The 121896-nt window shown below is 62.1% G+C and overlaps 5 protein-coding genes across 17 annotated transcripts; 3 read left to right on the top strand and 2 right to left on the bottom strand.

The window, feature by feature from the left end:
• Positions 1-3998: 3998 nt before the first annotated feature.
• LOC309649212 (protein CBFA2T3) lies at positions 3999-69898 on the top strand. Of its 10 annotated transcripts, none has more exons than XM_082438948.1 (16): positions 4011-4115; positions 4430-5179; positions 38809-38955; positions 42010-42087; positions 46318-46559; positions 46667-46756; positions 50979-51160; positions 51838-52061; positions 54679-54764; positions 55372-55570; positions 56015-56083; positions 56350-56540; positions 66696-66834; positions 67712-67818; positions 67937-68024; positions 68516-69898. In XM_082438948.1, the coding sequence occupies exons 3-16, from the start codon at positions 38835-38837 to the stop codon at positions 68920-68922; spliced, it is 2223 nt and encodes a 740-aa protein (XP_082295074.1). In that variant the 5' UTR covers positions 4011-4115; positions 4430-5179; positions 38809-38834; the 3' UTR covers positions 68923-69898. The 10 variants fall into 10 exon arrangements, with proteins under 10 accessions (XP_082295075.1, XP_082295074.1, XP_082295073.1 ...); XM_082438947.1 differs by having other exon boundaries at positions 4030-4115; positions 4427-5179; XM_082438949.1 differs by lacking the exon at positions 4430-5179 and having other exon boundaries at positions 3999-4115.
• Positions 69899-73063: 3165 nt separating this feature from the next.
• On the bottom strand, positions 73064-77593 carry TRAPPC2L (trafficking protein particle complex subunit 2L). Of its 3 annotated transcripts, none has more exons than XM_082438960.1 (6): positions 77476-77593; positions 75481-75714; positions 74682-74766; positions 74309-74404; positions 74095-74174; positions 73064-73271 (listed from the first exon to the last, which is right to left on the bottom strand). In XM_082438960.1, the coding sequence occupies exons 1-5, from the start codon at positions 77506-77508 to the stop codon at positions 74119-74121; spliced, it is 504 nt and encodes a 167-aa protein (XP_082295086.1). In that variant the 5' UTR covers positions 77509-77593; the 3' UTR covers positions 73064-73271; positions 74095-74118. The 3 variants fall into 3 exon arrangements, with proteins under 3 accessions (XP_082295086.1, XP_082295085.1, XP_082295087.1); XM_082438959.1 differs by having other exon boundaries at positions 75481-75772; positions 77476-77512; XM_082438961.1 differs by lacking the exon at positions 74682-74766 and having other exon boundaries at positions 74309-74396; positions 75542-75714; positions 77476-77592.
• Positions 77594-77689: 96 nt separating this feature from the next.
• Positions 77690-99988, top strand: GALNS (galactosamine (N-acetyl)-6-sulfatase). Its single transcript, XM_082438962.1, has 14 exons — positions 77690-77934; positions 84298-84421; positions 85148-85222; positions 85727-85829; positions 88303-88446; positions 89222-89288; positions 89369-89496; positions 89772-89911; positions 91620-91723; positions 91998-92134; positions 92696-92798; positions 95790-95911; positions 96429-96546; positions 99025-99988. The coding sequence occupies exons 1-14, from the start codon at positions 77818-77820 to the stop codon at positions 99109-99111; spliced, it is 1569 nt and encodes a 522-aa protein (XP_082295088.1). The 5' UTR covers positions 77690-77817; the 3' UTR covers positions 99112-99988.
• Positions 99989-100742: 754 nt separating this feature from the next.
• On the top strand, positions 100743-103254 carry APRT (adenine phosphoribosyltransferase). 2 transcript variants are annotated; one of them, XM_082438957.1, is made up of 5 exons: positions 100743-100898; positions 101034-101140; positions 102205-102338; positions 102600-102678; positions 102929-103254. In XM_082438957.1, exons 1-5 carry the CDS (start codon positions 100819-100821, stop codon positions 103237-103239), a joined length of 711 nt encoding a protein of 236 aa, XP_082295083.1. In that variant the 5' UTR covers positions 100743-100818; the 3' UTR covers positions 103240-103254. The 2 variants fall into 2 exon arrangements, with proteins under 2 accessions (XP_082295083.1, XP_082295084.1); XM_082438958.1 differs by having other exon boundaries at positions 102795-103169.
• Positions 103255-103342: 88 nt separating this feature from the next.
• CDT1 (chromatin licensing and DNA replication factor 1) lies at positions 103343-108020 on the bottom strand. Its single transcript, XM_082438956.1, has 10 exons — positions 107688-108020; positions 107090-107215; positions 106859-107010; positions 106141-106338; positions 105897-106042; positions 105639-105739; positions 105040-105228; positions 104615-104755; positions 104336-104537; positions 103343-103971 (listed from the first exon to the last, which is right to left on the bottom strand). Exons 1-10 carry the CDS (start codon positions 107916-107918, stop codon positions 103808-103810), a joined length of 1650 nt encoding a protein of 549 aa, XP_082295082.1. The 5' UTR covers positions 107919-108020; the 3' UTR covers positions 103343-103807.
• Between the last annotated feature and the right edge of the window lie 13876 nt (positions 108021-121896).

The following is a 121896-nucleotide window of genomic DNA, read 5'->3' as shown; positions in this document are numbered from 1 at the left end:
TTGTGTGAGGGGCCGGGGGGAACCAAGAGATGCCCCCAGGGCTGGGGGGGCTTCACACTGGAGCCCAGGACTCTCTCTGCTCAGGCTTCTTTCCCTGCCTTCGTGGTCGACTTAAAGCCCCAGAATCTGATGCCCACACCAGCCTCAGCTGATGGCCAGGGCAGGATGCCGCCCACCTGGGCCCGGGTGCAGCCCCTTTCCCCGGCGTCCTTTGCATAGTCACCCCTCTCTCACTTACCACAAAAAGGCTGGTGTCTCCCTGCTGGGCCCCCCACGATGCCTCCTCTCCGTCTCCCCACTTGCAGCAAACACAGCTTCTTGCAGTTCGGGCCATTTCCAGTCTTTGCCACAAAACTGAAGGAGGCCTATGGACTTGTCAACTGACAGTCCTTAAAAATCGCTCTTGTGACTGGTCACCTTGGGGTTCGGGGCAGAAAACTGATGGAAGGAGGCCGCGGTGGTATCACTAGGGCATGTCAGCCTCTGATGCTGATCTATTTACTTGTGTGATTGGGGTTTCTCACACTTTCACATTAAAAACCCACGATAGGAATGGGATTAATGTGGAACTTTGTCTTTTCCTAGCAAGAAGTAATATGTACAGAAGGATACACAAACTACTCTGCAAAAATCTGCCCATCCCTCTTTTTCGGAGAGATATTTCTAATAAAAATTTACCTTTTATGTTTAATAATTCTCAAAATGTGTAATAAATTCACCTGGTTTGTGTCAGCTGCATACTACCAATAATTATAATGATAACCCAATCCAGAAGACAAACTGGAACACGAGAGAATGTTTAAAATCTTGATATTCCAATGTTTTTACATAGTTCTGTGTGATAGGGGAATCTAAATACTTTCAAACTGAAAATATGTTAGGACAAAATTCTATTGGGTGGAATGGAAATACACTGTGAGGGGGGGAAGGAGCTGTGTGAAAATTCAGGTGTCAGAGAGGAGGCTTTATATACATATATATTTTTAAAGATTTATTATTTATTTATTTATCTTTGGCTGGGTTGGGTCTTAGTTGCAGCACGCGGGATCTTTGTTGAGGCATGTGGGCTCTTTCGTTGCGGTGCGTGGGCTTCTCCACGTGGGCTCTAGTTGAGGCACGCGGGCTCAGTAGTTGTGGTGCGCGGGCGCAGTTGCTCCGGGGCATGTGGGATCTTCTCTGACCAGGGATCGAACCCGCGCCCCCTGAATTGAAAGGCAGATTCTTTACCACTAGACCACCAGGGAAGTCCCTATATATTTTAGATAACAGTTCTTTATCAGGTATGTGTCTTGCAAACATCTTCTCCCATTCTGTGGCTTGTCTTTTCATTCTCTTAATAGTGTCTTTCACAGAGCAGAAGTTTTTAAATTTTAATGAAGTCCACTTATCCAGTTTTTCTTTCATGGCTTAGGCTTTTGGTGTTGTATCTAAAAGCTCATCGTGTCAGCTAGGGAGCGGGTGAAAATTCAGATGTTAAGAGTTCGTTCGCGTATTTTTAAATGGACAGCGATGCCTATCTAAACGCTCTCACTTCCAGCCCGTCAGCCCCCCTGTTATTTCGAAATATTCATATTTAACAATATGTCAGATTTTATACTCTTGGCAGCTAATTTAAACTTCTGCCAAAGATTTTTACATATGACAGATACATGTTTGAGGAAGTCCACCATCACTCAGAATTATTATTTTTTAATATTTATTTAGGCTGCGCCAGCTCTTAATTGCGGCATGCGGACTCTTAGTTGCAATATACGTACAGGATCTAGTTCCCTGACCAGGGATCGAACCCAGGCCCCCTGCATTGGGAGTGCAGGGTCTTACCCACTGGACCACCAGGGAAGTCCCTCAGAATTATTTTTAAAGACAAGTGGTCTGCAGTGGCTGGTGGTCTGGATGCCCAGGCCAAGTTGGCCTGGTGGGACTCCAGCTCGGCCAAAGAGCCAGGGGTTGTTCCTGGGCCATTTCCAGAGTGAGAAACCAGCCCATGGGAGGCAAAAGGGAGCCCAAAGTGTAGCGGCAGCGTGGGCATTCAGCCTCCACCCGTGTGGGTCTGTGTGGCCATGCAGCCGGTCGGAGCCTCAGTCCCTCCACCTGTAAAATGGGGGTTCCAGTAGCATGTGCCTGGCAGACGGGTGAGAACTAAGTGGGAAAATGCAGAGCTTGTGCTCAGCTCAGTGCCTGCCCCCGGCAAACCCTCCTCAATGTGACAGCTCCTGCAGTGACTCACCATGAATGTGATGTGGCCAGACTGGCCTGGCCGTCCGTCTGACCCAGTCAGCACAGGCCTCAGTCCTCCCAGGTGGGGACACAGGAGCCTTTGGGCTGGCTCGGGGCCTGAGCGTGGTCTCTAATGATTGCAGTTTTATTCTTGGTGTTTTGGGATCTGTCATGTCTCCAGTGGTGTTCAGCACCCTGCTTAAATCAGTGACAATGCAACTGAACATTTTTAAAATATTTATCTATTTATTTATTTATTTGGCTGCGCTGGGTCTTAGTTGTGGCATGTGGAGTCTTAGTTGCAGCATGCGTGCGGGATCCAATTCCCCGACCAGGGATCGAACCCTGGTCCCCTGCGTTGGGAGCACGGAGTCTTACCCACTGGACCACCAGGGAAGCTACTGCAATTGCTAATTTAACACAAAGAACTGACAATGATGTGCTGTTTGTGGGGGTCAAGGTGCAGCGGACCCCAGGCTGGACCCAGCTTCTGCTAGTGCTCTGTGAGAATCTGGCGCTTGTCCTTTGGTCCCCCTCCCTGCCTGGCCGAAAGCCCCTGAGGCTGGCTTCAGGCTGTCTGTTTGATGCTCAATGCTCCACCTAGCCCGCTGGTGGCATGTTAACATATCTGAAATCTAGAGGCATTTTAGGATTATAACGGGGAGAGTGTTCTCTTTTCTTAGTGGCGCTTAAAATGATGGTGCATCTTAAAATCTGTGGTGCCTCAGCGTCCATGAAGTAAGGGAGCCGGTATGAATAAACACTGATGTATGAAGTCTGGAACACTTGCTTTTAGATCCACGTTCTTCTGTGACACGGGTTCAGGACCCTTTGCTCTTCTCCCAGGACAGGAGGGGTCCACACCTGATCACATTCTGAAAGCCAGGGGATGGGAGATGCCAGACATTTGTGTTCCAAGTAATCCTTCACCACACCCCTCATTTCCACAAGGACAGAGGCCCAGGAGGTCAAGGGACTGGTGGGGGCCACACGGCTAGTTGGTGACCCAGCTGACAGATCCCGGAGCAGTGCCCCTGGGGGTGGCCACCAGGATGGGGCAGGGGTGCCCCCCCCCAGAGCCTTGCATTGTGTTCCCACCAGCTTCCTCTGCCTAGCTCGCCCCAGTGGGCAGGGCTCAGTCAAGAAGAAGGATATTTTTTGGCACATCGCTGTATTTTTGTACTTGGGAATTGGGGACCTTGGACCTTTGCATGCAGATTTATGCCAAATGAGATGCAAATCAGGGCTGTACTGTTCTGAAGTTCTGGCCCCTCTGTCTCCTAAGACCGTGACCTTGGGACCCCAGCTTGTCTCTAAGAAATAGTCTGTGTCTGTTGGAGGAAGAAGGAAGGGAAAAGGCACCGATTTTGCTAAAATGTACCAACCGGGCAAATGCACCAGATATGCCGCAAAGCACTTTAAGGAAAGAGGCAAAGTGGCTGCGGGTAGGGAGGTGGGGCAAGGGTTGCAGGCAGGGAGAAGCGGGGCGCACAGAGGCCAGGGCAGCGGCTTGGGCGTTCCTGCAGGGTGACATTAAACGAATGGGACGCAGATAAATGCCGAGCACACGCAAACGCCCCAGGCCAGAAGCTGTGAGCCGGGATCCTGCGCCCCCGCACTCCGCTCAGTAACTCGGTCAGCGTGGGGCAGAGGCCACCAGGGCGCGCGGTGCGGGGCGCGGCGAGAGGGCGCCCCCTGCCGGCCGAGCGTGGAGGCGGCCCCAGCCCGGCCCGGCCCACGCGGCAGGCGGCAGGCGGCAGGCGGCAGGCGGCAGGCGGTAGGCGGCGGGCGGGGGGGCGCGGCGGCCGGAGGAGGGACTCCTGCCGCTCGCCTCCCGCCGGGACGCCAGACGCCGCGGCTGTAAAACTGCGAGGCGGGCGCCCGCCGACTTCTCCGAGGTGGGTGTGCGCGGCGGCGCGCTCAGCTCCAGGCCCCCACCCGCCCGCCCAGGGCGCGGCCTGCGGAGGCGGAGGCGGCGGCGGGGGTGGGCGCGGGCGAGGGGCCCGCCGAGCGCGCCACTCGAGCTTCCTGCACGGCACCCTCACGGCTCTCCCCACGGCAGCCCGCGCTCCCGGCCCACGGCACCCACACTGCCACCCCCGCGGCACCCGCGACCCCCCCACCACGACATCCCGCGCTCCCGCAGTCTCCGCGCTCCGCGCTTCGCGGCACCCTGCGCTGCCCTCACGGGCTGCCTCTCTCTCCACAGCAGCCGCTCTCCCACCCCGGCACCCCGCGCACCCGCACTCGCCCCGCTCACACCCGCCCGCGCAGCCCCCACACTCGCACCCGCGCTCCCGGCCGCCGGCTGCGCCCTAGAGCCTCCGGCCCCCAAGGCTGGCCCGCGCCCTCGGCCGACTTCTCAGGACGCGCCCCGGGGTCCGCGGCCGCCCGAGTGGCTGGGACGGCGGGGGCGGCCCTCGGCGTTGGGCGGCGGCGGGCGGAGCCACTCTCCCGCGCCGGCCCCGCACGGAGCCCGGCGCCCCGGGGCGGAGCTGAGCGCGATGGGCGCCGAGCAGGAGGCAGGTGGCGCAGCGGCGGCGGCGGCGGCGACGAGGGGCAGGAGGCGGAGGCGGGGCGCGCGGGGCGGGGGCCGCGGGGCCCCGTGAGACGCTCGGGCGAGCGCGCGGCAGCCGGAGCCGGCGCCCGCGAGCCAAAGGCGCGGCGGCTGGACCGGGCGCGGGCCGCGGAGGCCGGAGACCGCCCGGGGCGGCGTGCGCGCTTTGTTCCCGCGCGGGCGGCCGGCGGGCGGAGTGAGCGGCCCGGAGCCCGACTGGGCATGGCCCGGGCAGCCGCCCCGCGCGCCCCGGCCCCGTCTCGCGCCTGAGCGCGGCCGGCGCGAGAAGACAGCGCGCGGATTGCCCCCAAGTTACGGAGGCAGGGACCGAGTTCGAAGGAAAAGCCACTTCAGGAGCCGGGTCGCGAGAGTGCAATCGCCTCCCGTCCGCCGGACCCCCGGACCGTAAGTGTCCCGTCTGTCCGCGCGCTGCCGCGCTGTCACCCGACTCCGCCCGCGGCTGCTGTCCTAGGGTTTCCCTGCAGCCATGCAGAGTGCGTGGGCCTCCCGAGGCACCCCCTCCCCACTTTACAAAGTTGGAGCCCACAGCGGGGTGGGACCAGCCCACTCAGCGCCCGCCCACTGACCACCCCCAAGGTGAGCGGGAGCTTGACCTGCTGGGGGTGTGGTCAGACCTAAGGTGGGACCTGCGTGCGGAAGGTGGGGAGTCCTGCGGGTTCCCCTGCGGTGCCCGCGCTTCCTGACAAAGAGGCCTCGGGCCATGTGACAGGGGACTGTTTGGGGGGCAGAGAGGGTGACCCTAGGACAGATGGAGGTGCCTGTGGCCAGGCTGGGGAGGAGGGCCAGAGCTCCCTCTAGCCCCTCCCCCTCTTGTTTTGGTTCCTGGACATGCCTCCCAGCGCAGGAGCCGTTAAACATTATGAGGGGTGAAGTCCTGGGGGGGTGGGCCCTGCCCCACTCCCCGTGGGTGGGGAGAAGGTCTCAAACAACAGCCGCTGGATCCTGACAGCTCCGGGGCCTCGGGCGCAGCCCCGTGGCAGCGATTCTGCTCACACGCTTTGGGAACCGTCCATCTGCATGTTGCGCAGGCTGGGAGCCAGGCTGTGGGAACGGCGGGGAGGGAGGTGTGAGCCGACGTGGAGGGACAGATGGCTGGAAATTCAGCCCTAGACGGGCTTACGTGGAGCAGGAGGCGGCGGGGCTGGTGGCAAGCCACGCTCTGAGCCACCGGGCTCTGAACACACAGCCCCAGGCTGTTCCTCCTTCCGGCCCCTGGGAGCTGCGTGTGTGCTCAGACCCCTGTAGGAGTGGAGACCCCTGCCACTCCCCCCGCCCAAAATCCCCAGAATAACTGTATTCCCCACCGTTTGGGCTGAGGCTGGCCGACCTCTGGCCTGTTCCAGAGACCAGGGAGAAACATATTTCCTTTGAGAATAGAGATCTTGTGCTCCCGTGGGGGCTGATCTGAGCAACCATCAGGCCCTGACTTTGACTGGCGGCCAGGACACCAAATCATTATGTCTAACTGGGCGTGTGTTTCCTCCCCTGGACCCAGAAACAGGAGGTTCCCAGGGCGGCCGCCCTCAGAGGACAGGGGCTGGCCGGGGACAGAGGGAGGGCAGCTATTCTGTGTCCCTCGTCGCTCGCCCAAGTTGCCGCAAGGTTTGAGAAACTTCTTGAGGTTGGGCCCCTGGGGGGGTTAGCTCTTGCCTGCCCTGGATGCCAGGCAACCCCCGGCATCTTTTCAGGGTCAGGGGCAGGGCACACTCATAGAGGGCTGGCACTGTGTGATGGGCACTGGGGTCTCGCTGTGTCACCCCACCTCCCACCTTCTGTCCTCTGCATGGGGGTGGTCCCAGGGAGGCAGGGGGTTCTGTTCTCTGTTCTGTGCGGCTGACAGCCTGGTCCCTAAAGAGCCCGGCTGCGTGGGGCTCTGTTGCCGGGCCACCCTCATACGATGCGAGGGAAGAGGAGGGTAGGGGCACTGAGCACAGGAACAGATGTGGCGCCTGGGGCTCCCGAGAGCTAGGCGGACTCTGGGTGGGAGGGGATATCACATTAGGACCAATTTTCTGTCGGAATCTGGCGCTCTCTGGAGTTGCCTTGATCTGTGTGTGATGGGGGGGAAGGGACGTGGTACCCAGTTGCTCGCAAGCCCACCCAGGGTCCCCGGGCTGGCGAGCTGGACGATGTGGGGCGGACATCTTCCTCCAGGACCCTCTGGGGCTGCTCCGGGCCACCCACCAGCCCTTCCTCTGTCACCAGGTGATCCGCATAACGAGTTACCACCTGCAGGAAATCTCTCTGATTTGGGTCCACATATTTTCATTTCTGCATAACTGGAAGAAATTACTTTTCCTTCGTACGTAAGGATCTGGAGACGCCGGCAGGCTGGGTCACTAACCCACAAGATCCAAGCCCACGAGGCCGCTGTAGGGGGCGGCTTTGCGCCCTGGTCCCGGGCAGCAGTGCAGGGTGGTGTTGGGGGAGGCATCTCCCTGCCACCTGGAAGTGCCCTGGTGCTCTCGGCGCCCTCCCCCTTCCAGCCACTTGTCTGCCCCCTCCAGGACCTGCAGGGTGGTGGTTGAATTCAGTTCTTCTGAATTCCCTTGCCAGTCAGTGTGTGCACACATGTGTGCTCAGAATCCAGAACGTGGGCGAGGTGAAGAGCTAGCAGCACACAGTAGGTGCTTAAGGAGTGGTGCTCTGGGGGCGGGAACTGGCGTTTCCGTGGGGCAGCTCTGTCCTGCCCGTGGCCCAGCTCTCACCGCGTGTGGTCTGTCCCGCCGCCAGCACGAGTCAGCCTGGGGACCAGGCATGCGTTGCCCAGCCAGGTTCAGCGTTCACACTCACCGCCTGAGTCTGCAGGACAGCCTGCGGGGCGGTGGGACTTCGCCTGTTTCACAGACGCCCAGGGAGGTGTGGGCTGTCGATTCCATGAGGGGAGCCCGGGTGCCCCACCCCCACCCAGATGGCAGCTGCCTTGGCCTCCCTGTGTCTGTGGCCCTCGTCCCCAGCCCGCCTGTCAGGGTTCCTCTCACACCTGGGGGGGCTGGTGGTGACTGCTGAGTGCTAAGGAGGGGTTAACGCCCCAGATGTCGGAACCCTCACCTGGACACGGTCTCAGGCTCGTGGGGCGCAGTTGTAACTGACACCCAGGGCACCACCTGGGGCTGGGGGCCACCTGGGATCAGGGCCGGGGACGGTGAGCACCTCTGCCCTGTCTGGGTCACAGAGGCCCAAGGCCAGCCCCCTCCCCCGTGCCACCACCCTGGGCAGGGGAGGGGTAGGAGGTGGGGGGCGTGGTCATTGTCACTCAAGGCCCTCTAGAAGCCACTGGACATTGTCTGTTAGAACACTGGCATTGCTGTTGGGCAGCTGGTGTCACCTCCCAGACCCGGGTGGGGGGCCCTGAACTCTGTAATTTGTAAATGCGGGAATGCGGCCACCGTTGCATTTACTGGACCAGACTGGCTCTGGAAGGTGCTTGTCACCCATCGCTGCATTGCTGGACAGGTGGTCATCCAGGCGGGGGGAGAGTGATCATGGCGCAGCACCAACAGCAGCTCCCACCCTGAGGGCAGGCTGTTTCCTCTCATTTGACCTCAGGACAACCCTGAAGGTGGGCACCCTTGCTGTCACATTCTCCAGATGGGGACACTGAGGCCGGGAGAGGTCCACCAGAGGGTGGACAGGCACCTTGAGCTTTCCGCCAAGTTCCGACTCCGGAGGGCCAGCGTGAGGCCTGCAGGCATGCTTCCTTAGAGCCCCCGACAGATTCCCATGTCCCCCCACCTGGAGCCTCTGCGTCCGAGGGAGGGGCAGGAGGAGGCTGGTAGCTCGCGGTTGGTGGGTGTCTGTCTGGGGTGTGGCCTTTGAGGGCCCAGGCTCACGGGGAGCGGGGAGCTCAGGGGTTGGTTGGTGGAGGCTCCTTTTTCGCATGAGGTCACAGCTCCTAGAGGCGTGGGTCTCCGGGTTGGTGGAGGCTCCTTTTTCGCACGAGGTCACAGCTCCTAGAGGCGTGGGTCTCCGGGTTGGTGGAGGCTCCGTTTTCGCACGAGGTCACAGCTCCTAGAGGCGTGGGTCTCCGGGTTGGTGGAGGCTCCGTTTTCGCACGCGGTCACAGCTCCTAGAGGCGTGGGTCTCCGGGTTGGTGGAGGCTCCGTTTTCGCACGCGGTCACAGCTCCTAGAGGCGTGGGTCTCCGGGTTGGTGGAGGCGCCTTTTTCGCACGAGGTCACAGCTCCTAGAGGCGTGGGTCTCCGGGTTGGTGGAGGCTCCTTTTTCGCACGAGGTCACAGCTCCTAGAGGCGTGGGTCTCCGGGTTGGTGGAGGCTCCGTTTTCGCACGCGGTCACAGCTCCTAGAGGCGTGGGTCTCCGGGTTGGTGGAGGTGCCGTTTTCGCACGCGGTCACAGCTCCTAGAGGCGTGGGTCTCCGGGTTGGTGGAGGCGCCTTTTCCGCACGCGGTCACAGCTCCTAGAGGCGTGGGTCTCCGGGTTGGTGGAGGCGCCTTTTTCGCACGAGGTCACAGCTCCTAGAGGCGTGGGTCTCCGGGTTGGTGGAGGCTCCTTTTTCGCACGAGGTCACAGCTCCTAGAGGCGTGGGTCTCCGGGTTGGTGGAGGCTCCGTTTTTGCACGCGGTCACAGCGCCTAGAGGCGTGGGTCTCCGGGTTGGTGGAGGTGCCGTTTTCGCACGCGGTCACAGCTCCTAGAGGCGTGGGTCTCCGGGTTGGTGGAGGCGCCTTTTCCGCACGCGGTCACAGCTCCTAGAGGCGTGGGTCTCCGGGTCCAGGCCGGGCTGGGCGGGCGCCACGCTGCGTGTCCTGAGGGTCAGGCTCCAAGACTGTTGGACACACCTCCAAATCCTTTCTGGGCATCATGCCCCCAGACTTCTGGGCAAAAAAGGAGCAGGCGTGCTTCTGCTGCCACGGTTCTGAGGCCGGAACCCTGTTCCATGGGGGCCCAGATGAGGCAGTGCGGAGGGCAGGGCCCCTAAGCCAAGCACACAAATGCCAGCAAGGGCTTGGCATCTGTAAACAGACTCCTGGGCAGGATGTCACCCTCGTAACCTCCGTGGAAAGAGCCAGGCAGAGGCCTGGCGCTAGGGATGGAAACTCAGGATGAGGAAAGCGGGGAATAGTGGGTTCCCGGTTCCCGCGTCTGAGTTCACGGCGTACCCGGGGCACTTGGTGCATGGCTGAGTGGCGCCTCCGACGAACGCACCGTGTGCAGCAGTTTCCTGCAGCAACAAAGCAGAAGTCAGGACTTCTGCTCTTTGTAATCCGGGGACTGCACCGGCAGCCAAATGTCGGTGGGAAGGAAAGCAAAGATGCTTTTGGCTGCAATGAGGAAACCTTCTCTTGGGGCCAGGGCGCCCGCAGCCCCGCCCGGCGGATCACCCACGCGCTCTCGGCTTCCGGTGTCCGTCCTGCTCACCGTTCACACCCGCTTCCAGCCTCCCGGAGCCTGGGTGCTTGGACCTCCCACTGCCGCTGAGGCCAGAGCGTGGTGGATGTGGCAGGAGGAGGTTTGGGAGGACGTCCGGCGCTGGGCGCCTTCTGTTTACTTGGGCAGAGAAAAGTCCACAGCGGGGGCAGGGCAGGAGCCGCAGCTGCCGGGGCAGGTCTGGAGGGCTCCTTGTGTACCTGACAGCCCCGGGCCACGTGTGGGACCACAAGGAAGTACTCAGCCTGTGGTCCCGACCCGGGAGCGCCCGAGAAAGCCAGGGTGAAGCCACAGCAGGAAAGGAAAGCCCTCCGGCTGCTGCGGCCCCTCTTACAGGCAGGCGGGGGACGTGTTGAGAGGCTGGAGAGGTGGGGGTCTTTAGGGCCAGAGGAGGCCACAGCCCCCCCCAGCTTGGGGAGCCTCTGTCTTGTTCACCCAGGCTGTGTGGAGGGGGAGAGGCACCACCCTGGCCTCTCTGAGCCCCACTGCTGAGATGTGAATCCTGATTCCCCTCCTGGTGGCTGTGTGACCGTCAGCACATCACTCACCCTCTCTGAGTCTATTTCAATGCAAAATACAGTCGCACTGGCTCCTCTCTCTTTGGGTTGTAATGAGGGGTGAAAGGTCGGGTGTATCTGGCTGATTGGTGGCTCTAGACGTGGCTGTCACAGCCCCTCTCTGGGGGACACTCAGTGCCAGTGCCGTCACAGCTCTGCAGTCACGCCCTGTTTCTCTGATTCCCAGCTTGCGCCTGTGTCCTCCTGCCCGAACCGGGGTGATCCAGAGAGACAGGCTGTGTCCTCCAGCGCAGCCCAGGCCCCCACGCCTGCTGACCCTCCTCCCCACGCTGGGGACGCAGCTAGCTCAGAGCCAGGGAGCGGGGCTGCGTGCCCTGCACCCCCATGCTCCGCTCCCCTCCCAGCTCACAGAGGGAAACTGGGGCTGGCATCGTGACATCCAGTAGCGTCATGACATCCCACCTCGGTGGCAGAGGTGGGATTCCCACTCAGGAGCCCAGGTCATCTGAGTCCAGAGCCTCTGTGTTTCCGCCAACAGCTGGTGCAACTTCTCCCTGGGCCTTGGGCTTCCCGAGCCCACCCAGCCCAGCCTGGAGTCGTGAGCGCAGTAAACACAGGGGCCCTTTCCTCCGACCTCCCTGCCCCTGAGAAGTCAGAGTGGGGCACCGGCCACCCCTGCCCCGGGCAGAGCACAGACGGCAGCATTCCGTGTCTGAGCTGGCTGTGCACAGGGCGGAGGGAAGGGCAGGTGTTTGTGTGCTGACACTTGCACACCAGGCTGTGCTGGCAGCGCGGACGTGGACGGCGGGGGTGGCCATGCTCCTGGCAGAGAGGTCCTTCTGCTGACGTAGAGAACATCTGGGCAGGAGAGTACAGGGCACGCGGTCCTATCCACTCCCTTGACGAGCAGCCGTGCTCGTCCCACCAGGTGCCTGTCTACAGGCAGGGGACAGGACGACACCGCCTTGCTGTGACCCCATCTGCCACGCGCCTTGGAGTACGGACTGGACAGCACTACAGGCGTTGCTTTTACCTGGGGAAGATCCCCGCTTGTGAAGGCTCAGGGTCGGAGGTCTGGCTGAGACCCTCTCCACGTGGCCCGCCAACCGTTGATCTTGTCCACTCACGTGCTCTTTGCCCAGATGACTCCCCGGGGTCCGATCGTGTGTGGACGGAGAGTCCCTGAGCCCTGAGACGGCCTCTCTACGTGCCGGTGTCTCTTTGGACTATTCGGAGACCTCACGGAAGTTTGGAGTCTGCTCGGTTTGTGATCCGAGTAGCTGTTAGAGGGTGGGACATGCCATGTGCCCTCTGGGACCCCCGAGGCCGTGTCCCACAGGAGATGCTCTGAATGACGCTTCTCCCAGGACGCATCGGCCCCCACGGCCTGGTGAGCCCAGCCTGCGCCCAGCACCCACAAGCAGAGCAGACTGTGTCACTTACGATTGTGGCCGCAATGAGAAAAGGGAAAAAGGAAAAGGAAACCCACATAATTTTACTGATATATGTTATTTAACCCAATATATCCAAAATATTGTCATTTCAACAGGCAATTGTTTTTTTTTCAATTATTGAGATCTTTCTTTAAAAAGACTTTGAGAGATTTCCCTGGTGGTGCAGTGGATAAAAATCCGCCTGCCAACGCAGGGGACACGGGTTCTATCCCTGGTCCGGGAAGATCCGACATGCCATGGAACAACTAAGCCTGTGCGCCACAACTACTGAGCCTGCGCTCTAGAGCCCGGGAGCCACGACTACTGAAGCCCATGTCCCACGACTACTGAAGCCCGCGCACCTAGAGCCTGTGCTCCACAACAAGAGAGGCCACCACAATGAGAAGCCCACGCACCGCAACGAAGAGTAGCCCCCGCTCGCCACAAGTAGAGAAAGCCTGCGCGCAGCAACGAAGACCTGACACAGCCAAAGATAAATAAAATTTTAAAAAAAGAAAAAAGACTTTGAAATTCCACGTGTGTTTTACACTACTCTGAGTCTGAGTTCTGAGCAACCACGTTGGCTGGCTGGCGGCCGCCACGTCGGACAGAGCAGGGTGCGGGCACAGGGAATTCTCAAGTGGCCACAGCACTGAGGGCTGCTGTGATGGCGCTGGGGGTGCAGGTGTGTGGCATTGTGAGGCATGTGTTGGGGACGACCCTGCGGAGGTGACAGACCACACGGAGGCCAGGGGGCCGGGGCCAGGCGGGAGGACTGTGGGGCATGATGGACCCAGAGGGGACTCTGGTCTTTGTCTCTGGAGTCTCAGAGACCCAGGAAAGCCCCCTGAGCTGGGCTGGGTGGGGTGGGGTGGGGTGGGGTGGGGTGCTGGTTAGATTTGCATTTTGAGAAGATGGTCCTGGGGGACAGATGTGGGCAGACACAGGGCCTGGAGGACGCAGTATCCAGACATGGGCACCGAAGAGGGTGGAGCTCATCCAGGAGAACCGTGCCCCCCTCTGCGCATCGAGCCCAAGCCCCCAGCACGGGCTGGAGAGGCCCCTTCTGTCCCACAGTCAGCATGTGGGCAGAACGGTCTGAAGCCCGGGCACTTATGCCTGAAAAGGTGTGCTTCCCAGCTCACTGCCCTTCCGTCGACTTGGTGAGGAGGGGGCCGGGCTGCAGGGAGGTCCCTGGTGGAGGGGGAGCAGCTCCCTCCGGGGCCCATGGTGGACCTCACCCTGCCTCGGGAGCCCTGTGTGTGAGTGTGCACGTGGGGGGTGCACACGGGGCACGTAAGTGTGTGTGCAAGGCTGTGAAAACCAGGCAGAAGAAGGATGTGTGACCTCCCTCGACTGTCCCGAGGGCAGCAGCCCCAGGGGCACTCATAGGGGAGCTGTGCAGCCAGCCTAGACTGTCCCAGGATGCCTGTCACCACCATCTGCATGGATGCCTGTCACCACCATCTGCATGGACTGTCCCAGGATGCCTGTCACCACCATCTGCATGGACTGTCCCAGGACTCCTGTCGCTACACATAGACAAGGACTGTCCCAGGACTCCTGTCACCACCATTTTCAAGGACTGTCACAGGACGCCTGTCACCACCATCTACATGGACCACCCCAGAATGCCTGTCACTACACCTAGACAAGGACTGTCCCAGGATGCTTGTCACTACCATCTGCAGGGACTGTCCCAGGACGCCTGTCACTTCACATGTGCCTGGCTTTGTTGTGGGAGAGCCTCGTTCAGGGTGTCAGGCGCCCAGTTGGAATCTCGGCCCACAGGCTCGCCCTTGGCTCCAACATGTTATGTGGTTTCTTGGAGCCTCGGTTTCCTCTCTGTTCGTGTGAAACCTTTTCAGAATCTCTGCAATCGTGATCGTTAAATCCCTGGTTAGGGACCAGCACAGTTCCTGGCCCGGGCGGGTCGGTGGAGGTGTCGGGGCTTGTACGGCCCTGGGGGCTTCGGGGTGGAGGGGAGGACAGGTCAGGGTGGTCACGCGGTCCTGGGCTTGACCTGTGCCAACACCCCGCGTTCCGAAGGCTTTTATCTGATTCTCAAAGCGGCTGAGGTTCCGTCAGTTGCCCCCCGAACCCCTTTCCGGCTGCTAATGCTCACGTCGCAGGGGCCTTTAGTACAGTTAGGCCTCCTGGTTCGTGAGGTCATTTAGGCAGACTGTCCTCAGGGTCCCTGCTGACTCCCGAAGCGCGTGCCTCCGGATGCGGGGCGTGTGTTGGAAGGTAGCGGGTCACTAGCCAGTGGGGCCCGGCCTCACCATCTTCCTTCCTGGGACCACCAGCCCCAGGGGAGCCTGGGTTGGGGTCAGCAAGGTAACCACCCTCCTGCCCACTTGTAGGGCTGGGACCCCCAGGTCACCGAGAGCCTTGCGCCTGGGAAGAGGGCCATGACCCTCCCAGTTTGCGCTGCTGCGGGCCGGCCCTGGCCGCCAAGCGGGGAGGGCAGCGTGTCCCCATCACACGTGGACTCCCCAGTCCTGGGCTGTTAGCAACGCAGACGGGCCACGGGGGGAGGACAAGGTCGCGTCCTGCCTGCCTCCGTCTCCCCACTGGGTTTCTTTTTTATTGTAAAGTACACAGAACATAACATTGACCGCCGTAACCACTTTTAAGTGTGCGGTTCGGTGGCATTTAACACATTCACAATGTTGTACAACCATCACCACCATGAAATTCCAAACATTCTCATCACCCCAAAAAGAGGAGACCCATACCCACCAGTATTCACTCCCACCCCACCCACCAGTATTCACTCCCACCCCACCCCCCGCCCCAGCCCCTGGCAACCACTGCTCGGCTTTCCGTCACCGTGGACCTGCCCGTTCTGGGCGTTTCAGGTACACGACTGGCTCCTGCCCCTCAGCGAGGTTCGTCCGTGTTGTCACACGTGTCAGTGCTTCACTCCTTTTAACAATGAGATTGGACTGCGCGGATCTGCACGTTTTGTGTGTGTCCATCGTCAGCTGAGGGACAGCTGGGCTGCCTCCACCTTCGGCGAGTGTGGCTAATCCGCTGTGAACCTTCGTGTGCACACTTTCGGGTGGGGGTGTGTTGTCAGCTCTCTTGGGCTCACTCCTGGGGCAGGAACCGCTGTGCCGAGTGGTCACTCGGTTTAACTCGCTGTCCCCCAGGTTTCGAGGGACGAATTCACAAGAAGAGCCTCCCGCCCTGGTCGCCCGGCTTCCCAGAGTCGCCTAACCGGGTCGGCCCACTCCTTCCACAGGTGACACACCCTGGCCTGGGGCGGGGCGGGGTGGTGTTTACTGGCTGTCGGGGATGCCCTGCCAGGAGCCTGGAGGGTGGTTGGGCCGGCAGGGCTCGTCTGCCCGCAAGCTGTCCTTGTATTTGGTTCCGCAAACAGTTACCACGTCTCCTTGGCACCTGCGTCCCGCGTCCGTGGCATGAGCAAGATTCTGCACCTGGTCTCCGGCTTCACCCTTGCCCTCCCCCTACTCACAGGGCAGGCGGTTTGGGGCCTCCACGTGGCAACCGGAGAGGCCCCCGGAAAACTAGTCAGATGTGGCTCCTCTGGGGACAGAGCCAGATTGCCCAGATTGCTGCGGTGGCTTCAAGGCCACATAGCCCTGCCCTGCAAAACGTTCCCCTGACCCGCCTGCCTTGCTGTTTCCCCTGCACACCAGGGACTGGCGGGTCCCTCTGCCTGCGTGTTCCCCCCACCCTCACACGCGGCTCCCAGTGCCCCCCTCCATCCCGCCCAACAGTCCTCTCTGCATGAGTGCCCACGGCCGCCCCTCCCCCTCCCCGCTGGGCCTCTTCTTTGCACGGCACCACATCTGCCTCCTGGAAGGTCAGCTCTGTGAGGGCAGGACTTCGTCTGTCTGTTCCCCGCTGTCCCAGAGCCCAGGCGGGAGCCTGACACACAGGAGGCCCAGGGGATCAGGAACGTGTGTCACCTGTGAGCGCCCCCATTTCACGGGCGGCGATGCCAGGGTCGCGGCTGCGGGGATGCCCTCGCCGGGTGCTGGGAGAGGGCTGTTTGAACAGCAGGGCCCGCCTGCCTGCAAGCTGTCGCTGTATTTGGTTCCACAAACAGTTATCTCATCTGCTCTCCAGCCCTGGAGTCGGGCCGTGAGTCCTGCCTGCGTGGGGGCCGCGGGGGGAGGCGGCCAGGGCCATGCCGTCCACCTCAACCTGACCCCGCTGGCTCCCAAACGGCGGCGTCTCGAGGGCTCACTCCGGGGGCAGCTGAGAGGCAGGAGAGGGCACGCCCCAGAAACAACTCGCTGGGACAGGCGAGCTCGCAGAGAAGTTATCCAGCTCCGCCTGCTGTGGCCAGAACACCCCTCATTCCGTGGCGTAGAACCACCAGGTGCCGGCTCTCGGATTCCTGGGTCGGGAGTTTGGATGGGGCCCGGCGGGGACACTGAGTCTCCACCTCGTGATGTCCTCAGATCCTCCCTCTGGCCACCCAGGACGGGGGACTCCTCGTGTATAAGGAGCCTGTGTGTCGTGGCCAGGAGCCCCCCTCCTGCAGGAAGAATTACGGAAGGTTTCAGGGTGGGGGGTCAGGACAGGCCCCTGGGGGTTGGGACCCTGCAGAACCTGGGCCTGGGGCGGAGGAGGGGAGGGCGGTGGAGATCACTCCAGGTCACCTCTGCTTCAGTCTCCCCAGCCAAGACGGCCCCGTCCCGGGAACCACTGAGAGATTAGGCATTTTCCTTCCCAGCTGCCAGGGAGCCCGGGCCTCGGGGGCCACTGCAAAGCCAGGAGCAGGCTGGCACCTCGTGGTATGCCTGTCCGCCATCAGCTGACACAGCTTGTCCCCCTGGGCACCCCGGCTCCCACCCCACGTGGGGGGGTCCCTGGAGAAGGAGAGATGGACCCTCCCCTCCCAGAGGCGCCGGCCCCTCCCCTAGCCTGTCTGAACGCAGGGCAGAATCCGAATACCCAGGGCCTGGCCAGGGTGCATGAGATGATTATTTTTCATTTCTCTCCAAACTGGAAGACAGTGTAGCTCTCGAGCTGCAGCAGAGCTTGAGTTCCTCACTCCTCTGAGCTGCCTGCCTGCTGGGGGTGGGTGGGCCTGGCCAAAGCCACCGTGACCCCAGCTTCGGGGGGGCTGGGGGTTTGCGTTCTGACTCCAGGCGGTGCTTTCCCGCCCCCCGCCTCCACTCACATCTGCTCACAGGGCTCCCCCTGCAGCGTGACCCCGCTTTCCAGCCGTTGTTTCCTTCCTGGACGAAGCCCGGGAGGCTGACCCCAGGGTGGGGGTCACTGCTACCCGGCACAGAGCTGGGTGACATTTAGCTGAGACGAGCCGTCGATTAGAACGCAGTTGGTTCGGTGGTGCTTGCTCGTTCCTTCGACAAATAGCGCCTGAGAGCCTGCCGTGCGTCGGGCGCTGTTCCAGAATCGAGCGGACAGACCGCTCCCCTTGTGGGGCTGCTACTCTGTTTGGGGAGAGACAGACAATAAACGAAGGGGACGAGGAACATTTTCTCCACCAGGGCCCGCGGGGAGGGCCTATGGCTGGGGGGAAGTTGCTGTCCTTGCCAGGTCCAGCTTCTCTGATGAGGTGACATTGAGCTGAAGCCTGGAAGGGAGGGAGCCAGGAGGCCACCAGGGCACAGCCCCTCTGGCATAGGGAACAGCCTGTGTGAAGGCCCTGGGGCAGGAGTGTGCCTGGCACATTGGAGGACCAGCGAGGTGGCCTTGTGGCTGGAGAGACACGAGGGAGGCGTGCAGAGAAGGGCAGAGGATGGCCTGGGAGCCGCCGGTGGGCACTGAGGACTTTGGCTGGTGGAGGTGGTGGCCTACATACTAAGGCATGGGGACTTCCCTGGCGGGGAAGTCTAGTGGCTAAGACTCCATGCTTCCTCGGCAGGGCGTGTGGATTCGATCCCTGGTCAGGGAACTAAGATCCCACGTGCCACGTGGCCTGGCGAAAAATAGAAAAAAAACAAAACTAAGGCATGAAAAAGTCATGAGCTTCCTGTGCTTTGCACTGAAGCACTCGCAGGGCTGATCCGACGGGAGCCCTGGCATCGCCTGGGGTCTGCCTGCCCCCCACCCTCGTGACTGCACGGCAGCGGCCAGTTTGTCCCTGAGGGAGATCCCCGCGTGGAGCTGCGCCTTCCCAGGCTTGCGGGCCTCCTGGGCTGCGTTACCTGCAGCCGAAGCCTCCGTGCGCGAGCCCAGGGTGAGGCCGCACGGGACACCTGGAACCGGTCCCGCCGGTCAGGCTGTGACCCCGTGGCTGGCAGCTTTGGCACTCACCCCGTCCTCCTGATCAAGCTGACCGCCGGCGCTCCTTCTCCGTCCACCCCGAGGCCTGCCAAGAGGGAGGAGAGGGAAGCTCGCTTGTGCCCTGAACCCTGCGCTGCTGGGAGAAGGTCGGAAGATGGGCATTTCAGAGACCAGGAGGGCCCGCAGGCATCCTCAGGGCGTTGGCAGCTGAGGGGAAGGTTTGTGGAGCCGGAATAGGCCGGAACTGGGCCCGGGTTGCCCCTCGGGTCAGTGCCGCTCACTCCCCGGAAGCTTGCTGTGCTGGACGGTTGTGGGTCTGAACCACAATGAGCTCAGAGCGCCCGCACTGCCGCGGGGCGTCCCCGGGTCCCAGGAAGGGCAAGCGAGCGAGTCCCGCACACCTGCACGGAGCACCGTCTGCACAGGGGCCGCCCTGCAGGCCGCGGGGGGCCGTCAGGGTGAGGCCTACGGACACAGGTTTTCCCTCCAAGGCGCCGGGGCCTCCTTAGCTGCTCTCTTTTTAAAAAAGTCACCTGGAAACAGTCTCACTACCGGGGCGGGAGGGTGTCACGTGACTGGGAGCGGCCCGCGGCCTTGGCCGCAATCAGGGCCCCCCACCTCTCGGCCTCGGGAAGCCCACCCTGAGGGGAGCACGGGAGATGAGGGCGCAGCCCCGGATAGAGTGCCGCCCGATTCCACACGTGCCCTGCGCTCACGACAGGCCTGGCCTAGCCTCCCAGGGTCAGAGGGGAGACCCCGGGGCCAGTGGTGGCCTCGGCTTTCCCTGCTGTCAGGTGGGGGGATGGCCTCAGAGCCCCGGCAGAGCAGGAGAACGCTCCTTCCTCCGCAGAAAACCCCTCGGCTGTTTTGACTCAGAAGGGCCCCACCCCCAGATCTCCTTGAGGTTCTGTGCGACCATTTGGTGGAATGAGTCAAAACATCCAGAAGGTTCCGCTCAGGAGGGAGGTGTGGAGCCGGCTCCCTGCTCGCCTCTCCCAGAGCAGCTGCCACCGCGGCTGCAGCAGCGCCGGCCCATCTGCCCGCCTGGTGCCGTCCAAGGCGGGAGGCGGGGCTGGAAACATATCCTCTGCCCTCTGTGGACACAGCCTGTTCTCCGGATCAGGGGACTGAGGGCCGGCGGGTGAGGCTGCCGCTCTGTGACCCCGGGCTGGCTCCTGCCCTCCCTGTGCCCCTCGGAAGCGGCACAGTGATTCCACCTCAGGGCTGATGTAGCAGGTGGACACTCTGAACCTTGGACTTGACCAGTGAGCGCCCGCTAGCCGGCGGCTTCTCATTTCTGCAGGACCGTCCCTCTGTTATAACTGCCCACCCACGGCCTGTGTCACCTCTGAGGGGGTGGCTTCATCTAGCCACACACAGAGGAGGTCACTGGGGTTTAAACCCCGACGTGCGGCCCTCCCGTGGCAGACGTGGCCTCTGGGATGCGGGGTCCCTGCTCTGACTCGGGTCATCATGAGCCCTTGCCTCAGGCCCGGGGCGTGGGGGACATGAGGGTCCCTGTGGTCCTTTCCCTGTGGCCACTGCCCATCTGAAGTCCTGACCAGCAAGTCTGGGTTCCTCCCCGCAAGCAGGCGGGCCCTCTGGACCACGCGGGGCTGCGGGCTGCCAGCAAGATATCTCTTGGCCTGAAGGACGGGCCTTGGGGACGGCTTTGCTTCCTGGCTGCTCCTCAGAGAGCCCCCCGGGCATGGAGATGTGCTCAGGGTGAGCCAGCACGGGGCTCCCCACGTCAGGCCCAGCTGCCCCAGCGCTCTGTGGGGAACTGCTGTTAGACGCATCTTATGGCTCAAATTGGCCAAAAGGCCCCAGAGAAAGGCCCAGACCCGTGTGAGGCTGCTGGCCGGCGGGTGTTGAAGGGACAGCACGCTGCAGAAGGTCTGCAGGAGGCCCCCACCCGGCGAGGCTGAGGTGCGGGCACGCCAACAGCATGCAGGCGGGCCCTGGCCCACGCTGGCCTTGGCCTCCAGCAGCTCAGGAAACTGCCCGGCCACGTGCAGGAGTTCAGCCTGGTGGCCTGCCTGGAAGAGGAGGCACGCAGGGAGGCTGGCAGGAAAGCCCCAGAATCCTCGCGCCCATGTCACGAGGCAGGGTGAGGGTCCCCCCACTTCCCGGGGAAAATGCTGAGGCCGAGCCAAGCGAAGGGACCCACTCACAGCCTGCGGCCAGAAAGTGGACAGCTGCCCAACTCAAGCCCGAAGGCTGTGGCTCCCCCCAGCAGCCCGCTGCTTGTCTGGCAGAGGAGCAGGTTGGGTCCAGGCAGCTGTGTGCGCTCAGGCTGGGCGCATGCGCAGCTGCGTCGTTGGCTGGAGCCCCACCCCTGCGCTTCCCAGCCGTGTGCCCGGCGGTTACTGAACCTCTGTGTGTGAGTTGCACCTGTAAAACGGGGGGAGTAACATGCCTTATGTTTTGACGTTATTGTTAAAGAGCAGAAAAACCTCACGGGGCTGTTGGAAGGATTAAATGAGCTAATATGTTGTTGGTCACTTAGCACTGGCTGTACACCTCCCCCTCTCCCAGGGCGGGACAGGATTCCAGGTGGGGCCTGTGAGCTGGGACCCGGTCTTGGAAGGGGTTGGCCCCTGGCCTCTGGCCTGTCCATTTGTGGACTGTTCACCACCTCTCAGAGAAGGCCTGGTGCAGGCAGCCTCCTGAGCAGGTGCCGACCGGCCGTAGGAGAGGCAGACTGTTCTAGAACACTGTGGGTGAAAGGTGGACTGAATCCTGGGTACCTCTCCATCCACTTCCTATGATGCCCATGGCAGACGTGGCTTATCATTCTCTGCCCACTCCGATGCCCACGGCAGACATCACCAATCAGTCGGACACATCTTTCCCTTTTCCCTTTTCCTCAGCAGCAGCAGTCTCGCTGAACGGCTCTGGTGCCCACCTGCCTGATGGGCCTGGAGTGTGAGTGGAAGCCCACCCACCACTCTGGCTGGGTGGGCTCTGGGGGCCAGCCAGCTCTGACCATTTCCGCTTCTGTGAGCCCTGGGAACCTGGGGGAGATGTGGGGAGAGTGTCTGTGGGAGGCCGGGATGTGCCCCCCACCCTGGAAGGAGAGACCCGGGCGTGGAAGGAGGGGGCACCCCAGGGGCCCATCAGACGTGAGACTCGAGATCCCGCCAGCCCCAGCCCCCAGGGACAGCGTTGGCTCCCAAGCTTGGCCTCTGTGATGTACTCGGTGCTGTCAGTACACCCTGGAATCAGGGCTCCCCTGGGTTCAAATCCAGCCCCTCAGGAAGGGTGATGTGACCATGTGACACCTTGGAGGGGTTGCCGCCCTCCCGAGCCTCCTGAGTGGGAATAATGACATCTCCTGGGCGAGCCTCCCTGGATGAGGTTCACTCAGAGCGTGTACCGTGTACCGGGCGCCTCCTGCCCTGGGCCGGGCTTCGGGGAAGCAGGCAGAAGAGGGTGAGAAATTACAAACCATGGTGAAGGCTGCGGAGGAGGGGCGCAGGCGGGGGGCGGGTGAGGGGCACTCCTGAGGCGGCTCTAACCGGCCTGGGGACAGGCCGGTGCTCAGGGTGCAGCCACGATGCGATGCAGCGTCTGACCGAGCTGCATTCCCCCCCCACTCCCAGGCAGGCCTTTCTGGACCAGGCACAGGCCTCCATTCCCTGGCCGCCTCCTTCCCCCAGCAAAATATGGCCAAGATGTGAGTGGGGCGCCCGCCCTTAAGGTCCCTCCTTCCTCTTCAGTGACGAGGGGGGTGGCTGGAGATGAGGGGGGGAGGGCAGAAGGGGATGCAGAAGGGGGCTCCACCCCATCCAGAGGCCCCTGGAGGAGGTGCCCACACGGCAGCCCCAGATCAGGGAATCCCGGCTGGCACCGCGCCACCACCTCCCTGCCATCCTCATCCACCAGGAGCCAGACACAGCCCAGATCCTTGCCAAGCTGGGGGCGGGGCGCGCGCTCGGCTTCGCCTACTCCTAGCCATCCTTTCTGCTGCCTGCGTGTAATTAACAGACTAATTAAAAGCAGGATGAGTTAATTGGTATTCATTTATGTGGCAGATGTTTTTAATTGAGGCAGGAAACAATTTACCTGTTTACATAAACAATGGCAAAGGCAGGCTTGTAAAACACATTTTTTAAACTATTTTCCTCCCCTTCCTAAAAAGAATGGAAATCACTTGGTCTCCCCGGCGCCTCTGTGTGAGAGCGCAGGCCCCGCCCGGGAAGTTCGTGCCAAGAGGAAACATCTGTTTAAAAGGTTTGCTTCCAGAGGACTCTGTTTTCCTTAAATCCAGTGAAAGGAGGTTGTTCCCAGGTTGTGTGGACACTGGCTCACGGGGTTGCCTCCCCAGAAGGCTTTCGTGTCCCCTTAGTGTCATCCCCAGGGCCCGCTGGGGGCTCTGGCCTCCAGGCTGGGTGGGCCAGGCTGGGGGGGAGACCACCCAGCAGGGTGGGGGGCAGGGCTGGGAAGTGGCAGGGGACGCCGTCCTGCCAAGTTTGGGGCTCCTCTGGGTGCGGAGGGGGAGGCTTCCTTTCCACCTGCCTTTGTGGTGGCGTGGCGTCCCTCCGTCTCGCGGCAGGGCTCAGAGGAGCACCTTTGAGAAAGCAAGTGCTCAGGGTGTCTCCTGTTGTAGATTGGCACTTGCTGTATGCCTGGCTGCTGCCTGTACTAGTTATTACTCTGCGTCTTTTTCTTTTTTTTTAATTTATTTTATTTATTTATTTTTGGCTGCGTTGGGTCTTCGTTGCTGCACACGGGCTTTTCTCTAGTTGCAGCAAGCAGGGGCCACTCCTTGCTGCGGTGCATGGACTTCTTATTGCAGTGGCTTCTCTTGTGGAGCACGGGCTCTAGGCTCGTGGGCTCAGTAGTTGTGGCTCGCAGGCTCAGTAGTTGTGGCTCGCAGGCTCAGTAGTTGTGGCTCACAGGCTCAGTAGTTGTGGCATGCGGGTTCAGTAGTTGTGGCTCGCAGGCTCTAGAGTGCAGGCTCAGTAGTTGTGGCGCATGGGCTTAGTTGCTCCATGGCATGTGGGATCTTCCCGGACCAGGGCTTGAACCCGTATCCCCTGTATTGGCAGGCAGACTCTTAACCACTGTGCCACCAGGGAAGCCCTCTGCGTCTCCTCTTAACCCTCGGGGGCGGGGCCAATCCTCCCCATTGCACAGGTGAGGAGACTGCAGCGGGACTGAGCATAGCCTCCAGGTCTCGTACACACGCACAGAGTTGTGTTTACATAGAAGTATCTGGAAGGATACTGGAGACCCGTCAGCGGTGGTTACTGTGGGTGGGGGCTGGGAGGGGTGGGATCAGGTTATAGTCACGGGTTTCCTGTGTGACTGTGACCCCCACCTGGGGCCGGCTGCCACTCTCACCACGGGCACGTTGCTGACTCTCTGAAAGTAGGGAAATAGTGGGGTTCCGGGGACTGCGTGAGGTGACAGCGGGAGTGGGGGGGAGACGAATGGCCCATGGCACGTGGCAAACGTGCAAGAAGCTCTCTGCACTGGAAACGGGCTGTGTGTGGCCCCTGAGGCTCCTGGCCCCCCTGCGGGGGAGGGTCTGGGCGGTGACTTTTGGGTGACATGTGATTGGAATTTCTGGAACGTTTCGGCAGTTCCTGGGGAAGAAGATGGACTGTTTGGAATCCATCAGGGAGACGGGCCCTGGGAAGATGGCGCCCAGGATGCAAAGAGGCTGGGGCCCGGTCCCTCCCTCCAAGAGGTGGCGTGAGGCCACACTGCCCCCAGGCCTCTCCCGCATTGCTGGTGTTTAATTGTAAAATTAACCACAGGTATCTGAGGAGGTGAGCAGTAGACAGAGCTGCTGGGACCAGAGGTGCCTGTTGTGTCCTTGGGAGTGCCCAGCCTGCACCAGTGCTGTGTGACCTCGGGTGCAGACCTGGACCTCTCTGAGCATATGGGAAGGGAGGCAGTAATGGCCACCCCAGTGCTATGAGCTTTGACCGCGATAGAATGCTGTAGCTGTAAGGCCCCCAGGGTACCTCGCCTCCTGTCTTTACCGAGTTCTCTGCCAGAGGAAGTGTGAGCTTTTCCAGTGGCCCCCAGCCTCCTCCGTGAAGGCAGAGGCAGGAGGACGGGAGGGCCTCGGGCCCAGGGCTGCTGCCCCCGCAGTGGTGGGGTCTCTCGTGGGCCCGGCTTCGTCCCCGGGTGTGCGGGTCAGGGAGGGGCCTGGGCAGGGCCTTCCACGTCCAGGAAGCGAGAGGGCACAGAGCGGGGTTGGTTGTCTCTGGGTGGGGCGAGAGACCACAGGCCTGCCCCCGCCCCAGTCCCGGTCCACAGGGGCTCCCGCAGCAGGCACGGGGGCAGCGCCATGTCGGGCTGACGCCCGCCGCAGCTCAGCCAAACCAGCTCTCGGGTCATCCTTAACGAAAGTGGGGTGTGAGAGCTGGAGACGCCCCAGCCCTCGGAGCAAAGCCAGCCCAGACCACCTCCTCAGCCCCCGCCTCTGCGGGCGGTGACTTCTAAACCTGCTTGAGCGGGTGCACGTCACCACCTGGGATCCCTCAGCCCTCGCGGGCAGCATCCTGGGGGCCACACCCCCTCGTCCGCATCGGTGGCTCCCGTCACGGGTGACCGGGGGGTCCTCACGGGCCACGTGTGCCAAGGGCGGCCGTTCTGTGTCTCGGGGCTGGCGGGAGAATCATGTGGCACTCTGGAGAGACGCCCTCGACGGGCCATGCGTGCAGGGTAAACCGCCAGCCCCTAATTATTATTTAGCATTCACGGGAGCAGCATTATTATTTTATATTTTGGCAACATTCCTCTGGGGAGTTCAAGGTGCTATGCAGCCAATCTGCATGTTTTTTAAGCAACAAAAATGCCTTGGGAATCGGCTAAGCCTTCGGTGGTGCCCCGTTGCTGGCAGGGGAGCATCCCAACCGCGTGGCCTAGGTTTCCAGACCCTCCGGCCCCCCCGCCCTGCTCCCCACCTTCGTGCACAGGCGGTACTAGATTGTTCCTGGAGTTCCGACTGCACTGCTTTTGCCAAGCTGCGCCCTCCACCGGGGCGCCCTCCACCGGGACGCCCTCCCGGCTTCAGCTGTGCAAGTCGCACAGCTGCAGCTGCACCTCTTCTTCAAGGCTTCCCTGCCTCTTCCAGCGACGCACTCAGCCCAGGTGCGCCTGCGCGGATGCAGGACTTCCCACTTCACCCAAACCTGAGCACCGACCATCCTCAGAGGGTGTCGTGGCCAACGAGTTGCTTGCGTTTTGTCAATTCCTTTTTTAAAATAAGGAATCTGGACTAAGGCATCTGTTTATTCGCTAAGTGGCACTTTGTAATTGTCTCTCCGTTGCTCACGTTACTGTCACTTTCGTTCAGAGCTGGGGAGGGGCACAATGCTGGTGGGCGGCAGGCAGTTTAAAAATAAATCAGGAGGTGGTTTAAAAGCGGGGCTGGTCCAGGAGGGAGGCAGAGAGGAGGGGGCCTTGCTGCCTTTGCCCAGGGGCAGCTTTTGTTTCCTTCTAGAGGTTCTCCGTGTACATATCAGATCCTCTTTTATTCCAGGGTGTCCTGCAGTCTTGCTTGGGGTCACAGCCCTTCCCCCCAGGAAACGCACACACGTGCACACTCTGCCCGGCTGCCTCTACCAGGTGCTGCCGCAGCCCTCGGGGGACACATCTTTTGTTCAGGCCTCAGTGTAGATGTCCTGGGCTCCAGGAGGACTTCCCCCACCAGGCGAGGCAGCTCCTGGGGTGCCAGGGCCCCCCGCCCCATCACATCCCCGCCAGGTGCGTGTGTGAGCAAAGCAGGGTGTTGGGCTTAACAGGCGCGCACCTAATCCTCGCAGGGACATCGGCCCGAGTGTGCAGTTGAGGAAACCAAGGCTCAGAGGAGGAGGCCCAGCCAAGGCCACCCCAGTGACGAGGCCATGGCTGGACTCCGGCCTGCCCGCCCCCAAGGCTGGGCTTTTCCCCGCTACCGCGCAACCTCGTGTGGTGGCCTGTGTGTCCGTCGCCTCCCCCACCGTGAGCTGCAGGAGGGGACTCTCTCCATCGTGCTTGGGTCACAGCGCCATCCCCCCGCCTCCTGCACACCCACTCACGTCTCTCTATCCACGTGCCCACACCCTTCGTGCCTGCCCAGGCACCACCACGTTTATCATCACAGCCTGTTCACACTAACTAGGTGTGCCAGCCTGCAGCTGAGCCACTCCCCCTTGGGGGGCAGGTGTGCATGGGTGGACGGGAGGGGACTCCCAGAGTGCCAGGACCGGTGCTGGGAGAGGAGGGCGCCCTTCCTCCCACTGCCCCCCCCAACACACACACACGCACACACACACGGCGGGCGGCCCAGATGGCGGGCGCCTCCCCCTCAGCTCTCAGGAGCTGCTCTTGGCTGCGCAGCCCGGGCAGCTGGGCGAGGAATGTGCTTGCTCTGTGCGCCAGCCGCGGGGCGAGCAGGGGGACATCTGGGTCACGTTTGCGGCCGGCGGAGAGCGGGGAGGCTTTCCATTCCAGCTGCTGTGAGCGCTCCGCCCTCCCCGCCTCACAACCCTGCTCAGCGCCGGGGCGCCGTGGGCTTGGCTCTGTGACCACCCAGGCTCGGTCCAAGAAGGAAGTCTCGCCCCCCTCCTTGTTTGGGGCATCTGCGCTCGGCTGAAGCTCTGGGCTCCTCGGTCCAACCAAACCCCCAGACCCTTCTTGAAAACACAGACACGGACATAATGGCTCTGACCAGCCTTCTACCAGGAACCACGGTCACCTTTTGTTTCTCGTCATTTTTCTGCACGTATGTTTATTTACAAGATGGAGTTTCATGTGTTTCCACCTCTTTTGATTTTCCTTATTATTAGGTGGTATTCCGGGGCACCATTTTTGCTAGTAATCGGGTATTTGAAGTACAGCACACACATAGAAAAGTGTACGTGGGAGCGTTCACAGAGTGTGCAGATACCAGGCAACGTTCCCTGACCTGCCCCAGGCCCCGAGCCCTTCCCCGTCACTGCCTGTCGCAGGACTACCACCCTGACCCTAATGCCAGCTTCTGAACTCCATGTAAAGTAGAATCACGTGGCCCGTCCTCTTTGGGGTCTGGTGTCATTTACTCAGCCCTATGTTGGTGACATTTGTCCGTGTTGGTGCATGGAGTTATGTGTGTCCTTTTTCCTTGCTGCATAGTATTCTGCCATGTGGATCTGCCCCTTGACCTATTGATGGGCCTCTGTGACAGTGGCCAGTGAGTATTCTTGTCCTTTGCTGCCGATGCCCGGCTGTTTGCACTTCCGTTGATTCCCTGCCTCAGAGCAAACCGCTGTGCCTTGGGTGTGCAGTGCTTCAGGCTTGTGGGCACGGAAAAGCGGTTTCCAAAGTGAAAGTGCCCACCGCGTGATTTCAGGCTCCGTAGGACCCCCTGGCCGGAGGATGTATTTGACCTGTTCTCTGTGGGCTCATCCCCCTCTCGAGCAGTGCCGTGGCGAGCTTCCTTGCAGGTCACTGTCTGGGCCGGATGATGTCCTCAGACGTGGTCCCTTGGGTGGCCTGCTCATCTGAGCCCAGACGTCTCCACGAGAACAGGGAGCAGAGCGGCAGGAGCCCTGGTTCAGCTGGAACCTGCCCCTGTAACATCTGATCCTTGGGTCTCTAAGGGCCCTCCCAGCTCCAAAATGTTGTGGTTCTAAGTACCAGCGTGTACCTGTTAGTTACTGCTGGGTAACAAACTGCCCAAAACTTAGTGACTTAAAACAACCACCTTCATCTTGCTTACAGTCTTCGGGCGGCTCATGTGTGAGGTCCTGGTCCTGGCTGGCCTTGCTCCTGGCTCTGCTGAGGGTGGCTGGGCCCCTCATGTGCCTGGACCCCCAGCTGGGGCAGCTGGGCTGACCCTGCCCCATGTGAGCCTTCCCCTCCAGCAGGCTCAACAGGACAGCAAGTGGAGCTGACCGCCTGGTGTCCGGCTCAGAGATGGCTGACATCACTTCTGCCGCATCCTAGTGGCCAGAGTGAGTCCCAGGGCCAGCACGGATCCAAGGGCAGGGAAATCGACTCCATCTCTGGGTGGAAAGAGCTGCAGTCACATTGCAAGGGGTGTGAGTGGGCGGGGGGGGGGGGGGGGGCGCGAGAATTGAGGCCGTTTTGCAATCCGTCCACCCCCCCAGGTGGCGAGTGTCTTAGGCAGCCACGACCGAGCTTTACTGCTGTGGGGCAGGCTCAGAACAGCTCCACGGTCCCCACCCACACACACAGGGGCACTACCTGCTGGGGCCGCTGGGCAGGGGCAGGTCCCAAGCCAAGCTCCGCCCAGGCTCTCCTGCCACAGCCACCAAGCTCTCCAACGTGACCATGAACGGGCTGGGCCGGGGGCCGAGGCAGCACAAGGGCAGGCGGGGCCGCTCTGGGTTTCTCACAGGTCAGTCGGCACACCTTTGTGGAACATCTTACTGACCACCAGGCGTCGGTGCTGGTCTGGGGTTAGCAGTGCACAGAAAGACGAGGCCCGTGTCCTTGGGGCGAGGGGTGGTGAGCACGAGGACCTGCACGGGCCACCATCGCGGGTGCTGACAAGTGCTCCACAGGAGGTAAAGTGGGTGATGCAGCAGGAAGGGCAGGGGTGGGGGCTAGGAGGGCCCCTTTAAGGGGGAACATTGGGACGGAATCCTGAGTGAGGAGGAGGAGACAGCCTTGTGTGGACGTGGGGGGCGTCCCAGCAGGTGCGGAGGCCCTGCGGCCGCACAGGAGTATCTGGGACGGGGTCTCCCAGCCTGGGGGCGTGCAGCCAGAACAAAGGGGAGATTGGACCGCTCCTGAGGCGACCCCTGGGCTGGAGCACAGTGGTGAGAGTGTGTCTGGCCCCGTTTCACAGCATCTCGGTGGCATCTCGGTGGTAGAAGGGAACTTCCCGTCCAGGCAGACGGCTTCCTCTCAGCACCAGCGGGATTCGTGAGCCCCTGCTGATGCGGGGGGCAGCCTGGCCACCGCAGCGCCCCCTCTGAGGCTGTGAGGGGCTGCCCTGAGCAGCAGGACATTCTCTTGTGGACCCCCCACCCCACCCCCAGACAGAGGCTCACCGCCACCCCTCTGGGCAGGCTCTGAGGGTCCAGAGTGACGGACCCTTCCTGCGACCAGTTGGGTCGTCAGCCAGAGGGCTGCACATGTGTGGGATCTGCCGCATTATGGCCGTGTGACCCCGGGCACGCGCCCTGTGCCTCGGTTTCCCCATCTGTAACTCGGGTCTTACACGTCCGGGCTTTGTCAGGATGAGGTGGTCTCGACACCCAGGCGCATACGCAGCTCCCAGCAAAAGGGAGCCTGTTTAAAATCAGAGCTGTGCCCCCGCCTGGTGCCCAGGCCTGTGGGCTTTTAGAAGGAGCCTCTGGCTGAGCATGTCCCATCCCTCCGCGCCTCTACGGGGCGGCTCTGCTCTCATCCCCATCTCACAGGTGAGAAAACCGAGGCCTCAGGTAGAAAAGCCACTGACACTCCGGCCGAGAGGCTGAGACGGGTGGAGGGAGGCCAGCTGGAACCTCCCCGACACAGGAGCCACAGTGGCCTTGCTCCTTACGGTTCCTTTTCTAAGACCACCCCCGACCCGAGAAGAGGGAGTTACGGGCCCATTTTACCGATTGGTATACCGAGGCTCAGAGCCATGCTGGGGTGATTTTATGGATTCACAGTTAGTCGGTCACAGAGCAGGATGGGGGACCCAGGTTTCCTGGCTCCCGGCCCAGTGTTGTTGCCATGGCAACAGGTGACCTTGTTGTCACCCACAGGCCCAGCGGTCACAGGGTCCTTGGAGGCAGGCCGGCCGGGGTGGCTAAGCGCTCTGCAGCGGGAAGGGCGGCAGCGGCAGTGGGAAGGGCGGCGGCGGCGGCAGCGGCAATGGACAGAGGAACAGCCCTCCCGGTCAGACCCCAGGACCAGGAAGGGCCACGCGGGAGGATCCAAGGGACGTGGCTGGAGCGCCAGCGGGGGCGGGAGGGCCGCCCAGACCAAGGGAGGGAAGATACTAATCCTTGTGTATATTATTACTGATTCGTCGGTCGGTGGAGACCTTGATTCAAACCAGATGTGGGAAGCGGCCCAAGTTCCAGCTCCTGGGACTCATTAGGGCTGCCCGCCCCCCAGAATTCTCGTTGCTTTGCAGAGCATCGGGGATCAAAGACAAGCCGTCCCCTGACCTTGGCCTTGGAGGGGGTGGGGAGGGGTCAGCCTCCTGGTCAAACCCTCCCATCTCGATGTGAGGGGTCACCCCATGTCCTTGGAGCCCCCCGAGTCCCTCCGCCTCTGCCTGAGAGCCCTGTCCAGCGGGGTCACAGGCCCCTCTGAGATGCAGCCGCTTCCTGGGGTGCATGCCTAGTTTTTCCCTTGTTTGTCCTACACGCACCCACTGGGAGGCTCTGGGAGGGTCCATATGCCCCTCTTCCTGCTCCAGGAAGTTGGCCCTCAGGCGATTGCCCGGCTTGCTCGAGACCCCCAGGTTCCAGGAGCTGTGACTGGATCACAGGGTCCAGGAGAGAAACCTCCCACCCACCCTCCGGGAAGCCTTGAGGGGAGGGGAGGGCATTCTGGGGGCAGGAGCTACCTAAGCAGAGGTGTCTGCCCCCGCGGTCCCGCCGCCCCCTCTGCGAGCTGGCAGTGGGTCTGTCCCACCTTGCCCAGGCCCCACAGCAGCCAGTGTGCAGTGGTCAGTGGCCTCGAAGGAGGTGAATCTGTCCCCAGGGGGTGCTCGGGGCTGACCAGGTGATGGGGCGGGGCCGGCCCTCAGGAAGGACTTGCCTGCACCGCCAGCATCGCCTGCATCTCTCACGGCTTCCGAGGTCCTGCCTGACGGTCATAAGGCCAGAAGCCTGCCTGGGACCGTGTGAGCAGAACAACGTCCACCCCTCGTGTGGACGCAGAGGGACCCCGTGGGCGCCCGGCGTGCAGGAGGGCCGCCCGTGGGCCGAGGCACCTTGCTCTCACCTCCACGAGCTGTCACTGCTGGGGGACGGTGCCCGTGCTCGGCCACGCTGCACTGGGGTCCGAGGGCCCCCGCGGTGTCCATGTCTGACACACGGGCACGTCTTTGAGCGGGTGCTGCCCACGAGGGATGCCCTGAAGCCGTGGACGTCACCGTGCGCTGCCTGAGTTCCCCACAGACATACCCGCTTCTGTCTCCTCTACGCTTGTGGGGGGTTGGGGGCTGTTTGTAGTTAGAAGGGGCTTTGGGGCTCATAGCGGTGTTGTAATAGGGGCTGTAAGAAGAAAGGAAGGGAAGGAGGGAGGGAAATCCTGGCCGGGACCCAGTGGTGCCAGAGTCAGGACTCTGCAGCCTCGCTGGGCTGTGGTCTTGCGTGAACCCCGACCTCCAACCCCTCAATTTCCTCATCGCTTCAGCGGGCAGCGACGTCCACCTGGACGAGGGCTCTGCCACGCGGAGGAGGAGCCTGAGAGAGCGTTGGCACTCAGCAGCCGTCGGGGCCTTGGAGGACACGGAGATGAAGCCGTGCGGGGCCCCCGAATGTCACAGGCAGAGTTTGGACCTGATGGGAAAGGAAATAGGGGGCCTGGACCCTGGAGGCACCTCGCTTACTGTGACTCTGGGCCCCGCTGTCCCCATCCATAAGCGGGGTGATAGCGGCGTCTTCCTCGAGGGCTGGTGTGGGATGAAGGGTCCCGGGAGCCCAGGCTGGGCCCGGATGGATGGGGTGCCCCGCCCTGGGCAGGATGTCTGTGGGGATGGGACACTGCGATCCTCCCGGGAGAGTCTGGCCTGAGCAGGACAGAGCGTGCCCGGAGGCGCCGGGGACGGGTGGCTGTGTGCCCTCGCTTGGGACACCTCGGGCTCTTCCCGGGACACCTGACACCAGCCAGCTGCTGCCCTGCCCGCAGGCCTTCCGAGGACGGAGGACGGGGCCCCAGAGGACACCTGCCTGGGGAGGTTCCCCTCCAGCCTCTGGCCGAGGCTCTGGGCTGGGGGGTCAGGACTGGCATCTGCCGAAGGGGAGCCTGTGGGCCTGGGGAGGCTATGACTGTCCCGCTGTCCGTGGACCATCTCCCCGTTCTCTTGGCCCTGACTCCACAGCATTTGTGGAGCACCTTCTGTGTGCTTGGCCCTACTTTGGGCACCTGGTTTCGCTGAGAAAGATGTTCGCATTCGGGCAAAGACGTGGAGGAGAGTGTGGGAGGTGAGGGCAGAGAGGGGACGGCCAGTCACAAAGGGTCCTGCGGGCACTCTCAGGATGCCGGCCGAGGGGCAAGGGGGCTGGTAATGCTCTTAGGAAACGTGTCTCAGGGACCAGCTCGCCCCTCTGCCTCCAAGAAAGCCCAGCGTCCGGTCCACCTTGGCAGGAGCTTCAGAACCTCGGCCGGCTGCCCGGCCCAGGGCGGAGGCCAGCACTTCAGAGCCGGGCCCAGTGGGGCTCTCTCCTCGCCCCCTACCTACAGCTGCAGAGGCTGAGGCCGGGCAGTGTGCCCAGGGGCCACCCGCTCGCAGGGGAGGGGCCGAGGCACAGGGCTCCTCCTCCGGGTGCAGGCCTCCTGCCGAGCCTCCCACGGGCCTGGGGAACCCTGCCTGCCTGCGGGTCAGTGCCAGGAACTGGGTGTGGGTGCGCCACAGGTCACATCCCGAGACCCCACAGAGAGAGTGGCCTCTGGGCCCTGGGCCTCGGTCTCCTCATCTGTCACCTCCCAGGCCGGGGGACCCGTGTGGCCTGCTCGGCTCAGGCCTGGCTCGCGGTCCGGACTCTGTCACCGTAGCTGTGCTACCTGTCGGTACCGGCCCACCTTCCCACTTCCTGAGGCTTCTGTGAGGGTCAGATGAGGTCACGGCAGAATCAGACCGCAAAAGATCAAAGCGGGGCCCGCTGTTTCTGCGGCAGCACGGGTGGGGAGTGGGCTGTGCTGATGCTAATGGCCCCCCTCCCGTGGAGGGCTCTAGAACCCCAGGACTGGGAGCGCTGGGCTGTGGCCAGTTCCCAGACGGGCAGGGCGGGCTGGGAACACAGGAGGGCAAGGACAGTGATGGATGGGGTGGCTTGTTCCGCACGTTCCATATTCTTTCCCACCGGCTCCGCCCGGCCTCAGAGAGCAGCTTCCTCTGTCAACGGATTAGTGACGTGTAGTGGGAACTGTAGCCGCGGTCTGGGAAAGACGCAGGGTCTCCCAGGGGCCCTGGGGAGCGCCGCAGGGGTCTGGGAATGTTCTCGAGGGCTGGGAGTGCAGGGCAGTGGGTGGGGCTGCGACAGAGGCCGGAGGAGGAAGTCCAGCTCCGAGGGGGGCCGCTCACATCTCACCCTCTAGCTCACTGGGTATCACCAGCGGGGACCACCCCCAGCCCTACGGGATCGGAATGGGACGGTGGGGAGGGGGGGACGGACAGTTAGAAGAAGAATGGATGGGGGGCACCTCCAGCGGCAGCCCTTGGGGCAGGTGGTAAGACGCTGGGGCCACCTCCAGCCCTTTCTCAGCTGTGTGAACCGAGCAGGTCGCCTAGCCTCTCTGTGCCTCGGTTCCCCGTCCGTAGGATGGAGCGGAGCACCGTCTGCCTCCGAGGGCTGTGAGAGGGTCACGAGTCACTGGCTGGGCCCCTCGCCCCTGTCTGCCTACCTCTGAGCCAGGACCGTGGGTGAGGGGTCTGGCACCCCTAGAGATGTCTCCCACCCGCCAGCACAAGGGCCGCCGTTCCGGCCAAGGCACTGTGCGGGACTCCAGGAGAGCTGGCGGGGAGCCCCGCTGGGGATAAGCCCAGACGTGTCTTCAGATTCCGCCCCATCTCCTGCTTCATCTCTGTGCGGGGTTCTGGGGCTGCCGACGGGGCTGGGGAAGGGACAGGGATGCCGTGGCCAGCCCAATTCCTCCTCCCTGGAGCTCTAACATCTGGAAAGAGCCCGAGGAGCTGGGAAGGTGGTCCTTGTGCTCCCCTGCCCCAGAGTCAGGTCGCCCGGGGCGTCACCCACCGACTCAGAGCAATGAACCCGCCCCGACCTCAAACCCCAGGCAGCTGCCCTTTCCGTGTTCTGGTCGGCCCATGCAGGGAGCCCTGGCTTGGCTTCAGAACTTTCTAATCTCCCAAGCGATTGCAGGGCCTGGGGGCTTGAGGCTCCGCTGGAGAGTCCCCAGGCTCGGGCCCTGCTGCCCTCAGGCTCTGAGACCCTGAGCAAGTCACTTGTCCTCCCCGAGCCTCAGTTTCCCCATCTATAAAATGGGCGCGATGGCAGGACCTGCCTCCTGGGGCTGCTATTGAGGTGCAGTGCGTCCTCGAGCAGGGGTATGGAATTCTTAGTCAAAGTCGGTCCCTGGGGTCCTGAGGGGTGGGCAGGCTGATGCATGAGGGGCACGTGCTAAGCCCTCATGGGGGAAGCTGTTATTTATATATTAATCTCATAAGAAAAAAGGAACTTAAAGCTTGACATACATTCAGCTGCCTGCGCCCCATAACCGACCTGCTAAATCAGAGCTCCCTAAAAGGAGGCTTGTGTAGGAGGACCCCTGATGTTGGGTGGAGGATCTCTGGGGCTGAGGGCCCCCAATGACCCTAGAATCAGGAGTAGGGGAAACGCAGACCTGGAGTGGGTGCAGGGGGACCGTTCGAGCCTGGGGTCCCATGGATGGGGTCAGTGCCTCTCATAAGCGCGGCACAGGATGCCACGGTACAGGGGCCCTGACAGCGCCTTCCGGGGAGGCCACGAGGATCCAACAAGATGCTGTGTGGACGTGCAGCACATGGGGCCTGGCTCCCCCCGGGGCTGAGGTTCCCTGGGAGTGGACGCTGGGGACAGAGGTACCTGCGAATGGGGGAGGGGGGAAGAGCTGCCCCACGACGCCGGCCCAGGTTTTCTGGGCGGAGTCTGGACCTTGCCGGGACGTGCCCCCTGCCAGCTGAGCTGACCACGCTGGCCCCCTCGGCAGCCTTGGCAGGAGTGGGAGCCGCCCCCTCACCGGCCCCCAGCGCTCAACACCCGACAGCAGGCCGCTCCCCAGGCCCCCCACCTCCTGCTCGTGCTGGCTTGTGGGTGCAGGGTTCTGCCTACGTGGCCCCACACAGGCTGCCAGATGGGCAGTAAGGTTGTGCCATAGCCCTCGGGGGTCCGAGCCTCGCAGTGGGTCTTAGGGGGTGAGGGAGCAGCCTTTGGCTGGCGCGGGCCCTTGAAAGCGGCTGGGCAGGAAGCCGGCTCCTGGGAGAGTGAGGCTGCCTGTCTGGGAGCTCGTTAGCCGTGTGCCCTCAGGCCACGCAGGCCAGCAGGCGGGCAGGCTTGGCCCCAGCACGGGCTGGTCAGGGTTCCACACACAGCTCGGGGGTGCACAGGTGGCGAGAGGACGGTGATAACAGCTGCCACCAGGCGTGGCGTGACCACGGTGGGTGCCCGGCCCCCCACTGAGAGCGCTTCTCCTCCTCCTTTGATCCGCACTGCACCCCAGGGAGGCGAGGAGCCCGGCTCAGACGCAGCCACTCGTCAGGAGGCTGGAACTCAGCTCCCTCGCGCCCCGTGGTCCTCGCGCGGCCGCCCCGAGGAGGGCAAGCGTGCAGGGCGAGCTGTGCGTGCGTCCACAGCCCCCCAGCAGCCCCCGTGTCGGCCCGCCTTGGAGCCAGGGCAGCCAGGACCCCCCGACCTGCCCCCTCCAGCCCCTGAGCAGGGAGACCCCTCCTCTAGGAGAGCTGCCGGTGGTGACCTCATTCTCGTGTCCTGCCCTGGTGTCCAGCACAGGCGTGGCCGGCCTTCCAGAAGTGCCAGCCCAGCCAGAAACCCTGCGACAGGTGAGCCAGGAAACAAGGTCATCTCAGGGGATCACATTCCGGGGGAGCTAGAGAGCCTCATGTCTCATGTGGGGGCACCTCTCCTGAGGACATGAGGTCGGAGCTGAACCCCCAGGAGGGAAGGGGGAGTGGCCCGGGGGGTGTGCGAGGGCTCGGAGCTGGGGCTCTGGGTGTCGTGGGAGCGGGCCGGCGGGTAGGACCCTGGGAAGCCCCACGTGCAGTGGAAGCTGCTGGAGGGTTTCAGGCAGGAGAGACGACGTCTCTGGATGCCGTGCAGAACCTTCACTGGCTCCCTGCTGCCCACCAGCCCGGCCCAGCCAACCTCCTCTCAGTTCCCTGCACAGCTAGAGGCCCTGCACGCCCCCTCCCGCCTTTGTGCTCTCTGTTCCTTGACCACAAATGCGTTGCTCACCGTCTCCGCACCACCTCTGCTCTTCCCCGAGGTGCTCTGTCACTTTCCGCTTTCTGGGTTGGGGTGTGTGCCAAGGGCAGCCGCAAGAGCGGGGTCCCGGCACGCAAGTTGCTCCATAAACCATGACCGAATTTCACTGAGAGCTTGCCGTCGGCCATTACAGAGTCACCTCAGAGAGGTGAGGTGACTTGCCCAAGGTCACACAGCCAGGAGGCAATAGAGCCAGACTCAAACAAGATTCAAGACTTGTGGGGTTTCTGGCACCTGTGGCCCTACTGTGCACAGCTCTTGGGGACCCAGGACCCAGGGCTGGAGGTGGGACCTGGGAGAGCCGCAGGGGTGCCCCCACCCACCCAGCCCAGAACCTCCATCCACCTGGGTTTGATTCCCGGAACTGCTGCCTCTCCTGCAAGGGGGAGAGTTCGCGTTGATGACAACCAGGCCTTGGAACCCTGCAGACCCACCCAAACCATACGTGCTGTGTGCCCTTGGTGGATTGCTGCACCTCTCTGCGCCTGTAAAACAGGGCTGGCAGCAGCGTCCCCCTCACAGGGTTTCTTGGGAATAACAGGAGCCATGACTGTCATGTGCCAGGAGCGCGTGTGTGTCTCCTTTGTAAGTGGACGGCCTCGGGCCTGCTTGCCGGGCACCAGCAGGGCAGTGCCCGCTCCGTCCACGGGCCCGGCAGACACCGTGGGGTGGGCGCGAGACTCCTTGCGATGCGGCATCCTCGTCATCGCGGGCACACTCGGTCCACCCTCCCGCCTGGAGCGGCTTCTCTGGCCTGCTCCGCCTGTGGTGCTCCAGCGAAGCCCCAGCGTGGAAGGGCTTTGGAAGGTCCGACCAGGCCCCGCATCCCCAGCGTCCCAGCCTGGCATCCTAAGCGCCCTCCCTGGCCTGATGGCGGGACTGCCTGCCCCAGGGTGGCCTGGTCAGATGAAGGGCTGGCCAGGATGGGGCTGCACCCCACAGAGGTGGCCTGGAGCCCACGGCGCTGGCCACGTTTTCCTTCTTTGGTTGTCACTGGGGACTGGCCGCCAGCCCTGTAGCCAGGCGTGGCGTTGACGGGTCCCCACAGCTGTGGCGCACGTGTGCCAGGCCATCAGCCTCCTGACAGGCGGGCTGGTGGGGGGCAGGGCGCCCGGCGAGAGGGAGGCCAGCTGAGTGGACAGCAGGTGCCGCGAGGCCGGGTGGCTGCTGGTGACCGGCTGCTTCCCCCTTCTGTGGGGCCCAGTGGGGAGGGGGCTTCTCCGCTCTCACCCCCTGGGCCCTGGAGTGCCGAGGGCATCTCCTCTGTGTGAAGGAGGACGTGGGAGCGACGTGGGGAGGTCTGCATGGTCTGGGGCACAGGTGGCGGTAAATGCCGTTCATTAGCATCTTGGCTGTCCACGGAGGTGGCTGCCCGGGTCTATGTGTGTCTCCAGCTCTGCCCAGGTCGTGCGGGACCCCGGGAGGGGAGGGTGGGGAGAGGCAGAGGGACAGTCCTGGTGACGGCTGGCAGGTGTCAAGCCTGGCCCCATCGTCCCCCTGGCCCCCCGGGAGACTCCGTCAGTGTCAGCAGGACGAGCAGTGGCTGGGGCACTGTGGGCTGCGCCTGTCTGTTACAGGCGGGGACGCCCACCCACAATCCCAGCCGCTGCTCGCAGGTCTCTGCGGCCGGCCCCGGTGCTGGCTGACCCTGAGCTAAGATGGAGGGGGAGGCCCAGAGGCTCACCCGCCTCCACCTGCAAAGAATACCTGGGCAGCTGTCGCCCCAGGGGCCTCCCTGGCAGCCTGTTACAAGTGCAGAGTCTCAGGCCCGCTCCGGACCTGCTGAGTTCAGAAATGCGGGTGGCGAGGCTGTCTGCGCATGCCCTCCAGGAGGGGCTGATGCAAGCAGCGTGGGGAACCGCAGGCTTGGGGGATGCCGCCCGACTCCCCGGTCTGCAGGAGAGGCAAGAGAGGCAATCCAGGCTCCCCCAGGGCCACTCCCACAGTGAGAACTCCAGCCCGGTTCTGGCTGGCCAGAGTTCTGAAAGCTACACCCTCCAGCCCGCCTGAAATGGGCTGACCCAAGCCTGCTCTCTGGTCCTAGGTGGGTGGGATGTCAGCCACCTGTGAGCACACCTGGGGCTTATCTGGGGCAGGCTGGGGCCTGGGACGGGCTCTGTAGGCAGAGCCAGAAGCCACCTGGGGGCCACCCGGGAGTCGCCCACCTGGGCCCCCAGCAACATAGGCCCACGTCCAGCTGCTGCGGGCCTTAGCCGGGAACCAGGTGGGGCTGGGCGGCGCCGACCCCTGTGCCCCTCAGCCTGCTTCACCCGTGCTCTGTCTCTCTGTCTCTCTCTCCTTTCCCCCACCCCGGTGGCCATGGCGCCCACAGCGGACAGGAAGGAGAAGGCCTCCGCGATGCCTGGCTCCCCAGCCGAGGTGAAGACACAGCCCCGGGCCACGCCCCCCAGCATGCCGCCCCCACCGCCTGCCGCGTCCCAGGGGGCCACACGACACCCCTCCTTCACGCCCCACACAAGTGAGTAACCCCAGGGCCGGACCCCGAGGGGCGCAGCGGGGAGAGGCAACTCCGGGGGTCCCTCGAGCCCGTTAAGGTCCGAGCTTCCACCCTGGACCTGTAAACGCCCCTGTTGGGCCTTTAAGAGGGAGGATCTCATCATGGGTCAGGGCCCAAGCTTTGAGGTTCGGATCCCAGCTCTTCTGCTTGGTAGCTGTGTGGCTTTGGGCAAACTTCTTAACCTCTCTGGGCCTGGTGTTCCTCATCTGTAAAGCCAGGCTGGTCATGGCCCCTGCCTCACGGAGCTGCTGTGAGGGCAAGTGAGTTAATAGAAGTTCATAGCATGGTGGGCACACGGTGAGCATTCCATCAAGGTTAGCTGTTATACTGGAGCTCAGAGAGGGATGGGGGCTTCCCCATGGTCACACAGCAGGTCACTTGCATGTGGGTGAATCCTATTGGGCCTGCACGCCCTGGAGGGCCCATCGGAGGCAGCTCTGGCCTTGAAGGAGCTCTGCGGCCAGGCCTGAGCCGGGTGTGTGGGTGGGCCAGGAGCTGGGGTCAGGGGGCCCTCTGACAACGTGGTGGGCAGACCTGACCCCCAGGTGGTATCTCGCTGGCCCTGCGCCTTGGGTTGAGCATCTTGGCACACACAGAGGGTCTGGGTGGGCTTCGGAATTCACAGCCACCACCTGAGCCCCAGTCCTTTGAGTCAGAGCAGTTGGGACGGAGACCCCCGGCTTGGGCTGGTGTGGGGGACAGTGTTCCCTGTTCCCTCGACCAGGGGCTCAGCAGTGTGTCCTAGGTGTTTCTGGAGGGCAATCCACGTGCCTCCCCCACCCACATGTTCAGAAGCCAGAAAGCCCCACACCAGGGGACCCTTCCCCAGGCTTTGAAACCCAAATGAAGCCCGTTTCTGGGGCAGGAGCCTCAAATGCCTTGGCCTGGTGGCCCCTGGTTCCCAGCGGGTTCATCGGGCTCCACTACGCCCACCTGGGGTCCTTGGCTCTGCCCAGAGCCCAGAGTGGGCCACAGGGCCTGGCCTGCTCCTTTTATTCCTGGGCGTGAAGGGTACTGGTTCTGCCCTCCGAGGCCAGGCAGCGGCCCCCACCTGGAGAAGGAGGTCGGGCTGGGCCCCTTGTTGTAGGATGTTGGCTGTGAGCTGGTCTCTGTTGGTAGATAGGGCAACACCACCTGCCCCCGGGCGCAGCCGCCGGAAAGCAGGGCGACCCCTGCACAGCAGGAGCTTAATAGCCAAGTACCCCTCCCCACACATCGCTTGGCACAGAATGTTCCAGCTTCTGTCCCCCCGGGGTCGGTCTGAGTGAGGGTCCCCACGTGTGACGGAGACTGGGGTGGGCCCGGCCCTGCCTCCTGCCCCGGGATGGGACCCAGAGCAGCGGGGCCCCGCCCTCCGCCATCCTGGGCGCGCAGCCTGCGCTGGCCGCACGGGAGTGGCCAGAGGTGGCCGCGCTTTGTCTCATTCACTCTTCTCGCCCGGGGACTGTGGCCGGCCAGTCACCCCTCCCTCTTTTCCAGAAGAGTCAGTCCTCACCTCGCGCCGAGCCGCAGGCCGGTCTGTCTCCGTCCACCGACCGTTGCCGCCCCGTGCGGCCTCGTGGGTGGGGAGGGGAGGCTCCAGCCCGGCTAAACTCCACCCACGTACGCTCAGCCCAGGCGGGAAAGGGAATTCTTCCTGACGGGGCGACAGCAGCTCCCCCTGGGAAGAGGACCCGCCCCGCAACTGTTGTCCGGTTCCAAGCAGGAGAGACCAGCCGACCATTTGAGGGTCTGGTCGAGGGCTCTGACCCAGGGACCCCGACCCTCGTGGGCGCGACTCCCTGTCCTGCTTTCCTTCCCGGTCCAGGAGCCCGTGTTCCAGAAAGTGCTGGTCTGGGAACCAGATGTTCCAGGCTGCGGACTGGGCCGGGGTCAGCCGACACCACCGGCTCGCCTTCACGAGGCCTGCGAACAGACGTGCGGGTGGCAGCCTGCGTGTGGCTCAGGGTCCGTCCCCTCTCGTTGGGGTCCCGGCTCCGTTTAGAGCATGGAGGTTATGAGAGACAAGAGGGTCCTTCTTTGCTAAGCTGACGCCTAGTGCTATCTGGCTGCTGGGGGCTTTTGTCTTTAGTGTCAGGCTGCCTCCAAGGTGGCCTCAGATTTGCTCCCTAACCCACGAATTCCCTGAAAGCAGGGTGCTTAACTGCATCTGTGCACCTGGCTGATAACAGCCAGAGTAGACAGAGCCTCTGTGTTCCCTGTGGATTCCTGCCAAGAACCTCCCCAGATTCCCCAGGACCAGCCTGCGAGCCAAGCTGACCAGAGACTGACCTTGAGCCATGGCTTGAGAGCTGTGGTTCTTCTTGCCTGGTGACTGCCCTGGGCACGAATTCATTTTAGAGTTGGAGCTGTGGTGTGGCTCGGGAGGGGGGCAGAGGGCTGAGAGAACTCTGGGGAGGGATGTAAGGAGCTACTCGGCATCTGGGAGGACCCTTAAGGGGCTAGCACTCCATCCTGCCCTTGATTACCCCCTGTGACGGGGGCTCAGTCTCTGTTTCCAGTGGTACAGCTTGTCTCCTTGTGGCTTTTGCCCACTAACTCCAGCTCAGACGAATCAAATCTCTCTTCCTCTTTGGTGCTTCTGCCCTTCACGGCAGCTCAGACCTGGGCTTCGTTTTGGAACCACCACTGGTTTGTCTGTCAACCTCAAGCCCATCACCTGCGCTCCGGGTCCCTGAGGATGGTGCCGAGTGAGGTCACCAGGCGCCTTCCAGAAACACAGCTGTTTAAGAGCCAGGGTGTCCCACCCATACCCAGGGAGGTGCCAAAATTCTTGTGGAGCCCCAGAAGTTCCCACCAGAAATGACCCTAAGAGATCCCCTGATCCAGCCCATTTTACAGAGAAGGAAGCTGAGGCCCAGAGAAGGTTGTGGACTGGCCCAAGGTGGTGACAGAGTCCCAATCCCCAAAACGCTGTCGAGAGGCAGGGGAGGGGCCGACCGTAGACACCCCCCAGGGCAGAGTCCGGTGCCCGGCCTCCTTCCTCACAGCGTGTTTTTCTTATTTTGCTTACAGATCGAGAGGACGGGCCTGCGATGTCTCTGCCCCACGGCCGTTTTCATGGCTGCTTAAAATGGTCTATGGTCTGTCTTTGTAAGTAAAATAACAAAAACCACGGCCTCCGGGGGGGTCCTCACCCGGTGCCCACTGCTCTGCCTGCACCCCTGCATCTGCCGGGCTAGGCCTCTCTTAGGGGACGGGGCCCAGGGGACAGACCCAGGAGAGCAGAGCAGCCGGGATCCCCAAGTCACAGACTGAGTTCACACCCAGCCCTGCCGCTCACGCGCTCTGTGACCTCGGGCAGGCGGATGGCCTCGCTCAGCTTCCTTTTCCCCAACGCAAAACAGGGCGAATCGGGCAGGTCCCAGAGTTGCAAGAAGGTCAAGTGTCAGTGGCCAGTCCGCAGCCCTTCTCAAGGGCGGACCCCAGCCTGGGGCAGACCCCATTCTTACCCTTCCAGGCACAATTTCCAAGAGGCAGGGACCACCGCCTGTAGAAAGAACGTAACGGAGCCAGTGCCGAGGCTGGTCACACGGAGCCCGGGTCACGTCAGCGTGAAGTCTGGCCCACGCGAGGTGCTCAGCGGGTGTTGGTCACTAGCGGTCATTCCCGTCCAAGTGCCCAAGCCGCAGCTGGTGCCCTCAGGCGAGGCGCTCATCGGGCGATGCTGGCAGTGTGTGTCAGCCAGCAAGTGCAGCGGGCTCGCCCATCTGGACCGGCCCGATGTAAGCCCAGGTGTGGCATCATCTAGGGCCTGGCGTGTCCACGGAGCTGCGGTGCTGTGAGGCCTGTGAGCTTTGTGTGGACAGGAGGATGGTGATTCCCAGCACCAAGGCCGGGAGGGGGGGCTGGCAGGAGGGGCTGTTTTCGGTGCCTCGTCCTAGCCCCCCCCGCCCAGGCCCCGGGACTGGGGGAGCCGTGGGGTGCTGCGCTGTGCCCCCAAACCTCGGCCGGGACACGTGTGGTCTATCTTAGTAACACACCTGTTGTGGGAATGAAAGCACTTGTGGCCGAGGGTTATTTTCGGCGTCTCTTTAGCAAGCTGCTGAGACTGCCCGGCAGCCTGGGAGGGAGTGCAGCGAGCGAGGGCAGGCCGGCCGCCGGGAGGACCAGGCGCCGAGGGCAAGCGGGTAAGGGCGCCACAGGGAGGCCAGGCCAGGGGCTGGCGGGCGGGGTCCCAGGAGGCATGGATAGCCGCACGTCTTCGAAGCCCCTGAAGATCCAGACCCCGAGCGACGGCCCAGCTCTGCCGTGAGTGACCAGAAGCCCCCGCTGCGGTGAGGTCCCCATGCAGCAGGCCACCTCCCGGCCTGGCTGGGGTGACCGCCAGCGGCTGTCATCAGTCTCGACCAGGTGTGTGTGTGTGTGTGTGTGTGTGTGTGTGTGTGCGTCGGCATCCACCGAGGGGTCAGCTGGAGCTCCACAATGACAGAGAAAATTAGCACAACAGCAGGGTCTTCTGGTCCAAGGGTCCCCTGAACACACCTCGGAGATGGTGAGGGACAGGGCCCTTCGTGTTCTGTGTCTGGAGCTCCTTCCATCCCAGAGCGAGAGGAAGTCCCCGGAGCGACTGTCCTGCAGGATTACCCCCGAGCCGGAGTGTCACCTGTGGGTCCTGGAAGGAGCTTCTAAGGTCGCCCAGACCAGGGGGGCAAACAGGTTTCAACCTGCACTGTGTCTCCAGGGAGGGAGAAGCGGCACCAAGGGCCGAGTGAAGGGCACGGGCCCCGGGAGCGGAGCAGGGGGCCACGCCTGCAGCCCGCCCCCTCTCGGGACACAGAGGCAGCACGTCTGTTTTGGCGCCAACCCTGGCTTTCAACCAGTGCTTTCCAAACTTCTGTTACGTGGGGCCGGTTATTGATGAGCCATCACCCGACACGTAAAAGCAATCAGGTCAGGCGTGTCCGGCGCCTTCCGGTGGGAGAAGGATACGCTGGGTCCTGCGAGGGGGAGCGCGCAGCAGAGGGAGCAGCCGGCCCTCCGGGCCCAGAAGCCCCGCCTCTGGTCTGGGCCGAGGGCCGCTTGCTGATGAGGAAGCGGAGGCCAGGCCTGCGTCTCACCCGCACGGCACGTCTGGGCTGGTCCAGGACGTCCACTCCCAACCAGGGTGCTTGTCTTGCGCCCGCAAGGGCTGGGCCGCGTTAGGCTGCCTCTGAGGGTCTGCGGAGTGCCGGGGCAACGGGGGACGGGAGGCAACCTTGAGCACCGTGTGCGCTGTTCGGGGGCTGCGAGGCCCGTCGCCTGTGGCTTAGGTGGCCGGTCCCTGGCCCACAGCTCTGGGCGGGGGGGGAGCGTTCACAGGTATCGCCGGCAGGCGGGTCATGGAAGCTGCAGGTGCAAGCAGAGCCGACCAGACAGCAGGCTCGGGGTTAACGGGGGTGGGCCAGTTCCAGCTCCCAGGGGGATGGCGCAGGCCTAGGGCTGGAGCGGGAGCTGCATCCCCCAGGCCTGCAGGGGCGGGTGGAGCCAGCAGCCGGGACCTGGAGAACCAAGCCCTGGGAGAGCCGAGGCCCAGGGAGGAGGGACGGGCATGCGGCCACCTCACGTGCTCCCGCCCTTGCAGGCTGGGCGAGGCCAAGGCGGCGGAGGTCACCCCCCAGAGCCAGGTCAGGATAGCCGGGCTGGCGTGGTCTGGAGGGGCAGAGCGACATGCCCGCCGTCCGTGCTGTGGCTGTTCAGAAGGGGCCGCTTCCCAGAGCCGAGCCCAGCAGCATCCCCACCCCAGAGAAAGGAGCTCCTGCTCCCCCGTCTCCATACACACTGGCCCCCGCGGATGCTGGAGCCCTGGAGAAACCCGGGCCTGAGGAAGCAGCAGCTCTGAGCTGTCCTGCATCCCCAGATCCCTAGCCCGGCGAGGTGTGAGCGCACGGCCTCTGCACAGACCCAGCCAGACAAGGCGGGAGGGCCAGGGCCCGGGCCTCGGGGACCACAGTTGAGTGAGTGAGAAGTGTGCCTGCATGTGTGTGTGTGCTAGTGTGCACATCTGTGTGTGCTGCGTGGGTGTGCACATGGGTGCGCCGTGGGGCTACATTGCATCGTGCCCGTGTGTGCACGTAGGGTGTGCTTGTGGGCGTGTGTGTGCACGTGTGAGTGTGTACATAGGTCTTTGTGCGCGTAGGGTGTGCACTGGGTCCGTGTGTGCATGCATGCAGTGCATATAGGCCTGTGTGCAAGCACGCGTGTGAGGTGCGTGCACGTGTGTGCACATTTATGTATCTGCATGCACGTATACACGTGTATGCGAGCATGAGTGCACGTGTGTTTGGCATGTTGCGTGAGGTGCGTGCAAGGCTGCTGAGGGAGGGAGGGCGCGGGGAGTGAAGGGCGTGGGCGAGGGGCTGGGCTTTGGGACGGTCGTGTAGGGAGCACGCACGTGTGCAGGAGCCGGAGTCGGGTGTGCAAACAGGAGTGTGAAGGAGCAGGTCCCGTGCAGCCTGCGGCGGCGTGAGCGGCCGCAGGTCGGCCGCGGAGTCTGTGGGCTGCGCCTTGGGACCCCCAGAGGCGTCCAGTCCACCGTCCCGTGTCCAGACCCCCTCCACCATCACCAGGGGCCCTGGGAGCCCACGACCTCTGACCTCTGTGCAGGCCCTGGTGCAGGGCAGTGGGGTGCAGGTGGTCAGGCTCTGGAGGGCTCCCCGGCCCTGGGGGCAGACTCAGCTGATTACAGTCCTGCCCCTGGTCCACTTCACAGCAGTCCCAGTGTCTGTCACCACAGGGACCCACACTGCTGCTCCCGGGGCCCCTGCATGAGCTCATTGCAGGCCCCTCAGGTCACCTGCTTGTCCTCCGCACGCAGCTGGGGCCCGTGTGCGCACACGTCCACCCGTGCAGCAGCCCCAGTGTCCCCGCTGCCAGCATCCAACCCCGCTTGTCCCGGGGGTCCAGGCTCCCCTGCCCCACCTTGAGCCCCGTCAGCCTGGCACGGGGGCCCTCAGGCAGGCGATGGCACCTGCGTAGGCACTGGGGCGTGGCTTGGGGCCGTGGTGGGGGGTGGGTGGCCACTGCCCTTTTGTGGGGATGAGGGACCTCTCCCTGGAAGAGGAGGGTGGGCCCGCAGATCCCAGTTGTGGGGAAGCCCCTCTACCTGCTCACAGGAGATGCGCGTCTGCCAGGCAGCGTGGGGCCGTGGTGTCCCCCCGGGTGTGGAGGGCCCAACTGCGTGGCCCAGAGCAAAGCCGCAGGGCTGCTGAGCCCGGGCCACACCTGGATCCTGTCCGTACTCACTGCCCCCACCCTGCCGGGGCCCCAGTTTGTGCGTCTGTAAAGGGTGTCCGTGGGGCCCGGCTGCCCTGCCGCGTCTTCACCCCGCCTCTCCCCGCGCAGTGATGAACGGCAGCAGCCCCTCGCCCACGGCCGTCAGCGGCACCCCGTCCACGCCCAGCGGCTTCAGCAATGGCCCAGCCACCTCGTGCACCGCCTCTCTGTCCACACAGCAGCTGCCCCCGGCCTGCGGGGCGCGGCAGCTCAGCAAGCTCAAGCGCTTCCTGGCCACCCTGCAGCAGTTCGGCAGCGACATCTCCCCGGAGATCGGGGAGCGCGTGCGCACGCTGGTGCTGGGGCTCGTGGTGAGTCGGGTGGGGGCGCGGTGACCCCGGGCCGGGCCAGCCCTCGGGCTCTGCCCTCCTCTCCCCGGGCTGAAGCGAGGTGTTTTCTCCCCACCTCCCCACTGCAGAACTCCACCCTGACCATCGAGGAGTTCCATTCCAAGCTCCAGGAGGCCACCAACTTCCCGCTGCGGCCGTTCGTCATCCCCTTCCTGAAGGTAGGGACAAACCCACTTCCCCTGCGCTGGGGCCCCAGGAGCCCCAAGTCTTTTCTCTGCCAGCTCAGATCAGCCACTGTTCTCGAGACTCTGACACCCCTGTCCCCCGGGGGGAACAGGGCTGACCCGTCGCGGCCGACTCCTGCAAGCTCGCTGCCAGGCCGGACTAGTCAGCCACCCAACCCTGTGCTCTGAGACCGAGCTCCCAGGCTCAGCCCTGTTATTAGTGGCCAATACACTCAGCCGCTCGACAGCTGTTTTTTGAGCACCTGCTATGTGCCAGCCGACAACAACGGCCGTAGACTCTGGAGCTGCAGAGAGGGTGCATTCTGATGAGGGGGGAGGAGGGCGAGGGAGGAGAGCGGGGAACAGAGCCAGGCAGCGGGGACGGCACATGCAAAGGCCCTGAGGCAGGGGTGTGCCTGCTGTGTTTGAGGAGCAGTGAGGTGGCCGTGTACCTGGAACGGAGTGAGGGGAGAGGGACAGTGGACAGACGGTGGTCATGTGGGTGAGCAGACAGATGGGTGAGTGGGTGTCAGTTGGAAGGCGGCCGTGTGGTCATCACGGAAGATAAACAGTGGACCAGGGCCTCTCGGTAGTTGGTGTTGGATGGGCGGCAGCAACACCAGGGTGTGTGAGCAATGCAGGTTCCCGGGCCCCAGCCCAGACCCACTGAGTCAGAATCTGCATTTTAACAAGGTGCTGGGCAACGTGTGTGCACAAAACCGGGACAAGCGTTAGACCCATGTCTCCCCTGCAGTACTTCTCAGGACCTTCACTCCCCTATGAGGGTCGCACATCTCCCAGAGGGGGTGGAGATGAAACGCTTCCCGAATGTATTTGACCCCAGGTGCCCCTGCTAGCGCGCATCTCCTCAGGTCAGGTTCCACAGAGCTCGCTTGGGAGATGCCCACCCTGCAGCGCCTGGCGGGCTCTCGTTTCCCAGGCCCAGGTGGTGCTCCCAGCCGTGGGCCGTGCTCGCCTGCACAGCTGCACCCTGGTGGGGCCTGCCTTTCAGAGGGTCTTGAAGACAGGCCAGACCAGACGTGCCCCGATGCGAGCCCTGACCCTGCCACTTAGCCCCCACTGTCCAGGGCCAAGCTAGTTCGCCCCTCTGTGCCTCAGTTTCTGCAGCTGTGAAGTGGGAGCCATTCTCAGGCTATTGGGAAGGTTGTGGGGAGAGATGCAGGTAAAGACTTCGGGACGTGCTCGACGGACACTGGGCGTCGTCATCTGGGGATTTCAAGTGTTCTGCAGACGACGTGTCCTTTGCAGCTGCCCCTGCTGAGCCCCCAGCAGCCCTCGGGGCGGGAGTGGGGTGGCACAGACACTGCCACTGTTCCCGGTTAACAGGTGGGGAAACTGAGGCCCCGAGGTCCCCTCTGGTGGAGGGGTGGCGCAAGGCTGGAACCCGGCTCCCTCCAGCTCCAAGCCTCCCAGCCTGCCCGGGGGGCGCCCCAGGCCCGCACCTCGTTCCAAGGGGACCCCACATCCGCTCCCTCCTCCTGCCTTCCCGCCCACACCCCGCTGAGCTCACTCTGAGCTGGGCTGAGGGTTCGCCCATCTGGCAGTCATTTGCAATTCATCAGGAGCCCTTCCCGCTCCTCCCTGCTTTCAACTTACTGCTGACTCCACGCTCCCCATCGTGGGGGACGCAGTGCCTGCTATTCTGTCAGATTAGATATTTACAGCAGATGTCCCACCCTCCCGTGTCAGCTGCCCTTGTTTATCGGAGGGGCAGGAGCAGGGAAAACACTCCGCATCCCCGCGCCCGCCCCGGCCAGGCCCACTCGCCCTGGCATCCCAGCACCCTCCCAGGCACACCCCAGTGAGGCGCCAGGCAGGACGCGCCGGCCTGGCAGTGCCTGCCTCGGCGTGCCCCCTGCCCACAGCGCTGTCACGGGGCTCTCAGAGCTGCGGCGCCCCGATTGCTCTCCTGGTGATGGGGCAGCTGGGTGAGGGCCCTGGGCCGGCGGGCTGTCGGGGACAGAGTCCATTCGTCTGCCTGACGTGGGGCTCCTGGGCGTGGCCAGTCCTGTCGCCGCGGCCCTGCCTGGGGAGTGCCCCGCCCCTGCCCCCCCACTCACTGTGGGACCCTGGCCTCTTGAGCACGCAGAGTGCCGGGCATGCCGGCCTGCTGGGCGGCCTCGGTTTCCCCACCTGTGACCTGGGAGCAGCGGGGGCAGCGCCTTCCTGGGGATTGACGGCCTCCCAGGCCCAGCCGTGGCGCACCCACGTGGTGGCCCTCGGCGCCACCTCCTATAGCAGAGGCAGGAGCAGCGGCAGCCCACCCGGCTCAAACCCAGCTCTGCCCTTGGGCAACTGAAACTCCCGCTTCCCAGTCCCCTCCCGGGTCCCTGGGGTGTGACAGCCCACCACCTCAGGTGGGACTGGGAGAGTTAACTCATGAGAAGCTCGTGGGAGCCTCACACCCAGGATGGGAGGAGCCAGAGCTTCTTGCAGCTCCAGCTGCAGGTGAGGCAGAAGTCAGAGAAGTTAAGTGACTTGCCCACGGTCACACAGCACAGCCACGGTGGGCAGACACAGGGCCTGCAGTGGAGTGTGGGGCAGTGGAGGAGGTCCTTGGGAAAGCAGTGGAAATGTCATAAACCCTCACCGAATGGGAGACACCTGCTCCAGTAACACCGTGACTGCGGGTGTTTTTGCAAACACTGATTTCCCTCTGGCCGGAGTTCCCGTCTGTGGAGAGGACAGCATGGAACCTTCTTTCAGGTGGCAGAGCTGGGATTCACCAGCTCGGTCCGTCCAGCATGTCAGCGGCAAGGCCTCCCAGGCCCTGGAGACAGAATTGGGACTGCTGCCCAGGAAGGAGAGGACCACCGGCCCCCATAGTCTCTATGCATTTCTTCTGGGCCCTGGTCCCCATTCCCCCGGCCAAAGGCCCCAGGTCCCCTGCACCCTCTCCTGAGCCTGACGCTGTGCGTGGCTGAGTGGTGGGGCTTTCCGGAAGCTGGGAGATGCCGCCCCGCCCAGCCAGCCCTCCACCCGTGGCCCCGGCTCCCAGCTGGGCCCAGCCGGCCAGGAATCCAGATGTTTCCATGGCCCTAACAGCAACCAGCCAGTGCCTGTGCTGTCCCCCGCCCTGCTGCACCGGGAGAGGAGGGGCTGGCGAGGGGGAGGGAGGATGTTTGGCGTCCTCGGACCTCCCGGGACCTCCTTTCCCAGCTCATGCTCCTAACGTGTTCGACAGATGGCGGGCTGGCCCCTGTTCAGCTATCCAAGTAGAAAAAAAACAGGCCTGGCAGCCGGCGCTGCTTGACAAAAACGCATTGGCTGCTTGATCGGGTCCGGGTGGATGCGCTAGTGGGGGCTGGTGGTGCAGAGGCGGGAGAGGCTGCTGAGGTGGCTTGGAAACACCATGAGAAAGTTGGGGAATTGCATTTATTTACAAATACTTAGAACTCTGGTCCTCCCAAGCGGCCTGCTGCCGGGTCCCCATCCAGCCGGCATCCCCCCCATGGTGGCTCTGGGGAGACTGCCGAGCCCCCGGGGCCCTGCCGTGCTCGCTGGGAGGCCTAGAGCAGGGCGGAGGCAGGAGGGCACAGCAGTTACGCACGGTGGTCACAGGCGGGATCTGCGTTCGAATCCTGTGCCCCCCCCCACATGCCATTCTGCTCCCTGTGCTGTGGTATCCTTACCCACAAACGTGGAACCCAGTGGTCGTGTCCGACCCCGGGAGGTGGCACGTGTGACGGCCCAGAGTGGGGTGGGTACACTGATGCCTTTATTCAAGGCTGGGCTGGGAACCCGCAGGAAGTGGGCAGGCAGGACCAGCCGGCACACGTTGGGGTCTGCGGCAGGTGTGCTGGGGTCCTGCTCGTCCCCTGCAGCGAGCTGTGTGCAGGGCTGCCCCGCCCCCGCCCCCGAGCCTCAGTCTCCTCCGTGCGGGCGGTCGTCTGGGGCCTGTTTCCTCAGGCGCAGGCAGCGGGTCCTGGTGAGGACCCCTCCTCGGTTTCTCCAGATGCCAGCGCGGGAGGGAGCTTGGTGAAGGGGAAAACCCCAGACCACTGGGTCTCCTGAGGGGCACGGTCCCGCCCTCATCCCCAGGCTGTAGCAGAGGAACTCGAGGCCCAGAGCGGTCGTGCGGCTTGCCCAAAGTCACACAGCAAGGCTGGCCGTTGGCGTCCCTGCCTCACCTCCAAGCACCTGGCGCCCTGACTTCAGTCGGCAGCCAGTCCAGGCCCCTCCCCTCCCCCCGCAGGCTAACCTGCCCCTGCTGCAGCGGGAGCTCCTGCACTGCGCCCGCCTGGCAAAGCAGACCCCCGCCCAGTACCTGGCCCAGCACGAGCAGCTCCTGCTGGATGCCAATGCCTCTTCCCCCACCGACCCCTCGGAGCTCCTCCCGGAGGTCAACGAGAACGGCAAGAGGAGAACACCTGACAGGTACCTGGGGGGGACGGTGGAGGCCTGGCTCTCTCCTTACCTGACTCCTGAGAGCTGCGCTGGCGCCGAGGCTTAGCGGGCGCCCCAGTTCCGGGGCTGAGAGAACGCAGGCCGACACCACGTCGCGTTCTGTGGCAGCCGCTGCTGGGTTGGTCACGTTCAGCCTGAAGTGCAAGGTCACTGAACAGGCTGAAGCACCGGGAGGCCGCCCTGTCTCGCCGTGGCGGGTTCTCCTGAGGACTCGGATGCCCCGGGAGGACAGGGGCGGAGGCAGGACAGACACTGCCTGGCCGGCATGCCCTGGCTATTCCCTTCGTGCTGGACGTGCACCCCGAGTGTCCAGCAGCCCGAGGTGCCCAGGTGCCTGGGCTGGCCCTCACTGCTGGGTCATAGCGTGGGTACCTGTCCTGGTGATGGGGGAGGGTGCCTCCCCCACTCTCTCCAAGGAGGCCCAGGCTTCCTGACCACCTCACCCCAGGAGCCCCAGAGGAGGAGGAAGAGGGGAGCACGGGGCTGGGCCCCTAGCGGCCGGGTCTGATCTCTCCCGTTGCTCACCTCGGTCTGTCTCCTCCTCGCTCGCTCGCTCGCTCTCTGCCCGCGCCCCGACCTTCCCCTCACCCCTCTGTCCACGGATCTTGGCCCCGTGACCACTGTCCCCTGCCTGCTCTTGGGACCAGGACCAAAGAGAACGGGTCAGACCGTGACCCTCTGCACCCGGACCACCTCAGCAAACGGCCGTGCACCCTGAGCCCCGCCCAGCGCTGCAGCCCCAGCAACGGGCTGCCCCAGCCCACGCCGCCTCCGCACTACCGCCTGGAGGACATGGCCGTGGCCCACCACTTCCGGGACTCCTACCGCCACCTTGACCCCCGGGAGCTGCGAGAGCGCCATCGGCAGCTGGGTGAGCGGCGCGCTGCGGGGGTGCATGCGTGCGCCGAGTGGAGGTCGGGGGCGGGTGGAGCATCTGGGGCTGCCGTGTGCACGTGAACGCTGGCGCTGCCCGGCCACGTCTGTCCGGGGAGGATGGACACTGAGGACGTGGGTGCAGAGGAGGGATTTGCGCCCAGAAGCCTGAGGGACAGCCATCTTTCCCGGGGGGGCAGCCCGACACCGCCACCCTCAGGACCAGGAGGGCCCCTCCCCACGGCAGGTGGGCGCCGTGGCTGCAGAGGTGCCTGTCCTGGGGGCTCTGCAGGGCCAGGTATGGCATCTAGAGCTGCTCGGGATGCACTGGCAGCCGGGAGAGATCCGGCATGTGGGGGGTCCCCAAGTCGCGGGAGTTGCAGCCCCCGCCTCCAAGGCCCAGGCGCCCCGAGGGAAAGCAGAGGCACCACTGAGCACACACGGCCGGTCCTGCTACACCAAAACACCAAATCCGTAGAGGGTGGTCCGTGCAAGAACGAAGGAGATGAGGGAGGCTGGGCGCTGGGGCGACACCCCCCGGGGGCAGGACTGCCTGGTCCTCCGAGCTCCCCCAGGTGTGCCCTTGGGCAGGTCACGTGCCCTGCATGCCTGCTTCCTCCCTGTTGGCTGGGTCTAAGAGCAGCCCCGCCTTCACAGGGTGAGAGGGGGTTAAGACCCAGCTGTTACTGGTGGCGGTGTGGCAGGTCCCAGTGGTCCTCTTGTTGGCATTGTATGTTTTGCTGGGTCCTAGAAGGCAGCACCCCGATGTGTTCTGACACACCTGTGTGATGTGTTAGCATGCCCACATTACAGATGGGGAGACTGAGGCCCAAAGGGGTAACGGACAGGCCCAAAGTCGTCTAGCTACCACGACTGACCTTCTGACCTTCCTCTGTGCTGGGTCAAAGGGATGAATAGGATTAGCCTCCACCCCAGGGAACCCCCCCCCCCAGCGTTTTGGTGCAGAAAACCTGGAAACAGCTGCCCCTGAGGCAGAGGCCCAGGGCACCGATGGTGGGCCCAGAGGAAGGGTCAGCAGAGGCCTTGCCCTTGCCTCCTCCCCCGGAAGCTTCCAGGGCCCGGGCCCAGGCCTGGGCAGCAGGTGACAGCGTCTGGCTCCCTGCAGCCGGGTCAGGCAGGTGCTAATTCCCACCCGCTTCTGCTAACGCAAAAATAAACGCCAGCTGTCAGGCAGATCTCAGCCACTATTTTGGTTGGGGCGTTGGTGCAGGCCCCAGCTCCTTGGGCAGCAGGGCAGGGTGGTGGACGGCGGGCTGTGGCTACTACCTCCCACCTCTGCTGCAGTTTGGGTAGGCATTTCAGGTTTGGGGGCTAAAAAAGGCCTAAGTAGACCCCAGCCCAGGAAGCATGGGCCGTGCTGGGTCACAGTGGGCGTGAGCATATTCAGTATTTCAAAAAGTGTAGGAGGAGCTGCTGTGAGGAAGCCAGACGCTGTCCCGCTGTCGTGAATTTCTCAGCTAGCAGTTGTTTGTTTTGTTTCGGATTACGGGGTGTGGGTACCCCATTGTTTCAGTCTCTGGAGCTATACCAGCCAGCAGCTAAGGGCACAGCCCCAGCTCCAGCCGACCTTTGCTTTACTTTACCTTGCTTTGCTTTGCTTTACTTTAACATGTCCCTGTAACCAGCCTCAGTCTCCTCATCTATAAAATGGAAATAACGGCAGAACCCCTCCCCCCCCCACACGGTTGGAGGTTGAGGCAGGGATGAACCCGTAAAGCCCTTAGCACAGAGCCCTGCTCCACACCCAAGGCTCTCCCCTCCATCTCGTCTCCCGGGAGTCTTATCACACCTCCGGGAGGCAGGCAGGGTGGGGAAACTGAGGCCACAGGCAAGACAAGGGGCCCAGGTCCCATGGGGAATGAGTGTCAGGGCTCTGGCTCTTCCCGACCCACTGTTTCCCAGGAGACCACACTTAGACCCGCTCACCTGAGACCCAGCAGATAAGCCGGATCACTCCTCTTACCAGGCTGGAGCTCGGCCCAGGGGATACAGAGGTGAACAGGCCACACTGGCCCTGCCCTGGGGACTGACACAGTCTGTTGGCAGGACTGAGAATAAGCAAAGAAGCACCTATAATTACTACACAACCAGAGATACGTGGGGCTTAAGGAAGCCTGAGAGCCCAAGGCTGCTGAGGAGGAAGGAGCCTGTGACCTGTGCTTTGAAGGATGCACAGGAGTCCAGATAGCTCAGGGGAAGCAGTAAAGTATGGGTGAAGCCAGGCAGCCACAAGGAGGCCCTGAGCAGTGGGGAAGCCCCTTGACTGAGGTCTGAGGCCACTATGCCAGCAGCAGGGGGCAGAAAGAGAGTGGCTGGATTTGGAGGTGGGGGAGGGGTGGCCAAAGCGCGGGATGGGGACACGGCTCTCTTCCTCCGAAGCATGAGTAGAGGCCGGGCCTGTTCCTGAGCCCCCAGGGCAGTGGGCAGACGGTCAGTGCCCAGGGTTCTCTTCCTCACCTCTCCTCGGGAAGACGCAGCCCGTGGGCGGGGCCTGCGGCAGGGGCGTGAGTGGGGGCGGGGCCTGCGGCAGGGGCGTGAGCGGGGGCGGGGCTTGATGAGCGGGGGCGGGGCCTGAGCATCAGCTCCCTCCGCAGCCGTGCACGGGTCCCGGCCTGAGGAAGTGATTGACCACAGGCTCACGGAGCGCGAGTGGTCGGAGGAGTGGAAGCACCTCAACAACGTGAGTGTCCAGGTTCGGGCCACGGGGCGTTGCAGCAAGTCCCAGGCGCTCTGCCCAACCTGCGGGCGCTGCGGGCGCTGCGGGCGCTGCGGGGGCAGGGCTCGTGTGCGCCCCCTTGGCCCTGCGCCCGCCTGTCTAGGCTCGCCCGTGCGCTCCTGGTCGGCCCCTCAGCACCTTCCCTTCTAGGGCCCCGCGAACCGTCTCCTGGAGAAAGGTCCCCTGGCCGCGGGGGTGGGACCCCTTTAACACCATTTTCAGGGTCATCCCTGCCCCGCGTCCTTTTGGGGAGGGGACCCCAAGAGAAGGGTGGTCCCCGGAGCGGAGCTAGCCCGTCTACTTCGCGGGGCAGATCGCACCTCGAGGGCTGCAGGGAGAGCCCCAGCCCTGGGTCTGGCCAAGCTTCCCCGCCGGTGTGGTGCCCCGGGCGCCTCCCCAGCCCCGCCCAGCTGCTCAGGTGTTTTTCCGGGCAGTGGAGGTGGGTTTTCAGGCCGCAGCCTTGAGCCCCCTTGGGCAGGCCTGGAGGGCGGGCTGGCCGGGCCCGGAGTGTGGGACAGTGTCCCGGCTGTCCTCGTCATCGAGTGGCTCACCCGGCCCCGCGTGCCCGCAGCTCCTGAACTGCATCATGGACATGGCCGAGAAGACGCGGCGGTCGCTCACCGTGCTGCGCCGCTGCCAGGAGGCCGACCGCGAGGAGCTCAACCACTGGATCCGGCGCTACAGTGACGCCGCCGAGGACAGCAAGAAGGGCCCCGCGCCCGCCGCCCGGCCCCTCGGCAGCTCCGTGGGCGCTGAGGGCTCTCAGCTAGGTGTGCTCTGTGGGCGCGCGCGGGGCACCGGGGCCGAGGCCATCACTCGCCACGGCAGCGCCCTCACACGGCCCTGCAGTGAAATAACACCCAACACCGTGTAACCTGGAAAAGAGGGGCCGCCTGCTGCCCAGACACTGCCTGACCCGCTGGGAGGCCCAGCTCTCGGTTCCGATAGGCCAGGGGCCCGGCGCTGGGAGGCTCCTGAATGATGACCGTGGAGACGCAGAGGGGCCAGGCTCGGCCCAGCTCCCAGCCGAATCCAAAGCCCATCGGCTCCCGAGGGTCGCCTTTCCTGACATCACCCTGCTCCCCCCACCAGCAACTGATAACAGGGTTTCCACCATGGGTACCTTGGGGGCCCCCAAGATCACACACCCTGCCCCCATGGCCCAGTCGGGTGGGCCCTGTCCTGTGTGTGATGCTGGCCTTCCTGTGTTTCAGATGTCCACCGGGAGTCCGTGCCTCGGACCCTGTCCAGCTACATGCCCGAGGAGATCTGGAGAAAGGCTGGTGAGTGGGGGTGGCCCGGGGCCCCAGACCCTCTCGCCCTCCCCGTCTGCGTCTGCGTGGGGGTCCCTGCGGGCGCTCCCAGGCCTGCTGACTCAGAATGTGGGCGTGGGCCCAGTCCCCGCCCTCCAGGGGATGGTTCTCTACACTACAGTAGAGGGCGGGCTTTGCAGGTTTCCCGCGCGACCATTCGCGCCCCCGGGGCGGTGGGCAGGGGAGACCCGTCTGGGCCGGTCCAGGTGCCGACCAGCCGGGGGCGTCCTTTGCAGAGGAAGCAGTGAACGAGGTGAAGCGGCAGGCGATGTCAGAGCTGCAGAAAGCCGTGTCTGACGCTGAGCGCAAGGCCCACGAGCTCATCAGCATGGAGCGAGCCAAGATGGAGCGGGCCCTGGCCGAGGCGCGCCGGCAGGCCTCCGAGGACGCCCTCACTGTGGTCAACCAGCAGGAGGACTCCAGCGAGGTAGGGCCGCCTGCCCCACCCCACCCCCGCAGTCCAGGGCCGGAACCCCACTCTACCGCCTCCTGGTCACGTGCTTCCCAGCCACGTGACCTTGGGCAGCCCCGGGGCCCCTTGACCCCGCACGGCCTGGTGAGGCAGGTCCTGTGGGTGTCCCCATTGTACAGGTGTGGAGACTGAGGGCTCCAGAGGGTAGATGGCTCACCCCAGGTCACTCTCTAGGAGGTGGTGGGGCCGTTATTTGAACACTGGCAGGCTGGCAGACACCAAGGCCCCCTCTAAGCTGTGAGAACAGAGGCAAGCAGTGGGGCGTGAGAGTCACCGTGCTGGTACCTGCGCGTCCACTGCATTCTCTCCTTGTCTGAGAAGGGCTTGGACGGCAGAGAGGTCAGGAGGAGGGAGAGGCTCTCTCCAGGGATCCTGGGACTGTCCTCGGGGAGGGCACTTCTCCAAACCCCCTGGATTCGTCTGTGCTGAGCTGGCCCCGAGGAGGCAAGGGGAGCAGGGACACAGAAGGACAGCCTGTGGTGCTTCAGGCCGTGGACGTGCGTAGGGAGGACGGTGGGTGTCAGGGAAGCCCCCTAGTGGTACCGTCCATCCGAGCAGTCCTTGAGGGAGTGAGCCGGCAGGAATCTGGGGAGCAGCAAGGGTGGGGCGGGGGTCCTGCCTGCAGAGCGTGGCCAGCAGGAGGCTGTGGGGGCTAAATGGGCGCTTGGGCCTTTCTCCCAGAGCGGTTTGGCTTCCCCGCCCCACAGCCTGGTCTGCTGCCTCCGGCCTTTCGCTGGAATCCCTGCCCCCCTTCTGCTCATGTGGGCAGCTGGGGTCGTCGCTTGTTACAGAAAAAGGGAGCAGAGGCCCAGTGGTAGGGGAAGGACGGGACCGCGGCAGCTGTGGCTGGGCAGCCCACCTCTTTACTCCGCCAGGGCTGCCACGTTCTGGTATCGGAGCCCTGGCGAGGCCAGGAGGGCTTCCCGGAAGAGAGGGAAGGGGCTGTGGCCCACCATGCACCTGTCTGGGGTGGGCTGGAGTTGTGGGAGCCCGTTCCCCCAAAATGGCCCAGCTGAGGGGCCGTGTCTGCAGAGGGTCATCGCAAGCTGGGGCTTTTCTCTTCTTGCTCGGTGATGTCGCGGCTGGGTCTGAGCAGGTGTGTTTGGAGTGTGTGCTTCCCTGGTCTGCAGCCAGGATGGGTACTCTGGGGAACTGGGGGGCCGGCCCGGGCCACCTCTGACCGTGCCCCCTCACATCCAGAGCTGCTGGAACTGCGGGCGCAAGGCCAGCGAGACGTGCAGCGGCTGCAACGCGGCCCGCTACTGCGGCTCCTTCTGCCAGCACAAGGACTGGGAGAAGCACCACCACGTGTGCGGCCAGAGCCTGCAGGGCCCCGCGGCCGCAGTGGTCGAGCCAGTGCCCGGACAGTCCGATGCCACCCCAGGCCTGGGCCCCTGCCTGCCCCCGGCCGCCGCCAGCCCCAGCGAGGCGGGCTCCACGGGGCCCTCCCGCCCCGGCTCCCCCGGCCCGCCTGGCCCGCTGGATGCTGCGCCCCGCTGACCCGCCCGGACCCGGTGCCCATCGACCCACCCGGCCCCGCCCGGCCCGCTAGACGCGCGCCCAGCCCTGGGAGCCGACCTGGGAGTCACTGCTGCTACTGCTTCTCTCCAAAAGAAAACACAGAACCAACAAGACTGCATCAATGCAACTTCCTCAGCTACCTGACGATCACGCCTCAGCCTCTTCGTGCATCCTCAGAAACCACCCGACGAGCTTTAGGCAGCCGGACGGACGCCGGCCAGAGGTGACCGGCTCGTCCACACCCGCCTCTCCCTCTTTCTCTCTCATTTTTCTCTCTTTATGACTTTCACACACTTTCTCTTCAATGAAAAAATCTAATTGTTTGGTGGCTTATATTTTCATTGAAGAATTTTGGGGGGCTGTTTGGCAAAAGAGCTACTCAGAAATGGACAAAGAAAACTGTGGGGTTTTTTCCCCCTTCCTGATTCAAAAGGGAAAAAGAAAACTGTTCTTTTATAGCCGGAGATCTGAGCCGCTGTGTCACTGAAACCACCCCCGGGGTGTGTGGCCAGTGCAGTGAGGACGGTTAGAAAGATGTCAATTTCAGACTCAAGAAGTAATTTTTGGTTTCAGGATTTTTTTTTTTCCTTTAATGTCAAACTGTTTGGCTTTAAGTAGAAATCCAAAAAGTTTTTTTAAAAAAAGGTAAAGGAAGCATACCTGTAAACTACCTTGCCAGCTAGCCAGCCAAGGACGCCGGACACACCTCTGCTCCAAAGGAAATCCAAAAAGCAAACACAAGAAGTCAAAATCCAAAATTTTTTTGTCACTGCCAAAGTATTTATTTCACTGTTTTACTCTACGCCTGGGCTTGTTCAGATGTCGGTCTTTTGCTTTGATTCTGTTCGGGGGGGTTGGGATATTGGGGTTTGAAGTGTTTTGTCCAACAAGAAGCGACTTCTTTCTCTTCAACTCGACAGCAGCACCTCCGCCGGGGCCGGGTGGGGTGGGCAGCTCGGCCCTCGGCACCCACACGTGCGTGCCCGTGTGCGTGTGCACCCGGGGCACGCCCAGCGTGCGTCTGCACACGTGCAGGGAGGGTACCTCGTCTGTCCTCACTCCGTCTGTGAATTCCCATCACATTTCATTCTTTCCATTTGTGAAAAAGAAATGCTCACATGTCCTTCCCAGAGGGAACATAATTCTGAGACAAAACTGTGACAATCTTTTGGGTTGATTCTTGACTGCTTTTCAAAGCACGAGGAGACAGCAACTGCGCCTTCATCTGCTGCTTCTCGTCGTCCGCCTCTACCTCTGCTGCCCGCTCCGAGAAGCTCCCGCCCACCTCGTCGTTCTGTCCCAGCCCCCGTGTCTCCTGCAGCTCCACACTTTTGCAGAAAAAGGAAAAAAACGACAAAGAAAAGCAATCCGCCCTCCCCGCACTTTCTGGAGACTTGATCAGCTGTATATAACCCTGCATTTTTGTCCAGCTGTTCCTCAGGGGATGTTCTCTCCGAAATCCCCCCACCAAGCCTAGCCCTGTCCCCCCACCCCACTCAACTCCCCCAGCGATCTCAAGGAGGAAATAAAGGAATAAGGAAGTTCTGATCTGTACCCAGTGGGAGAACAAACAGCAAACACAGTCTCCGATCTGTGTTTTCTTGCATGGCTGTAAGGAGTTCCCTGGACTGGAGTGCAATAGTGACCAGCTACTGAAACCGGGTGCCCAGGGCCCCCACCGAGAGGCAAGAAATCAATAGTCTGCGATAATGTGAATGTATATAGTCCTTGCAGAGGTCCAAATGATGATATTCATGATGATGATAATAAAGAAGAGATGTTTGCCAAATAAAAAAAAATTAAGAGAAACCATGGAAGTATGTAAAGTTCAGGAACTAGGTTTTCAAAGAAAGCTGAACTGCGGTCCTACGGGGAGCAATGGGTTTGTTGATCACTGTTACTTTTCAGAGTGGTAAGAATTCACCCTTTGAGTATTGCCAGGAAGGATTCCATCGGTACACAGACCAGGTGCCATCCGAGCCCCACCTGGCAGGAGCCCTAACTCTGACCGTCGAGCTAGACCTATCTCACGCTCCAGAAAGCTCCCGGGCTGCCTGGGGCTGCAGGGCTGCCCGCCTCTCAGAGGCTCACTTCTGTGGGTTTCAGAAGACCAGGGGCCGGGTGGGATTCGGGCTCTCGTGAGGCAGCGGGTGCCCACCCGTCATGTTTCCAGTCTGCTTTCTCTCTCGCAAGACTTGAACCTGTCAGAAGGGCAGTTGTGCACGTGCTGTGACGTAGCTCTGCCTCTCCCCCCGGACTCTGTTCCCACGAGGTTGTGCTGGTGGAGGGTGGCGCCCTGGGCGCGCTGGGGTGTGGGTGCGGAGGTCTGAGGCCCTGAGGTCAGGACTGCGGGGTGAGTCCTGGCTGGGAGGAGCCCGCCACCTGCAGCCCCGCGGGTGTGCTTTGCTAGCCTCTGTTCCTCTTCCGCTCGCAGGGTCCCCTTTGAGGACAGGCAGGCGCGCCAGGGCTGGCCAGCTGGTGGCATCGGGCCAGACAAGCCCGCAAGGCCAGACCACAGGCTGAGGGTCCGAGGTGGGGACGGCCCGTCCCACCCCAGCTGCTGGGAAGAGGTCCCTCAAGCCAGCTAGGAAAGGCCATCTTCCCTGTGTGGCCCCCATACCTGTATCTCATATACCAAGACCTGCCGCCAGCCGGGGCTGCAGAAGCCTGGCACGAGGGGCCGGCCAGAGGCCGACAGACATAGCCCCTGCCGGCAGAGAGCGTCCGCAGGGTCAGAGGGTGGCAGCCGGGTGGGCTGGGCGGCTGGCAGCAAGGAGGCTGAGGCCCAGAGGGGGCGGGAGGGGTGTCCCCGTGGGCGCCGAGTCAGTGGATGCCGGGTGTGGGCTGGGTCACACGAAGCAGGTGGCTCCTTCCATCCACCCCTTCCCTGCTTTGGGAGCCGGCATGTCTGTTGGTCACTGTGTGCAGGCCCTGTTTGGCCAGAGAGCTCACAGAGAAGGCAAACTCCCAATGAGTAGCTCTGGTCGGGCAGTGGGGGAGCGGCCGGAGCTGGAGTTGGCTGGTGGTCTGTGTTCCCCCTGCCTTTCTTCTGCAAAGAGGGCGTCTGGACGGAAGGGATTCCAGCTCAGAGGCCGGCCTGCCCTGCTACCTCCTGAGCTTATGGGCCGTCAGTGTGCGCGTGAGGGTCTCCTCCCCAGGGGCTGAGATCGGACATGCTGGTGAGCCCAAAGCTCTGTGAGATGCAGCTGCTTGCAGACCCTCCTTCCCCCCCAAGTCAAACCGAAACGGCAGCATTACCCCGTTCTGAGGCCGAAGCGCCGGCGGGAGGGCAGAGTGAGGCGGGCGGCGGCCGGAGCTCCCGGCCCACAGGGCCGAGTCAGGGAGGATTCACAGGCTGGGACAGCGGATGCTGGCGCCTGGGCCCCCTCACCCCCGGTGGAAAGTCCCCTGACGTGGGACCCTTCGACCTTTCCCACCCCCTCCTGTCTCTGGCCTTTCTCTTAGGACGTGTCATTGTCGGCAGGTGGTGGTGTCTGGGGGTGTTCTGTTGGCAAAGACCAGTGCCTACCATTCCCCATGTGGAAGGCTGGCACACCCCACACCCCGTCTGAATCACGAGGGTGCCCATCCCCAGGACCAAAGGAAAGCCTTGGGTGCTACCGGGGAAGAGAGGAGAGCTGGAGAAAGCCTTGGGACCAGGAGGGTAAGGGCCGTAGTACAAGAGGAGCCGGCCTCCCGGGAAGGGGCCGCCCTGTGGGGTCGCTCATCAGGGCCCAAGAGGTCCAGTGGTGGAGGGACACAGGTGGGAGGGGGCGTTGCTTCTGGTTTCATCCCAGTGACACCGTGGAGAGGGATCAGGACAGGCCCTAACTTCCTCCTATTTGCCAGTTTTTCCAAATACATCCTCAAAATGACACCAAAGTCCAGTCCCTGGCACCACCCACTTTGCCTGTCCCAGCTCACTGTAGCGTGTCTGGCCATGATTCTGCCCATCCCTTCAGCCTACCTACAAGTACTTATTGATTCTTTTATCCGTTCACCCTTCTGACCAATCCTGTCATCTCTCTGGCCGTTCATCCATCCACCCATCCATCTGTCTATCTATCCATCCACCCATCCATCTGTCCATCTCTCCATCCATCTGTCCATCCACCCATCCGTCCATTACTCTATCCCAGCTATCATTTGGTCCCCCGTTCATCCTTTCACCATCCACCCGTCTGCACACCACGCATGTGTCTCCCATCTAACCCACACGACCACGCCTCAGTCCATCCCCAGCCAGAACCCAGTGTAGCGTCACCAACTCCCTCAGGGAACCAAAGCCGTGGGGGTGCTTTGGGTCCCCTGTGGCCTCGGCCACCCCCTCCTAGTGCCCCTCCCATTGGTCCAGGCCTGCTCCGGGGACAGATAAGGTTCTGCTGCAGACGTGGGCAGATTGGACCAATGTCCTAGCAACAGCTCTGGCCAGTCTGGGCCCGCCTAGCAAGTGTGGTGGCCGTGGGCCAGGAGAGACGCTGGAGGTGGCCCGCATAGCTGCTCAGGGGCCCTGTGACCGGGACCACCAGTCGGGGAGAGCACATTCCCTGGCAAGTCCCAGACATTGCGGGGTGGCGCCAGCCACTCCTCTCCTTGTCACCAGGGGTCACTGCCTGGAGAAGGTGTCCCCAGGAAGGGAGGGGCACGACAGAGCCCTGTGCTGGCCTCCCTAAGACACCAGTGCTCCTGGAGCCCCTGCTCCCAGGTGCTCGTGCTTGGCTCTGCCTCACGCCTATGCCCGTCTTCCATCCAGGGGTCCCAGATGCTGGAAATTACCCCTCAGAGCTGGAGAGCTGTAGAAAGAGCCCCTGGCCAGGTTGGTGGGGTGGGTGTCCCTGTGGCCCTAGAGGCCCAGCACACTCTCCCCAGCCCCGGCTCTCCCTGGGCCCCTCAGCCCCACACCTGCCTGCAGGCTCCCGCGACCTATGGGGCTCTTCCAGTGCCCCCCACGGGATCACCTCCTGCTGGCAGGAGAGGAGGAAGAGGAGGATGCAAGGAGCCTGGATGCCGTGCACGGACGAGGCCCGGGGAGCCGGCTGTCTGGGCAGCAACCTGCACAGTCCCCGGCGTTCCAGAAAACTCTGGAATCTGCCTGCTTCCTGTTGCTTTTGCTTCAATTCAGCCGGACCCTGGAGTGCCTCCCCAGAGACCCCTTACAGCAGTAACTCGACGTCGGGACTCAAGGGGAGCCTGGCTTTAAACGTTAGAATGAAGGACAAGGGGGGCCTAGCCAGGCCAGCCTCCGGGCCGAGGGGCTCGGGCAGCGGGAGCGGGGGCCCGGCTACACGCAGCCTCATGGGCAATGGATTAACTGTCCACTTCTTCTCTTTATGTGATTTTATTTTTTAATTCCCCCAGAGGGGTTGGACCGAGAGTGCTGGGTCACATTCCTCGGTGCCGGGCAGGGTCCTGGTGGCCGCCCTCCCCTGTCCCCCCATCTCTCTGTTCGCGGCCGCGTGGGTTCTGTGTCGTGGAATAAAGCCGCCGTTCGCCGTCATGGGCTCCGCCTCTCCTTGGGTCCCCGGCGACTCCGCCTAAGCCCGTTTCACACATTGATTCACCAGATTTGTGTTGGGGGGCTTTCTCGGTGCCAGGCAAGAGGGACAAGACCCTGCGCCACGGGGGTGGACGAACGTGTGGTGCAGGGTCGGGGCGTGAGCGGGACGTGGCAGATGACCTCTGCCTCCTGAGTTCCAGCCAAGTGGGGTGAACTCTCAAAGGTTGTGTCCTCAAGGTGGTCGGGATGACCTCGGACCCCAGATGACACACTCGTGGCTTCAAGGGCCCGAGCCCGCCCCCGCCTGTGGCCATGTGGGCACCTCCCACAAGACCCTGAGGGTGGACACCTTGGCCCTGAGGAGCCAGGGTGTCCCAGACGTGGTGTCCCGGCTCACAGGGCAGGTCCCGCCCCCAGCGGGTGTGCAGGGCTAGGGCTCTGGGCTCACGGGTGGCCCCTGGGAGGAAAGGGGTGTTATTAATACTCGGGCCCAGCCTGGAACATGGTGTATTTTGAAAGGCGTCACTGGAAAGGCCAGCATGGGGGCAAGCCTGTCTGCACGCCAGGCAGCTGGCCGGAGCCCCAGCCGGGCCTGGTGTGTCAGCAGTCCCGGCACAGAGGGGATGACGGCGATTTTCCATTGCAGAGGTCTGAGCTCAGAGGGAGGCTGACCGGGCCAGTCCCGAGTCCAGCCGGCCCTTGGCTTGGACGCAGCCACCCTGGTGTCCCGCCTCCCACCTGGAGGTAGAGGGAAGGGCCTGGGCCAGGGGCCTTCCATGGGGTCTCGGCCCACAGGAGAGGGGGCCTGACTGCCCTGAACCGTGGGAGAAAGACCTGTGGCAGCTGTACTTCTGTCCTCATCCAGCCAGCCTTGGGCTGGGGCCCTGTCCTCAGTGCTGCCCTTGAGGCACTCTGGCCGGCCGGGGGGGACCTGGGGACGTGTAACTTACACAGGTCAGACAGAGGGCGAGGCCCGGGCGCCGTGGCCACAAGAGGGAGATGGAGCAATCGGGAAGGCTTCCTGGAAGCAGCAGCACAGTGAGAATAGTGCCCCCTGGAGCCTCACACATGCAAGTGCATGAAGCTGTGTGCAGCCTGGGGAAAAGGGGGTGTTGCAGGCAAGGAGGGCCGGGAGCTGGGAGGCCAGGCCTGCAGGCTCACAGCCAACTCAGGCCGGCTCCTTTCCCTGCAGGGCCTGGGGTGGGGTTCAGCCTCCACGGAGGTGAGAACAGAGCCGGGAGGAGAAAGGCAGCCACGGCGTCCCCCACTTCCTTCCAGGGCGCACGCCTCGTCCCCCCATCCACGGCCCCCGGGGTTCATTCACAGGCCGCAACTCTCCCTTCCCCCAACTCCACATTCCCAGGGAAGAGGCCCTACCAGCAGTGGTCTGGAGGGTGGGATGTGGGCTGGGTGGGCAAACGCGCCCAGAGGGGCCCCCCATAAACACGTCAGGAGGATGGAAAAGGCATGGCAGGAGCTCCCCCAAGACGACGCCAGAGCAGCTGCTAGGGAGGACAGACGGAGGATACCAGGGCACCCAGGGACACAGGCCTGCAGCTGCCCTCAGGGAGAGAGAGGAACTGGGCGGGACTTGACAAACTGCCTTCAGGCCCCCAGTATCCAGGCCTGATCTGCACAGAATTCACCATCGTGCCCTGCGGCCCGGGCAGGGATCCAGCTTCATTAAGTGGTTCCCACCTAAGAGCTGGCCCAGAATTGGGGTGGGGAGGGGAGGGACCGCAGGGAATCCAGGAGGGGTCAGGAGGAGGGACGAGACGTCTCTCCTTCTGGCCCAGGACCCTGCCCTGGCCTTGCCCGAGAAGCCGCTGACCTCGTGGCACCCCCCTACCCCCCACCCCCAGACCTTTGTTCAAGTTGTTCCCTCCGCCCAGGCCACCCTCGCCTCGGCTCTGCCTGACCCTCCTTGAAGGCCGGCTCAAATGCCACCCCTTCCAGGAAGCCTGCTCTGACCCCCTGTGCCCCCTCCCTGCTCTGCACACTCGGGTAACTTGCTCACGTCTGCGTCATCCTAACTGTGGCCAGCCACTGGAGGCGTGACACAGGGAGGTGGGGGGACCTGCGACCCCTTAGCTTCCTGGCTCCTGCATCGTGGCGGGTGAGGCCGAGCTGTCGCCAGGAGGCCCTCCCGGCTCCGCCTCAGCTGCACCCTCTCCACCTGGAGTGTCCCAGAGGGGCCGGCCAGTGAGGAAGAAGGGCACCAGGGCGGGGATCCGGCTTCTGACCCCTCAGGGCCCAAAAGCCAGGATGGAGACTCGGCCCCAGCCGGGAGGCCTCTGAAGCCTCTAGTGGGAACACCTGGCCTGGGGGAGGGCTTAAAGCCCGGGAGGGTGCAGGCAGGTGCCGGCAGCGCGGAGGCGAGCACGGAGGCGAGCGCGGAGGCTCTGCCTGCCACCTCCTGCCCCATCCGCCATGTGGCCCTTCCTCAGCCGAGCTCTCTTCCCGCCCCCCACTGAGGCCTGGCTCAAGAGGGCTTCCTCAGACCCCGAGGCCCAGGGCTGGGGGGCCTGGAGCCGGGCCGAGAAGACCCCTCTGGGCCCAGGGGCTGGGGACGGGGAGGAGGAGGAGACGGGGGAAGCGGAAGAGCACGAGGAAGACGCAGGCTTCCTGCTGCCTCTCCTGGAGAGGGGGCACCTGGCCGAGTGCCCGTTACCTGACCAGGTAACAGCGGCGCGGAGTACCTGGTGGAGGCCGGCTGGGATCTCGGGAACCTGGGGAACCCCGTGCATGGGGGCAGGGGGACGGACGGCTGCAGCTCTGACCCCACGGGTGAGAGGGCCAAGAGGGCCACTGTCCCCATGCCTGGAAGAGGGTGTAGGGACGCCCACCTGTGCACAGGCTGGAAAGGGCAGGGTGGCCTCTCCGGCCTGAAGGGGACTTTGTGTGTTGGGGGTGGATTACAGGGGCTTCTCTCCAGGCCCGAGTCCGTGTGGCCTTCCCTTTCCCCACGCCGGGGAGCCCCCAGCATGACCCTGAGAACAGGCAGGGTCAGGCCCCCTTCCCCTCTGCCCTCCCTCCAGGGGAGCCTGGGGGCTGTCCCGCCTCCGGGCTCAGCCTGGGCCGTGTGCTGGCAGGAGCTGGAAGCCATCAAACTGAAGCTGTGGGCCATGGAGCAGGCCCAGCGACCGAAGCCGCCCGGGGAGCAGGGCCCAGAGGGGGAAGAGGAAGACGCCACGGCCCTGCTGGCCGGGCAGCTGCTGAGCCCCGAGACAGGTAGGAACCAGCGGGCCAGGCCGACCCCTTCCCTGGGCCGTGGCCCCCAAGTCCTCGGGCGCGAGGGTAAATGGGGATGAGCTGCGAGCTGCTGCAGGAAAAGTGTGGGCTCCCGGGGAAAGGCCAGGGTTTCCACGAGGTCTGGCCTGGCAGTGGGTCCTTCTAGATAGGCCCCAAGGGGTACTCTTCCCCAAGAACCCAGGTGCCCCTCTTCCCCAAGGAGCGAGGACTGAGCCACCAACATGAGGTGCCTGCCCTTAGCAGCTGCCGGGAGCCCCCTGCCCAGGGCAAGCCCCCTGGTCCTGAAACCCCTCTCTCCACAGACGGCCCCACGGAGGCGGTGGAGGCCGATCACAGATCCGTCTACGTGGGTAACGTGAGTGGGGGGAGGGGGGCAGGATGGGGTCGGCCCAGCAGCACCGGGTCTGCAGCCGCCTCCTGGCTGTGAGGATTAAAGGAAGGGACAGTATGGGTAGCAAACTCAAAAGCCACATAGGCCCGGAAGGGAGAAGCAGGAGGGGGGCTCTGACGAGGGGGCTGTCCCCATGAGGGAGCGTGGACCCTCTGTGGTCAGGCCTGATTTCCCACTGTGGGCTGGGATTCGGGATTTCCACGTGAGATCTCCCAGTGGGCAGATTATTGGCAACGAGTTCCACTTGAAAAAGCCACGCGCCCTTTGCACAGGCCAGTAAACCTGGGGAGCGTTCCTCTGGGTATCCAGTCCACTTCCCCGGCAGGGGTTGGGGGTAGAGGTCTAGGCTACCACCCTCACCCTGGGGCCCAATCAACCCCTCTCTACCAAGAAAACGTGCTGCAGGAGACCCTGGGAGGCGGAGGCCCCTGCAGAAGGCCCCCCACCAGGGTCCATGCCTGTCAGGTGGACTACGGGGGCACAGCCCAGGAGCTGGAGGCCTATTTCAACCACTGCGGGGAGATCCAGCGGGTCACCATCCTGTGCGACAAGTTCTCCGGACACCCCAAGGGGTCAGTTGGGGCTTCGGGGAGGGGCCGGGTGCCCGGGGGGCGGGCACAGCTCTGCGTGGGTGAGCGTGGCCCTCACCTGCCCCCGCCCTGCCCCTCACCTGCCCCCGCCCTGCCCCAGCTACGCATACATAGAGTTTGCCACCGAGAGCTCGGCCCAGGCCGCTGTGGAGCTGGACAAGAGCGTCTTCCGAGGCCGGGTCATCAAGGTGTGTGTCCCCCACCAGTCACTGCGGGGGCGGGGGGAGGGCAGGGCTCTGCTCTGAGCTTCTCTACGTTAACCCATTAATCCCCGAGGGGACAGGAAAAGCAGGCACGGAGAGGCTGAGGCACCTGCCCGAGGACACGCAGCTGCCCCAGCCTGACCCTTCTCCAGTGTCCGGTGTTTGCGCACATCCGCTGGGTGGTGTCGGGGTACCTCAGACCCCCGTGGGTTTGGCCTGGGTGTAGCCCTGGGGAGGCTTCCTTCCTGACCCCCCTGCAGTGGGAGATGTTGGCTTGACAGGGGCTGGGAACAGGTTAAGATCTGATGCCTCAGGGGCCTGGTGGGTGCTGGGGCCTGTGTTCACCTGCCTGTGAGCCTTCAACAGGGAAACCCAGGAAGGCTTCCTGGAGGCAGCTTTAGCCCTGGTCTCGGCCCTGGGCTGGGGAGGAGGGTGTGAGAACAGAGGTCTCAGGCGGACTCGGCCTTTGATTCCAGGTGCTGCCCAAAAGAACCAATTTACCAGGGATCAGCTCCACGGACCGCGGGGGCCTTCGGGGACACCCAGGCGCCAGGGGGGGACCCTTCCCCCACAGCAACTTCCAGGGCGGGGCCCGTTTCAGACCACGGGGGCGGAACCGGTGGGCTGGGCCCTGGGAGGGCGGAATCCTATTGGAGCGGGGCTCGGTGGGCGGGGCTCTGTTGGACCTGGCCGGGTCCGGTGGGCGGAGCCCTGGAAGCCGCTCGCCCCCCGGTCTCTCTCCGGGCAGGGAGCGCGGAAGGTTCTCGCCGTGGTATTCACCGTATTGAAGGGAGGGCCCGATTTTGAGAGTGGGGCTGCGGCTGGGTCAGGAGTAGACAGCCGTGCTCCTCGTGGGACCATTTACTCCGCGCAGAATAACTAACTATCCGTCCCCCTTCCCTCGGCGGGAGGACGGCCCAGACCCCACGGCCGAAGCCACCGGTCACGAAGCAGGGCACGGGGTGGGCCTGGCACGCGGGCTGGTCGGGGCTTTGGAGGGCACCGGGCAAAGCTGCGGGCAGGTGAGGCCCAGGCAGCGTTGGGTCAGCTTCGGGTCGGCATACTCAGGACTGTTCCACTAACGGCTTTTACAGAAAAGTAGAAATGTGTGTCTTACTGGTAAAGCATAAATTATTAAACTTGAATATTTTTTAAAAGCACATGGCAACAGACCGCCCCGCTTTATTCGCCTCACCTGGACGCTGTTTCCTCGGTGCACACTGTGCAGAGAAGGTGGGGGATGGGATGCGGCTGTGGATCCCAGACCCAGCTCTACCCCCTTCACTCCTGGCAGCCAAGCGGCAGCTTTGGGCTTTACGGCGTCACCGCCAGCCCCCGCGCCTCACCTCGGGTCTGGTGGCCTCCGGGGCACACACTCCCCCATGACGAGTGACACAGACGCCGCCTTGTGGGCCCTCACCTGTGAGGCCCTGCAGAAGGGTGCGCCCGGGGCACCTGGCGCAAGTCTGGGCCTCATCACACAGCGACGCAGAGGGGCTTCCATGGCGGGCGCCCTGCCTGCGCTCCTCTCTGCGGCAGACGCCCCGCTCTCTCCCTCCCTGAGGGTGCAGCGTGCTCTCTGCCCTCTGACTGCATTTGGAGTGGGGAAAGGAAGCTCTGGGGCCCAGCTGCAGACACACCCGGTCCTGGCCTTAAATAACCACTAAAAAATCTCAGCCTGGGCTTTTCTAAAGCAACCCTGTTTGCCTTGTACTTTTTTGATTATCAGGTCCTTAAGCTACCCACAGGTGGACGGTCCCCAGTCCCCAGTGTCCCCTCTCCAGCACCAGTGAAGTGTTTTCTCGGAAGGGCGCGCCTCTGCTCTCCATCCGTGTGTCCATCTGGCCAGGTTCACACTCCCCTTGTGATCTGGGGTCAGCACTGGCCCTTGTAGTGGGGTGAATGACAATCCCCCCAAAAAATATGTCCACATCCTAATCTCCAGTACCTGTGGATGTGACCTTATTTGGAAAAGGGGTTTTTGCACACGTGATTAAGCTAACGATCTGGAGATCAGATCTCCCTGGATCACCTGGGTGGCCCTAAACCCAGTGACACACACTGGGTACGAGACACACCGACACACGGAGAAGGTGACGTGGAGACAGAGGCAGAGACTGCAGTGATGTGTCCATAAGCCAAGGAACCCCAACAGTCGCTGGCAGCCATCAGAAGCTGGAGAGGCTGAAAAGACCCTCCTTCAGAGCCTGCAGAAGGAACCAGTCCTGCCGACACCTTGATTTCTGACTCTGGCCTCCAGAAATGTGAGAGAATAGATTTGTTTTCACGTGCACATGCGCACGCGTGCGCACACACACACGCACCACCACCCGCCCCTGGAGAATGTGGGTAGGAGGGGCTGAGTGGCAGGGACCTTGCCAAGGCTGCTGGGTGGCTCAGGGCGGAGCCAGGCCTGGATCACGTGCAGTTGGGGGCTGCAGGAGAGGGAGGCCGTCCAGACGTAGTTCCTGGAGCTGAACTTTACGAAGCACCAGCTCCTGCCGCTCTGTACCTTGTGCCAGTCCCCTCCTTGGCAAGGATGTGCATTGGTCTTGACGCATTCATTGTGCAGTTTGCTTTTGTGTAAGGACCTGCAGACAGGCTTCTACCCCAAGGAACTGGTCCCTTTTCAGAAGTATCTTCTTAATCCCTTCTATGTGGCCACTGTGAGGAGAGTGGGCCCTTGAGTCCCTCCTTTCCTGTGGATTTCAGGCCCAAGCAGCCCACGTGGGCGGCCAGGGCTCCGACCCACACCTTCTCAGCTGTGCCCAGAGAAAGCCAAGACACGCAGGATCCTCTTGCCCGTCTGGCCCGGGGAAGAAGGGAGGAGAAGGAATGCTGATGGGGAGGGAGGACAGAACTTCAGCAGAAGCACCTGGAGCAACAGCCAAGGGCTGAGTAGGGGCTGCATCTGATGGGGCTCAGCCCTGCGGGGCGGATGCGTCTGGGGTGGCAGGGGATGGGCAGGCAGGTGGCCCTCAATGAGGCTAGCCTCACAGTACAGAGATGCAAAAAGTTCAGATGAAACTGCCATCTGACAGTTCTGTTGGCAAAGCAAAGGCTAGCAGATTACGTCTAACCCTTGATTTTCTCAGACTTAAAATGGAAATGCTACCTAACAATGCATGTGAAAAACCTCAAATGTAAAACCATTATGGGTTGTTCTGGCTCTATCTACAGAAAAACCCAAATAGCAGTAGCTTCAACTAGATAGGGGTTTCATTTTCTCATTTAAAAAAAATGCTGAACATAAGTAGTCCAGGGCTGGTATGTCAGCAAAGACCCAGCCTCCTTCTAGCTTTCTGTTCCCCATCCTTAGGGGATGAATCTTGCCTGCATGCTCTCAAGATAGCTGCCTGAGCTCCAGCCATCACATCCAAGTTCCAGGAAGGAAGAAGGGTAAAGATGAAGGTACTGCCAGCTGAATCCCCTTTTTAAGTATCCTTCCTGCAAGTGTGTCCCAACACCATCCGCTTACATGCCATGACTACCTACCCTTGCGAGGGCAGGAAGTATATTTTGTCTAGCCAATTGTCCCCAATAACACTAGCGTTCTGTTAGTAAGCAAGCAAGGGAGAATGGATGTTGGCTTGGCAACCTGTAGTCCCTGCCTCAGCCATTACTCAGGCAGGAGAGATTACTAAGTAAAAGCTCAACCAGAGAGCTGAGGACGGACTGTGGGGAGAAAGCGCGTGTGAGGGTGGCCTGCATCAGACCGACACCTGCCGGTCGCACTTCTCAGCCCTCTTCTAGGTCTTGCAATTCCACCTGTGGCAGGCGAGGCAGGGCCGGGGGGCGGGGAGCCCGGGACGCGTGTCTTCAACACACACTCTGAGCTGTTTTTTGTTCGTTTGTTTGTTTACTTCTGTAATCCTGTGCCCGTAGGAAAGGAAGGAAACCCGAAGACAAGCAGAGCAGAGCGCATCCCGATTCCAGCCCTGGGCCGACGACGCTCACAGCTCACAGCCTGCCCGTTCCTGGCGGGTCTGAGCCACCCTCCCACCTTCCTCCTGGTCAGAGACCCTCTCCACAGTGACTGAGGGGGCGGGAGGGGCTCGTGGTGTCTTGGGGTGCCTGATCAAGGAAGCCAGCCACGCTGAGACCACACAGAGCAGACTGTGGAGGTGGCTCAGGCCCAGGAGGACCTCTTCCACTTCAGAGACGCCGTCACCAAATGACAAAGTGCACTAGAACCTGGGTCACCTGATCCCAGAAGGGACTGTGGCCTCAGTCACGGTCAGTTACTTACAACTGTGATCAACCTTGACTGAGCAGGCTTCTGGGGAAGCAGAAGGCAGAAATCTGATGACAGCAGCCCCTCCTCACGTGTAAGCGCCCCTTCCACAGCCTGCCCAGGGGCCCGGGGGTCAGCAGGGAAGGGGGCTCATCTCCCAACACCCGCCTGGCCCTCGGGCCATCAGGAACCTCAGGGCACTAACAGGCAGGAGGGGACCCTTGGAGTTTGCTCATTCGATGCCGAGCAGCAGCTGATGAAGACGCTGTAGTTACACGGTCTCGGGAGGGTGGCCTTCCAGGGCCGGGCAAGACCAGAAGGAGGAAGGCCCCTCCCCCTGGGGGAAGGTGTGCAGGCCGTCCCATGTGCCCCTCTAATCCGGCTCTGGGCACAGAAGGCCGACCCCTCCAGATTTGCCCACCTGCTGGGCCACTGGAGGGGGCGGCCGGCCCACGGGTCCTCTGCCCCTCCCTTCGCAGCCTCTTCTGGGCTCCAAGCTCCGAGAGCTCCTGCCACCCGGCTCCCCCTGCCCCTTCGTGCCTCGTGGGGACAACCGCTCCTGCTCTACCTGGTCCCTGATCTGCTCTGTCCCTGAGAAGTCCACATAAACTTTTTCCTTTTTTTTTTTTGGCCGTGCCGTGCGGCATGCAGGATCTTAGTTCCCTGACCGGGGATTGAACCTGCGGCCCCTACAGTGGAAGCGCAGAGTCCTAACCACTGGACCGCCAGGTAAGTCCCTAAACTGTCTTTGGTTAAACCTTCTGCTGACGCAGAAGGAAAAAGCCAAACCTGATCTCACAAGACCTTTAGTCAACAGGCACCGTGCATGAGGCCCTGCCCCCAGCGGCACGTCCATGACACCCAAGAGGAGACAAGTGGAAATAAAGATACATCTGAACAACACGGTTATGCACAGAACGATTCCTTCCAGCCACGGGCTGCAGAGCTCTCCTCAACAGACCTGTATCATCATGGACGTCACCATGCCATCGAAGGCCCTGCAAAGAGAAACAGACAATCAGAGAAGCAGACCCAGGCCCTCCATCCCTGGCTGGCAGAGATGTCAGTCTCTGAGGTCCAGGTGAGTAAGACTGGCTGAGGCCAGGACGTGCATGCCGCCACATCAGGCGGTGAGAATCTGAGTCTCCCACCTCACTCCTGTGCGGTTTCCCACGGTGCTGCCCTTGCTGGGTCTCCAGGCCGGGGTGGGACCCAGGATGACCCAAGACACATTGTCACCACTGAGGGAAGGCGCCATGGGAAGGGGTCATCTTCCCTGGCTGGGGTCACCTGCCGGCTACAAGGAACCCCTTGGGAACTGTGTCTGGGATGCAGGGAACTCCCAGAGCAGGTTTGGAGCACGTGCTCGTGAATGCGTCTTTGGGAAGCATCATTGCGACATCCAGATGTTAGGTCTGTGTTTACCTGAAGGCTATTTGGAAGACACCTGCAACCTAATTTCCTAATCGTCTAAGTTCAACGTCAAAGACAAAATCGGGCGGCGAAAGGAGGACGTTTTCTCCCGGGAGGCTCCTGTCCATATGCCTGGGCCCTCGCTGGGATCTGGGGAGGCGCCCCAGGACCTGCTGAGCAGACCTGGGAGACCAGATGGGCAAGTTCTGCACCCCCCGCTCCCCAACTCCCCTTCTGTTGATCCGGAGATCCAAGGAAGAGTTTGTTTGGAAAAACAGGGTTCTGCCTCTTCAGAATGGCTGCCTTAGAGGGACAGTGCCCGTCGCTTAAAAAGACCTTCCCTCCCTGCCTCGCAGAATCACTGCCTCTCAGCAAGGCGGGGGCTACCCGAGAAGGCGCCACGCCCACCTGGACTGAATGCGGTCCCCCGGGTTATAGAAGGGGTTGCACATCACGTCTGTGTAGGAGTTGTGCAGCTTCCGGAACATCTGAAACAAGAACCAACGTGTTTAATTCACATGTGCAAGTACACACAGCTGCTGCCACGCTCGGGCTTCTCAGCATTTCTGAACAAAGACAGAAAACCGAGCGGCCAGGCGCGCCCACCGGCCCCCACACTCACGCTGCGAATCTCGTTGTCTCTGAGCGCCGTGTTGGAGGAATCCACCACCATGACAAACTTCACCTTGGAGTTGGTCACATAGCCGTATCTGCACAGCTGGTTAGGGAACACGCTCTTAGCACGGGGACTCTGTGACAGCCCCAAGCACGGCATCACCGTGCAGAGCCTGCGAGAGGAAGGCCATCTGTGCATGTCCCCCGGCTGCTCAGCTGCTCTGGAGAAGCATGACAACCTGCATCACAACAAGTGCCCCAGGCTGGGCCAGCCCCACAGTGCCAGGAGGGCACGGGACTGCACCAGGTGTGGCTGGACACTTCCTTCGACAGCTTCTGGTGTTTACCGCGGGAGCAAAGGGCAGGGAGCTTAGCCTTACCATGATTCAAGCCCCGGGGCAACCTGCCCAAACCCTGGGCCACCTCGCCTTCTCTCTGCATCAGTTCCCAGCTGGGAAGGGTTAACTGCAAGACCAGAGGTTGCACAAATGAAGCGAATCCTGCCTAAGGTACCCACACCTCTAAAGGCCACTCTATCCTGCGGAACAGTGGCTCCGGGCAGTGACACTGGGCGAGCTCGTTACTGCTTGTGGGAATGTCTTTGAACTCCATGGGTTTCGAGCCATTTGTCCCAAGGACTGGTCAAGATCTTACAGTGACTGGTGAGGCTGGGCCTGGCAAAGAGATGAGTGGGGACTTCCCTGGTGGTCCAGTGGCTAAGACTCCACGCTCCCAATGCAGGGGGCCCGGGTTCGATCCCCGCTCGGGGAACTAGATCCCACATGCTGCAACTAGGAGTCCACATGCCGCAACAAAAGATCCTGCACGCTGCAAGGAATATCCCACATGCCACAACTAAGACCCTGTGCAGCCTAAATAAATAAATACTAAAAAAAAAAAAGTGTGAACAATGATCCCTTGCTCAGGAGGTGGCAGCCCCGCTGAGACGGCATGAAGCCAGAGAGTCCCCAGTTCCTCCACAAACCCAAGGGACAGGTGGGGACTGTCACAAGGCAATTCAAGCCTGCTGTTCCCACATTATCCTCCTAATTAAAGAAAAAAGGGTGTGAGGTCCTAATTGTCCTCAAGCTGCTCTAAAACCCCATTGGCCAAAAGCCCGCATCTTTTTTCCTTTTCAAGTGATGTTACGAGATGCTTGTCAAGGGGACCTAACGCTACAGCGCGCCCTGCGACTGCAGGCAATCCCCAGACTCGAAGCCGCGGCCAGGCGCGAGGATACACCTTGTAGTCCTCTGTGGGGTACAGCAGGCCCAGGTAGAGCTCCCTCTGATCCACCAGGGCCTTCCCCATTGCTGAGATCTTCTCGTCCACCACGTCCAGGGACGTGTGCACCATGTAGTGAAACTTGAGCTCGTTCTCCGTGGGGACACTGCGGATGTAAAGAGGGTAATTCTGCAAGAAAAGGATGACGGCGGCTGAAGCGACAAGGATCCACCCCATGTGCGCTGGCCTGGAAAACAAGGCCACGGGGCACTCAGGAGGGCAGATCGGCCAAGTGCCAATTAGCCATGGAATACGCTCTCACTCCCCAAAACCCACTGCTTAATCCTCCAAACTGGGACTTCCCTGGTGGCGCAGTGGTTAAGAATCCACCTGCCAATGCAGGGGACACGGGTTCGAGCCCTGATCCAGGAAGATCCCACATGCCACGGAGCAACTAAGCCCGTGAGCCACAACTACTGAGCCTGCGCTCTAGAGCCCGCGAGCCACAACTACTGAGCCCACGCACCACAACTACTGAAGCCCGTGCACCTAAAGCCCGTGCTCCCCAACAAGAGAAGCCACCGCGATGAGAAGCCCATGCACCGCAACAAAGAGTAGCCCCCGCTCGCTGCAACTAGAGAAAGCCCGCGCACAGCAACAAAGACCCAACGACGAAGACCCAACGCAGCCGAAAATAAATAAATAAATAAATTAATTAATTTTAAAAAAATCCTTCAAACTGCCGTGGGCATTGCCTTCAGGGCACCCAATCTAATCTGAGGAGGTTTTCATACTGTCTGCAAAGGGGCATGGGTAGGATGGGCAGAAAAGAGAAGACGGCTCTGAGAAGTGCGTCTGAGTGCAGCCTGTCACTCACCTTCTGAGCAGGGCCCCATCCTAGCACGTGCCCTCCTCCTGGCCCCATCATACTGGCTGTTTCCCAACACTGCAGCTCCTGCAGTCTCAGAGGCACTGGCAGGTTCCCTCTAAACCCGTCAAGGCTCGTCTCAGACCTCCTTCATCTCTGCAGAGCCATTTCCGAGCAACCTAACCCCGGAGTTACCAGCGTCTTCCCAGGCTCCCACAGGCCTGGCACTGCACAGATATAGCGTACACAACCCTGTCCCTACCCTGATGGAGATGACAGGTGAAGCAGAGAGTCCACAAACCCACCAACAAATAACGCAGCAAGTGCTAAGGCGGAAGCCAGCATAACAAGAGCTTCACGGGAAAACCGCCTCAGAAGCCTAGTCTTTCAAAAGGCCGGGGCGGACACCACGGCTCCGTGCAGTAGGAGCGCGTGGATGGCCACGCAGCTCAATCTTAGGATTCAGAAAGAGCTTTCTAGAGAAAGTGAAATCGATGGTGGCCAGCGGAGGGGACAGGAGTGGGGGAGAGTGAGGAAGGGGTTCCAGGTGCAAAGGCCCAGAGGTGAGAGAGCAGAGCCTGCCGGGGGGGAGCTGCAGGTAAGTCCGTCAGCTGGAGTGGAGGGTGTCTGTGGTACGGGGAGGGGATTATTCAGACGTGATCCTAAGGCAATGAGAAGCCACCGTTGAGGTTTCTAGGCAGAGGTGTGCAACGGTCTGACTTGTGGCTGCTGAGCCGAGAGGAAACAGTCACTCGTCCGGGGGTCGACGGCCTGGCCGTTGGGAGCGCGCGGCCGAGCAGGATGGACAGAAGTGGACGTCTAGACTCGGGAGCAGGAAACCACAAAGCCCGCGGACGGATGGCTGGGCGGAGCGAGGGCCCGGACGGAAGAAGAAGACCCGGCCTGTGACGCTTCGGCAGCGGCAGGTGCAGGTCTGGGCGGCGCCTCCCCCGGGCCCGCCCCTGGCCACCTACGCTGGGCAAAGCCCCCGAGCCCACCCTCCGGAGCCCTTGGGGCAGGGAAGGAGGGTAACCGGAGAGCCAGGCTGACGCTGGAGCGGGCCTGCCCGCCGGAGTACGCACCTCCTTGGCGATCACCGCTACGCACACCGCCATCTTGGGAGCCCGACGGGCCGCCTCACGTGACGACAACGACGGTCACGCGGCCAGCCAGGCCCCGCCCCACCCGCCTGTCATTCGGCTGGCCCTGACCCCGCCTCTCCTGTCAGTCAGCCGGCCTTGCCCCGCATCCCTGTCACTCAGCCGGTCTGACCCCGCCCCACCTCTCATTCTGTCGGTCAGGGCCCCGCTTCTCCTGTCACTCAGCCGGCATGGCCCCGCCCCGTCGCCTGGCCGGAAGGATCGCCAGCTTCCCCAGGCCCGTTCCCGCCGCTCCGGGGCTCGGTGTCGCTCGGCGTGGTTGCCATGGCGGCGGTTGCTGCGGCGACGAGGTGGTGGCTGCTTCTGGTGCTGAGTGCCGCGGGGCTGAGGGTCACAGGCGCCCCGCAGCCCCCCAACATCCTGCTCCTGCTCATGGACGACGTGAGTGCGGGTGTGGGCCGGGCTCCCGGGAGGGCCGCGCTCCCGCGGGGTTGGGGGCGGCCGGCGGTGTGGGGGTCGCGCCTGGCCCTGCAGGACGCAGCGTGGCCCGTGGGTGAGGGTGAAGTGAGGTGTGGTGTCCAGGCCGGGCCAGGAGAAGACCTTCCTGCCCTGTTCCCTCCCCCGTCCCTTCCGCTGCCCCCGAGGCGTGCTGCGATGCTGGCCGGTGAGGACCAGCTCCCCAGGATCCCTGCTCTCGCCTGCCGCCCCCCACTGCTGGGGGTGTGGGTGTCAGGGAAGCGGTGCAGAGCTGACTAAGACCCCGGCCTGCCTGCCCGCCCTGGCAGTCGCCTCCCGCTGCCTTTGGCCTGCTGGACCTGCCCTGCCCCTGGGCTGCCGCCGCCTGCTTGGTCTGGCTGCTCCCACCCTGCTGAGATTTCTGACCAAAGGTCAGGTCTTTGTGGGGCGGGGAAGAACTGAACCGGAGGAATGTCCCCCGATGGGTGTGTGTGTAGCCCCAGGCCACCCTGGTCACACCGGTGGGCCAACCCTTCCCGCAGAGCCGAGCTGTTTGCGCCTTCTTTGCGACTTGGTCCCGGTGCTCCTTCCCAAGGAAGCGGGACTGTATTTGGGGGGCACTTTTGTGGGAGTGAAATGGAGGTTCTGAAATTAGTGCACGTGAGGCGTTGGGGTAAAGTGGGGACGCAGACAAACCTGGGTTCAGGTGCCTGCTCCTCTGAGCTGTGCAGAGACCGCGGCCCTTTGGGCGTCCCCTCCGCCCCGTCCTGAGGGCTGAGGCAGTGCAGAGGGTCCTGCCCACGGCTCCTAAACCCTCGAATCCGGAGTGATACCAGTGTCTGTAGTGGGGGGGGCCATGGCTTCAGGATGGGGTTGCCAGGAAGGCCAAGGCGGGACTGGAGGGTTAGAGCTTCCAGCACAGCCTTGACCTCTGGGGGGCGACGGGGGTGCTGGAGCTTGAGTGCCATCACCAATGGCAGCGATTTAATCAACTGTGCCTGTGTGACGAAACTTCCATCAAAATCCTAAGTAACTGGGTTCAAGGGGCTCCAGGTCGGTGTACACGTGGAATTGCTCAGAGAGGGCAGGGAAGTCCCCCCGACACCTCACCCGAGGCATCTCTTCCACCTGTTGTCCCTGAGTTGTATCCTTGATAGTAAACAGGTGATAGTACACACAGCGCCACCCTGAGTTCTGTGAGCCGTTCTAGCAAATCATCCAACTTTGGGGGCAGTGGGGGTGGGTTGTGGGAGCCTTGACTCACAGGAGGCCCAGGATGTGGGCCTGGCATGTGAAGTGGGGGCAGTCTTGTGGGGCTGAGCCCTTGACCTGTGGGGTCAGATGCCAGGTCCGGGTAGGTAGTGTCAGATGGAGCTGAACTGCTGCACTCCCAGCCGGTGCCCAGAGGCCAGAGAAGTAGTGGTGTGGTCACCCCGCCACACACACATTGGGTGTCAGAAGTGTTGTGAGTAAAAATAGCTCAAAGTTCCCCAAAAGACCAGCAGAGACACTCCCAGGAGCCTTTGGACCAAGGCCACGGGCCTCACGTGGCTGCTGGGCGATCCTGGCTGGTCGGAATTGCGAGGTGCTGTGCGTGTAAAAAACACACTCGGATTTCAAAGACCTAGTACAAGAAAAAGACATAAAGTATATCTCATGTAATTTTTTTATTATGAAAATAATTCTTTATTACAAAAAGTTAACATTCAAATAAGCCGGAAAAGATCGCAGAAACCCATCTATAGTGGCACCACCCAGAGGTGACACAGACCGTGCTTCTCTTTACTCATAACTGCTCAGACACGACGGCTTCCGTAGGGACCCCGAAGCTCCTCTCCTCCGGAGCCCGCCCCGATGGCTGGTACGGAAACTTTGCTTCATGACGAACACGTGGGTCTTGGAAATGCTCTCTGTGTCAGCGGGTCAGCCTTCTCAAAGCTGAGGTTCCTGGGCAGGAAGGCTGTTTAAGTACATAAATTGGGGCAAGGCTTAGCTGAGCACTTAGCCTCTCCGATTTCTGCCCTTCCCCTTCTCTCCAAGGTGACGGTCCATCAGTGAAGGTTGATGCTGCAGGCTGGTTGAGATGGTCGTTTTCTGGGTTTATGGGGCTCCATAAAGTACAACCTGTGCCTGCACCCAACTGTTTCCCTTTGCCCGTTAGCGGGGCCGCTGGGCTGCAGGCCCAGCCAGTGGCTCCCTGGTCCCTGTCGGAGACCCTGAGTGGCGGAGCGGGACCGGCACTGGGCACGTCTTATTCGAGGGGGGCTGACCTGGGGGCCCATCTGCCTGGGTGCCCAGGGTGGGTCCAGGAAACGGGAACAGTGGGCCAGGAGGCCCCGATGCCCTGCCTCTCCTCTGCGGGTTCCTCCTGTGACTTTGGGGCTCTTTGGCAGCTGAAGCCCAGAGAAGTCGGGGAGACCTCTGTCCTGGTCAGCGAATGACAGGAAACACACTCAAAGCGACTTTAGCAGAAGTGGGGGCCGAGGCTCTCCCGACTAGACAAGCTTCAGGCCCCCCAGCTCTGTGTCCTCACCCGTGCGGTCATCAGGCGTGACAGGAGGCGCAGGCCCTGGTAGGCGTCAACTTGTGGAATAATTTAGAAGAGGCTGAGAAGCTCCGTTCTCTAAGGCTGATGGGTGATGGGGCCGGGGGCGCAGGGACAGAGCTCCCTCCTGCCCGGCTGGGCCCGAGCGCCGTGTGTCTCAGTTCTTTACTTGTAAAACAGGACTAAGAAGGACGCCCTGTGACTAGCGGGAAGGGTAAGGCCAGGCTTCACAGGGGCCAGCCCCTGTGTCCCCACGGTGGGCCCATTCAGCCAGTGCCCCCGTCCTGACCCTCCAGGGCCTCGCACACGTGTCAATGTGGACACACGCACGGGTAATAATCCCTCGTAGCCGTGTGTGGCCCCTGCACTGCCCAGAAGTCTTTTTTTTTTTTACTATTATTTTTTTAATATAAATTTATTTATTTATTTATTTTTGGCTGTGTTGGGTCTTCGTTTCTGTGCGCGGGCTTTCTCTAGTTGCAGCGAGTGGGGGCCACCCTTCATTGCGGCGCGCGGGCCTCTCACCGTTGCAGCCTCTCTTGTTGCGGAGCACAGGCTCCAGACGCGCAGGCTCAGCAGTTGTGGCTCACGGGCCCAGTTGCTCTGCAGCATGTGGGATCTTCCCAGACCAGGGCTCGAACCCGTGTCCCCTGCATTGGCAGGCAGATTCTCAACCACTGCGCCACCAGGGAAGCCCCTAGAAGTCTTTTTTTTTTTTTTTAATTTTTATTGGAGTGTAGTTGCTTTACAGTGTTGTGTTAGTTTCTACTGTACAGCAAAGTGAATCAGGTATACGTATACATATATCCCCTCATTTTTGGATTTCTTTCCCATTTAGGTCACTAGGGAGTACTGAGTAGAGTTCCCTGTGCTATGTTCTCATTAGTTATGCCCAGAAGTCTTGAAGTTCCCACCGAGTAAAGGAAAGGCCGAGGCCAGGAAGAGGACCGTAGGCCCGGGTTCCCGGCTGCCTTGGGAGCGCAGGTGGGCGATCACGTGGGAGAGGGGAGACATCCTTCACACTCTGTGGGAGACCCTGCCCAGGGTGCCGTGGAGGATGGTCTCATCGAACCCGTGATAGCCGTGCAAGGTGGATGTTAACATCCCTATTTTTATAGCCAAGAAAGCCTACCGATAAGTAATAATAGAATTTGATTCAGCAGGAAAAAGCTAACACAGCAGGCCAACGACTGCGGGCCTCAGAGAGGCTCACCTGTAAATAGGTGGGCCCTTGGCCGCCATCTGGAAACTTGGATTTGGGGAGTATCCCAGCATTCCCTGTGCCTAAACTGATTATGCAGACGTAAGATTTGTGCTGATCCCCACCTCCCTCCCGGGAGGCTGGGATTTGGGTGGTGCCAGCGGACCCAGCCCCTCTGCCTCTCTCTGCTCCTCCCACCTGGCCTGTGGGTGAGGGTCGGCAGCCCGCCTGTGCCCCGTGGAGGCGCGGGGAGAGGGGGGCAGCAGGGAGAGGCCTGGAGCCTGCAGCCTCGTGCCTTTCACTCCACTTCCTGCCCCTGTCGGCCACACCTCCCTCCAGGGGCAACTTTCATTCCAGCTCCTGTCGTTGGCGAACGGAAAAGCCTTTTCAGTAACTTAAAAATAAACCACCTCCAAAGGGACTCTATGGCTGGAAGGGTCTTTGAGAACAGACAGCACGGTCCAAGGGCAAAAGCCCCGAGGCAGCTCTGGGACCCGAGTGTCAGGATGGGCCTAAGGCTGGGAGACGAGGGGACGTGTCCCCCTCCTGGCTCTCCCTGACGGAGAGGGCGCCGTGTGAGCTACTGCCCAGTGCAGGGGACATGAATGGTTACAGCCAGACCACACACCTACCTGTGACCATCCTGGGCAAACCTGCACGCTCGGCCCCCACGTGTGACCCAAGGCTCCCCGAGCTTCGTGCACGCCGGCCCAGCTCTCCCCAGCGTCTCCGTGCAGACCTGCCGAGCCTGCTGTGGGCTGGCAGGCCGTGGCCCATGAGTCCGGAGAGCTTTAAGGGGCCCCGGAGAGACAGGCACGGCCAGGCCTCTGCAGCACCAGGTGCCCGCGCTTTGCCAGTGGCTCTCTACGGAGACGTAGTTTCCATCACGCGCAGTTCACCGGGTAAAGGGCGCAATTCCACGGTTTCTAGCACCTTCACAGCGTCGTGCAGCTGTCACCATGGTCAGCTGTAGGTCATCTTCATAACCCTGGGAAGAAGCCCCGTCCCCGCCCTCCCCCCCACTCCGCCCCTCCAGGAGGGGTGGCCGGTGAAGGAGAGCCAGCTTGGAGGGGGCTGGCGCGGCTAGAGAATCCAGAGGGGAAGCAGGGCTGTGCCCGCCATCAGCGCCGAGGGGAATCAATTTGTCGGGGTCACTCCTGCCCCACGCCACTGGCCGCAGAAGGATGCGTTGGGTTGTAGAGCGAAGTCACGTCTTGTTGCCCTTTTCAGGTATTTCTTTAGCGCTTTATGATGAAAGTTGTTAAACACCCCGTGCAGCGGAAAGGGTGTCACAGTGCACACCTGTTGCCCCACCTGGACTCTGCCTGCTCCGTCTCACATCTGTCCATCGTCCGCCCCTGCGCACGTGCTAACCCGCCTCACCACCTGGCTGGTTTTATTTTGGCTCAACGCACATAACACGAATTCACCCTTTTAACATTTTAAAGCGTGCAGTTCGGTGGTGTTTAGCACATTCACCGGCTTGTGCAGCGCCCCCGTCCACTAGCTGAGAACATCCCACCCCTCGAAGAGAAACCCCTTTCTCACTGGCAGTCACTCTCCTCCCCCTCCCCCAGCTCCCGGCAACCACCCATCTGCCTTGTCCCCGGGGACTTGCCTGTTCTGGACGTTTCACATCCATCGTACGCCCCGCGGCCTTTTCTGACCGGCTTCTCAGCAGCCTGTTTTCGCGAGTGTCAGCACCTCGTTCCTCTTCACGGCCGAGTACTGGTCCGTAGTGCGTGTATCAGGTCCCTCGTGCCTAACAGATGATCACAGACTTGGTGCCTTGGAATAGGAATCTATTCCCTCCAGTCGTGGAGGCCAGAGTCTGAAATCAAGGGGTCGCAGGGCCAGTCTCTCCGGAGGCCCCGAGGGAGGGTCCTCCCTCCCCTGCATCTCCTGGGGGCTCCTGTGCTCCTTGGCTTGTGGCCGCAACCCTCCAGTCTCTGCCTCCATGGTGGAGGCCTGGCCTCTCCTCGTGTGTCTGTCTTGTCTCTGTGTCCCCTCTTCTCACACGGACCCCAGTCACTGGATTTAGGGCTACCCTAGTCCAGTGTGATCTCATCTCAGCTAATTACATCCGTGTTTCCGAATATGGTTACGTTCTCCGGTTCTGAGTGGACATAAACTGGGGAGGCTGCTGTTCACCCCGGTCCTGGATGGATAGACCACATTCTGTCTACTGTTGATCAGTGATGGACACAGGCTGTTTCTTCTGAGCAGTCGGGAGTCCTGCTGCTGTGGACGTTCGTGCGGCGCCTGGGTGCCGGCGGCCCAGTTCTCGGGGCAGCGAGCTCGGGAGGAACGGCGGGTCTTGGGGCCTCGCCGGGTTAGCTTCACGGGGCCTGGCCGCTGTTTTTAAATGTGAATTCACACCGCAGAGTAGGACAGCCTCCTTGTCTGTGCGGAAGGCAGAGGTGTGTGTCTTGGTGCCGGTGCCCCGTGAGCATGTGGGGCCGGCGTCGGAGCCGGGAGGAGGTGGGCGCTGGGCATCTGCACCGGGGAGCGGCTGACCGCGCACCGGGCCGCACTCGGGGTGCGCCGGGGGCCGCAGCTCCGGCTACGTTCTCATCCCACCTCCACACGCTCTTTCCTGCAGATGGGGTGGGGCGACCTCGGGGTGTACGGAGAACCTTCCAGAGAGACCCCGAATTTGGACCGGATGGCTGCGGAAGGGATGCTCTTCCCGAACTTCTACACGGCCAACCCCCTGTGCTCCCCTTGTAAGTCAGGGCCTGCTGAGGCCACCAGGGAGTGGGGCCGGGCGTAGGGCATGCTGGGCGGGGGGACACAAGGGGGGTGGGCACGGAGCGCCGAGACTGAAGCGCGGTGGGGAGGTGGGGAACGCGTAGACCAGAAAGTGGGGCACAGGGTGCGGGCACGGAGCGCGGGGGTGGCAGCCCTGACTTGGGTGTCGGCTCCACCGGCGTTTCCTGCAAGGGGCAGAGGGCTGGCAGGCGGGCTGCGGCCTCTTCTGTCAGATCCTGGCGCTTGGGAGCGCCTGGGCTCCGTGCTGTAGGGAACGCGGGGCCATCAGGAGCCATCAGAGGCCACCAAGGGCTCGGAGCCTCTGCGGGTGTTTGAGGCCCAAGTGGCTGCCTCAGCGGCGGCGGCTGTTCATTCACGGAGCTGAGTGCCGCGGCTGGTTCGGGGGAGGTGCTCGGCCGGGGAAGGAATCGTCAGCTGGGGGTGTAGGGGCCTCGCAGGTGGGGAGAACCTCTGATCTGGAGGACGAGAGGTGACCCCAGAAGGGGCGGCGCATGAGGAGGCCTGCGGGCTGTCCCGGGAGCCGGAGAGAGCGAGGGGGAGCTGCAGCCGGCCCCGCTGCTGGTCTTTGCGGGGCCGTGCTCCCACCCGCCTCTCAAGTGGCTGCCGGGGACTCAGGTACCACAGGGCTGGCCTCGGGCTGCACGCGTGACCCGTGTTTCTGTCGTGTCCCCTCCGCGTAGCCAGGGCGGCTCTGCTTACCGGACGCCTGCCCATCCGCAGTGGCTTCTACACCACCAACGGGCACGCCAGGAACGGTAGGCTGTGCCCTGGGGCAGAGGGAGGGGGCGTCTGTCACCTGTCCTCTCCGGTGACCTGGCTTCTCCTGGGCGCACTCGTCACCCAGGGTCGAGGGTTCTGTCTGGGTCGTAACTCACTTTAAAGCAGAACGCAGAGCTTCCATCAGAAACAACTTGTTTTCCGCGAGTGGGGAGGACGGTGAGGGTGGGGCCGGCTCCCTTCCTGTCCCGGGGTCAGGGGCGGCCCGGCTCTAGGGTGGGCTCCCCGACCAGGTGGGGCTTCAAGCGGCCCTTGGAGGAAGGTGTGGTCTCAGAGCCCGAGTTCTGGAGACCCTGGGAGCGGGCCCTCCCCTGACCCCTGACGTCCGGACCCCCCTCGTGGGCACGTTTGCCTGTTCGCTGCGGTAATGGTGCTGGCTGTGAGGAGCGGCCGGAAGACGTGAAAAGTGCCCCTGCAGTGCCGCCCCGACCAGGGCTCTGCCGCTCGACCCTGCCGGCTCACGCGGTGCGTTGCTCCACCAGCCTACACGCCACAGGAGATAGTGGGCGGCATCCCGGACTCGGAGCTCCTGCTGCCGGAGCTGCTGAAGGAGGCCGGCTACACCAGCAAGATCGTGGGCAAGTGGTGAGTCCCACACCTGCCTGCTGGGCGCGCCCCACGGGCTCCTTACTAACGTTGCCCAGTGGGAGCCCCTCGGGTGGGAGTAGAGTCCTTGAATTCCAGGTCCGCTAAGATGCCCAAAGCGTCCCTTTAAAAGCTGCTGTGGCCGCGCCCCTGGGACCTCCCGTGGCGAGGCTGGGGAGGTGGCTGCCACCGCAGCACCGAAGGAGCCATGTTACTGCACACGCGTGCCGTCACGGTGACACGCCAGCGAGCAAAGGGACTCTGTCTGGTGGTGAAACCAGGAAGCAAGCAGGGGCTAGAGGAGGGTCGTGTGGTGTGGAGTCATCGGGATCAAGTGGTCGTAAAAGATCACGTTGTCACACTCGGTGTCGCGCCTGTTAAGTGGCTTCTCTCCTACTCCCTGGGGATGCCTAAGTACGCAGCCCTAGAGGTTGATATGAAGGTCGGATGTCCTCTCTTTCCTCTCCCGAGTGTTGGAGCCCTTGGAGACCAAGCCTGCTTCCTACAGGAAGCCTTCCCTGACTGTCCAGCCCTGATCATCTCTCCTCGGCCGCTGCTGTGCTTTGGAGCCTCTCCCCTTGACCCCTCTGGCACCCACCACCTCGAGGGCAAGCACCTCATCTGCGCCCCTTGGGGACCACTGCTCCACGCCGTTGACAGTCCTAGTGATGGGGGATCTGCAGAAACTGGGAGAGGAGTCCTCAGGGAACCCGGGGACCTGGAGGCTGCTTCCTCACCCCTGAGACGGGCTGGCAGCTATCCTGCCGGCCGAGTGGTCGAGCCTGGAGGCGGTGGGGGCTGCAGAGCAGAGCTGACGAGGGTGCAGGATGTGGGAGCCTGCAAGGCCCAGCAGTGCCGGGAAGGCCCGGGAGACGGTGGTAGGGCGGCTACAAGGCCCGCCGGGGCCGTGCCAGGGCTGCGCCCACAGAAGGAGGAGCCCCCGCGATGACCGGCGCTCTCTGCCCAGCCTGGCGGCTCTGCCCCGGTCCAGGGGCCTCCCATTCGTGGTCACTGACACGGGGCAGCCAGAGCTGGAGTGGGAGTCTGTCCCCACGAGCTCCCGAGATGGGTGGACTCAGGAACAGGAAGGGACGCGGCAGGGCCTGGAGAAGCAGCTGGCACGGACTCAGGGAGGTGGACGCAGTGCTGGTGGACCAGCCGGGGTCAGGGCGTCCATGGCCAATGGGATGACGGACTCTGGGAGGCCTGGGGCACGGGGCTCGGCCCCTCCTCTGCCAGGTGGGTGTCCTGGCCTCAGCAGGGTCCCGTTAGAGCCGCAGGGGGTGTTGGTGGCCGTGGCCGTGACTGCCTGACAGCCAGCCTCGGGCCCCAGCACCACGGATCCGGATTTCCTCGGCCTAACCAAGGCCTGGGGTGGATGGAGCCTGGGCTCCCGTGAGGGGCTGCCCCGAGTCCCAGGGGCTCGACGTGCTGCCACTCAGCTCGCCGGCGGGCAGTGCTGACCCCACAGCTGCCCTGGGACCAGCACTTTGAATCGATAGCTTCACACGAGCCGGACCTTCATGGGTGTTTCTGTTTCATGAAGGCCGTTGGGGCTGAAGGACGCAGGCCCAGGAGTGTCCCACCCAGCAGTGTCCAGCATGGAGGGGGCGTCATAGCTGCGGGCCCCAGAGAGGAAGCACGGGTTGCAGCTGGCTCTCCTTTGCGGAGACAGCGCTCAGGGTAGAGCCGGTGCGGGTGCCCCCGGTACAGGGGCTCCAGAAGCCGGGCAGCCATCGGCGGAGGCAGAGTGTTTCAGGACCAGCAGCGGGGACCGAGAGGTTCACTTACCGGCGCCCAGACTCCGCTGCCGGCCAGCTCAGTTCCGGCCCCATCCTGCCCTGCTGCCTCGTGCCGCATCCACCTGACCGAGTGACCGAGCTGTGCGGCAAGCTCACGGTGACGTGGCGTCGGCCTGGCCCGGTGCAGCCCCCCAGCGCTGTGCCGGCGATGCTGGCTGCGAGAGGCTTTCTGCAAACGTGACCCCAGGAAACCTGTCTGCTTCCCAGGGAGAAGGAACCTCACCCCGAAACCCCTTCCCGAAGCTGCGCCTTCTCAAGAGAGACCCTCCCACTGGCCAGAGGACCCGACGTGACGCACCTGCGGGGAAGGGGCTCCTGGGTGGGAGCAGGGGGCGGGTCCGAGCCCGGGTCTCGGGAGCAGCTGGGCCGTTGCCCTGCAGGCACCTTGCCATGTTCTCCTCTCGTCTCGTCCGGCTCCTGCCCAGGGCGCCAGGGCAGTGAGCCGCACTCATGGGACCTGGTCACCGTCCCCGTGTGCGCCCCTCGGCTGTCGCCTGGGTGGACCATGCGGGCAGGGGGGCCGGGCCGCGGGGCACCTGGGCTCAGCACACCCTGGGGCTGGCTGGAGCCTTGTCTCCTGAGCTGCTCTCTGAAGGCGAGGGTGTTTGCTTCCCGGAGCTCCGGGGCGCCCATGCGGGGGTCCCTGAAGTGCCCCGGGTTCCTGTCTCTAGGCATCTGGGCCACAGGCCTCAGTTCCACCCCCTGAAGCACGGATTCGATGAGTGGTTTGGATCCCCCAACTGTCACTTTGGACCTTATGACAACAAGGCCAGGCCCAACATCCCTGTGTACCGGGACCGGGAGATGGTTGGCAGGTAACAGGCCCTGCCCACTGCTGCTGCCCACCGCCAGCTCCTCGTCCTGCCCAGACCTCGTCCTGTGACCTCTGACTTACAAGAGCCCCGCCTCCGGGGGCTTCTAACTGTCTCAGGAAATGTGCTGGGAGCCCCAGACGCTCCCCGGAGCGAGGCGCTCCCCCCGGCTTCCGGGGTTTGGGCCCCGTGCCCGGAGGCGGCGAGGGGGCTACTCCCTGGACGGTCAGCCTCACTCCGAGTCACCGTCTGGGGGGCTCGGCTGCAGGACCGACCTGGTCTGGCCATCGGGTGGCTGCAGGCAGGCCCTGGTCTTTCCTGTTCGGCCTAACTTCCCCTTCTTTCTTCCTTTTTTAATTATTTTTGTCCTGGTGGAAGCGCGGTACACGTCACTGGACCGCAGAGCTGGGCCAGCATTGCTGGGGTGTAGCTCACCCAGCACCCCCATCCCAGACCGCCTCCGTCACCCCAGAGAGATGCCCACACCTGTTAGCCGTGCCCTCCGTGGCCGTGGACTGGCCACTTCCTCTCGCGCCATCCTGCCTGTCCTTTGGCGGGGCTCCCCTCCTTCTCCCAGATGGTGGGGTCACCGGGACACCAGACTCAACCCCAGTGGGTCCCCGACGGGCCTGGGAGCTTCCAGGCTCCGGTTTTGTTCCTGACGTGAAAGTTTCCATCTCCCTTTTAAGCGAGGCCCCTGACTTTGCCCAGGCAATCGGGGAGGAGGGGCTTCCCTGCCCTGAAGGCCAGTTTCTGTCTGAATCTGTACTGCTTTCAGATTTTATGAGGAATTTCCAATTAACCTGAAGACTGGAGAAGCCAACCTCACGCAGATCTACCTGCAGGTGACCACAGCAGGGGCTGGCCCGGCTCTGGGGCGGGAGGTGGGCCTGGGGCAGGGAAGACGGTGCACGCTTCTCCTCAGGAAGCACTGGATTTCATTAAGAGGCAGCAGGCAGCTCACCGCCCCTTCTTTCTATACTGGGCCATCGACGCTACACACGCGCCTGTTTACGCCTCCAGGCCTTTCCTGGGCACCAGCCAGCGAGGGCGGTGAGTCCTCGGTCACATAGATCTGGACCCCGGGGCAGGGGGGTCAGCTGTGCTTGATTACCACCAGAGGCTGGGCCCTTGGTACCCTTGTCAGCTGTGGACAGAGTGAAGCATCTGTGCCTCTGCGGTGGTGGAGGGAGGGGTCGGCTCTGCCCCGATTCCGTCTGAAACTTGCCTGGAACGCCCCCTCCTCGTCCCTCCCTGAGGTTCGGCTCCGGCCGCCCTCTGGTCCCGGAGGCCGCCGGCCCCTGCTGACCGCTCCCTCCTTCCCGCAGTTACGGGGACGCCGTCCGGGAGATTGACGACAGCATCGGGAGGATCCTGCACCTCCTCCGGGACCTGAGCATCGCAGAGAACACCTTTGTTTTCTTCACGTCGGACAACGGCGCTGCCCTCATTTCTGCACCCAGACAAGGCAGGTGACTTGAGCAGCTGGGGCTCCACCCGGGGCCCCTCAGCAACCCCCCCCCCACCGGGCCGAGTGTGAAGGGCTCAACCTTGGGGAGGGAGGGACGCCGGCAAGCGCCCCCCAGGCGCAACACCCCTCTTCCCACCGCCGGGCAGGTGCCTGGTCAGGAGGGAGAGCTCGGTGGGGCCGGCGGAGGCTGAGGCTGCGGCCCTCACCGCGTCCTGCCTCTGCGCTGGCCAGCCCTGGGGCCAGTCACGTCCACACTTCCCTCTCTGAAGCCGCAACGTCCCCTGTCAGTGTTTCTGTCCTGATCTCAGCTGTAGCACGGTGGCTGTTGTCACGTGACTGGACACGTCTGCCCCTTTTTCTGTGTTTGGGGGCCTCCCTTCCCACGGGGGCGATGACCCTGCAGCAGCCAGGCCCAGGCTCGGCGCCCACCCCCGCCCCTCGGAAGTGCCCTCCCAGGCCTCGCGGTGGGTGGTGTCCAGGAGGGAAGGGACCGAGCCCCCGTCCCCTGCAGTGCTGGAGCCCCCGGCGCAGCGCGGTGGGGCTGCTCACTCCCCCAGACCCTCCCTTTGTGTCCCTGCCGGGCCTGCAGTCCTCCTGAGGACCCTGACCTCTGGGCCTCTCAGGTCTGAGGCTTTTTCACCTTGCGGAGCTGGAGCGAGGTTGTTAGACCCGGCGTTTCACAGTCCTGTGAGGGTTTCACACCCCCGTGGTGATGTGTCTCTTCTTCCCTTTCTTCTTAAAGAAGCTGGGCCCCAGGAGGGCCCTGAGTCACTCAGACAGCTCTGGAAGGAAGGCCACAGACAGCAGGAAACCCCACAGGGCTGGGCCTGTGTGGGGAGGCACTGGGGGACCTTACAGCCATGTGTCCTGGGGGCAGAGGGGCCCAGGGGTCTCCAGGGACAGGAACAGTGCGACTGGCTCCGGCCGAGAAGGAGCTGCAGGGGCAGAACAAGACGATGAAAATCCATGTACCCACCCGCAGCTGGAGAGACCGGAGCAGGAAAGAAGTAGGCCCTCATTGACCTCTGGCCTGTGACCCTTGCTGGCCCTGTGCTGACCGGCGAGGTGGGCTTCGGGTTGCAGTGCGGGGACGAACCACAGGGTCGCTGCTGGAAAATGCTGTGCTGTTGTGTCCATCTCCCCATCCTCAGGGGTCCTGAGGTTGTGGGACCCTCCCTCCGTCATGGCAGCGAGCCGGGGATGTGCGATTAGCCAGGACCGGGCTGTCTGCCCTCGGCAAAGCCCACAACCGGGTTCAGGGACCACCTGCTCAGAGCAGGGCCTGTCAGAAACACGGGATCTGCACCCCCAAACCCCAGGCACACAGGAGCTGCTTGTGCACAGTGACATTTAGGGAACCTGGCACCTGCCAGGCCCGAGGTCGGGACTGTGTCTTAACGTTTCCACGTCTTTCACTGACACGTCCACGTGCTGTGTGTGTGCGCGGTCGCGGTCTATGGGGGCGTGACCTTACGACCACAGCTCTAGGTCAGAGCCATCTCCAAGTGTTCTGACCTTGAACTTGAGGCCTGAACCCCAGGACTGGTCCTTTGTCTCCACGACGGCCTCAGTGCCTCAGCAATGTCACCTCCAAAGGGCCGGGCGGGGAGCCAGGTGGACAGACGTGTCCCGAGGGTGAGTGTCCAGCAGGGCGTGTGTGGCCCTGGGGACTCAGGCACGTGGTCTGATGGGCAACTGTCCCCAGGTGGCAGCAACGGGCCCTTTCTATGCGGGAAGCAGACCACGTTTGAAGGTGGGATGAGGGAGCCTGCGATCGCCTGGTGGCCCGGGCACATCCCTGCTGGCCAGGTGAGTCAGAGCCGGCCTTGTGCCAGACCTGCGGTCACCCTGGGGCGTGAAGGCTTGGTCCCCTCTCTGGCCTGCTCCCTGCGCTCATTCTGCCACGCACACGTGTCATCGGGCAGGGAAGGCCTCTGTTCTGCGTGTGTGGACATGCTGCGGGGTGTGACCGCGCGTGTGTGCGCGTGTGCGTCAGCGAGCACGCCTGGGGACCTGGCCCCTGCCGCCATCTGGGCAGGGCAGGGCGGGCATCCTCAGCGCGTCTGGGCCACGTCCGTCGCAGGTGAGCCACCAGCTGGGCAACATCATGGACCTCTTCACCACCAGCCTGTCCCTCGCAGGCCTGGCGCCACCCAGGGACAGGGCCATGGACGGCCTGGACCTCCTCCCCACCGTGCTCCAGGGCCGCCTGACAGACAGGTAGGTTCCTGCCGGGCACGCGCCCCGCCTGGCACCCTGCACCTGGTGCCGGGGCCTGGCTGACAAAGCAGGTGTCCTCGCCCAGAGGGAGGTGAGACCCGGGATTTGGGCATGAGACGCTTGGCGGGGTGGAGAGGCCTTGTTCCCCCTGCGGTGTCCCTCACCCTCTGCCCGGCCCCAGCCTACACCCAGCTCCGCGCCGGGACGCTCCAGCTCAGGACCTGCTACTGTTTTGCTCAAACAAAATGAGTTTCCCAGGCTGCCGTGAAGGGGCGCGGATTCTGAAGTGTGTATAGCGTAGCCAGAGCGGGTTTACGGCCAGGAGTGGACGGCTCACTCTCTCTTTTCTGTCTTGAAACCTGGCGTGAGAGCTTGCTACCCCTGGCGGGGGTGGCAGGGGTGCCAGCCGCCACGCTCGTCCCCACAGGCCCGCCTGCCATGCCCGGGTGCTACCCCCTTCCTCCGCCGCCAGCCTCCCCAGCACCGAGGAGGAGGGGCGGCCGTGGGGGCTCCTCCACAGCCCGGGGACCCTTTCAGTTGACTCTGCCTGTCCCCCGACAGGCCGATATTCTATTACCGTGGCAACACGCTGATGGCGGTCACTCTCGGCCAGTACAAGGCCCACTTCTGGACCTGGACCAATTCCTGGGAGGAGTTCAGACAGGTGAGGGGGTCCCGGCTCCGCGGACTCCTCATCCCTCGCGTCCCACCTTGGGGAGGCCTCTGTGCCCCCGGTTCGCGTGCCGACCTGCTGTCAGGGACTTGGGGGTGACGAGGTGTAGCCACGAGGACAGCACCCACCCTAGCCCAGGCCGCCAGGCTCAGGAGAGCAGGCCTCGGGCAGCTCAGCCCCAAAGCCGGGGCAGATGCCTCAGGGGCCCAGGCGGACCCGGCACCTCCCCGGCCTCCCCTCCCGTCCACCCGCCGGCCCGGCCAGGTGCTCGGCGGCCCCCCGAGAGGCTGTCGCGGTGTTTGCTCCCCCGTGTCCGCCCCCGGTCCTGACGGTGAAGTGCCCCTGCCAGGCCCGGAGCCCCACTCAGCCCTCCCAGCTCGTGGCCGCCCACCACCTCGTCTCCGCGTGCCCGGGCCCCCCCCGCTCGCCCTCCCCCAGCCAAGCCTGTGCTTCCCCAGGTCCCATCACTGCCCCGGGCTGAGCACCCCGCCGCCCAGCGGGCAGGGCCGCGGCTGGCTGGCCCCTGAACATGCTAAGGGGCCGAGAGGCCTAGGAGCACTGCCTGAGAGCGCCCTGAGGCAGGCGGTGTGGCGACCCCTGGGGACAGCGTGCGGCCTCCCTCGTCTCCCCCCAGGCCCCTCCCCACCCCGTAGGGTCCCTGTCGTGTCCAGCTGCATTCTGGAAGCCACCGCTCACCCCCTGTGGGCTGTTGGGCCTCTTGAGGGCAGGTCTGGTCAGCCCAGCCTCCACCCAAGCCGGAGCCCACAGGGGCTGGGGAGCCTCTTCTAGCCCAGAGTGTCTGCAGGCAGCGAGCAGCCAGCTGCACGGCCTGTCCTGACTCGGCCACGTTCACGGCGGGGTCGGAAAGTGTCGGGAGAGGCCCCCTCGGAGTGGCCGGGTGACGCCCGTGCGCAGGGCTCAGCGGGTGGCGCTGCTTGCATTTTCCGAGGGTTGTTCGTGGGGCTTCTGGTTGGTTTGGTCTGCACGGCCGCTGTCCTCTTGGGAGACGAAACCCGCAAAACCCCCGTCTCTTCTCCAAGGCGCACAGGCGTGCAGGCACTGGGGGGTCCCTCCCGCGGGGGGTTGCACGGTTGTGGTTCCAGTCAGATGCCTGGGGCAGCGGTGGGGGGCACCCGCACGCTGCTTTGATGGCCCTTCTCCCTGCAGGGAGCAGTAAGGCTGAGGGGGTGTGTGCAGTCGGGAGGGGCCCCAGAAGCTATGACAGCGGCCTTGTGGCCATCCACAGCTCCCTGAGCTCCACGGAGACTTGGATCCGCCTCTGGCATCCCTTCCAGGCGATCAACACATGAGGGGCAGCCCTGTCCGCAGGCTGGGGGCGTGGCTTAGCTGAGGACACAGGTCTGGGGTCCCCAGGTGCAGGGTTCGCCTGAGGGGACCTTGTTAACTTCCCACTGTACCCTTGTCTGGGGCATCTCCCACCCCCCCTCGACCCCCCCACCCCACAGTGCCTGTGGGCCCACCTGCCCGCGTCCTGATCAGGCCTGGTGCCACCGTCACCAACAGGCCTGTGACCTCCCCTCGTGAGGTGTCTGAGGCGCGGGGGCCGAGGCAGGAGGGAGGGCCCGTGTGTCCACGGGACCTTCTGCATTTCTGGACTAAATCCACGAGCGTCGGCTCAAGGGCACAGCTCGCCTCCCTCCTCCTTCCCATCCTCCCAAAGCCAGTGTTGTGCTGGGGCAGGGCTCCCCGGGCCCCCTCTGCCTGGCTGGGCTGCGTGGGGCTCAGCTGCGGTGCCCCTGGGTCAAGTCCTCCCTCCCGGGAGTGGTTGCGAGAGAAAACTCCTGTGCTAATTAGCGGGATCTTAATTAAATAGTTTATTTGATTTGCATCCAAATTATAATTTGTGTTTTCTGTCTAGACTTGGATTCTTCTGCATTAACTGCTCAGCTTTTTTATGCTAAACGTGGTTGTTTCTCCCACCGTTAAGTCCACTTTTGTTCTCCAGCTGGTCTGCTCCCAGAAGGTCAGAGGTCACTCACTTGGGACCCACCTGAGTGTCCGTTCTTGGCAGCCCTTGACAGCTTAGATTCCAGCCGCTGACTCAGGGGCTACAGCTTAGGGCAGACAACTGGAATTTCTGTAGCTCCTCACCTCCCTGCTTTACTGAGAAGCAGAATATTCACTGCTCCGCTGCCTGGCCGTCCAGGACAGACACACGGGTGTTGGGAGGATTGCCGTCAGACCGCACTGGGGCCTGCAGGAGAAGCAGGAGGCACGTCTCTGTCCCCAGCCCCGTTTTAGGATTAACGTGCCCCGCCACGGCCCTGCTCCAGACCCTGTAAACAGTGTCCCACGTTGCCTGGAGACCAGTGCCCAGCTGCTTATGGGGCCCTGAGGTCCCCAGTGCTTCTGGGGTGGCAACCCTTGGCCTCGCCCGACTCTGCCCAGATGGCAGCAGGCCTTTCCCTAAACCAAGTCAGGGAGCCCCGAGGGGCAGCCTTCAAGCCTGGGGGACACGCTGGCACGGGAACCCCATCTCACACGCGCGTCAAAGGCTGAACCCCGAGGGCAGAGGCCGCCTGGGGGGCGCGGAGCAGGGCTGCACACCTGAGCCTTGGTGGAGAAGATGCTGCATCTCCTGTGAAGGGTGGGGGCGGTGCGTCCGGGTCCCCTGTGTCTCCTCTGGCTTTCAGGCCTGCGGTCCCTCCTCCTCAGCTGGCCACGGAGTCTTGGAGGAATGCCGACCGCTGTGCACCTCATCTGCTACGAGGCAGATAGGGTGGACGTGAAAAGCTTTGCTCTAGAAATTAGATAGAAGATGGACTGAAATATTTTAGAGATTCACCACCTGCTCCCCCAAGAAAGTACTGAAGCCCTAGGGGATGGTGCACAGGGCAGTTGGCATGCAGCCCGGGGCTGGGTGGCAAGAAGGCTCCGTCCCGCAGCGCGGCATCCGCGGTCCTGCTGTGCTCGGCTGCGAGCCCCGCACGCGTCACCTGCACTCTCGGCCTCTCGTTTCAGGGCGTGGATTTCTGCCCCGGGCAGAACGTGTCAGGGGTCACCACCCACTCGCAGGAGGAGCGCACTAAGCTCCCACTGGTCTTCCACCTGGGACGAGACCCCGGGGAGAGGTACCCCCTCAGGTGAGCCGGGGGTTACGGGGCCCCAGGCCCCCTCGTGGGGCGAGTGCAGCCGACCGAGCAGGGCGCCGAGGGCCCGGGAGCCACGCGGTCTGAGGGCGTTTGGGGCAGGACCAGCCGCTCGAGAGAAACGAACCGGGGCCAGAGGATTAAGAGGGACCCTGAGAGAGGAGAGATCGGGCGCTGCGAAGCCCGTGCAGCTCGGGGCGCCTGCGATGCCGGGGGGTGCCCCGTGGTTCATGCTGAGCAGCTGGCTGGAGGGTCACGGCTGCTGTCCCGGGCACGACGTGGCTCTGCCTGAACCCTCATGTGCGGGGTGGTTCCCGGGGTGCACGCCTCTCGGGGGGCGGCGGGACAAGGTGGGGGCCCCAGCCGCTCTTTCCGGGAGGCTGCTGGATGGTGACGCCGGGGTGGGGGCTTGTCCCTCAGTCTCCCCGCCAACCCTGGCCTACCTGGGTGGGCTGCCCCACTTGCTCTGTCCCTCCCTCCACCTTGGTGACCTGGTGCCCCTCGCCTGCAGCATTGCCAGCACCGAGTACCTGGACGCACTTGGCTGGATCACCCCGGTCGTCCGGCAGCACCAGGAGGCCTTGGTCCCCGGCCAGCCCCAGCTTAATGTGTGCAACCGGGCGGTCATGGTAAGTGGTTCGTACGTGGGCTGTGGGGCATCCCAGGGCCATGTGAGTGCTGACCGGTCTGCTGCAGGCACGAACCCCACTTCCCTCCTGCTTCTCTGTCTCCGACCTCACAGGAGTGGCAAGGGGGTCGCTTGGCACCTCTGCAGGTGCAGGACGAGCCAAACCTATGTGGGATGTGGGTGTTGAAAGGCTGGGCAGATGGCCTGGGGTGCAGCGAGCCCACTGGCCACCTCCGAGCACAGCCTCCTCCAACTCCATGGGGGCTCACCACAAGTCCGTCCCATAACTGGGGTGTCTGTGTGGCTCCCTGCTCCACAAAGACGGGCGATCTTCCGTCCCCGCGGCAGAAGCTCCGGCAGCACCCCAAAACCCGCAGAGCAAAGCCAGTAGCTTAGCCTGGCTTCCAGCCCGTGAGTGCCCCCGCCCCGCACACCCCATTCCCCAGACCCGCCTGGCGGTTGTGAGCACGGCTAAGCACCTTGAAGATGCGGGCGCGGCCGGGCCAGCGGAGCCGATGCCTCGAGCCAGGAAGTGACTGTGTGAGCACTGCGGGGTGGGTGTGATGGGTGCGTGTGACGACAGACGAGGCTCGGATGCTGGAAGCATTCCCTAGGGGTGAGGAGTGTCAGAGGGCGGGTGGCCAGCGGGGCAGCCTGGTCGCGGTCGTCCACATCTGGGGCTCACAGGGGAAGACGTTTGGGGCCTCCCCCTTCCCGTGGAAGGACGCCAGGCTGGCGTTCCGGCCTCTGGACTCAGCAGTGGAGCAGGAGGGCCCCCCTGGCTCAGGACCACTGCGGTCCCTCGGGTCCCAGCAGCCTGAGAGACCCCCGCCTAGGGAGGAGCCCCTGGTGCCCCCTGCAAACCCGTCTTGTCCTCTGTGACATGGTGCTGTCCGCACCCCAACACGCCATCTCCTGTCACACCTGCCCTGTGGGCCGAGTCTCCAGGTAGCAGCCGTTGCCTGGTGGCTCAGAGACCAAAGGGGTCTTAGTGACAGTAGGGGAGATGGGGAGGGACTGACTTGACCGGGGTGCTGCCGCCACCTCCTGGTCGCGGCAGGAATTGCCACGGCCCGGCCGACCCTGGAACAGGAGAAAGCAGGGACCCCCGCCCCAAGTGAGCTGAGGACCCCGGAACAGCGTGGGTTGGCCTAAGACTCTGAAGCGAGCACTGCCACCAGAGAGGTGCACGGACTTAACAGTGTGTGGATGCGTGTGGGCATTTGTGTGTGTGTGCACACGCAAGCATGCAAAGCCCTCCCCGGTCCCCGCACTCGGCCCGGGCCCCGCTCGTCCAGGCCCCGCTCGTCCAGGCCAGCGGGTGAGGGCTCTGGGTAGCGACCTCTGCTCTTGGGACAAGAGCAGCCCAGGCGGCCCGCCTCCCTAGAGCTTCATCAGACACCCTCCCTGACCCCCCAGGCTCACAGGTTGGGTGCAGAATCTGCTTTCTGCGTGCACCTGGCCCCTTTCTCTGCTCTGCCTCAGAGGTTGGGACCTGCTTCTTATCTGAACCTGGCCCTGCCAGGCGGCCCGGGCAATCAGAGGGCCACCTGATGCTATTCAGGGCAGGGGAGGGCTTTACCTGCGGTTCTCACTGGCGCTGATATTCTGATTCAGACTCAGGCCCTGGCAGAGGCGGGAGTAGGGGGAGTGCCCCCCCCAGGATGATTAGGGGGATGGGTACACCTCCTGGGTGAGGGGACACAACAGAGCCACAAAGGCTCCCTCTCAGGGGCATGAGTGTCCGGTTGGTTTTTTTTTCCTTGTCTGTTTTTTTAAAGGAACATTTATTTATTTATTTATTATTTTTGGCTGCGTTGGGTCTTCGTTGCTGTGCGTGGGCTTTCTCTAGTTGCGGCGAGCAGGGGCCACTCTTCGTTGCGGTGCGCAGGCTTCTCATTGCGGTGGCTTCTCTTGTTGCGGAGCACGGGCTCTAGGCGCGCGGGCTTCAGTAGTTGTGGCACTCGGGCTCAGTTGCTCCGCGGCATGTGGGATCCTCCCAGACCAGGGCTTGAACGCATGTTCCCTGCATTGGCAGGCGGATTCCCAACAACTGCACCGCCAGGGAAATCCCAGTGTCCTGTTCTGTTGCCAGGAAATCATTGCCACACAAAGCAAGTCTGCCCACGAAGATGCAGCCAGGAGAGCCTGTGCTGAAGCAGGCCAGCTTTCCCTGGGGCATCAAGGCCGCCACCTCTAGAGCTTACCGGGAGGCCAAGGTTGTGGGCAGTTAGCGGACTGTCCCCTTCAGTGACAGGCAGGCCCTGTTAATACCAGGCTGCTGTGGGGCAGTGTCTCCTGTGCCGGCCTCAGGCATTGAGTCGCCTCCGAGCCAGGTGGAGACAGGTGATTCCACACTGCAGCCACCCATTGGGGTGGGGCAGGTCACAGGCCTGGGCAGGGCAGGAGTCTGGAAAGTGCTGCGTCCACAAGTGCTTGGAATAACTGCATGTCCGCTTTCTGAACTTTCATTACCCAGAACTGGGCGCCCCCAGGCTGCGAGAAGTTAGGGAAGTGCCTGACGCCCCCGGAGTCTGTGCCAGAGAAGTGTTCCTGGCCCCACTAGCACCGGCCTGGGCTCAAGACAGGCCTGGGCGTAGGAAGGCTCTGGCCTCAGGGCTCCTGTGCTGGAAGAGCTCCAACTCCCTCTGCCCTGCCTGCTGCCAGACGGAAGTCACCTGTAGCCAGCAGCAGCACCTGCAAGACTACGCCTGCTGCAACCCGGCCCTGGAGTCAGTTCCCAGCCCACCGGGCCTGCCTGACTCTGCGGCCGCAGGCTCACATCAGCCCCTGAACCGGAGGCTGCCCGCCTCGTGTCCTCCCACTCTGCTCCAGCTACCTCCTGGCTGCCCCTTCCAGGGCCTGAGCTCCGCCCCAGGACCCAGAGGCCTGACTCGCTGTGGCTGCCCCTGCAGTTCCCTCAGGACTTCAGCCCTGGTGTCGAGGGTGGCTGTGCCAATCCTGTGTTGCCCCCTGGCGCTGTGCACAGGGGATACCCCAGCGCCCCTCCCCCGCATACCCCCCCATGGTAGGGGGGTGTGAACATGAAAGGGGAGGAGGCCAAGGGCCTCCCTGTCCCGGAGCCTCGACAGCCAAGGCCTCCCCAGTCCAGTGGGGACAGCTGAAGCCACCAGCTTCCTTGGAGATCAGGACTCCCGACCCCAGCACACTGTGGGGCCTGCCTGTGCTTCAGAGGTGCCCCGCCCGCCCTCCCGTCCTCAAGCCCAGGGTGGCAAAGCTTGAGGATGAGCCCATTCACCAGCGAAATCAGGAGAGCCTGAGCAGGGCTGTGAACGGCCTCCAGGGACTCCCCCTTAAGGCCCGTGGGCCGTTTCCATTGTGTGGAGTTTCCACTCTGCAGACTGTCACACCAACTCTGTACTGTTGTAAGACTTGGCAAATTATGAAGAGACCAGGTTTAGAATAAAGTAACAAGCATTTTAGCCTTTTGTTTTTAAATGAAATTCTATTTGGGGTAAGTTGTCCCCCCTGGGTACCACGGTGGGGGCTGGAGTGGGCCAGGCCAAGCATTCCATCCCTCCCTCCTCTGCTGCCCTCCCCCTGCAAGCCCCGGAGAAGCCAGGCACCAAATGCCTGGGCTTCCGCCTCTGGCTCGCCCCGCCCCCGGCCGTTGGTCCTCTGAACTCCCTTCCAGGCCTCTGCACCGCACTCCTGCTCGGAAACCCTCCTTGCTCCGGTCCTCAGGCACCGGCGCGCTCCTGGGGAAAGGGCCGGGCCGTGTGTGTGCGCCGTGCGCCCCGTGCGCGCGCCGGCCCCCTCGCACCGCGCTGCAGGAGCTCAGCCGAGACCCGCCGGGTAGGGAAGAAGAGCGAGCGAGGCAGTGCGCACCGCCCGAGGCCTGGGGTCCCGGCCACAGCTGCGCCGAAGACCTCCGGGCGCTCTCGGCTTGGCCGAACCGGGCGAGGATTTCCCCGAAAGTCCGGCCGGGGCTGCGTAGACGCCGTACTCCATCAACCCTGACTCGCACCTGGGCCCCGCGCGAACGTCCTTGAGGCGGGGACGCCAGTGTTCAGGGCACAAGAAATAAGCACGTGTCTTAAGACCCACCGCAATTAAGATTCGATGAAATACGGTACCTCCTACGGGAGATGGTGGGCCCCGCCCACCCGAACCCAGACCCGCCCCCTCGTTCCACGCAGGCGCGGAGCCGCCTTGGGCGCCCGGCCCCGCCCCCTGGGGGGCGCCTCCCCCACCCCGCGCAGGCGCGGAGCCTACTAGCCCGCTCGTGCCCAGGAGACGCGCGGACGCTGCGATGGCGGATTCCGAGCTGCAGCTGGTGGCGCAGCGGATCCGCAGCTTCCCCGACTTCCCCGTCCCCGGCGTGCTGTTCAGGTACGGGCAGCCGGGCCACGTGGGGCGCGCGGGCGGAGGAACGGAGGGACGGACCGGGCCGCGCGACCCGGGATGTCGGGGCGCGGTGGGCTCTTCGTGGGCCCGAGAGTCACCAGGCCTGTCCTTGCGTGCCAGGGACATCTCACCCGTCCTGAAGGACCCCGACTCCTTCCGCGCCTCCATCAGCCTCCTGGCTAATCACCTGAAAAAGGCCCACGACGGCAGGATCGACTACATCGCGGGCAAGTGGAGCGTCAGGGGTCCGCCGGGTCCCCGGACTCTCCCTGGTGCTGCTCGCGTCTGCTATGAGGGCGCAGGGTCGGGAGTCCTTTACGCTGGGCAGGGTGGCTTTGGGGGTCTTCTAGGGGACCCGCCAGATGCCCCAACGGTGCTTGGGTTGTAAGAACAGACCCGTTGCCGCATCCCGACTTTGCAGCCGTGAGAGGGGCGACAGGCCTCTCCAGCAGCCGGGGAACGCCTCTGCTGGGTGGGTGCCGGCGGCGGGCTGAGGGCAGGCACGACAGATGGGGCCCCAGAGCTGAATTTCCCCAGGGGGTGTCTGACCAGAATCCACTGGGCCAAGCATGCTTTCTTGTTTTACCAGCGGGCATTGAGCGCCTGCCGCGTGCCAGGTCCTGTACCCAGTGGTGGGTTTTAGGAAAACCCAGGAGATCGTGGAAGATCCTGGCAGGTCCTGTTTCTCTTTGAGAGCCCCACCCCTGACCCTTCCTGGTTCTTGGATACCCTGAGGGGCCACAGCACTGCCCTGTAGGCTGGAGGGCTCCAACTGGTTGAGTCCTGCAGAGGATTCTTCCCTTCAGAAGCTGTCCCTCCCTAACCACACTCCCACGTGGGGAAGAGGCCCTGAGCTCCCCCATCACAGCTCAGTCCACCCCCGGAGGTGGCCGGCGCAGTCACTGCCTCTCCTTCTGGACTAGAAGCTCCTGGGGCAGACGCTGAATCGCCTGCTAAGGGTGTTTCAGGTACCACCAGCCACTGGTGAGCAGCTGAGCTTTGGAGAGAGGTTAGGTGACTTACCCAAGGCCATACGGCTATTTACACTGCCGTGTACGGAGTGGCTCCTGCCGAGCTCCTGACCTCTCCAGCACCCAGCAGTCCCTGTGTGGTAGGTGATCTGTCAATGTTCCCAAAGTGGATGGATGTCATTGGTCTTTCATCTGGAGGCAACAAGGCTGTGTGTCCTGGGTTGTGATGGCTACTTGTCACTGTTCAGCCCTGACCCATGGGGACCCCAATGCTGCTGTACCACGCAGCTGCCCCCCAACACCCCAGGTCTCGCCGACAGGCCTAGACTCCCGTGGCTTCCTGTTTGGTCCCTCCCTGGCCCAGGAGCTGGGCTTGGGCTGCATTCTCATCCGGAAGCGAGGGAAGCTGCCAGGCCCCACTGTGTGTGTCTCATACGCACTGGAATACGGGAAGGTGAGAAGGCTGGGGGCTGCCTCTGTGGACCCTCCATTCCCAAAAGGAGAGTCGTGGACTCCAGTGGAGCTGCCGTGGTTGGTTGGAGTGGACATGGGAACTCAGAGAGGCTGAGAAGTTGGGCCAGGCTGGCAGAGACAGGAGACAGGGTGGGTTGGAACAACTGCGGCCCAGGGGGTGGCCCCTTGTCAGTTGCCGAGCTCTGCACACCAAGGCCGTTTTGGGGAAGCTCGTAGATCACGTGCCCGCTTTCATCTGCAGGCTGAGCTGGAGATCCAGAGGGACGCCCTGGAGCCAGGGCAGAAGGTGGTGGTTGTGGATGATCTGCTCGCCACTGGCGGTGAGGATCTTCCGCCAGCGAAGCGGGCCTGGCGTCAGGGTCTGGCGGGGGTGGAGGATGGGTCTCAGCACTCTAGTTTCCCAGGGCCTGTCTCCACACCACCCCTCCCTCCCCAGGAACCATGCGTGCAGCCTGTGAGCTGCTGGGCCAGCTGCAGGCCCAGGTGCTGGAGTGCGTGAGCCTGGTGGAGCTGACCTCTCTGAAGGGCAGGGAGAAGCTGGGGCCTGTGCCCTTCTTCTCTCTCCTGCAGTACGAGTGACCCCGGCCCCAACTGGAAAAGAGGATCAGCCTGGGCGGCTGCAGCGACCCCCACTGGCCACCAGGGGGACCAGAAGTCCAGCGGGGGGGACTTATGCGTCTGTGGCTAAGTGGTTTTCTCCTGAGCAGGGCTGCTGCCTGGGGGGGCCTGCTGGGGCTTCTGGAAGCCCCAAGGCCTGGAGCTGCAGGCTCGTTGACAGTGGAATGAGAATGAGAATAAATGACTTTCTAGAGCGGAGTCTCCTCCCCAGTGTCAGTGTGGGAAGGTGCAGGGGCCCACCGGGCAGGCTGGGCGCTTTCTGACATTAGCATTTGGTGGTTCTCAAGCCCTGTGAGCCGCCGTCTGCACACACAGGGGCAGCCCACCCTGGCTTCCCCTGCTGCTGTAACTCATCACACACACGTGTGGACTTCAAACAACTTTATCTTACAATTCTGGAGGCCAAGTACAAAAATCAGAGTGTGGGTAGGCAGGGCTGGTTCCTTCTGTGGGCTCTAGGGAGAACCTGCTCCTTGGTTCTCAGCTCTTGCTGGCATCTTCCAATCTGAGATTCACCATCTGCCTGCCTCCCTCTTACGAGGGCCCTGTGTGACACCCAGCCCACCCAGATACTCCCGGACCACCTCAGGATCCCACGTGGACACCTGGGAGGGTTATCCGCCAGCCACACTACCCTCCCCGCGCCCCCCACTTCCCTGCACCGTGTATGAGGGGGGCCTCCACCACACTGGCCAGAAGCCCTCGAGCCCAGCAGCCAGAGCCCTGACCCTCACGGGGACTCGGGACAGGGAAAGCAAAGTGCATCGTGTTCCTAGTGGAAGTAAGACACAGGCCCAGCGGCCCGGCAGTGTTGGCACCTGTGCGCCGGGCTCACAGCGCCTCCTCGGCACGGGCAAGGCGGGCCAGCTGTGCCACGACACCTGCCAGGTCAGCGGCCTTGTCCAGCTTGACGTAGGTGTCCGTGCGGATGCGGTGGAGGCTGAGCCAGTCGGGCAGCAGCTCAGAGAGGAGCTGCACGTGCTTCTCCATCTCCCCTGCGGAGGGGGGGCGGCACGTGAGGCTGGGTGTCAGGGCCCTGTGAGGCCTCCCGGGACAAGATCGGGAAGGACTCCAGTAGTGACCACACAGCCTTGCCGAGGAGCTGGCCCTCCCGCGGAAACCCCGCAGTGGGAGGTGCCCAGCAGCTGAGGGACCAGAGACCTTGGAGGCAACAGGCAAGTCCTACGGGGCCTGGGGGCCGATGGAGGGACCACAGGGGAAACAAGGCTGGTTGGGTTGAGAGGGTGGGAACAGCCCCTCAAGGCTGCAGGAGCCGAGGGGGCCAGACAGCCTCGGGAGGTGAGCCCAAGGGTACGGTGCCCGCCGTCATCTGGGACGTGGGGAGGGCCCTGCACGTACCGGGGCTCATGGCCGCGCGGTAGCTGCCCGCCATCCTGGCGCAGGCCACCTCCATGGTGAGCGCTGGCTTGCGCTCCGACACGAAGACGCTGCGCAGCACGCGGGCCAGTTCGGGCAGCCGCTCGAGCCGCTGCAGCCGCTGCTCGTGCTCCGGGCGCCGCGTCATCCGCGCCAGCTGCTGCTGTGCCTCCTTGGCCCGGATCTGCCGTGGGCATGGACGGTCAGGGGGCGTCGTTTCTCACCCCTCACCACCACCCCGCGGGGACGCCCAACACTCACCCGCTCCAGCAGGGCCTGGGACACCCCCTTCAGAGCGGCAGGCGGCGTGGCCGGGGGGGTGGCTGGCAGTGCCGGGCTGGGGGGCTGGGGGCTGCTAGGCTGGGCCGTGCGCTGGGCCAGGTCACTCAGAGCCTTCTCCATCTGCAGCAGGTCAGAGGGGAGAGGTCAGGAGACGCCTCCCCCCGGTTCAGCCGCAGGGGAGGCTCCTCACACCCCGTCTGTGTGGACCCCCCCAGAGTCCTTTGTCCAGCCCAGGGTCACCCCGGCACATCAAGGGCCTGTGCTCACCGCCCCAGGGCAGAGCCTGCTGGTGGGCGGTGCTCTGCTTGTGGGGAGGGCATGTCCAGCTACCCTGAGGCCCACGGCCAAGGGTGGAGCCTGTCAGGCACCAACGTGGGGGTCAGGCCGCCCCGCACCAGCCTTACCCTGGGTGACATCAGGCTGCGGGCACGGGCCAGCACCTCCTGGGCGGAGGCCAGCTTCTCCACAGCGGGCGGCTGAGGCAGCTCGGCCGGCTCGACGTCAGGCACTTCGTCCACATTGAAGCGGGGGTGCCAGCGTGTCAGCTGGTCCTCAGGCACCTCCATGGGGGGGTTCAGGGAGGCCAGGAAGGCCTGTGTGGGAAGGGGGGGCACCAGGTGACCCTTGGCACATCTGCCTGTGGGTGTGCAGAGCTGTCCGGGTTCCTCTCCCAGCTGGGCAACCTCGGGCAAGTTACTTCACTTCTCTGAGCCCCAGGTGCTCAGCTGGGCTGAGGGTACAGCACAGAGCACCCAGCAGCACCCGCTGGACTGTCCCCAAGCTTCCCGGGGCCAGAGGCCAGCAGCCTCGAGCTCCCTGCTTGTCTGCTCAGGGCCAGGGGTCCCCGCCCAGCCCCGCGCCTGCCCACGCGTAGAAGACAGCCGTGGAGAGTGGTTAAGAGAACTCTAGAACTCAGCCTCGGGAGGAGCCCATTTCCTGCGGCGGCAGATGGGGCCGCGACAGCAGGGACAACGTGAGGACCTGAGCCGGGGCACCCGCTCACCCTGTGATGCTCCCGGACTCGGGCTACTAGCTTCTGGCTGAAGACCTGGCGCCGCTGCAGCAGGTGCGACGCCGTGAGCTGGGGGGCCGCACTGCCAGCCTCTGTGGGGAGAGTCCAGGCCTGAGCCCCAGGGCCAGGCCTCCCCAGTCACCCAGCCCACCCCCACGGGTCTCAGACAAGGCCCAGTGCCCGAGGCCTTACGCCCACGCTGAAACCGTGCAGCGTCCTGGGCAAGAACCCGAGGCCCAACACACTCACGCTGGTCCAGCAGCGGCTCGATGGTGAGCTGGTAATCAGACCTCCTAACGCCATCCTTGAAGGTGGGGATGTAGCGCTCCTGGCGGAAGCGGTAGGAGCCGGGGTACACGGTTTTGATCTGACCCACGTTGCGCTCCTCAAAGCGCCTACGGCACAAGGGTGCGGGGAGTCAGAGAGCCGGGGTCGGAGGGCACACAGACTCCAAGGGCAGGACGAGGCCCTGACCCCCCAACCCCCGGCTCACTTGCGCATCATGTCCTGGACGCCCTGTTTGACCTTGGTGAAGGTCACAGTCTCAGAGCGGTTGTAGAGCATGCTCACGATGGTGTCCATGCTGCGGAACATCTCGGCCAGCACCTGGTACTTGTAGGGCAGCACGAGGCCCGGGGGCCCCGGCTGGGCCAGGGCGTGGAAGCGCTGGTAGGCAGGCATCTGCTCACCACTGCCAGGGAGGGAGCGGGGCCATGAGAGAAGCCCCAGACCCACCCCCTCCAGCACCCGACGGCAGGCAAAGTGGTGGGGGAAGACCACAGAGCCGGGGGTTCCACCCCCAGGGCACACTGCGCACCAGTTTACAAAGCCCCTACACGCCCACTGTCTCCCGGGCACGAGCACTACCAGGGACAGAGACAAAAGCCTGGCCTCGGACCCAGCTGTCACGCAGGGCGGTCCCCGACCATCCCCAGCCCTGGCTTCCTTGTCTGTAAGAGGCCTGTGATAACGATGTGACCTGGAAGGACAGACACGGTGCCAGGCAGCAGGTCCCGGTAACTGCTGGCTGTCCAGGTGGTCTGAAATTCGCAGGAGCTGGCCCTCTCACAGATGGAGGCCGACAGAACTGCACCGCGCTGACTCCTTGGAGGGCACGGCCCTCCCCCACCCGCACCACCACAGCCCAGCCCCGCCAGGCCTCCCACCAGGCCACCCCTTCCTGGGTGCCTAGCCGCCCCCCCAAGACTCACCACAGCCCGGCTGGGTGCCCCCTGTCCTCCGGCGCGCTGGGTTCCCCAGCATTCTTCTGCGCACTTGCCTTCAGCTCCTGGACCCGTGCCCCCAGCTCCTGTGCCCGCTGCAGGCACGACTTGAGCTCAGAGAGAGTGACTTTGGAAGGCACCTGCGGACACAGAGTGCTGTCAGCCCGCCTGTCACCCCAGGCCAGTCCACCTCCCCTGCCCTCAGTGCAGCCTCCTCACCTTGTCCTCCTGGGCTGCCAGGCAAGGTCGCTGACTGGCTGAGAGGGTGGCCTTCTTTGTCTTCGTGCTTTGGGGAGAAGAGTGCTCTGGGGAGCCAGCGGCAGCTGGGGAACTAGGGCCAGCGACCTGGTGGGAAGGACCCCAAAGGTGATGAAACCACAGGACTCTGGGGTGCACCATCTCGCAGAAGGCAGCTCTCTTGCCCCCTTGGTTAACTAGGTAGGACACGCCCCACTCACAGCCAGGTCCAGAGTCACCCAGGCCTGACCCCTCGCCCAGTCTCGCAGACGAACCTGGCGTTTACCAGTCCGCTGGGCTCTGGCCCTCCCCCAGCATCTGTCAGATCAGGCACCCCCCCCCCATCACTGGAAGTCCTCTAGAAGGGAGGCCCCGCGAGGCTACGGGACGCCGCCTGCCAGGTGCGCGTGAGCTGGCCCTAGCCCCGCCTCCCGCGGGGGGCCTGGGTTCGACCCGGGTCGGTGCCCTCCTCCTGGGCAGGTCTCTCCAGCAGCCCCGCCCCCTCCCCACCGCTCCACCGGTTCCCTCCCGTCTGTCCCCCTCCCCGGCCTCAGTTTCCTCCTCCCCTCGGCGCCCTCACCGCGTTGGCCGGCAGCCGCAGCCTCCTGCGCGCGGGCGGCGCAGGCTCGTCGCGCGTGGGCTCGGCGGGCGAGCGGGCGCGCTTGCGGCTGCTGCCGGGGCCGGGGGCCGGGGCGCGGGGCGCGGGCTTGGCAGGACTCGGGGTGCGCCAGGCCGGCTTGGTGCGCGTCGGCTTGTCCCGGAGCCCAGGACGGCGGCGCGCGAAGAAGTCGGTGAGGCGGCACTGCGCCATGGCGGGAGCGGCGGGACCGGCACTGCAGGACCGCGACTGCAGGACCGCAGGCGGAAGTGGAGCCGCTTTTCCCGCTGATTTTCGCGCCGCGCCCTGGCCCCGCCCCGGCCGTGGGCGGAACCATCGGCGCCTCGGCCAAGGGGGTTGGCGCAATATGGACCGGCCCGGGCGCGTGCGCGCTGGCCCTCTCGGGCTGCGCCTACCGCGCATGCGCCGCAGCGGGGGTCTGGGGTCGTTTGGTGGTCCGTGTGCTGTTTCCCGAGTCCTGGGTGGGTGTGCGCTGGGCGGCACGGTTCCGGGTGGGCGCCGAGCCAGTGCTGTCCTGGCAAAGAGGAAAATGTTACTCTGCTTCCACCTGAAATTTAAACTAATACGGTGCAATGAAGCTGGCGCCCGGCTGCGCGGACTGGGAGGGCGCTGCACACGTGGCCGCGGGGGCGGGGGTCTCGGCGTGTCCTGGGCCTGGCCTGGCGCCCAGTGTGCGGACCAGGACCCTGAGGCTGGTGGATGCGCCTCGAAAGAAGGTGTTCGGCAGTTAGGCGAACGGACCGAGACCACTGAATTGCACACTTCTTTAAGGGTGAAGGTTATGTTTCAATCAAGCTGTTATTTTGAAAGAGAAAGTTGCTCTCAAATGGCCAAATTGGAAAGAAAGTTCTTAAAGCCTGAAGCTTGGGTTATCTGGCAGGCTCAATGTCTGTGGAATTGCAGAAAAATGCAGTCAGCCCGGTCCTGAAGTCTGACCACAGGTCTGGGAGGAAACTGAATCACAAGGGTTGTCTTTGGGAGGGGGTGAGGGCTGAGAAGACGGGAGTTTTACTTTGCCATCTTTTCCAGGTTTTCTGTAAGGAGCATGAATCGTGGCTTTACAAAAGTAAAATTTAAAGGAACAGAAACGTCAGTTGGGGTGGTGCTTGCAAAATGACAAGAGTGAGAAAGTTGGGGGCTGATGAGACAGTTTGGTAGAGAAGCATCGTTGCCCACATGTTACAAAGGGCACAGCAACTAGATCCATATTTTGTTAGCAGCCTGTAGCAAATTATTAGTGGGCCGACGCCAGCATTTTTAAGGCTACATTTTGTTACAGTTTTGTTTTGGTGTGTGTACTCTGAGCCACCAAGTAAAGTGTGTTTTTTTTTAATTTATTTTATTGAAGTATAGTTGGTTTACAATGTTGTGTTAATGTCTGTGGTACAGCAAAGTGATTCAGTTATACATACACATTCTTTTTTTATATGTTCTTTTCCATTATGGTTTATCTCAGGAGATTGGATATAGTTCCCTGTGCTCTACAGTAGGACCTTGCTGTTTCTCCATTCTACATATAATAATTTGAATCTGCTAACTCCAAACTCCCCATCCAACCCTCTCCAGCTCCCACTCCCCGTTAGCAACCACAAGTTTGTCCTCTGTGTCTGTGAGTCTGTTTCTGTTTTGTAGATAAATTCATTTGTATCATTTTTTTTTTAGATTCTGCCAATCAGTGATATCATATAGTATTTGTCTTTCTCTTTCTGACTTACTTCACTTAGTATATAATCTCTAAGTCTGTCCATGTTGCTGCAAATGGCATTATTTCACTCTTTTATGGCTAATATTCCAGTGTCTGTATATACCACATCTTCTGTATCCATTCATCTGGTGATGGATATTTAGGTTGTTTCCATGTCTTGGCTATTGCGAATAGTGCTGCTATGAACATAGGGGTGCATGTATCTTTTCGAATTAAAGTCTGTCTGGATATAGGCCCAGGAGTGGGATTGCTGGATCGTATGGTACCTCTATTTTTAGTTTTTTGAGGAACCTCCATACTGTTTTCCATAGTGGCTGTAACCCATTTACATTCCCACCAACAGTGCAGGAGGGTTCCCTTTTCTCCACACCCTCTCCAGCATTTGTTATTTGTAGACTTTTTTTTTTTAGTATTTATTTATTTGGCTGCACCGGGTCTTCATTGCAGCATGTAGGATGTTTTTTCGTTTTTTTGTTTTAGTTGCGGCAGGCGGGATCTAGTTCCCTGACCAGGGATTGAACCTGGGCCCCCTGCAGGGATTGAACTGGACCACCAGGGAAGCCTCTCACCTGTGTGAGGTGATACCTCATTGTAGTTTTGATTTCCATAAAACGCATTTTTAATCAAAACAGTGGTTGGGGGTTGTAGGCAGGCATCACCCTGAGTCAAAGTGGAGCCTGCTGTTCGTTAAAGAGGGACAGCGTGTGGGAGTCTAAACCTGCCTGGGAGCCTAGGCCGCAGGCATAGCCTCTTCTTGAGACCAGAGGCGATAAGGGGACCTTGTACACCTCGGCCGGCTCGTAGCTTCTCATAAGGAGAGAGGGTGCAACAAGGTGGTTTCCCACTCTCTGTTTCACGTTTTGAAAACAGAGAAACACCTGGTCTGGAGAGGTGGCAGCGGCAGGACCTGACTAGTGGCTGTGCGCTCGGGCCCCCTGCCTGCCGATTAGCCCAGCCCCTGCCCTCTGTAGATAAGCTGATGGGCAGGAAGCGGCCCGGAGGCCTCCCCGGTTTCCGCGACGCTGAGCACGCGCCACCGGCGTTTCACACGTCTTGCCACCTGCCCGCCCACCAGCCTGGAGCCACAGCGTGGGCGCTGGCTCATGCGCTCCCAGAGCTGTGTGGGGCCCCAGGCAGGCCCCAGGGTCCTGAGAAATCCAGGGAGACGCTTCGGGAGGGGACTGCCTTCCCGCCTGGCCACCACATGCTTTGTGATAGACACACGCCGCCAGGCGTGTCCACCGCAAGGGGACTCCTGGGAAGGGAAAGCGTTGCACAGACTTACTCCCGTTGGGGGCAACTCGGGGGCCCTCGCAAGCCCTGAGTGGCTCTAGGATGAGCTGAGGCTGAGAAGGACGCTCACTGGAGTCTCGAGTCCAGAACATGAGTGTGACCCTTGTCTGCAGGGGTGGGACGAGGGGTGGGAAGTGCTGGGGGTCTGGGGACTTAGCACACTGACCCCTCACAGCCAGCCAGCAGGAAGGGGGCGGCCCCACAGCAGGGGCCTCAGGACCCGCCCCGCCGCTATGGCCACCGTCCATGCCCTGGCACAGGGTCTGGCTGTGCCACTGTGGCGTATTTTTAATGTCACCCCTGGAGAGCAGGCCTTTTGGGGTGGCTTCAACCCTGGGGCCAGCTGCTTCTCAGAAAACTGCCCACCCGCCTGCAGTGATGGAGTTTGGCAGCTGGGACAGCGCTGGGCGACGCCCCTCCCCAACACCGCCCCCTGGTCTGAGAGGCGCACAGCTGAGCCAACCAGAGCCTCTTTTGGGACCTGGGACTCTGGAGTTAGAACCCCCTTCTGTCTCCCCTGGTGGCAGAAAGTGAGATGGGGGAGGACAGCCACCTTCCACCATGTGTGTGGAGACAGAGCGAGCAAGGGACCCTGTGGCCCCAGAGACAGACAGCCAGGCAGCCGCTAACTCAGATGTGGTTTGTCTTGTTTTGTTTTGTTTTGTTTTTGCTGTGCCGGGTCTTAGTTGCGGCACACGGGATCTTTCGTTGCAGCATGTGGACTCCTGGTTGCGGCATGCACGTGGGATCTAGTTCCCCGACCAGTGATCGAACCCGGGCCCCCTGCATTGGGAGCACGGAGTCTTACCTACTGGACCACGAGGGAAGCCCCGTCAGATGGTTTTAAATAGTTTCCAGTTTGGTCTCTTGTGAGGCCCACTTTTTTATGAGGTAGCCTTGATTCCTTCCTATACGTTTGCCTCTTTTTCTTAAAGTGCCTCTGAGTGGGTTTCTATTTCTTCCAACCCAAAGAGCCTTGATTAAAGCATGGTCAAAAAGGTTGGTCCATATGAGGCTGCATTAGTAAAAGTACAGAGAAGGGAGGTGAAAGCCCTTCTCTGACAGGGTTCCACCAGACATGTCAGGTTGGCTTATAGGTGTGGAATGCTAAGAGGATATAGCCTGGCTGAAATGCCTGGATGGGAGAGAGACCAGATGGCAGAGGGGCTAGACCCCTTGTCTGTGGGTGTTTACCCCGGAGAAACTTGGAGAGCTGGGACTGTGCCTTCATTCATTTGATCAACCAGTATTTACTGAGTGCCCCCCGGGAACCTGGCTGCTAAGGACCCGCTACGCACCAGGTTGAGAACAAGACAGATGAGGCCCCTGCTGTCAAGGAGCTCACATTCTAATGGAGAGAGAGAGAATTTCAGATAAAGAATATGAAACCTGGCCGTGGGATTGAGTGCCAGGGGGAGCCACTGTACATCTGAGGGTTCAGGGAGGCTTCTTGGAGGCAATGACATGTGAACTGAGACTTGCATGGCAGGAAGGAGCTGCCAGGGAAGAGAATCCAGAGCAGGAACTGCGAGTGTAAAGGCCCTGCAGCAGAGGTCATGCGGGGCATAGCCCCTTTCATGACAGAGCCCTGGAAGTCCTGCAGCGCCACTTCTGCCCCTCCTGTGGGGCGAAGGGGTTGCAAAGGTCCACCCGGGCTCCAGGGGAGGAGACGTAGGCCCCACCTCTAGACGGAGCAAGGTCAAGGTCACATTGCAGGATGAGCTGTCCAGAGGTGAGGTAGCAAGCTTCTGATGATGAAGGACCACCAGGAGAAGGGATTCAAGCACTGAATATTAACAGCCAAAGTGTGTGTGCTTACCACGTGCCAGGTATAGTCCTGAGAGCTTTACACATACCTCTGTATCTGATCCACACAGCCACCTAGGATGTAGATGGCTACAGATAACGCCCATTTCATGGATGAGAAGACTGAGGCCCGAGAGCTTGAGCCACTTGCTTCGGGCCACACAGCTTGCAAGTGGCTGAGCTGAAATTCAAACCTAGGCCCCTGCTGGCTGGCCCACCCATGCGGGCTGAGCCAGAGCCTATCTGCCCACCCAGGTGGCCCCCATCCCTGACTGGGAGTGACTTGGTTCCGTCCCTCCACCAGCTCCTTGAGAGGCCCGTGGGCTTCATCTCTGCCAGCAGGGCCTGTTCTGGGTCTGCATACAGTAGCATCACTAGTTGTGGGCTGACCTAAACTTTCGACCTGGAGGTTGATCGAGGGGACCATCGCCGTCTCCCATTTGCTTTTCCTGCAGAATTCCTCATCCCCACATTTGGCCTCTCATCAGGCTGCAGCTGAACCTTACAGACCTTGGCAATCTGGTGCTGTCACTCACCCTGTCACTGTGCCCTGGTCTCAGCCAGCATCCTCAATGCTCCTCGCCTTTCCAGTTACATCCCAATGTGAGGCCGGATTTTCTTCACATGCTTTGACCAAAACAACTCGTCACGGCAGATTGGATGTGGAACAGCTGTGAGAATCCAGCTGTCTCCTATTCAACCAGACATTAAAGCGAGTGGCAAAAAGGTAAGGAATGCCACTCTTCTCACTAAAATTTTTTGTCTTGGAAAATACAATTAGTTTTCATTTATAAAATATGGATGTATTATTGTTATTTTTAATGATTTAATACATAAATTTTTTAAAGCCTTAGTTTTAATTTTTAATATGGCAAATACTGATAGATATAACCCACATCAACAAAAGCCCCTAGGGGTCCTCAGAAATTTTTAGGAGTGTACGGCTCGTGAGGCAGAGCTGGGGTCTGGATGGGTAAAGGCCAGGACCTGCAGTCAAACAGCCCAAGTGGAATCTGGTTGGGTGACTCCACACAGGTGGCTGCACCACCCGGAGCCTCAGTCTTCTCATCTGTAACAAGGGATGGTAATGCTACTTGGCTCGTGAGGATTAAATGTGGGTAAAGTGCTTAGCACAATGCCCGGACCACAGCCACTTAAAATAGATGGGGCTTGGGGATTCCTTGGTGGTCCAGCGGTTAGGACTCTGCGCTTTCACTGCTGGGGCCCAGGTTCGATCCCTGGTTGGGGAAGTAAGATCCCTCAAGCCGCACAGCACGGCCCCCGCCCCCCCCAAAAAAAGTGAAAAATAAATAAAGTATATGGGGCTTGCCGTCATCACCACCACCACCACCACCACCATCATCATCATTTTAGCCATGCTCCAAAATACGAATAGAGTTGCAGTAGGTTCTGAGTTTGGACCACAGCCATGTCTGACCTTCCCGAACTTCCCTAGAACCCACCCCACCCCCGGTGCTGCTCCGGCCAGTCTGCCACCTCAATACATGCGTGGCATGAATGGCTGGTCCCCACGTGCTCTACCTTGGCGCCATTTGTACGTAACGACAATCACCCAGGGGTGTGTGGCGCCTTACCGTTTTTAAAGCAATTTCAGAAAACAAGAATAGCTGGCCTCTGCTGAGGTGTGCTGTGTGCAGGCCCCGGTCCCTGTGATTGGAACGCCTTATCTGTCTCACCCCTCAAATCAAACCTACAACCGGTACCCCATTTTGGGGTGAAGAGGCCGAGACTCACGGGGCACAGAGCGGGTGCGCCAGGGAGCTCTGTCTGCACCCCGACCTCTGCCTCTCAGTCTGCCGCTCTTCCTTCCCCGGAGACCAGACCGGAATCAGAGACTAGTGGTGGAATTCAGGCTTTCCGGGACTCCCCTGGGCCCTGCAGAGAGCGCCTCACCTGCAGCCACGGGGGAGCTTTTAATGGTCTTGGCTTGTAATGCGAGGTCCGTGGCCAAGTATGGAGGCAGCTTTCACCTTCAGTGAAGGCATTTGGGTCTCAGCCAGGATCGATCTGCACTTGGTCCACCAGGCAAGCTTGGACGCCATCCCTGGATGGAACAAAGAGGGAGGCTGCTTCCCCCAGGGTGAGTGACTCGGGCAGTCTCCTCTCCCCGCCAAGCCCTGGTCTCTTCATCCTACCAGGAGGACCTCAAGGGAACCTGGTCTCAGCAGGCTGCTGGGAGAGTCCTGGAAAAGGGAACTGGGCCTGAAACTCCCGCGTGGTTTCAGAGCAGGCGGGGGACTGCTCTGTGTCTTGCTCCTGTGGGTGTCCAGAGCAGTGCTCGCCAGTAGAAATGCAACAGGAGCCACGAGTGTAATTTAAACTTTTCTAGTAGCTACATTAAAAAAGTAAAAAGAATCATGTGACAGTAATTTTTAAAATATATCTTTACTCTGCCCATTATTTCCAGGATGTTATTTCAACTAGTAGTCAACATAAACTTATTAACGAGATATTTCCAGTTTTCTCACCATCATAATCATCACAAAGTACTGATCACTAATACCAATCATACTAAGTGTAGCATGTATCTTACACTGACAGCACATCTCAATTTGAAGCATGCTAAATTTTCATGGCGTACTCGATCTTTATTTCGAAATCATGAAATTGGAAAAGTGGACTCATGTGCCCAAGTTGTTCTAAGTAGGCTTAAAAGTTTTCCGGTAACGGCAAAGGGTGTTAGAATTAACTAAAGGCAAATGCAAGTGCAGCCCAGCTCCCAGCGGCTCCCCATTGCCCAGGGCCAGCTTGCGGAGCCCGGAGCAGGCAGGATGGGTGTGGCCGGGCACATGGAAGAGACGTGCGAGGACCCTGCAGCGCAGGAAGAAGCTCCTGGAGGCCGGAGGCGAGGGCCAACCCCAGGCCCAGCCCTGGAGCGGACGAGCATCCGCAGGGGCAGGTCTGCGGCTCAGCCTGGAGCTGCCAATCACGGAGGCGGAGACGTGGGGTGGGGGGTGGGAAGCCTAGCGTGGGCGTGGTCCGCGAGGGGCGGGGCCTTGTCCGTCACGTGGCTTCGCCCACCGAGGCCGTGGGGGAGGACTACGTAATGGGCGGGGCGAGCTCGCAGGGGGCGGGGCTGCCGCCAGGGGCTGGGCTGGGTGCAGACTCACTGCGCGCCAGGGCGGGAAGGTTCCAGGCGCTGCCGAGTTCCGACCTCACAGGCACACAGACCGGCCCAGCCGCGGCGCCGGCCGACGGGGTCACCTGGTCACTGCAGCCCCAGGGTCCTGCCACGTCCCGGCTTGCCTGCAGGGACCGCCCCCATGTCCTGACTCCTGCTGCCCTCCCGCCGCACCGTTTGCCCACTAGGGTGGCCCCACGTAGCAAGGCGTCCTCCGTGGTCAGAAGTCGTCCCAGGGAGAATGCCTAGACCTGCGTGAACAGCCTGACAGTAGGGCCGTGCCTGAGACCGAGGGGCTTGTTCCGAGGAAGCCAAAACGCCCCCGCGTCCGCCCAGCGCGTTCCTTCCCTCCACCCCAGGGCGAGCATGGGCATCTGTGCTCCTGACACAGGTGGGCACCCCTCCTGCCGTGGCCCGTGGACTGCACTCGAGGGGCTGTAACGTCCCACCTTTAGCACCTTGAAGGTCCCGCCACAAGCCACCCCGTCCAGGGTGAGCTGGGGAGTCCTGCATCTGAGAGCTCAAGGCCTGGCAGAGTGGAAGGTTAGTTGGTGCTAAGAGCTCGGGCTTGAAGTGAGACGGCCGTCCGTCCATTCAGCAGGATTTACTGATCTCCCACTATGCACCGGGCACCAAGCACGGAGCCCAGGAGCCCGTGGGGAGCGGCCAGTAGGGAAACATACTTAAACAAGTGTATAAATAGGCCCCTGGGAGAGCCTGACCCAGCAGAGGTGGATTGGGTGGGAGTGACGCTCCCTAGGGGCCTGGCCATGCGGATGGGCCGGCAGGGAGCAGCTTGAGGATGCCACGGTGGGGTCTGGGTGGGGCTGGGGGCCCTGGAGCTCGGGCAGTGAGGGCAATATGCTGGCACGAGGGGGCGTACATGGCCTCAGAGGGCATTTTGGTCTCTCCTAAGGGCAGTGGAAGCCTTATGCCGGCAGTATTTTGAAAGACTGTCCTGGGTGGATTGGGGCCAGGGAGAGGCTGATGCAGTTAGTTGGGCAGAAGCCCGTGGCTTTGGATCAGAGGGGTGGGTGGACTCAAGACGAGAGCAGACGCTGACCCTTGCCTGCAGCTGCGTGTGTGGCTGTGGGCAGGTGACCGAACTGCCCGAGAGGGTGTCCTGCAGGTCCACGGGGCCAGCCTGCAGGGTGCTGCCTCAGGGCGGAGCTCAGGAGCAAGAACTGATCGGTCACTAGCACGGGGCAGAGCCGGTGCATCCAAGGACTGGACAAGGAGGGCCCAGCCCAGGACTTTGGGAGTTGAAGGGAGGGACAGACCGTGTGGCCAGGGCAGGAATGATCACCAGCCCACAGAGGACTCAGAATACCCCCGAAAAAGTTTGAACTTCCTCCGAGGCTGGTGGGGAGGGAGGCGGTAGATCCGTGTTAACAGTAGATCAGTCGGTTGCTGTGTGGAGGACGGTGCGGGGCGAGAGGCCCAGTAGAGGCCGTGGCAGCCCTGCCGCTGAGATCGGATGGCTATAGGAAGGGAGGAGGGGGTGAGTGTGACCCATCAGGGCCGCCAGCTGAGCCGCTCACCTGGTGATGCTCGCCTGGTCCTCCCAGGCCTGGGTTGTAACGCCTGGTCGCTGAGGCTGCCCTGTCCCAGCCAGCCCCCGTCCGCTGCGCAGGACACCTGGGTTGTCTGTCCTGGATTCCTTCGGGATGTTGCTGGGGCAGTGAGATCTCAGAATCAATCCCCTTCCCAACAACCAGAGTGAAGAAGATGTAGAAATGGTGAGAAATGCCGTCTTCTCCCCTTAGCACCTCGCTCAGTGTAGCCTGAGTGGAGCCCTGCGGGGAAGGGATCCTCTGCAGGGAGAGGCCCAGGAGTTCTCGAAACCAGGACCCGGCAGAGGGCGGGCCGGTCAGCCTGGACTGTCCTTGGGCGCAGCACCCCCTTCTCCGAGCTCAGTTTCTCCACGTGTTATAAACACTTTCGTGTTACTGATTTTCTTTAGAACCACTGGTGCACTACTGACCCCCAGCCCCCAGGTCCTAATCCATGAAGGGGTGACGGGCCGTCTCACTCATGCCCCATGTTAACCTGCCTCCTCTGTCCCTTCACTCACCTGCTTTGTGCAAGTTTGGTGCTGGACATTTTCCACAGCTCCCACCCCTCATAATCCTAAGCATTGTCTGACGGTGGAAATGATCCCAGTTCATGGGGAGGGCCATGCTTCAGACACTTTCCCCGACCCAGCCTCTGCCCCCTGCCGCCCCCTCCCCTCCTCCCGTCCCCACTGCTGCCGGCTCAGTCCTCCTCCCGTGCCCTCCCAGGCAGAGCCAGGGAGGCACTCGATGCTGGCGTGGGCCAGGCGGCGGAGGGCTGGGCAGAGCCGTCGGTCTCAGCCAGGCATGTCACCTCTGTGAAGCCCCTCACCCTACTTGCCCCGCTAGCCTGTCAGCCACAGGGGATGCTGGGTGCGGGGCCGGTTCGTCTCTGCAGCTGGGCAGTGTCTGTGCCCGGGGCCGGTCCATCAGCCCCAACCTGATCATTTTGACCTGGTCCCTCCATCATCCCGACCAGCTGGAGTCCGGTTTTGCTGCCAAGATGGGGGTAGGGAAACCACTGACAAACTTCTAAAAGTTGGCTTCACGTGGAAAACCCAGTTATTCATCGGGCCACCTTTCCCCGCAGTGTGGGTTTAGAGCCCACGCCATTCCTGGAGGCGGCTTGTGAAGGGCTCGCAGCTACAGGCCCCTGTAGGCGCGTGTCTGCGTTGTAGGCGCCGATTGCCAGCCTCCCAACTCAGCCGGCCCGTGAGCCCGTGAGGCGGGCAGGTTCCAGACCGACTGGGAGCTGCAAGTGCAGACGCAGGCGCCACTGCTGACTCTGGTCCAGTCACGTCCTGAGCAGGGACAGGGCCGAGGGCTGGGCCGAGGGCAGCGAGGAGGCAGGGTCACTCGGCCGATTCCGGGTGGGCAGGTGGCTGGGAGGGGGCTCCGGTAGGACGGGTCCCTCAGAAGGAACCAGGCCTGGGAACCGCTGACAGGAGCATGACTTGGGCTTGTTCTCCGCTGGATCGATTCCTGGTCCTGTTTCCAGGAAAGGAGGGCTGGGGAGACTCAGTGGGAATGTACTTGGGGAATTTAAAAAATAATCCCCGATCTCATCAAGTCTCTGACCAGGAGTCAGGAGAACAATATTCAGAAGAAACAGACAACGTGGTTGCCTCTGGGGAGGCCCCCGGTGGAGGACGCCATAGTGTGGGCTGCAGGGAAATCCGCTTAGCCTCGTGAGAATCTCTCAAGTTAGTTGTTCATAGTGGTAAAAACCCATAATATAAAATTTATTATTTTAATCATTTTAAGTGCGCGATTCAGTGGCATTAAGTACATTCACGTTGTTGTGTAACCACCACCATTTGTAACCATTTCCTGAACTTTCTCATCATCCCAAAAAGAAAGTCCATGCCTGTTAAGTAGTAACTCCCCGTTCCCTTCTGCCCTCAGCCCCGGGAACCTCTAATCTAGCTTCCATTTTTATTAATTTGTCTATTCTAGATGTTTTATATAAGTGGGATTGTGCAGTACTTGCCCATTTGTGTCTCACTTCTTTTTGCTGAGCAGAATGTTCTCAGGGTTCATCCAGGTTGTAGCAGAATCAGTACTTTCCTTTTCACGGCCAGATATTGTTTCATTGTGTGGAGGGACCACATTTGGTTTATCCACTCATCTGTTCACGGACACTTCTCAGAAATAAGTTGTAAGTGTAGAGACAGGTAAGGATGACGATGTTATCCTTGGGGAAAAGTTAAACCTGAGTGACAAGGGCCCCTCTGATGACACTCTTGCCTCGGCCCTTCCTCTCTCCATGGGGGACCTGACCACTCCTGCTTTTCCAAGACTAAATTACTATTTTTTTAATTTAATTTCTCTTTTATATTGGAATATAGTTGATTTACAATGTTGTGTTAGTTTCAGGTGTACAGCTAAGTGATGCAGTTATATGGACACATATCCATTCTTTTTCAGATTCTTTTCCCATGTAGGTTATGACAGACTATTGAGTAGAGTTCCCTGTGCTATAACAGTAGGTCCTGTTGACTATCTATTTATATATAGTAGTGTGTATATGTTAATACCAAACTCCTAATTTATCCCCACCCGCACCCCGCATTTCCCCTTTGGTAACCATAAGTTTGTTTTCAAAGTCTGTGAGTGTGTTTCTGTTTTGTAAATAAGTTCACTTGTATCTTGTTTTTTTAGATTCCACACATAAGTGATATCATACGATATTTGTCTTTCTCTCTCTTTTTTTTTTTTTTTTTTTGGTCCGTAGCATGCATGTGGGATCTTAGTTCCCCAGCCAGGGATCGAACCTGTGCCCCCTGCAGTGGAAGCGGGGATTCTTAACCACTGGACCAGCAGGGAAGTCTCTCTCTGTCTGACTTACTTCACTTAGTATGATCATCTTTAGGTCCATCCGTGTTGCTGCAAATGGCATTATTTCATTCTTTTTACAGCTGAAGAGTATTCCACTGTAAATATGTGCCACATCTTCTTTATCCATTCATCTGTCGATAGACATTTAGGTTGCTTCCATGTCCTGGCTATTGTGAATAATGCTGCAATGAACATTGGGGTGCATGTATCTTTTTGAATTACGGTTTTCTCTGGATATATGCCCAGGAGTGGGATTGCTGGATCATATGGTAGCTCTATTTTTAGTTTTTTAAGGACTCTCCATACTGTTCTCCATAGTGGTTACATTTCTATTTTAATCAACAAGTGCGGTAGGACCCCGAGCCATGGGGTGGTAGGGTAGAAATGGCTTTGGGCTTGGAATCAGGAAAGTTGGCCTTAAGGCCTGGCTTGTCCTTTGGCAAATGACGTCCCCCCCTCGGGCCCCCCCCCCCCCCCCGTGTCCTCATCTGCAAAGGATTAGAACCTGCATTACTGAACAGGCAGGACTGCCCCCGCCCCCTACTTGGCAAGTCGGCAGGTTGGGAAGTTCTTCTGCTGAGAATCTGTCCCCACTGTGCTCTTGTAAAATGAATGTATTTTGTGAATAGGTGATACATGTATACAGCAAAACCCCACAAGACAGAAAGGCATTTCAGCAACCACTGTTCGCCTCCCGTCCGATAGTGCAGCTGCGCCCCTGCTGGCCTGGCTATGGCTTGTGTCCCTCCCAGAGACTGTGTCCACGAAGGCCAGGCGTGGGCCAATGCCTCTGCTTTTCCCGGTTGTAATTCTGTATCTTAGGGATTGTTCCATATTGATACACAGAGAGTTGCTTCACTCTCTAACTGCTTTGAAGCGCCCCACGGCAGGATACACGGTGATTTCTTCTAACAGCTCCTAAATTTGCCAGAACAGTTCGTTTCTTTCCTGTCTTTCGCTGCTCACAATTCTTGGAAGCATACGTTCTGCTCCTCTGCAGGGAAAGTCCTTTCTTTGTTCTGGAGCCAGACGGGAGGGTGGGAAGCGCTGTGAGCCAGGTCCCCGAAGCTGCGGGGGTGCTGGGGGCCTGCCTGCCCAGGGCTCTTGTCTCCTCATCCCCATTCTGAGTCCTCCTGCTTCCCCCTCAGACTTTGCTCTTGGGACAGAGTCTAAAACCTTGTAACCTAGGCCTTAGAAGGACTTAGCTTAAGGGAGTGGTTTTTAAGCTTTTTGTTGTTTTTGCATTTAAACCCTTTATGCAAACAAGGCCCGGCGTGGGTGAACATCAGTGTCCCCAGAGGGGCCCCCTGCTGTCCCCTGGTCACCCTGAGGGCAGGCCAGGCAGAGGGCAGGGTGGGGGGAGCCCTAACCCCAATGCTGTGTCTGTTCTGCCTGTTGTCTCTCCCTCTCCCTCTGCCCTCCTCTCTCCAGTCCACAGCCCTGTTAAGAATGACGAGGGTGAGTAACCGAGGGGACCGATGGTAACCCCTCAAGGGTGTGCGTTACTTCACGTCACTTTTACATGTTCTCCTCTTAAATCTTCACAGCTTTGCAGCCGGCCCCCATCCCATCTCACAGATGCCCCCCAAGGCTCAGAGAGGGGGCTGGCCTCTTGGGCAGAAGGCCGGCAGCCAGTAGAGCTGCCGTGGGCTGTCCTTCGGTCATCTCTCTGGACGCTGGTGCTGCTCGGAGACCCTGGCCACAATCCCTGCCAAGGGACGGCCTCAGGCGGCCAGGTTCAGGCCTAACCTTGAGGGTGGTTCTAGCCATCTCTCTAGAGGCTGGGAATAGGCAGCATTTACAGGTGGGTCCTGGGACTCTCAAGGAGCTCAA

The sequence above is a fragment of the Balaenoptera physalus genome, assembly GCF_965194825.1.
Source record: "Balaenoptera physalus genome assembly, chromosome: 19".
Taxonomy (NCBI): Eukaryota; Metazoa; Chordata; class Mammalia; order Artiodactyla; family Balaenopteridae; genus Balaenoptera; species Balaenoptera physalus.
Note: the sequence above shows the minus strand (reverse complement) of the source record. Positions and strands in the feature narration are given on the sequence as shown.

Bases quoted from the DNA above. Each gene is read 5' to 3' on its own strand.
- LOC309649212 (XM_082438949.1), top strand. From the start codon at position 38,835: ATGCCTGGCTCCCCAGCCGAGGTGAAGACACAGCCCCGGGCCACGCCC. The intron at 56,541-66,695 runs GTAGGGCCGCCT...GTGTGCTGGCAG, and splicing joins AGCAGGAGGACTCCAGCGAG to GAGCTGGAAGCCATCAAACT. The intron at 67,819-67,936 runs GTCAGTTGGGGC...GCCCTGCCCCAG, and splicing joins TTCTCCGGACACCCCAAGGG to CTACGCATACATAGAGTTTG.
- TRAPPC2L (XM_082438959.1), bottom strand. From the start codon at position 75,762: ATGGGGTGGATCCTTGTCGCTTCAGCCGCCGTCATCCTTTTCTTGCAG. The intron at 74,767-75,480 runs GTAGCGTTAGGT...CTGGTCTTGCAG, and splicing joins CTGCAGTCGCAGGGCGCGCT to TTAACCCTTCCCAGCTGGGA. The intron at 74,175-74,308 runs GTGAGTGTGGGG...TTCTTGTTTCAG, and splicing joins GAGACAACGAGATTCGCAGC to ATGTTCCGGAAGCTGCACAA.
- GALNS (XM_082438962.1), top strand. From the start codon at position 77,818: ATGGCGGCGGTTGCTGCGGCGACGAGGTGGTGGCTGCTTCTGGTGCTG. The intron at 91,724-91,997 runs GTGAGTCAGAGC...CGTCCGTCGCAG, and splicing joins GGCACATCCCTGCTGGCCAG to GTGAGCCACCAGCTGGGCAA. The intron at 96,547-99,024 runs GTAAGTGGTTCG...TTCATTACCCAG, and splicing joins TGTGCAACCGGGCGGTCATG to AACTGGGCGCCCCCAGGCTG.
- APRT (XM_082438957.1), top strand. From the start codon at position 100,819: ATGGCGGATTCCGAGCTGCAGCTGGTGGCGCAGCGGATCCGCAGCTTC. The intron at 102,339-102,599 runs GTGAGAAGGCTG...TTTCATCTGCAG, and splicing joins ACGCACTGGAATACGGGAAG to GCTGAGCTGGAGATCCAGAG. The intron at 102,679-102,928 runs GTGAGGATCTTC...TCTCTCCTGCAG, and splicing joins TGATCTGCTCGCCACTGGCG to TACGAGTGACCCCGGCCCCA.
- CDT1 (XM_082438956.1), bottom strand. From the start codon at position 107,918: ATGGCGCAGTGCCGCCTCACCGACTTCTTCGCGCGCCGCCGTCCTGGG. The intron at 105,229-105,638 runs GTGAGCGGGTGC...CTTCCCACACAG, and splicing joins GAGTCCGGGAGCATCACAGG to GCCTTCCTGGCCTCCCTGAA. The intron at 103,972-104,335 runs GTACGTGCAGGG...CCCCCTCCGCAG, and splicing joins CCGCGCGGCCATGAGCCCCG to GGGAGATGGAGAAGCACGTG.